Below are 102,590 nucleotides of genomic sequence, written 5' to 3' on the forward strand. Positions count from 1 at the left end.
CACCAAACTTTCCACACCTATTGGCCTTATAGCAAAGTACGTTGCTTGTGCTTTAGTAAGCGATCCCACCCACTGCGCCCGTGCGGCGGACCACCGAAGACGCCTTTTTTCGTATTGACTTTGACCCAAAACTTGGCACCATGGGTCACTGGGGTTAAAATTTTGAAAAGTGGGCGGAGTCTACCACAACCAATCAAATATTAGCCTTTTGTTTAAATGGGAAAAGTTAAAACTGTCGCCGCTCTTAGATTGTTCATGGGAGGGTCCTCAAACTTGCCACAGTTGGTCCCTGGAGGACCGGGATCAAAATCTGGAAAAGTGGGTGGAGCCAAAAACAACCAATCAGATTTCTTTGATGATTTCAATGGGAAAAATTAAAATTGCTTCCATTTGCACGTTATTGATGTCATGGACCTCGAATATCACAAATGTGGTCACTGGGTGTTTGCACTTCAAAGTTAGGAAAAGTGGGTGGAGCCACCAACAACCAATCAAATGTCATTCATTGATTTTCAATAGAAAAACATAAAATTGCTGCCATTTTTACATGTTAAATGTCATGATTCCGAAACCTTAAAGTGTTAGTCACTTGGTGACTCTGGTTTAGAATTAGGAAAAAAAGGGGACGGGGCAACAACAGCCAATCAGATTTCAGCCATTGACCTTAATGAAAAACGCCAAATTGCTGATATTATTACGGCGTAAATGCCAAGTGTCCCAAACTCAGCACAATTACTCACTGGGTGACTGTGGTCATAATTTAGGAAAAGTGGGCGGAGCCAATAACAGCCAATCAGATTTTACCTATTGACTTCAATGTAACAGTTTCAAATGCTGCCATTCTCACAGTTTTAAAGCCAGAGGCCCCAAACTTGGTACAGACCATGACTGGGTGACTGGGGTGAAAATTCGGAAAACTGGGTGGAGCTTAAAACAGCCAATCAAATTTTATTTATTGCTAATCAATGTCAATATATAAGTTGCTGCCATTCTTTCACAGTTAATGGCAGGGACATCAAACTTGGCACAGTCGGTCACAGGGGGACTGGTATTCAAATTTTAAAAGTGGGTGGAGCCAAAAACTGCCAATCAGGTTTTTTGATTGATTTTAATGGTACACTTTGATCTGCTTCAATTTTCACCGTTTTAAACCAGATTCTACCAACTTTGTGTACTCTCTATGCACCAGGGGCGACTGGCCCCAACACTTCTTGCGTTTCAAAGCCAACATCTTGTGGTTTCTTCAGAAACGACACCATCTAGTTCTTCTTAATATTATTATTATTAGCGCCCCCCCATTTTCTAAACGCTACTCCTCCTACAGTTTTAGGGGTACAAGCGCCAAACTTTCCACACCTATTCGCTTTATAGCAAAGTACGTTGCTTGTGCTTTAGTAAGCGATCCCACCCACTGCGCCCGTGCGGCGGACCACCGAAGACGCCGTTTTTCGTATTGACTTTGACAGGGAAAATTTTCAAATCGCTGCCGCTCGTACAGTTTTGAAGCTACACTCCCCAAACTCGGACCGCATATTGTTGGTGCCACCCCGAATAAAAATATGTATTTTGGGGGGGGCACCCCAAAGTGGGCGGAGCTACCAACAGCCAATGAAATTTTAGCAATTTTCTAAACGCTACTCCTCCCAGAGTTTTAGGAGTACAATTATGAAACTTTGCACACTTGTTCGGCTTATACCCAACTAGGTTGCTTGTGCTCTGTTAAGCAATCCCACCCTCCGTGGCCCTGTGGCGGCCCCCCAAAGACCCCATTTTTCCCATAGACTTTCATTGGAAAATTCGAAACTTTTGCCACTAGTACAGCATTAAAGTTACACTCACCAAACTTGGGTCACTTAGTCATGGGGTCAACCTGAAAAGTTCTGTCACATTTTGGGGACTCCAAAAAGTGGGCGGAGCAACAAACAGCCAATCAGATTTTCCCTATTGACTTCAATGAGAAAATGTCAAACACTGTCATTCCCACAGTGTTAAAGCCAGAGACCCAAAACTTGGCACCATGGGTCACTGGGGTTAAAATTTTGAAAAGTGGGCGGAGTCTACCACAACCAATCAAATATTAGCCTTTTGTTTAAATGGGAAAAGTTAAAACTGTCGCCGCTCTTAGATTGTTCATGGGAGGGTCCTCAAACTTGGCACAGTTGGTCACTGGAGGACCGGGATCAAAATCTGGAAAAGTGGGTGGAGCCAAAAACAACCAATCAGATTTCTTTGATGATTTCAATGGGAAAAATTAAAATTGCTTCCATTTGCACGTTATTGATGTCATGGACCTCGAATATCACAAATGTGGTCACTGGGTGTTTGCACTTCAAAGTTAGGAAAAGTGGGTGGAGCCACCAACAACCAATCAAATATCATTCATTGATTTTCAATAGAAAAACATAAAATTGCTGCCATTTTTACATGTTAAATGTCATGATTCCGAAACCTTAAAGTGTTAGTCACTTGGTGACTCTGGTTTAGAATTAGGAAAAAAAGGGGGCAGGGCAACAACAGCCAATCGGATTTCAGCCATTGACCTTAATGAAAAATGCCAAATTGCTGCTATTATTACGGCGTAAATGCCAAGTGTCCCAAACTCAGCACAATTACTCACTGGGTGACTGTGGTCAAAATTTAGGAAAAGTGGGCCGAGCCAATAACAGCCAATCAGATTTTACCTATTGACTTCAATGTAAAAGTTTCAAATACTGCCATTCTCACAGTTTTAAAGCCAGAGGCCCCAAACTTGGTACAGACCATGACTGGGTGACTGGGGTTAAAATTCAGAAAACTGGGTGGAGCTTAAAACAGCCAATCAAATGTTACCTATTGCTAATCAATGTCAATATATAAGTTGCTGCCATTCTTTCACAGTTAATGGCAGGGACATCAAACTTGGCACAGTCGGTCACAGGGGGACTTGGATTCAAATTTTAAAAGTGGGTGGAGCCAAAAACAGCCAATCAGGTTTTTTGATTGATTTTAATGGTACAATTTGATCTGCTTCAATTTTCACAGTTTTAAACCAGATTCTACCAACTTTGTGTACTCTCTATGCACCAGGGGCGACTGGCCCCAACACCTCTTGCATTTCAAAGCCAACATCTTGTGAAAATGTTTGGGTATTTATTAAGATGATAAAGATTATGGGGCAGATTTATTAAGGTTCGAGTTGTATTTTCCATGAAAATTTTAGTTTTTTGGTCAATACTCATATTTTTGGGTTAAAAACCCAAATATTTCAAGATTTAGTATACCCTGACCCTGGAAATAGCTTGAATCTGAAATTACACCATCTAAAACCTGTCAAGGTCATGTAGAAGTCAATGACAGATGTCACTTGAACCATTTCAAGATGTTAATATCGTTCATGACTTGTTTTTTTTTTTAGAGTTTTGCCCGAAAAGTAATCAATTCGAGCGATTCAAGGTTTTATTTAAGAGAACTCAATCAATTCGAGTTTTTCAATCGTTAACCCCGAACACCATATACCTTAATATGATATTTTATCTTACATTTAACAAGTGCTTTTGCAATTTATATTACTTTTTGTTGTCTTTTCATGATACTAGCAGTTGTATAATGCTATTATTAGTGACGTAACTATAGAGGAAGACCCCGCAGTCGCAGGAGGTCCAGACTGTGGGGTCTGCTTCCTCTATAGTTAATAAAAAAACGTCCTTCCCAGCCACTCTCTTACCTGTGGCAAGGAAGGGGAATGCAAGTTGGCCGTGAGTGGATGGGAAGTGGGCGGAAGGATTGGGATCGTAGTGCGCCGGGTCCCTCTGAAGACTTTTTTGCAGGGGGCCCGGTGCACTCGAGTTACGCCACTGGCTATTATTGTGCTTTTTTGACATGACATGACTGATACACATTTCTCTCTCCATTTGTCAGTTGCTTGTTTTAAAATCTAAATGAGCAGATGAGAAGGGAGAGAACTATGCAGTATCTAGAGATGTGCCCAAATTTAGCCCTCTTGTGGCCAACCACCCTGTACAAAAACTCAGAGCTGCTTTTCAAAACACATTATAATAAGATTGTTTTTCTTCATGTCATAGAAACAAATTCTGTTGATGATAGCAATACAGAAAATGTCAACAATTATGATAAATTTAATGTCTATGAAGACAGAGACTATTACCCAGATACTGATGAAGAAGTCGAAAAGAAGTCTCAAACTAATTCTGAAATTCAGCAAGCATCAAGAAGTAAGGTTTCATTCATATATATTCATAGTTTTAGCTAATGCTTTAATTATATTCTTAGGATACATATAAAGCGCATACTGGAATATATATTATTTAGATGACTGCACTGACAATTAAAGGAACTGGGAATAGTTGCCCAAAAAGCTTGGCAATTTAAATGGAAAATATGGCTGATGTTTTGATATAAGCTTGATAGATACCATATCATTATTATTAAGAAGAAGGCTGAATAGTTTAATTATTAACCATGTTAGAGACCCATTACTATTATCTGTATGAGATTGAATAGAATAGCTATGTGATTGTATCATCGGGACACGTCTGCCGTTAATAATGCTTCCAAGTCTACTTTTCAATTTTGTTTTGGTTATGTAATTCTAAGCAACTTTCTAATATACAGCCATTAAATATGTTTAGAAGTGTTATAATGATTACTTAATGTAATTGGTATTAAAGGTGCCATTTTTGAAACCAGATATAATGTAGCAGAAGATTGCTGATTAAAAAACGAAAACAGAAAGGGATAAACAAATACTACACTTAATTGGAATTATATTTTCTATTAACTCTAAATAAACTGAAATATTTTTTTATTTTATGAATATTGCAAAATTACTTACAATTACTGTTTTTGGGTGAAAGACTACTTTACATTGCAGTGGAAATCACATATTTACACCTAGGGGGTTATTTACTAAATCTCAGATTTTTATGATCAAGCTTTTGTTGCTAGAAAAGCAAAATTTTCTTGTAAAAAAAACTAGATTTCTTTGAGATTTATTATATCCTGATGCTGCAAAAAGCCAGAATCTGAAAATCTGCCATCTCAGACCTGTCGAATTCCTTTGTAAGTCAACGAGAGAGGCACCTATCCCAATTTGAAGTTTTCGTGGTCTACTCTGGGTTTAGCTTGACAATCCAACTTTTTTCAGGGTTTTCAGACAAAAACTGCAAAAAACTGAAAAGCATACGATTTAAGTTCACTCTATTTTATTGAGTTTTTTTCACGAACCAATCAATTTGAGTTATTTTATTAATAAATTAGCTAAAACTGGTTTGGTCAAGTTATTAATATTATGAGATACATTTTGAATACATAACCCCCCTAGATTGGTTTCTGTTTGTGCTGCCTTTTCCACAAGTATTTAGTAGTTGGTTGCAAATTCTAATAATAAATATTTTGCTTTCTTCCTTCCTACAGGTTTATCTGAGAAGCCCATAAGGACTGCAGCACCTGAAATTACAGTTTCAAAACAAAGTAAATCCATTTCTTTTTATTGCTATTTTTTTATGCCTAATGATGATAACAACTCTGTTGCTCCTCGTAGTCGTGAGGAAGCGCTTAATATATTTTTATTGTAATCCAAATAAAGCAATGGATATTTGTGTGAACAAAAGATTTATCAGTGAAATTTAATAAAGCTCATACTCTGTAATGTTTGATGTATACAATGGTCTATGTTTGTACAGTACCAACTGATAGGGATGGGCGAATTTGACCCGTTTCGTTTTGCCAAAAAATTTGCCGCCAGCAAAATGTCGCCGACGCCGATTAAAGTCTATGGGCGTCAAAAAAAATTTGTCATTCAACGGGCGTCTTTTTTTTTGTCACACAACGCCATACAAGTCTATGGGCATCAAATCCACGGCGAAACAAAAATTCGCCTATCCCTACTAACTAAGAAAATATAAGCAGGGCATAATTTTGCTGATACAGATAAACTCCAGAAATTTTTAGTCATCAACAGCCCTAAGAATTTGTAGACTGTATTCTTCTTTATAATCTAGTGAGGATTGGTTTAACAATCTTATTTCTTTTCAGAGCTAATAATGGAGATGAAGAAGGATCTGCTTGAGTCCAACAGACTCTATTTAATTATGCTTTGCTCCATCATCGCTGCTGGTTGTTTGTTTATTTCCTTTTCCATATTTTACTTGGCGCGGAAGATCATCAAGTTCAGCAGGTATTTTAGTTTTAATTCTGCTTTTTTTCTATTACCATTTCGATCTATTTCCATTTGAAGATCTCATTTGTAATTATTATCTATTGCCTTTCAGAGAAAAGAGTGACATAGTCTCAGCTGAAGAAGGTAAACAATTGAGTAAAAGATGATTCTAAATATATGGGGTTATTATGTGGGAATAATTACTAATTACGCCTGCTGTTATAGGACTTGCTCAATAGAATTATCAGAACATTTAGACGACTGTAACTTAAAAGCTGAGCAAAAGGATGCGAATCATAAAAATATAATGAAAGGAAAGTACCATGCCCAAACATGGCTGACATGGAGAAGAAGAAGTAAGGAAGAAAAAGGAGACGAAAAAGGAGACGGCAGAAATAGAGAAGCATACTTGGACTACTGTGTATACTGTTGACTGTGTAGAAACAGTAATGCTCCTATTATGATAAACTTTAAAAACTTGCTACTTTAGACCCAGGACTTCCCACAACTTTTTGTTGAAAAAAATCTGAAAATACATTTTTTCCTTAATAAAGAGTACTAAAATAAATGTTGTTTTTGATTCTTTTAATTATAAGAAAACTTTCAGGGGACATTTAGGGAACAAAATTGGATAAAGATTCTCAACAATCATGACTTTCTTGATATTTGTTTTTCTAACCCTCTCCTCTAGTTAACAGATTCCCAATGTTAGTCTTCTACTAATATTTAGGCTGTGTAGCTCAGGATACACAGTGTATATATATATATATATATATATATATATATATATATATATATATATATACACGTTCTGAAGAATCCCATTGTATACTACAGAGCTTATCTTTTATCTGCTGTGTATCCTGTACCTTTTCTCCTTTTTCATCTCTGAATGGCTGCCCCCATGGTTACACAGCAGCTAAACTATAGTAGAGTTTCTGAAGTATACACACCAGTTGTACCAGTCCAGCCAAACGTACATTATATTTTCATTACTTTAAAACACTTTAATTTTCTGGTGTTATTAAACACAAACAAGATGTGGGCCAAAGAGCATTAGGACAGCAGGAAAGGTATAGTTAAATCATGGATCTCCAATCTGCAGTCATTCAACAGGGGGGACGCCAAGGTCCTGGAGCTGACAGACAGGCACGGGATGGGGTCGGGGATGAAGGCAAGGTGTCAGGTGACAGTGAGGGGGCGACAAGGAGAAAGTGACAGATGGGAGGGTGATATATGAAGGGAGGGAAAGTTCTGCTGGAGATGCACCCAAGTATCTGGCTAATCCATGCTCTGTGGGAATGTCCCCCAATTTTCCTGCCCCATCACTTGCCCCACTCCCTGCTCATGCACTGGAGAAGCTGGGCGGAAACGAGTGCAAGCAGCCCTGAGAAGGACCCCGACGCGATTACATCGATAACCAGCCCAGTCCTTCTTAGTGGCTGCTGCTAGCAGAAAAAAAGACAGCAGCAGAAAAAAGAGACGGCAGCGGCCGCCCTTGCCAGCTGTACAGATACTAGCACAGAAAAGCAAGAGAAAGGGAGGAGAGATATAAGAAATACAAACATAACAAAGACCGAGACGGTATATCAAACAAAACGTTTTATTAAATTTTTACTACAAAAGGAATTGATTATGCCTAAATTCAAAAGTAAGGTATATGCCCCCTTTAAAAATATAATTCCCACCATACAAGGCCTTTTTCATGGTCTTAAAAAATATTACTCCTAAAATGGCTGCCATGGTAGCAGTGGGCAACGTTTATAATTATATAGCAAAATTATGAATTAGTAAAATAGAATTTGTTTACGCTACTAAGCAACATCCTGGTTATGACTAGATATATTGACTCCATCAAGCTCCGGTTACATTTTGCGAAATGTCTTTGACAGATGTTCTCACTAAGGTCCTTTTGGCTATGTGCCAAAATTATCTTTTGTATGACCATAGGGCCAATTTAATAACATACAGGTGTCTATTTTTTTCACAAATCAATTTTTTTCTCTAAATTAGTTTTTTTATTTCTCTAAATCTATAAAAATTTGAGATTAATAAAGTGTAAAAACCACACAAAAAACTCAAATTGAAAACTTCTGCAAGTAAAACCAGTCGAGTTCCCATAGGAGTCAATGAGAGCTGCGCTGATCCTATGAGATTTTTTTTAGTCATTTAGAGTTTTTGAGGTTCTTGGATTTTATTTTCTGAGGTTTTAGTATTTCTTATTGCATCATTCATTGTTTTATTTGTTCATATTTTTTATATTCAGATCTTTTTATAAATTACAAGGTATTTGTGATTTTAATGAAAGAATCTAATTGTTTAAAAAAAAACATCTAAAACACTAAAAGTCAATGTTGATAAATGGGCCTCTGTGTGTACAGAAAATAATAAAATTTGTTGTGTGCTCTGGCCTTCAGATCTGTGCACATGTGCATAGGGTTTAGGAGAACCTTGCCCATGACCACCTCCCGTGGCTCCTATTGGAAAATGTGCTAGCTAAAAGTGCTAGTGTAAAAGATTTTCTGCTCAGAATTTTTTTCAAGTGACACAACATCCAACAGCAGAGAATCTGGTACACGTGACATCAGCTTAACAACTCTCTAAATCAGGTATGTCCAAAGTCAGGCCCGGGGGCCAATTGTGGCCCGTTTCCAAATTTACACCGGCCCTCAGCCTTCATAATGAAATTAATAATAATGTGGCCACCAGCACAGTGCAATCAGGCGTAGCCATAGCAGTAATATTTGGACACATTAGATCTGCCACTTGGTCTATACTGCTGCCTGTGTGCTGAAGGTGTGATAGACATGTACTGGCACGTAGTGACACGCCGCTCTCGCATACTTCTTAAGGGCTGAAGGTGTCAATAGACATACTGATGTGCCTGTACAGTAAACTAAAGAAGTATGTGAGAGTGGCGCATCACTACATGCCAGTACGTGTCTATTGCTAACACCTTCAGCACACAGGCAGCAGTATAGACTAAGTGGCAGATCATTTCACTAATGTGCCTGGTTATGCCAGGGCCAGAACTAGGGGTAGGCAGAAAAGGCACCTGTCTAGGGTGCAATGAAAGGGGTGCGATGGGCAGGTACCTGTCCTCTGCATACCCCTAGTCCATGTTCACTGCTATCCCACCCTGCCGGCTCTTTCTCCTCCCCTTCGGCGATTTCCCCTCCCTCTCCATTCCCCTCTTGCACTCCCTCTCTGCTGCATTCCCCTCCATCTCACCTCTGGCGCTTTCCCATGCCTTCCCCTCTGGTGTTTTGCGCATGTATGTGCGCACTGCGTTCTGGTGCGCACACAAAGGGAGCGGGCGCGCGAGCATGGAGGGGAGCCTAGGGCGCCCGGTCGGATTGGCCTGGCACTGGGCTACGCGATTCCTTGTTTAAATTAATTAAATAATGTTAATGGGTCAAAGAATGTCGGGCTGAATGGTCGGCCCCCACACATTTTCACCTCAGCAAATCTGGCCCTCGTTGTAAAAAGTTTGGACACCCCTGCTCTAAGTCTTAGGCCTGATCTACTGTACATGACAGACTTTGGTTTGATTGATTTAGGTCAGGGGTGTCCAAACTTTTGGCTCACCGGGCCACATTGGAAAAAGAAAAATTGTCTGGGGCCACACATGAAATACACAAACACGTTTGATTTGTAAAAGTAAAGAAAATACACAGAAAAGAACAACAATGCCAGTTGGATAACCAGATGGAGCTATACACTGGAATATGGGACACCTGGATAATAAATAGACGTATTATTATATTATTATAACTAACTGGGCAATGGGCAGGGTCCTCCTATTTCCTCGGGAACCAAGCGTTTCAAGCTGGGCCGCATTCATATGCATCCTGGGCAGTTTGGACACCCCTGATTTAGGTATTCCACAGAATAGGCAATAAAGATTTTGTGGCATGATACAAAATCTCATCCTACATGCTGTAGTGAGCTTTTCAAATTGCTTGTATAGTTCAGTCCCCTTGTGTGCATGGGAATTGGGGTTTATGGATGGATAAACTGGGGTTTAATTAACCTAACCATTAAAAGCACAAAAAAAAGAGAAAAGCCGATGATTCTTACAGTAAAAGTTTTATTAATACTGGATCGTCACAGTGCGGAGTTACCAAACAGCGCTATAATGCGCAAGAAAGGAAAGATGAATATCAAAAGAAGGACTTAAAAAAAACGAGTGAGTGAGTGAGGAGATTTAAGAGGGGTGCAACTCAAATAATTTAAAAATAAAATAGAAAAACAGTTAACAGCAAGAGCAGAATAATTAAGCACAGCTGAAAGACACATTAAGACAATTTTCCATTTATGGTACTCGATGTTTATTATTTATTTTATTTTTTTTATAACATCTGTACAAAATGAAGTTAAGACATGTGGAAAAGAGCAGATGACTTGTTCTGCCCAGTGTGAAATAGGTTAAAGTAACAGGGGTGTGACTGACACGCTTACATATGTAAACACACATATCCAGTGTAAGAGGTCTTCTCTGTACAATGACAACAGTGCCTTGTGTTATAGATACATTTAATTTGACACAAACACACCCTCTCAACATCAGGGCTGTTGGAAAAGGAGACACATGGAGATGAGCAGTGGGAGATAGAAAGGAAATGTGCCGAGAGGATACAGTAAGAGGGTGAAGGCGGAAAGCATATTGTGCTTGAGTTTTCTGTTTCTTGGTATCCTACTACTTTGGGTTATCAAAGAAGAGGATCTAGAACACCCAGTCAACCAAGTCCATAGCAATAGGCACCAAAAATGCATGTTACGCTCATTCTGCAGAGATCAACACACCTGGCACATCACACAGAACTACGCCTACAATAGGTATAATAAAAGATAACGGTCTCCATGATTTCAAGGCAGCAACCTTGGCTTGAGATAGTTTGTCCTGCAAACCAGCGTACAACTTCTAAAGCACCAACCAAACTCTCTCTAAAACCTATGTGAAACCTTAATCGAAAGCATGCAGTATAGGCCAACCCCCACAAGCCTGCACTTTTAGCAATGAATGTAATACTCATTTTTTAATAGCAGTTTTACTACAGAATTTCTTAGTGTTTGTGCTTCACAACCTTCCCAACATTCTCTGGTTTAACTTTTCCCTTTTTCCAATTCTATAAAGTATAGAAGGTGGTCGGGTGACACAGACGGTGCTTTGTTATACACATTTATTTAACCAGTATTTTTATCACACAAGCTGGGCCTAATAAGCAAGTGTCCAGGTTTTAATATAGATTCTCCACTTACAATATGGCAATTATCATATCTAAATGCAGTTGGAAAACTTAGATTTACACTTTTGACACATTTTGGAAAGCCCTAAGCTAAGACCATTATATAACTACTCTTTACCTAAATGAAGCTGATGGGTTCTAATAATTGCTCCCTCTAGGCCTCTTTTGCCCACCATTTCCAAGGCTATTTACAACTAGGTGCATAACGTACAAACGTACAGGTTTACTCACCCATGCAGGGCATCAGTTCACATGTTCTCTGTTGGTTTTATTTCCCGCCTTTGCATATATATGTTCAGTGGGTAAAACTATCGGGATAAGATCTCTGCAATGATAATAAGGTGCCCTGATAGGTACAAAACACAGGTAAAATAACACCTGGTAGGGATGTGAGTTACCAGATTTAGAACAAAAAAATAACTAGTAGGGAGAAATGTAGCATGAGCTAAAAATACACAATGCATTCCTATGTATGCTATTGGCTGGCACATATTATATTTAAAAATGAGCTGCTAAGGTCTTGCTTGTCAGGTAATCTCCTGTCTAACTCTGCTACTGCAGTTATTTTGACAATAAACATCCATTAAATATAAAAATATTGTCCCAAATTCACTCACAGATTCCAGGTAAATATCTTCTACCAAAGGCCTTTCCAAAAACCTACAGAAGATCACTCTTTTCTTTCAAAGGGTTTGTCAGACCCATTTCTACAAAAGTCTTACTATGTAACCTTTACTTAGTCCTTTAAACATACTGAAGTCAGTTCCACAAAACAAACTTGAATAGCGTCAACTTCAAAGAAGTATCAGAACCATTCCCTGTGTCCCTTAACTTATCTGTAAAACTCCAACTAACGTAATTCTAGCCTCACCGCATAAATCTTTTCAGCACGTAACTCATTCTCTCTCGACTTTAAACAGTTACATACATGCACACAACTGAAAATGTACCTTAAACACATTTGGGGGGGGGGGCAAGCTTCTCAATATTATGTTAAAAAATAAACATTTAATATATTTAGAATTGTTAACTAAGTGCTATGCAATGTGTTGCTGGACAAAATACCTTCTGAAACGATGGTGTTACCGTGTTACAACCTGTGCAAAGATTCTTACAGAGGGCCTTATTACTATCAGTCTTTCTGGCAGGAGGATCTGCATTAGCTTTGTGCACAATAAGAGGCCAGGTGAGGAATGATAATGCTAATTATTCTTTATGATAATGATCATCATTCCTTGTATGATTGTTGCAACATACTCCATTGTTGTGAATGAGCATATCATCATCATCACAGGTTGACATTAATTCCAAACAAACATAGGTAGCAATAATTTTACACACTTTATATTATTTTTGACATACTATGTTAAAATACATCTAGAAGCCATTTGAAGTGATTACAAGTGTATCCCACAATGATAAACAAGTGTGATGTGAGAGAAATGCTCATGTTGTTCAGTTTCATGTCCAATCACACTGCGCCTTCCCAACCCAAGTTCAAAAAACTCTAGAGTTAATTATATAGCATAATACATAACTGTTGTTATTTAATAAAGGATTACATGTAACTTTCCCAAGCAAAGTATATCTGCCTGCATTTTTGGGGAGTTACAACTGTAACCTACTCTGCCAGAAATTCTATTTTTCACAGCTGGAATTACACAGGTTGCCCGCTCTTATTCTTATCTATTGGTATCTTAATGTTAGCTTCCTTACATTAGAACTCTATGCACATTCAGATAAGGAAATGTGCCCATCTTCATATAAACTACAATTAGGGGTCAAAAAACCAACTCAGTATAACATTATAACCTCTGTATCTCAGGTGAATAATCACAACAAATATATTTTTGCGTAGGACTATAAAAAGTTATTCACTACACAGTCACAATTTTCATGGTGCCCCCTTTATACACAGCCCAACGAGAACATTTACAGTAGAAGAATCCTTTGCTCACAATTATGAGGCAAAAAGGAACTCTGATCTAGTAACCTTTACCAACCAATCAGATATTTGCTTTCATCATTCCTACAGCAGTTCATTCAAAAGGTAATTGCTCATTGGTTGCTTTGGTTTACGGGACTGGGATATGGTTTCCCGTGCAACTAAGTAACATGTTATATTATGATGTTCACACTAATGTAATGTGAACTTGTGCTAATGCCTGCGTTAACTAATTACTCTTCCGTCTCTCTACACAGTTGAACCACTTCATTCCCCCTGCTATTGCTGAACTACAACTTCTAAGATATAAAAATAGTTCAGCAACTGCTGCAGGGCTGAGATGGGGCATCCATGTGTTTTTAAAGAATCCAAAAACATACCTTGGCAAGAATAGCCCAAAAAATGCATCACATGCTGATATGGAGTATTGAAAGCCATACTGCAAGTATCAGCATCTAGTGATTTCTTTACTGTATCACCAATTAATAAACCAGTTAATATCTGGAAATATTTGCCATTGCTGTAAAACAGCTTCATTTTCTAAAATAAAAGCTCAGTTTTCAGCATACCCTCCCAGCACATTGCATAAGACATCATTTATTTTGTTGTAACAGAAGTATTTGTTATAACTATCTAGCTCTGCTACTGCTGGAATAGCAAAATACAATGCAATTATCCACCTGGCCAGCAGGTGATGCTTTAAGAACATAGCTACACAGCTCTGCGCAGTTTTCTGTGACCAATAACATCTGCATGCCACTGCCTTTGGCTCAGCCAGCAGTAAAGCAAACATATTCTCCTTGCGTAGAACTCCCCAATTCACAGGTATAAATTTTGGGGAGGTGAAAATTCATCTAATAGTTCCTGTACTTAATAATATTACCAACCAGTCAATAAATGTCTCTGCCAGACTGATTACTCATCCTTTTTTTATAGGGTGAACATCTCAGTATTAATAAAGATAAAGACAGCAGAGTTGTGTTAGTACTTTTTTTTTTTTTTTTTTTTAAACAAGCTTCTTCCTATATATCATGTAATACTCTTTTTTATTTTGTTACGTCTATTCTCTGAATGATATCAATTTGATATCTGACTAAACATTTAGCTGATGGAATTCCTAACAATACTTCTTTACATGTGATGTAGAGTAGAGTCCATAAATGAATAGATCAGAAATTTGTGAGTAGAACACTTTGGAATATCCAAGTGAATACACATTTGTCCCTAAATTTATACTATATGAGAAATCAACCAAAATATACTGGGTGGGTTGATAATGTGTTAGACACCCCCAGTAAATATAATCACTTACCTTAGACTCTGGGCCAGCAATCCTGTTTGCCATAAAGTGCACCAGCCCTAGCCCTGGGTACTATGCTTGTGAACCGTGTTGCCGTCTCTTCCAATGTCCCAGGGATCATTTGCACGTTCCTGAACAGAGTGAAGTTCAGATTTCTACACTACTGTGCATGCCGAGTGTCCTACACAACAAAGTGAATTGCAATGAGATTGGAAGAGATGATGGCACAGTTCTCAAAGACTAGCAACCCAAGTCGACACACAGCAAGGAGCACCGGCCGGGGTCTAAAATAAGTGATTATATTTACTAGGGGGAGCCTAACACATTGGCACCCCTAGTTAATTTCAGTTGATTTGTCCTTTAAAGTATAGCACTCCAGCAGAGAGACTGCACTGAGCATACTGACTCCACATCATGAAGGGGAGATATTGGAGGATCAGATATGTTGGAGTAGCAATGCAAGGATCAAATCATGGATTTTTAAAAAGGTCTTACTGTTTAAATGCAAAAAAACAGATAAAGTTTTAAAAAAAATTACTGGCACACAAGACATGCCAGTTTTTTTTGATTTGTTCTTTAGGAAACATGTAGCCTTATTAGTGCATCAAGCCTCAGAACCTAGACAAGGACAGGGTGTCTAAACGGTCAATAGTTCTATATGTGTATGTGTGTAAAGGTGAATCATGAGATAAGGCAAGACGCATTAATACACTATTCTGATACATATATAAATATACAGGTTAAGGCTTGCTCACTCTTAAAATCAGAAACCTGATTTTAGGGACCTTGCTAAAAAGTATAAAAACAGGTTTCTAAACTTCATATAAGTAAACCGAATGTTCTGAGCAGCTGGGGGAAACACTTTAGCTATGCACATCTCACTTCCTGATCACGAGCCATGCACAAGAAAATTATTTCTACCAGTTGCTGTAGAAAAGCAAAATATGAGCCTTCCTATATCTTTTTTCTCTAGTAATAAGGTTGGCATAAATTTTTACTGGTTGTAAGATTTTCGATACAGCCCCTTATTGCATTAGTACTGTGTAGGATTTCCACCCATCATGTGCAAATGAGGTGACCTATGATGGGATCACCAGTGGGTTTAGTAGACTTTGTTGCATTCTGCCAACAGTGGTAAAAGCACAGGTGAGGCATCAGTGTGGCACAGAGTGAAGGGGAGTAGGAAGGGAGGAAAAATATTCTAGTAGTAGAAAATATATAGGAATAATTAGGGCTTGCTTTCAAGAAGTCACAATAATGAGGAGGGGGCCTCTCATGATTAAATGCAGGATTTAACTAGTTATTATTACTCTTTTTTCTCCTCCATTTATTGGAGGCATTTATTAAACTGTAATACACCCACTGCCTAAAAATTATGCACAAGTTGCAGCTAAAAATTTTATTTAACCCATCAGCAATATAAGGAATCGTCAATAACTTCTATTTGGCAACTACAGCCATTGGTTGTCTCACCTCACACTTCCCAGTAGGAGGCAACGTATAGCGATAGAGCTTCATGGCACCATTCCTTTACACTACAACTCTATAATTGACATCTTGCAAGCCACACACTTTGGGGTATTTTCAAAAAAAGATTTTCACAGAACCATGTGATGAAAATATCTGAGAAACTACAGAATCTGTACTGTACTACAGTATTATATTCCTAGGGGCATTTAATAAATCACAGTTTGGTGATGTTACAAGTGTCAATGTTAACTATATTGGTTGTTGATACACAAAAGTCATGAATAACCTGAGATCTTCACAAAAGGTGCTTAGTGGTGTCATCGGTTATAACGGCTACTTGGTCTCCTGACTCAATGGAACATGTGTATTATAAGAAATACTGTTCCTCCTCCAGTAAAATATTGGAGAGAACCTTGGCATTCTATGATTTAGCCTGTGGCATTGTGCCTGTATATGGACCTGGAACTCCACAGTGAATGGTGAAAATCCTTCTGTTTTACAGTAGCCAGTACTTATTCCCCATATACAACATAAGTCTAGGTACAAAGAAGATTTCTGATTGATATACCATATTCAAGTATTTCATTTCCATATGGTATCAATCAGATTTTGTTAAACATTCTGATTCTTCATAAATCAGACATGAGAAGCTGAAGGCCACATGACCATCGCTGCTATATTTTTAAATAGGCAGCTTGCACTTATATTAGGGGATGAATATCTAACTGGAATTTAACAGTATAGTTCCCAGTAACATCCACAACCTGGCAGGTACACAAGTTCTATACAAACAGGGGCAGAGTTTGCCATAGCCCATTGCAAACATATCAAATCTAGCTGAATGATAACGGTAAAAAAATATCAGGACATTTGAAATCATGTATTCCACATGGAAATAACTGGGTGCTTTCTTATATTCTACCACTATCCTTTGTATAGAAGTATCATTCACATCTATTCTTTTTTCTACTTTAATATAATTGGTTGGTTGCTGGACCTGCGGAAACCTTGGCTCTTTTACTATGAAACCCTTAGCTTCCTGGAATAACTGCTAACTGGAATAACTGCTTTTGAATCCCTGCATTAAGGCTTTACCATTTTAAGAAGAACATTAAGCAGTATTAATTTTCCAAAACATCCTTATAAAGGGAATATTGAGTAACCAATATTAACCATTATGAAAGACATACACAATTTGCATGTCAGTGTTAAAAAGAAGATGCTCCACTCAATTCTAATGGAATAAACAGTATATGAATAGTGTCTCTTCCTGCTTTCCTGGCTTTTCCTCCACAATGTTAGTGTGTAGGAAAAGAGCTCTGTAAAAGCAAGTCAGGATTAAAAAGCAAGTGCTGCTCATTTTAGCTACTCTGTTTGAATAATGTATACTGTCCTAAATAAATAGCCAAAAGATATTCCATAATTTATAACTATTCTGATGTGATTAGAGGAGGGTAGAGGTATTTAAAAACGTTCCTTATATAGAATAACTTTGCCATTCAAATGTGTTATATTCAGCCGACTGTAGCTTTTCTTCACATTTCGAGGGTCAATTTTTTTTCAAAATTTAAACAGAATAATATTTGTACTGGGTTACCGGTATGCTTCTCTTGTTCTATCTCTCTTTTCAGATGTGCCTGCTTCATGCCTTTCCTGTGGCTTCCCTGTACCCTACTGGACATGTGATCACCAGGACACCCATGATGCACTTCCTCACTTCCTTTTCCTGATTCACATTCTTGCCCAAACTGGTGTCCGTGATTTATAGCTCCTGCAAGACTCTTAGATTTGTTGACTGACTCTGCTCCTTTGCTGCCTTCTCTGACCTTTGGATTGTGCACAGACTCTGCTCCTTTGCTGCCTGTCCTGACTATTGGTCTAGGCCTGTTCTCTGCCACATAAATCTTGGGCCCCTAACAGCAGTGACAATCAGTGCCCATGGGCCCTCCTATTTCAGGCTGGATGGCAGACAAACATTAAGTAGCTTCATTCTTGAGTTCTGGTATATTACAATGGGCATTTTACTACCTCTAACCTTTTGGAAAACACCACGTTCAGTTTTTAAATCTTATGTTCAATCAAATTTTATGTGCACTTAAAATGGCAAAGGCCAGCAGATCGAAAACACTTCAGCCTAGGTAGATGGTAGAGAATATAAATTAAAAAGGCTATTATTGGATAAAACAATATTTATATGCTTAGGCTTAAAGGGGTTTATTGAAGTTGTACCTGTTCATACCTATTAATATATGTGTTATACCTATGAAAACAGGCAACAAAAGGAAAATTATCTTGCTTTCCTCTAACAAAACTAGCCAATGTCCAGTGCAGCCAAATAATGGAGATCTCAGGAAAAACATGTCCTAGAGTCCTGCTGTACTTAAGTGCAGCAATTATGTAGTGTGGGAATTTGCAGACAGTAACATATCCCTTACAGTCTATTTACTTTAAAATGCCATAGCCTCCCATTTACTACAGTAAGTAGAACACTGGAAAACACCACCTTATCGAAGCCAATAGACTATAAGGTAAATATGGCAAACTAGGAATGGATTAAATGCTCGCCGGTTAGTTACCAATCAAAAGACTTCTACTGCTGGTCTAAGCAACACTTGGTTTATAGGTGTGCAGACCCCTTCATCACAGTATTTGTCATTATGATCGTTCCTTCCCCCCTCAGAGCACCAATCCTAATAACTACCCCACCAAACCAAATCACAAAATGCGGGGAGCTGAACGGTCATTGGTGAGGGTCCGGCGTAACCGTACCCCTCTACGAATGGATGCCAGCATGTCACCTGCTGGAGGTTCTGATGCAGCCCCCCCACTTGCTGGAGCAGGGCTCTGACTCTTATCTTGTGCTGATGGGAATGGAAACTGACCATCACCAAGAGCATGTGCCCCAGCTACTAGCTCACCAATTTTTTCTACCAGGCTGTGTCGATTGGCAGCCAAGAGCCCACCTCCCATTTCTTCCTCCTCTCCGCCCCCTCCTCCATAAACAGACATTTCCCCTGTGCCACCCCAGGCTGCATTGGGGAGACTGAGCCTTTTTGGCGATGATTTGGCATAGTCAAGGGGATTACCATCATCCCCACCCAAGTAAAAGACACACTCTTCACTTCCCACACGTGAACGTCCTCCAAGCCCCCCTCCAGGAGAGTCTGGCACTGTGGGGGTTCTCACTGGCACAATTGGAGGGCGGCATGGAATAGGTCCAGCATTAGACAAGGTGCGTCTGACAGTGGGCTTTGTCGAAGGAGTACGTCTAATGGTTGCCACTCCGGGAGTAGAAGCTGCTTGTGGTGGTGGTGGTGCAGACCCAGAAGGAGGGGTGGCACTGGGCAGACCTGCTGTAGAGGCTGGGCGCTTGGTCTGAAGCATACGTCGGTAGTTCTGAGCCAGGCTGCTACTCCGCGGGACAGTGGATGATCTGTCAAAGTCACCAGATCCGTCTGCATCAGCATCCCCATTTACTGAGTAACAGTCATAGTCAGAACCTATATCAGAAGAAATCAGAAGTACAATAATTATATAAGTATTTTGATATTCAATAACTATAAACCAGGGATCTTAAAAATTCCCTGTATTGTCAGAGGTTCTGGGAATTGTTTAACAGCAGACAGAGAACCAGATACTGGACATTAATTTCTCCAGGATTGGTAAGTCAAATGCCAAAGGATTTACAGATCAAGGATCTATAATTTCAGATAACCTGACAGTAAAAAGCTATGTAGTAGGGACAGCAAATCAAACATTAGGTTGCAGGGGAAGATATAATGGTTAAATTTAGATATAGCAAATGAATTAACAGATTTCAGGAAGAATTTTCTGGAAGTAGAAGATGGCTGGAAACAGAGGATACAACGCTGGAAGGAAAAACACTGAATTGTATCCAAAGGAAACATTTCTGTCTAAAAAATCAATGAAATTGCCTTCTGGTAGACATTATGGTAAATAATTTAATTAAATGAATTCAAATATTTATAGTATAAAGCAATTTTAAGGGATTAAACCCAGATTTAAGAATTTAAGCAGCAAAATAGAATAGGTCTTTGATCAAAATGTGTTTTTATATCAATACAGGAGGATATAATTTTTCATTTTTTATTATATCTTACTGAATTAAAAAAATGAATTAACAGATTCAGTATATTTTTTCTGTAGCTTTTTAACCTTATCTGGCCTGGTACAGAACAATGGTACCTTGTGATGGGATAGTGTCCTCTGAGCAGGAAGGGGTGGTGGTTTGGGTGCTGTAGCCACTAGAGTATTGTAAGGAATCGCGACTACTCTTCTGATGCTCTAGGCTCAAACCACGAGTCAAAACCATTGCTAGGTCACTGGCTGCTGGGGACACTTCTTCTCCATGCTGTTAAAACAAAACCTTGCATTAAAACAAGAGGCAAAATCAAAGTTTAACCTTGCTCCCTGCTGTGTTAATTTATTGCGTGACTGCATAATATATATTATTGCAAGAGGCTGTCTGTCTGCATGTATAACTGTAGACAGAACTAATTTTTCAACTAATAATAAAGGGAAACTCAGTGAGAATGGGAAAATAAGAGTAGCATTTCATGCATTTCTATACTATTCAGTGCTATATTCAGTGCTATATTTAGTTTTGTTGCTGCCCCAGGACCCAGACCTTTGTAAAGCCCTTCATGGAAGAGAGGGAAACCCACACCTTCTCTCTTAGCTCTGTTACTGGACTTAGATGCAAATGACCAGCATATATTTCTTTACATATAGGCACCTGAGGGCTGCCTCCCTAACCCTTCTGAGCTAGGAACAGGCCCTTGTGTGCCTGTATACAAATAAAGCCTCGTAGCTACTGTGGCCAGATTCCCTACTGAACAAGCACCCCATAAGCTATTGCTCTGAAAGGCTACAATTTGTTTGTCATTTATGACTTATATTAACGATCCGAGAGTCGGTGTATGGTGGCTTCTTAAAGTAAAATACAAGCATGTGATACAGGCTAACTGGCCCCTTGGCACTATTTTGTACAAACAATACAATAAACTGATGTGAAAAGACATCAAGGCAAATTCTTATGTTTCCAAAAGTACACTGTATGCAATGTCACCACAAAATCTACTCGGTGTGCACAGTAACACACGGACTGCAGTCACACAAAGGCCAATAGGGGGTTGAATGAAAGGAATAATGCAGGTGAAGAAACCACTTTGCGTGACATCAGCCTTGGTGAACTTGGGAATGGGGTGTAATAAATATAGAAATAGGAGGTCAATTTTTAAAATAGGGCAAGGTAAAGAAGGCATATCAGAAGCAGAAAAATGAAAAATGCTTCAGGTCTGACTTTTTTGCAGCTTGAAAATATAGAGTAGGCAATGCCATTTATACTTACTTTTTTTCAACTTGACACTTGACTGGGTGAACTTGTTGGCCTCAAGACTCTGACTTGTCTTGGCTGTCTCTTAATAGGGCTATCCTTATCTAGGTCTGGCTAATTCTGTTTGCCCAAGCCCTGCCTTGCTTAGCTTATGTACTGTGTTTATGCCCTCTGTTTGCCAGCACCATCACATTTCTTACAATAGCAGTTTTCACCGAGTGGTAATTTTCTCTCTGACACATTATCAGTAATATTTACATCTGCAAACAGCTCATGTGCACTGTAAAGTTCTTGCAATCAAGAATTCAGGCATATACAACCAAACCATACTATGATAAAAAAAAAGTCTTGCTTGGACTGAGCAGCAAGTGTATTTTTTTTATATTTATATTTTTAATATTGGTGTGTAGGTGCTATCTCCCGTCATTTTGAACTGCTTTCTGGCAGGCTGTTGTTTCTTCTACTCAATGTAACTGAATGTGTCACAGTGGGACCTAGATGTTACTATTGAGTGCTGTTCTTAGATCTACCAGGCAGCTGTTATCTTGTGTTAGGGAGCCGCTATTTGGTTACCTTCCCATTGCTCTACTGATGGGCTGCTGGGTGGACTGGATAATATCACTCCAACTTGCAGTACAGCAGTAAGGAGTGAATGAAGTTTATCACAGCACAAGTCACATGACTGGGGGGCAGCTGGGAAACTGACATAATGTCCAGCTATTATGTCAGATTTCAAAATTAAATATAAAAAAAATCTGTTTGCTCTTTTGAGAAATGGATTTCAGTGCAGCATTCTACTGGAGCAGCACTATTAACTGATTCATTTTGGGAAAAAAACATTTTTTCCCATGACAGCATCCCTTTAAGCTGAGCACAGGTGAGGAGGTTAAGTTTAAAATTGGAGCAGACAGCTAGATCAGAGCTGGGACGCAGCAATAATATCTCTTCATTGGTGGTTAGACTGGAGGGTGTGTTTAGTAATCTGAGCTAAGAAGAACTGAGTATGCCCAGTAGCCATCAACCGAGTAAAATTCAAAGAGGAAGGGCTGAGTTGGTTAAAGGAAGAGAAGGAATCTTAGGCTAAGGCCACACTAGGCGATAGCGCCGCGATTTGACTCGCGGCGACTTTTCGCCGCGACTTTTAAGCCGCAATCGCTGGGGAAACTTTTGCGCTGGCGTCTATGGGGAATCGCGTAAAATCGCCAGCGTAAAAACACACGCGGCGATCTTTTCTCTACTGTCGCTCGAAATTGCCTCGCTAGGCGATTTCGAGCGACAATAGAAAAAAGATCGCAGCGTGTGTTTTTACGCTGGCGATTTTACGCGATTCCCCATAAACGCCAGCGCAAAAGTTTCCCCAGCGATTGCGGCTTAAAAGTCGCGGCGAAAAGTCGCCGCGAGTCAAATCGCGGCGCTATCGCCTAGTGTGGCCTTAGCCTTAAGTGATTACGTGGAAGCTACAGTCTAACTATTAACCTTTTAACAACCAGAGTGGCAGGTATTTAAAGATTTCAAATGAGCTGTTCACTGGTTAAATTATTTTGTGGGGGGTTTACATGTCCTTTATCTGCAGACCAAAATATTACTACAAAGCAACAACCATTAGCAACATTTTAGCATGAGTGTATATTAACATGCAAAGCAATTCCTGCAGGCAACTCTAATCAGTAGACTGCAAACTTCAATCCCTGCAGTGAGATGACAGTAAGTCCACTAATAATATGACAAATAGGGATGCAGATGGGCCCCAGTGTGGTATGTTGATAATTCAAGGGAAACAAAGCTTGACAGTCGCAAGATGAATATCCATGATCTGTATACCGAACATATCTACCGACTGTCAGTCAATATTATATGTCCTTTATAATCTGTTTTTCACTTTTTCACTCCAAAGGTTCCATCTCATTTTGAGGGTCAAGAGAAAATGCCTCTCTGCTGTATCCTAAAAAGAGCTGTGTCTAGGTTAGGCTAAACAGAACTAGAATGAGGAAACTGTAAACAATTTGACCAGGGCAATAGCCCCACATCTACAAGGTCCTTTATTTGGAACTTTCCCAACTATCCAGGCTTTCCAGTGAGCATAATTACATTTAGAGCTTCCCATTTAGCCTTCTCAGATATAAGCACTAAACACTTTCCTGGGACTTGCACAAAACCTTTCCCTAAACCTAATAAAAAGCTGCGTGATTTGCAACTGTTTTACACAAAGAAGGCAATTCCCTTTAATTGGAGATCAATAACCCCTCCAGCAAGCAATTAGTAGAAGAAAGCTACAAATGATTTGCTTACAGACTCTGCCCTAATAAATAATATATAGTAATTGCCCGTTATCCCTTGTTATCCTCTCTCCACATAATCCCAGCAAGTGAAAGACAATCATAGGGCCAATTTTTAAAGCAGTGTATTCTACTCCAAGAAATGGTGTAAAATAGTAAACTATTTTGCTATATATATATCACTTATTTACTCTGTGGCTATTGCCCTTACCCTTGTTAAAGGAATTGTTCAGTGTAAAACTAAAAACTGGGTAAATAGATAGGCTGTGCAAAAAGAAAAAAATGTTTCTAATGTAGTTGTAGTAGGCAAAAATGTAATGTATAAAGGCTGAGCTGAATGCTGAGGATCAATTACAAACTCACTGAACAGAAATGTCCCATGTGGCCCTCCTTCAAGTCGCTGACTATCTCAGAGTTAGAGAGCTGCAAAGCAGGAAGTAGTGTTCTGACTATTATGTTAGACATCCAGTCACTCCAGCCTTTATACATTACATTTTTGGATAACTATATTAGAAACATTTTTTATTTTGCACAGCCTATTTACACAGTTTTTATTTTCACACTGAGCTGTTCCTTTAAAACGTTGTGCTGCCTGATCACAAAAACTCATGCAAAGATCTAACTGACACTTTTATTCAGATACAGATGGCAAATCATTTTTGGAATGAAAAGAGATGTTAAAATGTGTTGCAGCACAGATCTTTGGTTTTCACATATATTTTTACATATCGGTATATTTTTACATAAAATAGCCGGTTCCTGAAAAAACAACTGACCATAGTGTGTGTAAATGTGATAACGACTTTAGATTGTAATGTAGTGTTTTATGCCCACCTTAGCAGCAATGACTGCAGGAGACATGCGGGGTCGATAAGGATCCTCCATGATCTGGTAGCCTGGGCCAAGTTCTGCCTCCCGCAGGTGTTCAACTCTATCCTTCCTGCGCTGAAGGGAAGTAGCAGGTGGCATTTCATAAGGACCAGAGCGCGACCAATCCTGGGACATACAAAGCTTAATCATAAAAAATGGCATATATGCATATGGGCAACAATGCTCGTTCTGTACTACTAAAGTAATTTAGATGTATGACAAATTAATTTCTGTTACAGAAACAAACCTCCTACTGAAAATGTCATACATCTTTAAAGTTCAAGCAAAATAGAAGCAGTAGCACACCTGGTCTCTCAGTATCCTCACCGGTGCTTGGGGTTTAAAGGAGGACGGCACCTCCAACAAATGCTCAATAAGACGAAACTCCAGCACACGAATGCTTAAGGGTTCATAACCCGTGTTTATTGTCAATGCCAAACAGGAAACAACGTTTCAGGGGCGTACCCCTTCTCACCTGACGAAGGGGTACGCCCCCGAAACGTTGTTTCCTGTTTGGCATTGACAATAAACACGGGTTATGAACCCTTAAGCATTCGTGTGCTGGAGTTTCGTCTTATTGATACATCTTTAAAGCACATTTTTGCCCCATACTTTTCTCATGAAGTCTTGGTGAAAGTGTTCTGAAAACTGCCGCAGTTTGGACTGGATGCTTCCCATAATTAATTCATTTCCTTGTTGTCACAGAGGCTTAAAAAAACAGTGGCCGATAAGGGGCAGAAAGGTCAATACATTTTTGTCCACAAGAAGTCAAGTTAACTAAATGGTATTATACCCCCACATCCTACTTAAAAAGATACTGACACCAAAAAAAGAACCTTTTTTATATCTATCATAACATTGTCTTTGAATGCTATTTATAATTTGGCCATAAAAATATTTGCCTGATGCTTTTACATTACCTTTTTACCTCCATGTTCATCTGTGAGGGAGCTGCCATATTTGTGCAACAGTAGTCTGTAAGCATTAGAAACTCTAACTGACACTCAGGTTTAGGAACTTCAAGTAACAATTACATTTATGTAACTTTTAATGTAGATTAGTATTTTGAAAAGAACATTTTTAGTGTCAGTATCACTTTAAGAATTGGATTTATAATGAAAATGCATTTTTTTCATTTAAGGGTTTCTTCCATCATGTCTTCTGTGCTGATATGTTGGATACCATAATAATTTATGGCCTAATTGTAGCAAGTTTTCTGGTAGTCTGTCAAAATCTTAATTCAAAAATTCCCCACACTTATTTTCAACACAAGATAATTTTTCTTACAATGACCATCTATTGGAAAGTATCACCCAAGACAAAAATGTTTTCCCACAAGAAAAAATGTGTCACGCATAATAGTAAATCTTAAATTCAGGGATGATGACAATCCTGCAGCCTATCAGAGTTATTTCTTAAAACATTCTTGCGGTTTATTGTTACATATAACATTAGATATAAAATTAGATATAATGTATAATTGATACAAGCAGATAAATACTTACAGAGGTGGGTGAGCTACACTCACTAACTGACTGGCAAGTCTCTGACGCTTCTGAAGATGCAGAACTAGAAGACTTCTGTTTTAAGGAAGAGAACACAAAAAGAAAAGTTTTCTTTATAACTAAATTGGACCTGGCCACTATAGTAACACCTTATATAACATTTTGAAACAAAATAAGTGTTTAAAGAACTAAATTCTCCATAATGTTCTGTACATCTCACATGTTAACTTCCCTTCAATATGCTGGGTTTACAAGCATTATAATATTGAGTCAAAATATTTGCAGTACTATAACTGGCTCTTCCGTGGAATTCACCATCCCACCCACCAATCCATAGGGGCAAATTCACTAACAGGCGAATTCGCCAATTTACTAAAAGAGTCCCTGGCGAAAATTTGCTAGCGAAGTAGATAGACTAGCGCAACTTCGCAGCCTAACGCCAGGTGAAGTTGCACTCTGGTGAAGGGGCGAAACTACGCAAATTTATTAAGTTGTTTTTTTTTCTCAACATTACCTCTTTCGCCACAGTTTATTTCACCAGGTCAGACCAGGCAAAGTGCAATAGAGTAAATAGGAGTTTGTAAAAAAAAAAAAGTTGAAAATTCTTCTAAGTCCCAAAAAACGCTGACGTTTTTTACTTTTTATAGGTTGATAGGCTGAAAAAGTTTGAAATTATTTTTTAGGGTACCCTCCTTCCCCCCTACTGTTGTTAACATATGGCACCTACTCTATACTGTGGGCACATGTGTAGGACATTAGAACACCTCTATATAATTTTATTAAGTTTCCCTGGGCTTGTGTAGTGTTATTTATTTGCTGCAGCATACAAGTCCATTCAAACTTCTATTTCGCGCTGTATGCAAATTTCCGACTGCTATCGTAACTTCGACCGCTGATCGTAAGTAGTGATGCGTATACACCTCTCGTCAAACCGCCCCCTTCTGGCAAAGTGACAGGTGCCCCACCCCCTTATGTTGATGAGTGAAGTCCAGTAACCCTCCCCTTCAGAGTGTGTTTTCCACCCCCTCCCTTTGTATTATTGCAGGACTGTTGACTTGTATGATAACAGTAAAGCAATGAGGCGTAAAATTTGCATTGACCATATATTACAAAATCAATATTTTTCTGCTAAAAAACCGGGATCATTTGGTGGAACTGAAAAATTTTACAAAGAAGTAAAGAAACTTTATATAAAAAGACTATATGCAACAGCATGGTTAAACAATCAAGATACATACATTCTGCATAAACCAGTACGGAAGAATTTTAAAAAAAACCATGGTGGTTGTTTCCGACATAGATGCGCAATGGCAAGCTGATCTTGTATCTATCATAGATTTTCAGAAATATAATGATGGTATCAAGTATATTTTGACGATTATAGATGTCTTGTCGAAGTACGCCTGGAGTGTGTGTCTCCGTAACAAATCGGCACAATCTGTGAGAAAAGCATTTGAACTGATATTCAAAGAAGATGGTTGAATACGACAAAAAATACAAACAGACCACGGTAAAGAGTTTCTAAATAAACCATTAAAACAACTTTTTGAAAAATACAAAATAAATAATTTTGTAACTAACAACAATGTTAAGGGATCAATTGTGGAACGTTTCAACTAGGGATGCAACAAATCCACTATTTTGGATTCGGCAGTTCCCCCGAATCCTTTGCGAAAGATTCGCCCGAATACAGAGCCGAGCTGGGAAGGGGATTTTTTTCTACTTCCATGTTTTCTGACAAAAAGTCACGCGATTTCACTCCCCACCATAATTTGCATATGCAAATTAGGATTCGGTTCGGCTGGGCTGAAAAAGGCTGAATCCTGGCTGAATCCCGAACCGAATCCTAGATTCGGTGCATCCCTAGTTTCAACAGAACATTTTCAAGTTGAAAATGTGGCGTTATTTTACATACTAAAATACATACCGCTATATTGAAATTTTACCAGATCTACTTTATAGTTACAATCATACTTATCATAACACAGTTTTCCTAAGCAGAAGAACATCAGAGCAGCCTCTATAAAAAGTTACCTTATAGCTGACCAGGGCTGCTTCAGACTCTGTATATCTGTGTGTGTGTATACAATAAAGTGTCCCACTGGCCCAATCTAATGCTGGGTAAGTGACTAACAGTAATGTGTAGTATTTAATCAATGCTACTCAAAAGCACAAATGAAAATCTCTCATGTGCCAAGGCTCTTCCACTACCTTATTAATTATTCTGTGAATCAACACCCAATTTAAAGTAGCCATATGCAATGGCAGATATTCAGATCAATTCTACAGATTGTCTAACCTAGTATTAATAAATCCATATTGATACTCAAATGTTGTTGGCTTTGGCAATAGGCTGTACAATAGTAATCATCTACAGAAAACTTTAGCATTTAGCATTGGCATAACATTGCAAGATAGATAGTTTGGCATGACCATAACAAATGGGCAGCAGATATAGAAAGTCATTCATTCATTATTTACATTTTAAGAGTGAAATATGCCCAAGGGATTGTGCTTTGGAGATCACTACCCAAGAGCAATATTTGTTGTCATATTGGATTTGAGAGAAACTGGTTCAATTCCCATTCCAGGCACAGATCAGCCTGAATACAAAATCTAACAATCAAACTCAGTGGATTTTTTTATAAATGTTATTTTTATTTCATGTTGTCCACATTATTACAAACTTGGAAATATATAAGGAATACAAATTGCCATGTGCCGTATCATTTAGACCTCTAACTTTTCTGTTTCATTTTCTTTGTTTGCTTTCTTGTTTAAAAAAGCAAAAAATCGCCATCTTTTCTTCTTCTTCTTTTCTTCAACCTCTTCTACTTTTCCTTTCTCTATATCTATTTCAACATCATTGTCTTTTATATCAGGACTGGGATTTTTTTCTTTCTCTGCATTCTTTTGCTTTTCATTGGCTTATTTAACTTTTTTCTTTGAAAAAGAGAAAAGTCGACGTTTCTTTTTCTTTTCTTTTCTGGTGTCAACCGCATCTTTTTCTTGAAGCCCCTCCTTTGGCTCAGTGACCTGCTTCTCAGTAATCTGCTCATGTGACTCTTCAATATTCACAGGACTGGGATTATTTTCTTTTTTGAGGTATATTTTTCCCAGCCTTAACCGCTTCTGCTATTATTTTAGTATTTGCGGTTGTAGGTAAATCAACCAGTCCTAAAATATAAAATATTACAGGGTCAATAAACTGTTCCTGATAATAATCAGCAATTTTGTACCATCTGGTATACGCATGGCTACTTTGTGGATAGTACTCTATGCAGACATATATATTCTTATGAATATGTTACCCTTTAGTGCCCACTTACATATATTTCATATACTTGCAGCTGATATCGCCCTCACCCCCTTTTGAAGTATTAATACCGGAGAACATAACAAAAATCATTCCCCAATTACATTAAAATATGGTATGAGCTCATGCACAGTATTATGGATAATCAGGAGAAAATATTTACCAGGCACATAGATGACGGTATGTTTCTCATCAGGAAATTCCACTGCAATTAAAAAAGAAAAAGTTTAAGTTTTTTCCTATATTGAGACTCATACATAGTAATACAGTATATTTAAGTATTTACAGGGAACATTATGTCCTTATGGGCATTAAGTTGAAGCACTACTTGTTTTTCAAACTAGAATAAATCATTTTTGCAAATGTTTTTTTATTCTCATGGAACTTTCTATATTAAGATAAATATTGTAACCAGAAAAATCAGTGTTTAGACTTTTTTACCGACATTAAACCTGCCTCTGCGTTTCATGTGGGGTCATGTGAATGTAAATGGCCCATTATAATTACACGGCTTGAGTTGATTGGATATTAAAGGAACTGTTACTTCCAGCAGCACCTGTGTATTCACTCTAAGCATAGGGGCCGGCCTGGAGTGTCGAGGCCATAAAGGCCCGGCCTAGGGCAACAAGATTTTAGTGAGCGCCAGTCGAATTCTAAAGAAAACTGGGAACTCATAGTGCTGTACATGTAATCCCCAGTGCTCTAACTACTATATATTCATTATATTATTTATGTAAATAAACATAAAGAATATATATATATATATATATATATTATTTATATTTATTACTTGTTTTTGGACTTTATTTATTTAAAATGAGAATGTTCTTTGCAGAATTCCCTCATTGCATAAATACTGTCCGTTCTCACCTCCTGTTGTTAAACCCTGTAGTTTCCTTGCCCCACAGAGAGTTCTATACAAGTGTCATTTCTCATAGGGGTTTGAGAGACTGGATGATCAAGTGGGGCATTTAGCATCAGAAGAGGGTTATTTCTCTAGGGTTTTCACATGGGTTCAAATATAGTGACTGGAGTTCTACTGACTAATGCATTCTCTCTTTCTACAGATGAATGGCCTCTCATTGGGAAAATAGTCCTTGCAGTAATTCTACTCTTGGGTGTAGCAGCCTTCATACTCCTCCTCCATGGTGTTTGGTGAGTATGTCATTAACTAAATTGCACGTTGTAATACAATGGAATCTCAGGGAACATAGGGTTTGATTGGTCTCACCATTTCTATCATCTGTTTAACAGGCAAGAGATAAAAAGCCAGAAAGAAGAGGAAGAGTGGCAGGAGGAGCTAAAGAGCACAACAATTAGCTGTAAGTTAAAACACAAGGGGTTTTATATATATATATATATATATATATATATATATATATATATATATATATATATATATATATATATATATATATATAGAAAAGTCTCCCTTTAAGCGGAAGGTGTTCATATATTGTACATGATGGGAATAACAGAGAAAATACAGGAAAGACAGCCCTATTGTAGCTCATAGCCTTTTTATATATATATATATATATACAAAACGATGAAGGATCTTCATCCTTCATCATTTTGTATATAATACATTGATCTTGCACCTCTGCCTCGTACATAATCGAGTGCAGACACCAACAGCATTTATATATATATACAAACAAATTATCTTTATATATATACAAACAAATTATCTTTAAGTTTATTTACATAAATATTCCCTATTTATTTTAAATATTTTGAAATAATATAATGAATATATAGTTGTTGTTATCTAGTACTTATCCTTTTTTTCATTATATAGATATATATATATATATATATCATATTATTGCTGAACATGAACAAATGCCTCAAAAAACCTGTTATGCAGGACCGGATTTCTGCCTTGGGCTAGAGCACTGGGGATTACATGTATAGCACTACGAGTTCCCAGTTTTCTTTAGAATACAACTGGCGCTCACTAAAATCTTGTTGCCCTAGGCCAGGCCTTTATGGCCTCAACATTCTAGGCCAGCCCTTATGCTTAGAGTGAATACACAGGTGCTGCTGGAAGTAACAGTTCCTTTAATATCCAATCAACTCAGGCCTTACCATAAGCCGTGTAATTATAATGGGCCATTTACATTCACATGACCCCCCATGAAAGGCAGAGGCAGGTTTAATGTCGGTAAAAAAGTGGGTCTAAACACTGATTTTTCTGGTTACAATATTTATCTTGATATAGAAAGTTCCACGAGAATAAAAAAACATTTGCAAAAATTATTTCTTCTAGTTTGAAAAACAAGTAGCGCTTCAACTTAATGCTCATAAGGACATAATGTTCCCTGTAAATACTTAAATATACTGTATTACTATGTATGAGTCTCAATATAGGAAAAACTTAAACTATTTATTTTTTAATTGCAGTGGAATCTCCTGATGAGAAACATACCGTCATCTATGTGCCTGGTAAATATTTTCTCCTGATTATCCATAATACTGTGCATGAGCTCATACCATATTTTAATGTAATTGGGGAATGATTTTTATTATGTTCTCCGGTATTAATACTTCAAAAGTGGGTGAGGGCAATATCAGCTGCAAGTATATGAAATATATATGAGTGGGCACTAAGGGGTAACATATTCATAAGAATATATATGTCTGCATAGAGTACTATCCACAAAGTAGCCATGCGTATACCAGATGGTACAATATTGCTGATTATTATCAGGAACAGTTTATTGACCCAGAGATATTTTATATTTTAGGACTGGTTGATTTACCTACAACCGCAAATACTGAAATAATAGCAGAAGCGGTTAAGGCTGGGGAAAATATACCTCAAACTGATGAAAAAGAAAATAATCCCAGTCCTGTGAATATTGAAGAGTCACATGAGCAGATTACTGAGCCGCAGGTCACTGAGCCAAAGGAGGGGCTACAAGAAAAAGATGCGGTTGACACCAAAAAAGTAAAGAAAAAGAAACGTAGACTTTTCTCTTTTTCAAAGAAAAAAGTTAAAGAAGCCAATGGAAAGCAAAAGAATGCAGAGAAAGAAAAAAATCCCAGTCCTGATATAAAAGACAATGATGTTGAAATAGATATAAAAAAAGGAAAAGTTGAAGAAGTTGAAAAAAAGAAGAAGAAGAAAAGATGGCGATTTTTTGCTTTTTTAAACAAGAAAGCAAACAAAGAAAATGGAACAGAAAAGTTAGAGGTCTAAATGATAGGGCACATGGCAATTTGTATTCCTTATATCTTTCCAAGTTTGTAATAATGTGGACAACATGAAATAAAAAATAACATTTATAAAAAAATTTGATTTTGTATTTAGGCTGATCTGTGTCTGGAATGGGAATTGAATCAGTTTCTCTCAAATCCAATATGACAACAAACATTGCTCTTGGGTAGTGATCTCTAAAGCACAATCCCTTGGGCATATTTCCCTCTTAAAATGTAAATAATGAATGACTTAATTTACATATCTGCTCCCCATTTGTTATGGTAATGCCAAACTATCTATCTTGGAATGTTATGCCAATGCTAGATGCTAAAGTTTTCTGTAAATTACTACTATTGTACAGCCTATGGGCAAAACCAGCAACATTTGAGTATCAATATCGATTTATTAATACTAGGTTAGACAATCTGTAGAACTGATCTGAATATCTGCCATTGCGTATGACAACTTTAAATTGGGTGTTGATTCACAGAATAATTAACAAGGTAGTAGAAGAGCCTTGGCACATGAGAGATTTTCATTTGTGCTTTTGAGTAGCAATGATTAAATACTACACATTACTGTTAGTCACTTACCCAGCATCAGACTGGGCCAGTGGGACACCAGGAGAAAACCCAGACCTACTACCTACCCTGCGGGAATATTAGAGGGGTGTGGTGTCAAGGTTAGCATTTTTAGCTGTTAGCTTTTTTAATAATAAATAAGGTCAAATCGTGGATTCTAGTTTAGTCAGACTTTTTCATTTTGAAAAAATCCGAAAAATTTGGGTTTTGATAACTAACCCCCTATGAGTTGACTCATAGTTTTATGGTCATTTTATGGTTAATGTATTGGTTATACTATTAAAAATTGGTCATCAGTTCAAATGCTTTTCTCACAGATTGTGCCGATTTGTTACAAAGACACACACTCCAGGCGTACTTCGACAAGACATCTATAATCGTCAAAATATACTTGATACCATTATTATATTTCTGAAAATCTATCATAGATACAATATCAGCTTGCCATTGCGCATCTATGTCTGAAACAACCACCGTGTTTTTTTTTTTTAATTCTTCCGTACCGGTTTATGCAGAATGTATGTATCTTGATTGTTTAACCACGCTGTTTCATAGTCTTTTTATATCACATTTCTTTACTTCTTTGTGAAATTTTTCAGTTCCACCAAATGATCCCGGTTCTTTAGCAGAAAAATATTGATTTTGTATATATGGTCAATGCCAGTCTTACTCCACATTGCTTTACTGTTATCATACACATCAAATCTACGCCTGGCGAAGTGCAGCGAAGTCAACGCTGGCGCAACTAAATTTGAAGTAAATTTGAAGTAAATTTGCCCCATGATCTTTAGTGTCTATACTGATTTGGTCTGGCAGAGATTAATATTAACAACTATATATGATGAAGAATTGATGGTGACCCTCATATGTATACACAACGATAATGCATTGTACATTTTGGCTAATCCATGCTAATTTTAGAAATCTCTGAAACATATTTACTACATAAATGTAATTCTAGCTAGGTTTAAATGTACTGAGGTATGATAAATAATCTCCTGGCAGCATATTAAAATATTCTATGAGAACTTCCAGTATATTACCTGACTAGTGATGTCGGACGGCATCGGCGATGGTGGCTTTGAATAATTGGCTTCATGAGAACTGCATCCAGAATCATGTGAGGAAACACTGACCAATCGCTGAGGGCCCCCAGTGGGCTGCGGGAGGCTGCGATAGCGACACGCGGAACCTGGTGAGTGTGGGTGCACAGCAGCAGGCCATGAAGGGGTAGTCTTTGAACTGTGATGATTGGATGGGCAAAACAAGGGAGGGACAGATTATTTATAAGGTAAGAGTGTAAGGGATTGCAGATGGATGGAGTGAGGCAGTGAAGTGGGCACAATTTAACGAAATGTTAAATGCTTCAAATTTTGATTAGCCTGAGGTAGCAATAACACTGGATTAGTGTATCAGAAACACTTTTGAGATCAGAAAGGAAAGTTAATGTCAGGATGTTATTATCTACAATGCATATATATATATTTAAAGCCTAGTAATAAGATAAGGGATTTGATGTTCCTCAAAATAAAATTTAATAAGGTGTTATATGATTTGCTCGGGCATTCCTTAGACCAGGGATCCCCAACCTTTTGAACCCATGAGCAACATTCAGAAGTAAAAGGAGTTGGGGAGCAACACTACCATGAAAAATGTTCTTGGGGTGCCAAATAAGTGCTGTGATTGTCCATTTAGTAGCCCCTATGTGGATTGTCAACAGACATTGAGACTCTGTATGGCAGTGAACCTAGTTCTTATGCAACCAAAAGTTTCCTCCAAGCCTGGAATTCAAAAATAAGCACCTTCTTTGAGGCCACTGGGAGCAACATCCAAGGGGTTGGAGAGCAACATGTTGCTCACGAGCTACTGGTTGGGGACCACTGCCTTAGACTCAAAAATGTCATTCTTCGCAAAAAACGAAGAACCTCACACTGTGACCCTCTTCCATGAGCCGAAGTAGCAGACATACCTGCACATGCTGGATTTGCGAGACCCAGAGCTGCTTGGTGATGAGGGAGGTGTCTGGTAGGACCATGTATAGTCTGAACCTTTTAGGTCTGTAATAACCTGTTAAGATCAATAGCAAGGTTATGTTTATGTGTCTGGCATACCGCCTTAATCAATAAAATATTACTATAATCAAACACACACACACACAGAGAGTACAAATAAGCTGCACACAAATGACTTGCTAAATAATATTGTTGTGGTTTATCGTTCAACATTTAAGCCCCTGTTTGGAAGTTGCTAACAATGTAGACAACCAAAATATCTGAAGAATAAAACTATAAGTACCGTATATACTCGAGTATAAGCCGACCCGAGTATAAGCCGAGGTACCTAATTTTACCAAAAAAACCTGGGAAAACTTATTGACTCGAGTATAAGCCTAATCACACACACACACACACACACACACATACCGTACTATACACAAAAACTCCCCACACATATACTATATACACACACACACTCCCCACACAATAATGACAAGGCACAGAGGAGGCAGAAAGCAGTGGATGTAGTACCTTTGCCCTGAGCTTGCCATCAATTAATCCAAAATAAACAAATCAAGGTTTTTATGAAACACTGCTAATATACACCATGCAAATTATTGTAGCTGCAACACAAATATATTGGATCCAGAAGGGCCAAGCAATATTTTTGTACATAAATGGATTTCTTTTAACACTAGCCTCTGAATCTCATTTCTTTTATTTATTCTATTTTCACAGAACTGGCCCCAGGGAGCATGAAGTGGCTTTGTATTAACTGCGCCTATAAAAAAAAACACATCCTTATTTGTCATGGCTATGTGCACAGGCAGCACAAATGGGAAGGGAAGAAGAGCTTATTATTTCCGCAAGTGAGGGAGTGCTACCGCCGCACTCCTTTAAGCCGCTCCCTGTCCCCAGTCGCAGGACTTTGCTGCGCGCCCGCTCTTACCTGGGTTTGATCCGGGCGGCACTCTGTTCGTAGGCCCAGGCAGTGGGTCAGTAAAGGTGGGGGTCGGGTATATTCCTCCCGGATACTGGGACCCTGCAATTTCTTGCCTCCTGCCAGCCCCTCACATCGCCTCAGGGAGGCGGCAGCAGTGCTGGTGGTGATGCACGCGGAGGGACGGTTACCGGAGCTGCTCCCAGCATGCATCATGGCGGCGCCTCCTCCTCTCTCAACGTTCCTAATACCGGTAGTTCTGCAAATTTACCGGTAAGGCAGCGGTCTTCAAAATACCGGTATATCATCGACCAGAGGGTTTTTTTTCTTATACTGGCTCGAGTATAAGCCGAGGTAGATTTTTTCAGCACATTTTGGGTGCTGAAAAACTCGGCTTATACTCGAGTATATACGGTAAGCAAGTTCTGTGTGCAGCTTATTTGTGTTCTACATACTACTTTGTTTAGCATGTGCCTGGTCAATAACTGAGGAAACTTGTGTGCAGTGACTATATATATATATATACATACATCATTATTTGTACGCAAAGCAGACGGAATCCTGGGTTGCCCAGTTAATTTACATTTTCATGGCATAACATATAGGTTGTAAAGCACAGCCAGGACAGCAGTCTGTAGCTGGGATTTTATCAGCAACCCCATGCCCTGGTTTTTAACTGATAGCACCCCCTTAAGCAAAGGCTACCTTGCCCTCACCATGAATTGGTGCCCACTTGGCCACGGCTGGGGGGGGGCATCAGTTACAACCAGGAGGTTTGGACTAAAATAAATAAAGGTGTATATAAAAGGCGATATGATCAATAGTTCAATCTAGTCCTTTGCATCTAGATTTTATTTTGACCCATGCATTTTTCAAGGCTTTGGTTGCCACTACCAATATACAGTTTGTGAAACCCTGAGCCACCCCACCCTTTGCACCTCTGACCTGTTCACTGGCTGCAGGCAGTTTGTGCGGTTCATCTGTCAGCACCACTAGGTCATCAATGATCGCTTGGAGGTGAGTGACCTCTGCCAGCATGTGAATCTCTCCATTCTGCAGTAAAGGAGATGCAAAAACTGTAGGGTTAACAAAAATCTTTTGCATTCTTAAAGCAAGTGATGTATTTAAATTAGTTAATTCCCACAAAAGCACACGTTATAAAAAATATATATATTTTTCCTATTCTGTTCTTTTTTAGTTACTACTACTACCCTTATTTTTTGTGAGGACAGCATATCAATTAGGGATGCACCGAATCTTTCTGCCAGGCCGAACCGAGTCCTAATCCTAATTTGCATATGCAAATTAGGGGCTGGGAGGGAAATCACGTGACTTTTTGTCACAAAACGAGGAAGTAAAAATATTTTCCCCTTCCCACCTCTAATTTGCATATGCAAATTAGGATTCAGTTCGGTATTCCGCTGAATCTTTCACGAAGGATTGGGGGGTTCGGCCGAATCCAAAATTGTGGATTCGGTGCATCCCTAATATCAATGCAGTAACAGGTTGAACAATCAATACAAATACTTCTTGTTTGAAATGTACAGATTGTTTTCTTAAATAAAGTAAAACTGAAAACATGAAAAGACTGGAATTTGAATTCGAATAGAAACATTTAGAAATGTCATTTATATTTTCAAATGAAATAAAATAGTGCGAACAGGGTACACCAGTCTAGCGAAAAAATTATATTTTATAATACAAAAAGAAACCAACATGTTTCAACCCCAAAAGTGGGGTCTTCATCAGGTGCACATGCAAAATTAGAAAATGCAGGTGCCCCTGACGAAGACCCCACTTATAAAGCTATGTAATAAAAGATAATTTTTTGCTAGACTGGTGTGCCCTGTTCACTCTATTTTATTTAATTAGTATTTATGTGGGCTGTCAGGCAGCCATCAGACAGTGAGAATTCATATTTTCGATTAAGACCATTCAGCAACCACATTAGTCTTAGTAACAAGAAACATGAAGGGAGGGTGGTTCATGAATGCTGCTAAAAAGAATGATTTGGCAATAGAAAATATGGTGATAAGTAGAAAATATTTCTAAATTTGGAGGCCGATAGAATGCCTACCCCTGATTTAACCTAGAATAGTAAAATTCTAATTTATATAATTAGGAAACCCACACATGTAAAACACACATGCAAAGAACTGCTGCATTACACAGAGCAGGATAATTCAAACTGTGCTTCTTCTTTGGTATAGTTCCCATCTGCAGATGTGCAGGGGATGCAGGGAAATAATCAGCAACTAAAATCAATAACAAATGTGGTATTGGGTGGCAGCACAGATGAAGCAGACTTATATAATAACTGGCCCATAAAGGCAAAGCAGTGTGTCATATGGGTTAGTCTGATGCATGAGTACAAATCTTCTCAATTCGAACTGAAGAAACCTTAGTTAGGTACCTTTAAAGTACATCATAAAGAATAGGGGCTTCAATCATAGGGAATGAGCTTTGTATTAAAGCAGAGCAAAGGAACATATTTTAATAAAATACATCATATTGTGAAACCCAATATACTTGGTAATATGTGTGTCACCCTCAATATGTCACTGCAGCAATATGAATGTTCTTTGCTCTGTAAATATCAATGCCCAAAGAATGCCTAATAATTTAACAATGCATTATTGTGCTGTTATATATCTAAAAGGGGACATTTGGTGTAAATATACATCTGCCAGGGCTGAGACAGACCTAACAGATCATAAGAGATGTAAATATGATGTCTCTTTACATTAGGGATTTTGGATTCGGCCGAATCCTCGAATCCTTTGCGAAAGATTTGGATGAATACCAAACCGAATCCTAATTTGCATATGCAAATTAGGTGTTGGAAGGGGAAAACATTTTTTACTTCCTTGTTTTGTGACAAAAAGTCACGCGATTTCACTCCCCATCCCTATTTTGCATATGCAAATTAGAATTCAGATTCGGTTCTCCGGGCAGAAGGATTCGGTCGAATCCGAATCCTGCTGAAAAAGGCCGATTCCTGAACTGAATCCTGGATTCGGTGCATCCCTACTTTACATAGGGTCATTGCAACAGAAAAAAATAGCTACAATTTATTATTTCATATGTGTGCTGTACATTATAATAACAAGCAATTGTATCCTTTATAGAACCCCATACCATAAAAAGTAAAAGAAATCGTAAATATGCCAAGTAAAGTACAAAGAGAAAAGTGACCGGTTTTCCTGCTATACAGAGATATGTGATTGGATCTCCTTACTACATCTCAAACAACTTTTGTACTTGGTTCCCTATCTTTTTTTGTAATTTTCTTGAATGAACAGGTTTCGTTTGTAGAAAGATAATACAGTGGAGGCACAAAGCCCCACTGCTAAACGGAACCCACTTGGATCAGAATGAATTTGTCAGTTTCTACTTGTCTCATTTTTGAGAAGTGGCTTCTAGGTGATCTTCAAATATTTAAGGTATATAATGTAGTAGCAACTCATTTTGGCTTTCAAAAATATGGTTTAATCTATATTTTAAAGCAGTAAACAGCATGCATGAGTATGGGCAAAATGATTTTGTCTGTCCAGAAAGCCATCTTATCCAGATAGGAAATCAGTAGAAATCAAAAGGGAATGAAACACAATAAACAAGCAGTTTATTCCAATACAAATACAATCTAAGTGAGATACATCATAGCTGCATTATGTACTGGAGCTCATGGTGGCACTGTTGCCTCAACTTGAATTCTGATTCGCCTGACTGCCTGCATAAATCTTACCACCAATGATTTAAAAGCAAGTGGCATCTCCTATATCGCTGCTATAGCTGAAATCTGGGACCTTAAAGTATTAGGAGCTGGATGCATGATTACACCAAGTTGCACTAACTCAATCGCTTGCTCCACACATTTTCTTTTTAAAGTCGCTGCTATTTTCTTGCCACCACATATGACATATGCCTCAGATTCCATAACACAATGTTAATGTAGATTTTTGTTATTGTGAAAGAGTGTTAATTGTTGCATCTGATAATTCCATTTAAGTTACTGAAGGGTGAGGATCGGGGGTCTTCTGAAATAAGATTTGGAATCATAAATAATCTCCAAGGGTGGTAGACTGTGTATTTCATTGAAAAATCCACAGCCTGTAAGTTCATCAAGATCAGTAGCAAGAGATGTATCCAGTATTATTTTCTGCAGGATCTGAAAGTCTTGCCCAAACTCTGTGACTGAAGACACTAACGTGAATCCTGTTTTAGTCTCCACTGAAAATCAAATCAATTAATATAAAGTTGTCTAAAAATAGCCATTCCACTGTTCTAAGAATCTGCATCCTTATACCATGCAGAGACAAGTAACTGGATCCCCTAACTACACAAAAGTGTTTGGTTCTTCTTAATAAACCCAGGAAACATGGCTGTACAGGTCATAAATGAAAACAACTTTTAGATTTGGTTGCCTATTTTCTCTATCTTTTGTACTTTTTTTTTTACTTCTTTTGTAGAAACAGTGGTGGCACCAAGCCACACTGCCAAGGGGTGTGCCCCCTCCCCCCCAGTTACTGAAGTCACCAATATAAATCCGACTGACTGGCAAACAATTTAATTGAGATTTATCACCATTCAACTGTACTAAGAATTCTATCTGTATCCTTCTTGGGCAAAGCTGACAGCACAGACACAGACACTGTTTCACAAAATTTATGTCTCTTAGTTTGAATGCTTTTTATTGATTTTTTCAAATCCATAATTCTCTTCTGTGTTAGAAAAACCTTCATCTGTCATTACCCTTAAATACTGCAAGTCTGGGCCAGGGTTAAGTCAGATTTCTATATATTTACCAGCTTTTCATAAAGGCAACATCTCTTGAACATATAGCTGTAGCAAAATAGGTTTGAAGACTTGAGTAAAATGTAGAGGTATTCCTAGATCTGAATGCCTCATTTGGATACTATTACTGTCAGCATGATCATTATTTTCTAAAAGGTCCTTTGGGAAGTGGCCATATTGAAAGGCCATGCATATTTTCTTTATCAGGGGCAAGGTGAAGAGCAAAGAAAGAATTACTGCCTGAATGAGCACCAAAGGGGAGTTCTCTTCTGCTGTGCTTGCGTCCCTTAGTACTCTTGCACTTCCCTGGGTCTTGGTAAATGACCCACTTTTTCTTTCCCCATTACATCCATTCTGCAACATGGATAGAAAAAGTATGGCCAACATGGAAAAGTACTTGCAACACATCTGGTGAGTTGTATAAACCCTATCATAGGCTGGAAACAGAACTGGCCAGGTTCGGATGTATGACATTGGTCTCCTAGGCCAAATGGTCCTACAACAGTGGCCCCCACCTCATTTGCACGTGTGTGTATGCACAGGTTTATGGCGGAGCACTGGGGATTTGGTGCACAGCAGATTTAAAGAGCTGTCAAATCTCTGCCTGTCCCCATTGCTTCACAAAAAATTAGAATGTGGTTGGGTAGCATGCTGCTCCTAAAATCTTGCCAGCCTAGGCCTCATTAATTTCATTAGGATTATTAAATTCATGCCCTTACCTCAAGGTAAGCAGGGTTACATACTGTTACCCATGAGTTCAGTGGTGAGGAATGATTTGCCAAAGTGTCACCATTGTGAAATTGTCTTCATTCCTGATTTGTGTTTTTAATGGATCTGTTTTGTGTTACAGGCTTTTTGACCTTACATTGCAATGTAAGAACAGAAAGAAAGTAGCAGGCTAATTGTTACTAGACTATAACTCCCATAATGCTTAGCCATCAACAGAAGTTGGATACCTATATAATTTCCATCCCCTTCACAGTACCTCCTGCATTAAAAAACACTATCAGTGCAAATCCCATTTATCTGATAAACAAGCTTTAATGCCTCCTAGGCTCATTAATATCCTAAAAAGTAGGCATTAGTGCTATGTGGAACTGAGACTGTTAGCTGAGTTAATGTAATGACTATACAGTATATGCAAGATTCCCATAGTGAGGAAGCACACCAGACATTTGGCTTTGCCTTTTAGAACATTTATTCAGCAGAGTTGGCACAAGCTTTCGGGGTCAACCCCTTCCTCAGGTGGGGTTGACCCCGAAAGCTTGTGCCAACTCTGCTGAATAAATGTTCTAAAAGGCAAAGCCAAATGTCTGGTGTGCTTCCTCACTATGGGAATCTTGTATGAAATTTGGCTTGGAAGTAGCTGGAGGAGTTGAATGCACCCTAAGGAGAGACAGTAAGAGAAAGTAAGTGGTGTGCCGAAGAAAATGTATGCTGGTATATGTTATACAGTATATGCATACATAGTTAGCTGTTGTTAAATAATGTTTAATATCTAGAGGTGTTTGCTCTTACCACCACAGGTTGAAGCAGTGCAATGAAAGAACAGAAGCGCCCGCGCTCCTCAATTAGCGCTCTGCGCACTGCCTGCTTTTCTGTCTCTTCCAGCAGCAAGTACATGTCATTGACGTCCTGCAGCGCATGGTCTAACTGGGGCTGCAGATCCCCCTTTCCTAAAGGCAGAAAAAAAAAAGTAAATATTTCATAGACCTACAGGATTACACATGACAGAGATGGCTGTGAATATAATATGTATAATTACATATTTCTGCTCTAGGCATGCTCAATGCGCTGCTCTCTAGGTTTATTGAACTAGAAATCCCTGCATACTGTTTCAGGGAATGCTGGAATTTATAGTTCAACAACATGTGATTAGCCAAAGGTAAGTCATCCCGTTTCTGGATATCAGCTAAAACAAATACCTCCCTCTGCTTTTTTAGGCTGATGCTGTTGCCTTGTTTGCTTGTGGTACAGTGCTGTAGTAATATATGATATTTTTCTGTTTCAGCTGCATTGAGCAAATTCAAACCCTAATATAAAAAAATTTAATATTCAGCATGGCAGCAAGCCCCATTCACCCTGTCAGTGGTACATATTGTACCACTATGTACGCACAAATAAAGCCGACATTTAGATGAAACAGTTCGTGTCTCTTATGAATGTCCAGTACAGCGCCTTTGTAAGCGGGATCTACAGTTGCTGAGCAGTGAAAATAGTAACTGTGCCAACAATCTAATCAGTGGCTATTTACCATTTGTGAAATTAGTGACAGTTGAAAAGTGTTTTGTCAATTGTAAATTGTAACATTGCACCATGATTTTTCTTTATTTTAAGTTTATAAAAAAAAAAGGAGTAGGATATTCAATATTTTTTCCCAATGTGGGAATAATAAATTAATCTTTTATTAATCGAGGACATTCCTATTGCCACAGATCTCCAATTGTAAAAGCCAGGGTTTCTAATAACTGTTACAGCCATATCTGTACATTGTATTAAGGTATAAGTTTTATGGGAAATGGTTATGCATGAAGATGCTTAGGAGAAAGCACAAACAAGAGCACTCAGAAATATTTGCCTCCAGTCACTGCAGTTCAATAGGGCACTCACTGCAGGTTATAAATCTCACTAAGTAGATAACCTCTCTCTCTCTCACTAAGTGAATAGAAGAAAATCTATGTTTCTGGCCATATGTAGTAAATTTGTTACTGTAAATATGCTTCTGGCAATATGTAGCAAATTGGTCAGAGTTTGCATGAGTTTGTGGGTAAACTGCAGCAACAAACAAGATTTTTTTTTTTTCAGTAGTTAAATTTTACTAGCCATAGGGCTAGTAATCGTATAGACCAAAGGGCAAGTTCACTAAAATTCAACAAAAACTGCTTGCCATCACTGCCCATGGGAAATATGCAAATGGTAGCAAAGGCAATTTTACAATAACTATCTCCCATAATTTGTGCTTTTAGGAAAGAATTGTGTTATATGCTATATCTTTATGTGACTCCTATGTGTTTATGGGGGGGGATTGATGATTTTGAGCAATGTGTAAAATGTGTCCAGTATGTGCCATTGCCATAAATGCTAATTAGTCTCTAAGGGTTTCAGGATGGGACAAATAATTCCCCCAAATTCCTGCAATATTGAATCACAATTTTGGTGACATTTTTTGTGATAAATTAAGATATTTTCGATGTATTCCTTTTTGATGCACTTTCCTATGAAAGTGGCGTAATCTAGTTATTGATTGGATATGAGGAGTGAAGGACAGGGCAGGATCATGGCACCGGGCATGGAGTAACAGTGGAGTCATCAACAATAATAGACATGTTTAGGATATTTTCAGATTAGGATGGGGAAAGGGAACCACCTCTTATCTTTGAAAAGGTTGGAGTTAAAGTAGAGTTGGGCAACCCAGTAGAAATAGCCAATACATGAAAAGAGACCCTGTGTTGAAATTAGTAGAGGAAATCTGAATGTCAGAAACTGTCTGAAAGCTTCAATTTCAAATGACAGCATTGTGGTTTTGGAAACCATATGAACTGATTAGTTTGCCAAGGGAGAAAGTATACAGAGAAACTAATAAGGCTAGGGCCAATGGGGCTGAAATCAGCTAGCTGAAATCCGCTGGCTGATTTCGGCCCTACAGCGGACAGTAGCCTCTTCTCTCTTCCACATTGTTGTGAGCAATTTGAGTGTTTTAGATGAGGCAATTCCCAGTATTGTCCATGGCAAGGTATTTTCTGGTGTTTTGTTGCTGCAATAAGTGGGCAACAAATAACACCATGTGTCATTGCCCTAAAAAGTGTTACTATCACCCCATTACACTAACGATTTTGCTCTCCTGTGAATTTTATTCCCTGTACTTCCTAATTGTTGCTTTGTGTGATTAGAGGATCTTTTTGGTCTTAATTTTGCTTCCTTGAACATTTGAGATAATAAGTGGCCACTTCAAGTATTTGCACCAACATCTCTAATAAAGATATATATGTACCTGCCATATTCAAATTGACCTAAGCATAAATGTACTAAGTTTTGCTAGGCAGAAAAAAACGTTAGCAATAGCTCACTATGAAATGCTTGCGCTGACGAATTTACGCTAGCGAAACTTCGACAGCATTCAGCTGCCGTGACGCAACTTTTAGTGAATTAGCATAGTGGTAAAGCCTAACAAAGTGGGCAGAAAGTGTGGAGAAGCCTTTGCAGGGGAAAATTCGCTCTTTAGTGAATTTGTCCCAAAGTGAGAAGTAGAATTTATAGCACAGATGATGTCATACAAAGAAGTCTATGACGCCCTTAGACAGTTTGAGGATCATGAAAATCCCCTGGAGGGCAATTTCCGGTCTACGGGTCTCCAGCTGGACAGCTCTGATATCTAGGATAGTTTGTATGTCTTCTCTATGTCCAGCAAAAGCAAAAATACCCAATGTATAATTTGGGGATGTGCTCCTAAGACAAGTACCAAAGGCAACCTTGGAATTGAACTATCAAGACTGCTACTAATTCTGTATGTATCACATTGGAGATTTTGTTAAAATACGATTTAGTAATTCTGGTAATAAAATTAGCAAATTATTTGATACTTTTTACTGTTTTTGGAATTAGGTGGTTTTACATAAATAAGAGTTTACAAATACTACCCATTTAAGCTATGTGTACACTCTTTTTTGGAAATATATATTTGTTTCCAAAACCAGTGAAGAGCTCCTTTTGCAGACTAAGACAATTGTTCATTTGTACCAAAACAACTTTTGTCCTCAACTATGGGGCTCTCTGATGAGTTGTAATGTTATCTGTTATGTGAATAAATGCATTTAACATGCATGTCTGTCTCATTGTCTCCCTCAACTGCTTTTGCTTGATACAGCACAATATTTTAAATTACATATTTATCCTTTATCAAGTTGACATTGGCTGAGTAAACTCATATTCTTTAAAGGTCTCAGCACCTTTGGCCCTTATATTTAGTTTACATACATGTGCTGAGACAATGTGAATTTTGGATGTGATATATACCATAAAGGTAAAATCTTACATGCCAACCTGCACACGTATCCCACTAATATATACATACTTTTATTGTAAATGCCACACCCTTTTTGTACTCTAAAACATAATTAAACAGCAAAAGGCACGTGGTTAATGAGAACTCTCTCTGTGCTGACAGATATATCCAGATGCAGTCTAAATCTGCTGAGCATGGATTTCCTGAGGAGTTATTAAAAGAAGAAACGAAGTGCAGAACCGGATACAGTGCAGATGTAAAGGCTGAATCAACATGGACAAAATCAAGTATTGTGTTCACATTTGGTTTAATGATTTGAGTGCATAACAAAGTATGCATAAACAGGTAATTCCCATACTGTGCACCAGAGATTCCCTATTGGGTTGGTAAACCATAAACTATTAATTTGGAATATTTTGCAAGTCTACTAATTTCCCATTCTCGAGCACACCCTCAAATAATTAATGGGTGTACGTCTATTCTTATATGACAGGTACTGAACTTGATTAAAAAAAACCTGATAGTTTACATTCTAAACTATGGTCCTTACACATTATCATTGGAAGGAAGGAACTGCATTCTGTGATTCTGTGATTAGGACATTGCCTTACAGTATGCTGTGCCTTTCTTTGGTCATCACAGTTTCTTATTTTACTGTAAGATGGGAAATGAAAACTACTGCATTATCATGTGCTGATAGAAACTGTATATTTTCTGCATGTTTATTATATATGGGTGTCTCCATGACATATGGAAGCAACGCCACAGTTCAGAAGCTAGGCATATAAGTCAACCTTTTTACTAGCAGGAGCCTTTAATAGAACTACTGATGGATTAATTGCTGAGGGATGTCAGTAATGCACTTTTCTATCTACTCTGTACTATCTACTTTTTCAACATTGGGACAAGGCGTGTCTTAGTATTTTGCTGGTTGTTTTGACTTTGCTCTATGGGAGCAGGCAGGAATAATGTGGCTTTAGTTTCATTTTCAAATTCTGTTTAGAGCAAAAAATTACCGGATATTGGGGCTCATTAATAAACACTGAGCAATTTTGTACCTGGGCAGTAACCAAGAGAAACCAATCAGTGATTAGATTTTGTTTCTGCCAGCTGCAGGCAGAACAATGGAAGCAAACATCTGGTCTGGTTGGTTGCCATGTGTAACTGCCCAGGTGCAAATTTGCCCAGTGTTTATAAATGACCCCAATGTCTACTTAAAGGGGAAGGAAACCTCCCGTGTATTGCCCCCCCTCCCTCCTCCCCCCTGGCCTACCCCCTCCCGCTGGGCAAATGCCCCTAACTTGTTACTTACCCTTCTGCGCAGGTCCAGTCCAGGGAGTTCACAGCCGACATCTTCTTCCACGAGATCTTCTTCCTCCTTTGACCGGCGCATGCGCAGTAGGATCATTTCGCCGGTACGATCTACTGCGCATGTGCGTGACTTTTGGCGCATGCGCAGTAGATCCGTACCGGCGAGATGCTCCTACTGCGCATGCGCCAAAACGCAGGTCAAAGGAGGAAGAAGATCGCGTGGAAGAAGATGTCGGCTGTGAACTCCCTGGACTGGACCTGCGCAGAAGGGTAAGTAACAAGTTAGGGGCATTTGCCCAGCGGGAGGGGTAGGCCAGGGGGAGGAGGGAGGGGGGGCAATACACGGGAGGGGGGAGGGGGGTTAGCGCCGATGAGGTTTCCTTCCCCTTTAAAGGAGAAGGAAAGGTTAAAACTAAGTAAGCCTTATCAGAAAGGTCCATCTAAATATACCAGTAAACCCCCAAAGTAATGTTGCTCTGAGTCCCCTGTCAAAAGAAACACAGCATTTCTTTCCTTCTATTGTGTACTCATGGGCTTCTGTATCAGACTTCCTGCCTTCAGCTTAAACCTCATTGCCCTGGGCAAGAGCATGCTCAGTTTGCTCCTCTCCCCCCACCCCTCCCTTCTCTACTGTAATCTGAGCCAAGAGCAGGGAGAGACTCATGCAGGAAGTGATGTCACACCACATTAATACTGCAGCTCCTATTCTAAACAAATAAAATGCCTCCGTAGCTTTCCTTCTCCTTTAAGTGAATATGTAAAAATCCCTATTCATGTTGGAAAAGATTTATACTGTCCCTTTAATGTAGACTACAATGAATCTTATCTGACTTATATAGCCTTCTTAGAGCAGTAGAATGGTTTAAGCGCATCTAGGCACGTACATAACATAGTAGTAAGAAAAAACAGAGGCGCCAAAAGGATAAAAATAGCTAAAAGCACTTAAAAACCCAATGGGTAATTCAGAGGAGGTAGTAATGAACTTAACTCCTCCAAGCAGACACCAACGAAAGTGGTAATTTTCAATAATAGTTTATTCACAAAACAGTGCAATACTGTTTTGTGAATAAACTATTATTGAAAATTACCACTTTCGTTGGTGTCTGCTTGGAGGAGGTAAGTTCATTACAAATTATATTTTTATCCTTTTGGCGCCTCTATTTTGTCTTACTACTATATCGAGTCCACCCCGAGTGGAGGGGTATCATCCCCTTTTTCTTTTTTCTACAGAGAGCGACGTTTTATTCCTGAGTGGGGTCAGGATAATCTCCCCACCTGCCTATACAGTGGTTGCCTATCGGTAACCCTGGTTTGTGAGTATTAACTTGTTTACTCTACCATTACTCCCTGTAAAAACATATTACACTATTGGGGCTCTTGGTGTTCCTTTTTGTCTCCATTACGTACATAACATGATCATGGAGGCACCCACATGTAATAAACATGCATATTTGTAATAAAATATATACAAAAAAATCAATACTATTTTTTATTATAATATATCAAGACATAAACACTGATCGGTTATTACATGAAACAGATACCCTTTACATACATTCCATTGGCGTATTTGCTTTCATGCTTGATAAAGAACAGGGGTCATTATGAATTTTGGTCCCCTCAGTTCTTGTCACTGCGCCAATGTGGCAATAAAAGGCTGTACTGTGACAAGTTATGTCAAGTCCAGTCTTTTTCCCATAACAGAGATTATAGTGATATGGGGAAATAAATCACAATCACATTTCTCAATAACTCTCAGTTAAGTCTGTGAAAAGACATCACAAAGCTCAATCTAGTGCTTGTGTCAAATGGCAGAAGGGTTGATATACTTTAATGCTTGTTTGTCTTTCCTCATAATAATGTGCAGCTTGAACTTGGGCCACGTGTTTATTTCTTAGAGAAAAGGTTAGTGTCGGTCCACTACTGCGCAATGGTATCTAAGCAGTTTCAAAAATGTTCTACAGAATTCATAGTAAATCATTTACTTACCAAGAACTTCTACAGGAAAAAGATGAGGGAAAACAGAAGAAAAAAGGAGAGATACATATGAGAGAAGGCACAAGCAAGAAGAAAAAAAATAAATTCCTTCCCATCACACATTGTCAACTTTGACCCCCACCCATATCCAGTGCTTAGCTATATATAGGGATACACAACACGTCTCAATGTAAAGGTTTCCATGAACTGTACAGCTGTGTGTGGCAGAGGTGTGGTTAATTTAAAAAAAAGCGGCATGCGGCAAGCAGAAAAGGGTTAAAACATTTTGAATCTAAAGGAAAAAGTTAAGGATAGGCTGAATCATTTCCTCTTATCCTTATGTAATAAAATGGTCCTGTGTGCTTGGTGTATCAACAGAGCAGTAAATAATGTATCAATAACAGTAACCAGGTTATGTCATGTGCTGTAGGTAATATACTGCCTTCATGGGCTGCTCTGTGTTATGCTCTGTGTCTCAGGCTATATGTCACCTCCTCGCAAGTGATTTATTGCTTGGCCTATCAGAATGACTAAATGTTGACAACAGGGAGATGCAAGTACCTTATATCTGAAATATTCACAGGGCAAGGTTTTATCTAGCTGTAATACAATGTCACTTTTATAAAAGCTGCTTGGGCTAGCCATTCAATAATTTATAGGCATTCACGTTTTAGTAATGAACAGCAAACAATTGTGACAGAGTGGGGATTGTTTATATACAGACCGCAAAGGCTGTTCCCCATGAAACTGCAGCACCATGTACACATTTCATATTTAATTAACGTATCGACAAATGAGCTATGGTCGTCAATCAGACTCTAGAAAGTTCACTGCCTTTGCAGCCAGTAAGGCTTATGTACCAACATGGGGCAAAGCTTCCCCGGTCAGTAACCCATAGCAGCCATTCAGTCAATAATAGGAAAATAAGAGCAAAAATTTGATTGGTTGCCAGGGGTTACTGCCCATGTGCCCATCTATCTAGTTTTTGACAAATGAGTCAGTTCTAAATTGTCTCAGACAAAAAAATTGATTTTTATTATCTACAAATATTCATAATTTGGCTGTTGGTTAAGAGATGCAATCACCCCTATTCTTTAACTGCAAAACTGCACCACCAAATGCTCCCTATAATACATAAGTATAGAAAGTATCGTTGGAAGCACTGATGTTTCAAAGATGATGAAGCAGGCACTTAAGTTGTATTCCAAGTGTAGAAATGGTTTGTGGAACAACCGGTGGCAGAGATAGACTCCAACATTAACGGACCGGTAACATCAAGAATGTATATTTTTTTAATATATTTAAAGTTGATTGAGCACCTAAAAATAAACTATTCACTGGCAACATTTTATACGTGAGAAGTTTTCCTACTCTAGGCCTATACACAGCCATGAACAATGTTTATTCCGTGTTATTCTTCCTGTGTAAGAACTAAAACCACTGTATTCTATGCAGATTATATGCAGTGTAAATGTGCCTTTTTGCCCTAATGGATTTAAATGGCTACCGTCATTGTGTTTTTTTAAGCAAACACACGGTTGTTACCAGTTCAGGCTAGCAGTAATTTATAATTAAATGCATATAAAACACAATCATGTTTTGGGGTTACTGTTCTTTAGCTGAGAGATGCAATTTAACTTTGAAGCAGCACTGCATAGCTCTCTGGCATTAGCATTTTCACCAAACACAATTTCGAAAAGTAGTGCCAGTTGTCTACATGCCAACCTTTAGCCTTTGAACAGAACTGATTAGAGAGGAGATCGAACAGGGATAACCTAAACCTTTTTCAGATGATAAAGAGAAACTATGAAAGCTATTTTACTCTGGACAGGTGCTCTGCCTGTGACATTGCACCCCTCTATTGTGATTGGGGATAACAAGCCTGAAGTTGTATGTCCCTGATTTGTGGGGTAGAATCATATATTTGTGAATTCTCCACATCAGCACTTTGTCGAAGGTAAATGGCTGTAAGAACTGTCTACAGCAGTTTATTTATTTAGGCATCTTCGTGTGGTGAATTGGTAAATCCCTAAAACAATGAGGACTTCATTAGGGATACGCTGAATTCACTATTTTAGGATTCAACTGAATCCACTGTTTTAGGATTCGACTGAATCTCAAATCTTTTGTGAATGATTCCAAATCAAATCTGAACCCAAATTTGCAAATGTAAATTAGGGAGAAAGGAAGACATTTTTGAATTCCTTATTTGTGTGAAGAAAAGTCATGTAAATTTTTGGATATGGTTCAGCCAGATTTGAATCCTGCTGAAAAATGCAGAATAGGAAGATATAGGCTTCTACAGCTTTATGTAGTATGTTTCAGTGCAGTACAGCCCGTTCCCCTTTAGCAGGTTTAGGATTAAATCAGTTCTGTTTCTGGGTAAATAATTCTGATTACAATATTGTGAGAAGCATCAGTCCAGTACCGTAATACACAGAGGTGGATCCCTTTTCTGCCATGCCTTTTATATCATAGTGGTGTGTATCAAGTAAATCTAAAGATTTGGCATAGTGGCCATTATTACTAACATACAATATATACAGTAGAATATAGATTTCTAAAATAATCATTTCATTCATAAACACCAATGTTCTCCACAATTACATAATTACATATTGGAATCTAAAATGCTCTTGGAAGAGAAGGCTGGCAAACCAGGTGGGTGATCATGGGCTGTAAAATGGAAGGTCTGCCATTATTCTGGTATTGTGATTGATCCCCTTAGAACTAGAGAATGTTCAAAGGAATCAGATGGGGGTTTAGGGAGTTTTCTGCCCCGGGAAGCTCTAACATTTTAATTGGGGTTCTAAGGCAAATTGATGAACAAATTCATATTTTAGGCAATCGCTTTTCATAAAACCCCATTTTATTAAATGCATTTATAGATACAGATGGATGTCCTGCATGTATAAAGGGGAGTGACAGAAGAGGAAGTTATTATTTGATCAATAGACAGAACTAGGGTGCAAGGCAAGTGCAGTTCAATTATGTGCCATTTGTGGGCTGGTCAGTATGTGGGGAGAGTGAGAAAATAGAGGACACACCTTTGCGCGCTTTCTTCTGTAGCTTCAGAGTGTCAGAAGATTTCTTCTTGATTTCATGACGTGCCCGTTTGTATTCTGAAAGAGACACATTTTTTTGAAGAACAGAAGGATCAGAAATATTATATAAGGCATACTTAACAATTCCAAGGACATTTCGTAGCTGGATTTAGGCTAAATGGAATATAATATAATGGAATATAATATGACTCTTACTTGCAATGTGTAATGGTTTGGTATCATGGGTACTGGTTAGAGGAAAACCACTGTCTCAGTCCTAAAGGTCTAAAGTGAGCTAATAGTTACTGAAAATATGGATACTTGCATGCTATCGGCATTACACTGCGAGTACCTGTTTCTACATTTTCAATAACTATAGCAATTTCTATAACTACTCATTTCTGTTGTATTCTTTTGTACATTGGACACAGAAGCACTGAAATACATTTTACCAGGTTTTGAAAACCAGGGTCTCTCTCAGGAAAATATGGACACTTTGCAACTGATTGAGAGAATATAATTTGCACCAAAAATGTAAGTAATACTGTGCAAGCAGCTTACTACATGAGGGCAGACAGGAAAGGGGACAACACTGTCCTTCGGTGTTTACTTTTGTTACCTCGGGCATGCTCTTTATCCAGTGTATTAGCTGTCTTTTTCCAATCTTCTATTCTTTCTTGAAGTGGATTTATTAAACTCTCCATGAGAGCACTGCAGAAGAGAAAAAACATTATCAGCATTTTTTTCAAAATTGTTTTTATTGAAGTTTCACATTTACCCCCAACTGATAACAAATGTTAAATAAAAGAAAGCATAAGTTGTCATTTTCCAGCAGAGCTGGGGAAAGAAGCAATGCAGGGTAAAATAATGAGGTTACACCAAATATATATACCTTCAAATATATATTTACATATATGATCAACTGTTTTATTTAAGATAATAAACCAACCTTCCCATATTAGCATGCATAGTGTTGTTTCTGAGGAGGGGGGAGGAGGGTTTAAGGGGAAGGTGGGGGTGTTTGCTGTATTCAGCACGTTTGGGATGATAAGAAGGGGAAATGTTCATCTATTCAAGATGACCTGGACAGTCATTATATTCAGTGGGGGTGAAATGAAAAGTCAAGTTGCTGCAGAGATTCTGCTGTCAGTCTCTTACTTTGTGAAATGCCTTAGCTTGCTCTCTATGCTTCGATGTCTCATACACATCCGGGTCAGTGCTGATCCAATATCACGAGTGGCTCCTGCAAAGCAACATGGGTGTTTACTGCCAAGCAGCATTTCAGAGACTATTACAGTTGTATTTACTATATTTAATATTTCTTAGCTTTTACTATCTATCTATCTATCTATCTATCTATCTATCTGATATTTATTGTTTGTCTAATATTATTTGAGCCCAGAGATTTTTTTACAATAGAAGTTAAAGAGAATATACCTAAATGCATCTCTAGGCTCCTTATTAAACAGAAGCATACAGGATTTTGTGGCATTAATCTCACCTCGAGTATTGGTCGCCATGTCAGCCACTTTCTGGAAGGCATCAAGAAAGGCAACAGCAGCCAGCACTGTGGTCCTGAGAAAGGAGAAGGCAATGTAAAGAACACAGAGCAGGAAGAAAGGAAGACGGCAAATGGAAAAATTAATAAAGTAAAGTTTTGTGGTGAGAAGAGTGAGAACCTTCCTTAATGGTAGACTGTGGAAACTCTAAGGGCAATATTTAGCCAGGTTTAACAGTGATCAGGGTTTGCTGATTTGGCTTCCCCAGTTGGCTGAGCTTATCCCATTGGCTTAAAGTTTAGCCCATGGAAAAATCATCCAAAAGTCACTAGATGTCACTGGCCACACATTGCATACCAATGTGGTTCAGTAACTACACTGGTCACTGATTGATATCTGCACAAGTTGTAATCAGATATCAATCTGGAAATTCATTGTTTTGGTTCCATAAACATCAACATCGTCTTTACGTGAGACTATAACTGCCCATTGCTGTTGGATGGAAAACAGGTCCTTTGGTTGAACAAGGAGTAAATTTAGTATGCAAGCATTTATATTCACTACAATGTAACATCCAATACTGAAAAGAAGACATGTGTAAATCAGATTCAACATGAAATACTTCCCATATAAAGAAAGGGAGCCACAGAAAAAAACACCAAAGCAAAGGCAGAGATTCAAAGGTAAGAATAAAGAGTTCCCTTGAGAATTGCTGCTGATGGTTAGTGCTTCAGTTATCAGCTTGTGAACATGGAGAAGGTAAGGTGGGAACTGGAAATCAATGAGAAACTTAGCACTAGATTTTGACATCAAGCAAAAAATTGCTTCTGTAAAACCCTGTGATTGCTATGCATTATTCTACCAAAAAATTCGGGTACAGCTATCCTAAAAACACAATGTAACAATGTTGATTATATAATCTAAAAGAGGAAGCATTCATAGGTGTAAATTTTAGTATGTTATAGAACGTCCAATTCTTAGCAATTTTGCAATTGGTGTTTTAGTTTTTTAGTTTGCCCTTTTCTTTTGACTCTTTCCAGCTTTCAAATGACTGACCTCATCTAAAAACAAATGCTCAGGAAGGCTACACATTTATTGTTATTGCTACTTTTTGTTATTTATCTTTCTATTCAGGCCTCTCCTATTCATATTCCAATCTCTCATTTAATTCAGTGCATGATTACTAGGGTAATTTGGACCCTAGCATCCAGATTGCTGAAATTGCAAACTGGAGAGCACCTAAATAAAGAGCTAAAAAACCACAAATAATAAAAAAAAGAAAACCAATTGCTAATTGTTTCCGAATATCACTCTCTACATCATACGAAAAGTTAATTTAAAGGTGAACAACCCCTTTAAAATGCAATGAAAAGCCCTACGTATGCCTTGGAGAAAAGATGTCCAACTAGTAGCCCGTGGGCCGACCTCCCCCCCCTTGTTTCCCTCCACATGAAAGTCTGCCTGCTGTAACTGCTTACCTTGTGTAAACTTTAAAAGGAATCAGTGCTGAGATTAATTGGCCCCTACATTGTTTACACCTCAGATTCAGACTATAATCCCCTGTATTGTTCACACCTGTAATATCCCTGGATTGTAACATCTCTATTGTTCCCATCTCAGACCCAGATTTAAAGGAAAACTATACCCCTGTAGGTCTCTATGAAAATATATTGCATAAAACAGCTCATATGTATAACCCTGCTTCATGTAAATAAACCATTTTCATAATAATATACTTTTTTAGTAGTATGTGCCATTGGGTAATCATAAATAGATAACTGCCATTTGCATCTGTTGCTTAAGAATTCATTGTGAGGCTATAATTTTCCTTTAAAGTGCCCAAATTGTTCACCTGTTCACACCCCATACAAATTGCTGGAGTGGTCCTGACAGGTTTCCCTGTCTCCCGCTGTATTCTGCCTTCCCTGTGCTCCCTGTGTGTGCCATACTCTGCCTTCCCTATGCCCTCTGTGTGTGCCATACTCTGCCTTCCCTATGCCCTCTGTGTGTGCCATACTCTGCCTTCCCTATGCCCTCTGTGTGTGCCATACTCTGCCTTCCCTATGCCCTCTGTGTGTGCCATACTCTGCCTTCCCTATGCCCTCTGTGTGTGCCATACTCTGCCTTCCCTATGCCCTCTGTGTGTGCCATACTCTGCCTTCCCTATGCCCTCTGTGTGTGCCATACTCTGCCTGCCCTATGCACCTTGTGTGCCCTATTCTGCCTTCCCTATGCTCCTTGTGTGTGCCCTACTCTGCCTGCCCTATGCTCCCTGTGTGTGCCCTACTCTGCCTGCCCTATGCTCCCTGTGTGTGCCAAACTCTATCCGTCCTATGCTCCTATGTGTACATAGGCTTAAAATAGTTATTGTAGGCTGAAGTGTACTACAAACATGCCCACCCAAGTCTGAGACAAGAATCATTTGGTAGCAGAAACAACTTTCACCAGTTGGCTGGAACATGTATCAGATGAAGCAATTTTATTTTTCTCAAATCTGAATATGCAAGTTAGCATTCATATTTGGTTTGCAATTTGGCTAAATGTTTTGGAGGATTTGGATTTGCCAGAAATTACGTGCATCCTTAAAACATATAAATGACAATATATGAGAGATCTGCAAATGGGTCTGTAGAATTAGCGTAGAAAAAATGAAAACCAAACTCACCTGAGCTGGGAGTGTAGTTTTGTGGCTTTTGAACTAAAATCCTCCCAGATGGGATAGGAATTCTGCAAGAGATAGAAATAATGGTTATCAGATTTATTTTTATGGTATAAATTGAATCTACTTATATAAAATCATTTCACAGTGTTTATAAAAAATTAAAAAATTATCAGCCCAAATTAGAATTACACTGGGCAGGAAGCTCCCTGTACTTTCCTAACTCTTGCTGTTTATTATGTATTTATTTTTATTTGGCATATATCTTTCCATATGTATTACAGGGGAATGACTACTTTGACGTCCTGCACGTTAGGCAGCTGTATGCAGATGTTTAACGTACAACTCAAAATAACACTTTTCTCACTTTGCATGTGAAGAATCTCCATTGCACATAGCAATTATAAAAAGTATTGAACTTGAACCATTTTACGCCAAGTTTGCTATAGTAGAGGATCAAAGGCTGCTAAATTCTCACAATGCAGCACATTCCATTCAAATTTAAAAAACTCGATTCAAGTTTTTTCTCTGAAAAAAACTTGAATGTCAGGAAGATTGCAAATAGCTCCAAATTGATCCCTGTACCTCTCCCATTGACTCAAACAGCAATTTGGCAGATTTTAGGTGGGGAATAGTCAAATTCTAATTCTTAAAGGGCCAGAGTATGATAAATCTTAAAAATCGAATTAGAATTTTTAAAAAAACTCAAATCGATATTGAATAACTCCCAAGTCGAATTTGACAGTTTTGATCATAAAAAATTTAGAAAATTCGAATTTTACATTTTCAATTTGACCCTTGATAAATTTGCCCCGTAGATGTATATGATGCTGGAAAGTTCTTCCTAGCAACCAGCTAAGGGCTTTTTGTAGCACAAATAAATCTTACTTAATATTTGTTTTTAGAAGAATTTGTGATGGTGAAACATAATGCCAGGGGACATTACCAGTGGCATTAAAGGAAGCTCAATTGCACATGTAAATCTCAGCAAGCTTTTATTCATAACAGCACACAAAGAAAATGGTAATCTTAGAATGGCGTTCAACACCCCTCTTGCAACAAGTCTTGATGAACTGTTCAGTATGTCAAACAGTAATATACTATCTCTTTTGTAAACCATTTTAGTCAACTAACAATTCACACCATTTTCAAGCCATCCACTGGGAAATGTAAAATGTATGTTTTAGCATAATTAATATTTTTGCCGCTAATCCATATTGTGCAGCTTGAAACTGAACGGTTAAAGTACAGATTAATAAAGCCTTTAAAATGTATTAATCGAGCAAAGAGAATTATAAAGATTAAAAGAAACAGAATAACATAGGAATCTGGAGAATTTTCGTAGCAGCTTAGAGTAAGCAAATAATCTGGCTGAGTTACCGACACCACGCTATGGTTCAGATACACGGCAAATATTAAAATAAGAAAGACTTCCAAGAATAAGATGTGTGTGTGTTTAGATAAATACAAGGGGCAGACTTAACACAGTTATAGTAGCAAGTTCAATTCATTTAGCCTATCATTTCTAATATAAACAACAGTGGGCGACTCATTTATTTTTTCCTTTACAGTTATGTCTACAGATTATCAGTATCAGGAGGTTTTGTCTACAATTTTTCTTTAAAGAATTAATAATTGCCACACAGCAGAATGCTTAACTAGATATAACAGAACTGAAACTATCTCCAACCTAATGAGATCTTGAACCAGGGCTGATGACACATGAGTTGCTTTTTAGATGACCAGCCAAAATCGCACCAGCCATTGATTTGACTGTAAAATGCCTGAAAGCATCAGTACTGGAACAAGTACTTTCTTATTCAAGTCAACTGGAAATAGCGGGGGCAGTTTCGGGCACTTTTTTAGTCCAATCTAGTTTTTTAGCCAGTTCAAATAAATTTGAGGTGAAAATAAGTACAGGTATAGGACATGTTATCCAGAATGCTCGGGGCCTGGTGTATTCTGGATATATGCTGCTGTACACACAGTAAAGGCCATCCCTTTAATTTTGATAATGCTGGCATGATTATAAATAAATCAAAGGCGCTCTTTGGCCACAACAAACTGTAACAGATTTGTGTTTGTGCCACTAGTGATGCACAAAGTCAGCAAATCTTTGACACGCAACTTCTCTTAACCTGCTCCCAGCCCAGCCTAGTACACTGGGCCATCATATTGTTGGTGATGTCAAGACATTGGCAGAGAATTAGGCCCTGCCGTCCACCACAGGAGTCATGTGTTACTGTTTACTCATTAGCCTGTAAACCTTTGTACAGTGATGGTAAAGGGTGCTACCAACACATTTTACAGCATAGTATTTAGGGCAGCGTTTTTAATCCTTTTTAGTGCTCATTTATTGCTGGCCAATTTTGAACAACACTGAAGCATTTACAACCACCTTAATTCACAATAGAAGAGAAATCACAGTGGTGTGCACAGCAACGTTTTAAGCATCTTCTGGCCCTTACCTGAGAAATGACAACACTGTACAATTATTGGCCACTACACGCTCAGTTTGTTTTCCTAGGATACATGAATGCTGGGTTTTCATTTGGAGGGGTTGAACTTGATGGACTTTGTCTTTTTTCAACCCGATTTAACTATGTAACTATGTAACGTAACATAAAATGGGGCATGAAATGAAACATGCTTGACATGAAATTAACGCTTCAATAATCCCTTCTCACTCAAGGAGATAGATCTTGGCAAACGAATGTAGAAAAGTGGTGGTTTCATATCTTGCGATGCCGAATGTTATACACGCAAGCAATGTCAACATGAATCAAACTCCTAAATTCACTCAACCTTGCCTAAAGCACAACTCTCTTAATAAAGCACAAATGCCCAGGTTCTTCAATACACACACATAAGTCTCACTCTCATTGGCTTTCATTTTGTTACAGCCTCAACCACCAGACATGATGTACCCTTATTTTAATTAAATTGCTTAATTATTACATTCCAGTATTCATATAAAATTGTTCAACTGGTAAACCACCAAACATCCCAAAATCAAATGCTCGTCAGCAATGACTATTAGATGATGAAGTAGTTCAAATCTGCTGTATATTCTCCCAACTAGAGGAATCTACTTGATTTATCAGTCACATTAATGTACATGTAAGGGATCCCTTATTCAGAAACCCTGTGTTCAGAAAGTTACAAATTACAGGAAGGTCATCTCCCATAAGCAAATATTTCTATTTTTTTAAGAAATATTTTCTCTAATAACAGGTATCGGTTATCTGGAAACCCGTTGTCCAGAAAGCTCCAAATTACGGAAAGGCCATCTACCATAGACTCTATTTTATCCAAATTTTAATAAAACAGTATCTTGATCCAAACTAAAATATAATGAATCTGTATTGGAAACAAAACCAGCCTATTGGGTTTATTTAATGTTTACATGATTTTCTAGTACACTTAAGGTATGCAGATCCAAATTACAGAAAGATCCCTTATCTGGAAAAACCCCGGCCCCAAGCATTCTGGATAACAGATCCCATACCTGTAACTTCCACTTGATGGTAATTTAGCTAAATGAATCTATATTGGTGGCAAGACAATCCTATTGTGTTGATTTAATGTTTAATCCATTTCAAGAAACAATCCAGAAACCCCCAACAAGAATTCTGGATTATAAATCCTATACATGTTCTGCATAATAATGTACACATCCAGTAGTTTTTTTTATTCATATACATATGGCTTGGTGGACTAAAAAATATCCAGTCTCTTACAAGTGAATACAGGCCTGGCATTTCTAATGGATAATTCACCTCTGGCAAGTGTCATTAGACATTAGCATTAAATGCATGCAGTCATCTGTGGTCTACATAACCTCTACAGTCATACAGTTATACTTTTCCCAATAAAATTAAAACAGACAATTAAATAAGTGAATGAAGGTGTGGTTCACACATTTAATGAGGCAGCACTTCCTGCTGTGTCTCTAGCCAAGTGAGCAAATATGCCATAGATAATTGAAATTACTTCTTTACCATATTGTGAAGCAAAACAATTTCATTTAGATGTCAGCTGGTTTAGAAAATAAATTATGGTTATTTGCATCTTCCATAATGTATCACAGTCATAGAATTGCTTCTAAAGTATATATAATTTCTTAGGGAAATGGAACACATTTGACACCCATATGAAAAACACTTGAAATCAGCCCTCAAGTTCTTTTGAGTGGGAATAGCCTGTAAAAATGCATTTTTATAACATCCAGTTATCACTAGAAACTGATCATGGTATTTTTGATCGATAATCATCTGTGCAAAGGGCACATTGAGGCACTGCCCTAAGCTACAAAACATTGTGGCATTTTTTTTCTTGTTGATAACCAATGCAGCCAAAATCAACACTTCTGCAGGCAATTAGGGGTGGTTTGCCCAACACAGTACTGCAGTAGCATTCTGAAGAGGGTCCTATGTGCCACATGACAGCCTGGGTCAGGTCCCAAATGCATCTAGGAATAATGCAATCAATTTAATTACAATTGTAGTAGAAAAAATTACTCTATTAAATGAGATTATTATGAACCACCCTAAACTGCACAGCAACGCATTTTCGAGTAATAACCCATAGTTAAGAACCTCTGTATCAGTGGCGTAACTAGATATTACTGGGCCCCACAGCAAATTATTTTTCAGGCCCCCAAAATGTATAGAGGTTGACTTGTTTCTCCAATATTTATTGAAATTGCATATGAATTAGGGCCTCGTGGGGCCCCTATACCTCCTGGGCCCCCCTGCAGCCGCAGGGTCTGCTTCCTCTATAGTTACGCCCCTGCCCTGTATTAAGGTATTAAGGTGAATCTAACCGCCTTTTTTTGTGAAACCTAAAGAAGTGTGTGTGTGTGTGTGTGTGTGTGTGTGTGTGTGTGTGTGTGTGTGTGTGTGTGTGTGTGTGTGTGTGTGTGTGTGTGTGTGTGTGTGTGTGTGTGTGTGTGTGTGTGTGTGTGTGTGTGTGTGTGTGTGTGTGTGTGTGTGTGTGTGTGTGTGTGTGTGTGTGTGTGTGTGTGTGTGTGTGTGTGTGTGTGTGTGTGTGTGTGTGTGTATACACAGATATGGGACCTTTTATTCAGAATGCTCGGGACTTGGGGTTTTCCGGATAACGGATCTTTCCGTAATTTGGGTCTTCATGCCTTATGTCTACTAGAAATTCATTTAAGCATTAAATAATCCCAATAGGCTGGTTTTGCTTCCAATAAGGATTAATTATATCTTAGTTGGGATCAAGTACAAGCTACTGTTTTATTATTAAAGAGAAAAAGGAAATCATTTTTAAGAATTTGGATTATTTGGATAAATATATGGGGACAGCCATTCCGTAATTCAGAGCTTTCTGGATATCGGGTTTCCGGATAAGGGATCCTATAACTGTATATTCAATGCCTAGCCAGAGAAATGCAGCATTTCCCATTATTTCTGAGAATGTGGGAGAATGAAAGGAAGAGGCTCCTGACAGGCAAGTGATTCTCTGCAGTGAGCAGTTGTTACGAGGTGGCTTATGGCTTTATCAGAGAGATCATATTGATAAAGGACTGGAACTATGAAGGTACCGTAATATATGAGCAAAATCAAATGAAATACTTTCTGGGGAGCACAATGCCTACACTGTAATAGGAGCAACCTTATATACAACACTTCTTCAAATGTCAGTATATTTGTGTGCGTTACACATAAAAGCGCATACCTCACACCCAGATCGATATTTCATTTATACCAAGCATTTATAAGGTGCATTAATTTCAAATCTAACCGCAGTAGTGCACAGGAATGTAGTGCAACATTGTGCATAACAGATCTCCCTGGTTTACGCTGCTTGGTTGCATTGTTCGCTCAGCCTCAGTACATGACTTGCATTCAAAGCCAATCTCCCATCTGACAGGCGAGTAACCCATTTAATCATTCTGACTCATAAGGTGCAGCCTTGCTATTTCTGACTCCGAGCATTTGATTAATTGACTGAACATCTACTGGAACAATATAATCCTGCCACTAGCCTTTAACATATTACTCTCCGTTATATATTTTTCTCCTTCATTGACAGTTTTCGACTTTACATTGAAGATGCCCCTTCTGACCTTCAAGGGATCACAAGAGGACAGCTGCACAAAAACTAGGTCACTGGGAGAGGAAGCATTTTATTATTCCATTTGTGCAAGAGAACTGGCCATTCATGGGTTGCTGGCACTGGAGGCATTTGCAGATGAATGGCTCCAGGGATCCTGTACAGAGGAAATTCCTGTGCATCTTGCATGTGATGGGTTAAATCCCTAACTCCCTGTGCAGATCGCAGGGGAAGGGGAGAGCTGAGAAGATATTTCATGCAAATAACTAATTAGATACAAACGCAGCTGGAGTGAGAAATCAGTTTTACAGAAGCGTAGAAACTGTTTATACATATACTTACAGAGGAAATAATTCAAAGCATTTTTTGTAGGAAAAGCCAGCGGGGAAGCCAACAATCCACTCACTATAGAACTGCTTAATACATATGAGCTGAATACATAAAACGGTACAGTGCTGAGCCTTTTTCTGCCAAAACCTTTTCCTGGCTTAAGGTCACTTAGGTCCTAAAGCATAACCTTAACCTTCCTTTCCAACAACGCAGAACCTGCGTCATTGGCAGGAAAGGGTAAATAATGCATTTTCTTGGTATGTCCATAAACTCTTATATTTTTACAATGTCTTGTACTGTTTCCCTGGCAAAACTGATCTGTTTGCTTCAAAAACACTACTTTAGTTTATATAAACTAGCTGCTGGTGTAGCAATGGTGGAAATTGAAAAAAGGCTATATGGCACAGGTTAAATAGTGGATAACAGATAACACCATTATGTTCTACACAGCTATCTGCCTTTTCTCCTTTGAATGTCTGCCCCCATTGCTACACAGCACCTTATTTATATAAACAATAGTAGTTTTATTACCTTAAAACGCTTTCATGATGTTACTGTTCCTTTAAACAACAGCACCAACAAATTATTATTACAAGTATACGATCTGTTATCCGGAAACCCGTTATCCAGAAAGCTCCAAATTACAGGAAGGCCATCTCCAATTGTCATACAATACAAATACATGAAATCTCATCAGTCCCATTTTATACTGAAATAGTATTCAGTCTATAGTTCTGTAAAGAACCATTAGAGCCATTTGACCCCTGTTTATCTCCCTGGTTAAGTACTACCGTAATAACAACAAACAGTATGGGCCAGTAAAGGGTAATAGCACATTGCATTTTAATACATATAAAACATTAGCTTTAGGAGTTGACCCTTTAATTATAGTTTCAATACTAGCCTCTATTTCATAATCTCTCTACAATAAATCAATTTCCTCCCTACCGACAACTGTTCTCTTGAGATAAAAAAGAAGGCCCATTTTGCTGAAAGTCTAATCCAATGATTATTTGATAACAGAAACATTGACTGCAATGTCCACTCCATGTGAATTCCCCGGAGACATCAGCAGGGGTGAATCAGTAGCTTCCTACTGAAGTTCTAAATCTGCAGATGGCAAATCATAATCCAGGGTTTAAATGCAGGGTTTGTATCTATACCTTTATTGATAAAGAGTTACATGGTCAAGCAGACTCATATTTTAGGCCTTCTCCCAAGATTTAAAATTGCTTGTTTACCCAAAAAGGCAAATATTAATAAATGGTTAACCTATTATATGTCAGAGAACATTGCGGATAGTTGCTGACATTTTGTAATATAGACTGATATATAACCCTGGTATAACAAAATAAACTTAAATTTAAAAAAAAAAATCTTCATTTTATAAAACTATATTACCGATCATGTATATCAATTATGAACCAAAGTAATTAGGGATATGGGATCTTCTTGGAGCCTGGGGGTTTTCTGAATAAGAGATCTTTGTGTAATTTGGATCTCCATTTTAAATGGTTGTTCACTTTTGAGTAAATTTTTAGTATAATGTAGAGTGAGACGATTTGCAATTGGTTGTCATTTTTTATTATGTAAGGTTTTTTAAGGTGTATGAGTTATTTGGCTTTTTATTCAGCAGCTCTGCAATTGGCATTTTAAGCAATCTGGTAGCTAGGGTCCAAATTACCGTAGCAACCATTCATTGATTTGAATAAAAGACTGGAATATGAATAGAAGAAGACCTTACTAGAAAAATGAGAAATAAAAAGTAGCAATACCAATACATTTGTAGCCTTACAGAGCATTTTTTTAGATGGGGTCAGCGACTACCTTTTGAAAGTTGGGAAGAGTCAGAAGAAAAAGGTAACTAATTATAAAACTATAAAAAATAAATAATTAAAACCAAGAGAAAATTTTACTTAGAACTGGCCATTCTATAACATACTAAAAGTTAAATTAAAGGTGAGCCACCCCTGCTGAAAATCAATTAAACCCAATAGGATTGTTTTGCCTCAATAAGGATTAATAATATTTTAGTTGGGATCAAATACATGGTACTATTTTATAATTACAGAGAAAAGGGAAATCATGGTTAAAAATTAGAAATATTTGAAACACAGATAGATGCTGTTATGGGAACAGACCTTGGGAGAAGAGCTCTCCTTACACGATTGGACTACAATATGGGAAAATCTCAGGAAGACTTCGGCATGTGTAACACATAAAGAGGTCAACTATAAAATCCTCACACATTGGTATATGACACCGCCAAACTACACTCTATATATATCCAACTACCTCAACATCATGTTGGAGACAATGTGGTGCAGAAGGAACATTATAAAACATATTCTGGACTTGTCCCATATTGGTAGATTATTGGAAGGGAGTACTGGCATTGCTAGAACCTCTCCTGGGACAACCCCTGCATTTAGACCCGCAAACGTTCCTCTTAGGGAAACCATTTCCCAGATTAAATAAACATGTACAGAAACTGGGCAACCTTATACTAACAGCAGCTAAACATCTTTTAGCTCGAAACTGGAAGACTCCGAGAGCTCCTTCAGATAACGAGCTTAATACAGCTATCCAGGATGTGAGACAGATGGAGTATTTGGCAGCACTTCATCGATCCCAATTGATGATCTTTGATAAAGTATGGTCACAATGGGACTTGATACACCCTACCTCTAAATAACTCCCTTCCCACCCACGGATGTCCACTCTCTCAGAAACAATGTGACAATTGAGGGGATACACCCCCTCTTCCCTTTAAGTATACATAAGGTCCTCTCGTCTTACTCCGTCGGGCTCAAATGGTTTATAGTTTAATTTTTTATTTTTTATTTTTCTTGTTCTCTATTATTTTTGCATAATGCACTAGTCTACGGTGCACGACTCATATCCATCCCTATTTCCTATGTTTACATGCTAAAGGGTATTCACCCATGGGCGTTACTTACTTATATGATTGTGAATGCCTTACCGTTGGATCACCTACTCTGATATGAAATGATGAGTCTGTAATGTGAAAATATGCACTGACTTGTTAAAACTTCAAATAAATAAAGAGTTAAAAAAAAATTTGAAATATTTGTTTAAAATGGAGCCTATGGGAGATGATCATCTCGTAATTCTGAGGTTTCTGAGTAATGGGTTTCTGGATAGTGGATCCCATACCTGTACCTAATAATGGTAATAGCAAGCGAGGCCCCTACAAATACCAATAGGCTAGAATATACTGTAAGTCTATGTGTACATCAGATTCGTCATATGACATTATCAGTGGTTACTTTCTAAATTAAATGACCAAGAAAAGGTACCAGCAGCATGCAAGGTTGACAGATATGAATTTAATAATCATTTTGATGGACATATTCTGTTACTTTGCTAAAGCAGCCATTGACATTTGAATTCAATAAAGGAAATGTTAAGGTGTGTGGACACCAGACTTATCTGTGATATGACAATTCAGCAATACCCTGCATCACAGCATGACACATTCTCACTTCTTTCAACATAGTGGCCAATAAAGCAGCCCTCAAGTAACACTTCAGATGCAATCTTTTCTCTCAGAGAAGTCCTGAAGCACCTAGCATCTGTCAGCAAGCGTACAGAATAAAGGAGGTGCCTGCCATGGCCTGATAATCTTGTCTGCATGTCTCAGCCCTGAGATTTGATGGAAAGATCACAGGACATTCTCATACTTTCTAGGTAAAACTGGACATAGAAGGACAGAATGAACCACTATACATAGCACATAGGCAACATTTTGTTCACATTCACTATTATTAAGCCACACCGAAAAAGCCTCACCTATTTTACAAAAAAAGAGAACCTTTATAAATGGTTGGAATGGCATCATCTTGAGAAGTAAGCACTAGGTGTACCAGTATTAATGACATACACACTGTGGCCCCCAGCATTTCATGACATTTTGAGCCCCTCTGCACAGGCACAGTTTGTGGCCCCAAGCATTTCATGACAGGCACAGATTGTGGCCCCTGAATTTCATGACAGGTACTGTCTGTTGAAGCCAGCTGTCTGCCTGCTCACCAAGCCATTAGTAGAGCTTAGCAACCAATTCCCGCAACAAATGCAGCTCATCATCCGGTGGCCGTAGCTTGTCAGAAATTTAAATAAGAGATGAACCATTCTTAGGCTTTTTATATTAGAGAACATGTTAACTGGACTTTCATTGTCTTTTAAATAGGGATGCACCGAATCCAGGATTCGGTTCGGGATTCAGCCTTTTTCAGCAGGATTCGGAAACCTTGTGCCTGGCCGAACCGAATTCGAATCCTAATTTGTATATGTAAATTAGGGGCGGTAGGAAAATCACGTGATTTTTCATCACAAAAGAAGATTTTTTTTCCCACTTTTTCCTTTCCTGCGCCTAGGATTCGGATTCGGTTCGGTATTCGGCCAAATCTTTCACCAAGGATTCGGGGATTCTGCCGAATCCCAAATAGTGAATTCGGTGCATCCCTACTTTTAAATATATCTCTAAAATTTGTGTAACCATTTCGGCAAAGTACCCATTGTCCCCTTGATAGCCTAAGGTATCTTTATTGTGTGGAATGAAAAGAGACAACTGCAACTGAGCCATATAGCAGGCATAAAATGACTAGTGCAGAGCATAGCTAGACCATAGATTTAAGTGCTATTTGAATGAGCACTAAGGGGAACCCCCTTTTGCGAACCTAAGTAATCTTGAACTTGTGTCCTGGGTCTTTGTAAATGACCCTATTGTCTTGAAAAAATATTTCAAGACATTTAGACATTTAACTAATTGTCTCATTTTACTGAATAAAGCATAAACGTTAAGATTTTTCTCTCCCGAAAGACCAATTCTTGTGTGAACTGACAGATCCGTCAAAATTATCGTGAGGTTAGTGGGAATCAACGATTGTGCATCTAATGATTTTTTGTTCGACATCGTCAGATAATTGATTGGCCATGTTAGAAAATTTTCATCGGTCACAGTGAAATCTATCTATTGTCCAATTGTTTGCAGGGCTTAGCAGACAGCTACCCTCCATTTTCTAGCTGCAACTAGACAACATCGCTTGAAATAGTCTTTTTAGTTGATGGACAAATTGTACATTTAAACGATAGTATCAAGAAAAGCTTGGTGTTACAATTACGAAAAGATATTTTAAAAATCCTAATGTCTATGGCCAGCTTTAGTCCTGCACTGGAAACACTGTGATATTTTTACTCTTAAAATGCAAAATGTTTTTAACTTGACAAAAACTCAAATGCAATTACCCAAAAAGAACCATAAGAAAAGTCCATCTGGCCTGCAACTGACACAGTTGCAATGTGATCAAGTGAGGCCAAGATAGAGCTCTTCTGCCACAGTGCAAAGCAATATGTGGGCCCACCACCGGCACAGTCCGGCCCTGTATGTAGGGATGAAAATCTTCCACTGTCCACACGCAAAAACACTATACCTGTAGTTATCATCATGCAGTTGGGTTGCATTTAATTAGCTGGGAACTGGCCAAAATGCAGACTGGATGGTAAAAATATAGTAAAATACTGCAAGAAAACTTATTTCAGTCTGCTAAAAAATAAGCTTGGGCAAAAGCTCATATTACATCTTAACAATGATCCAAAATACAGGACTATTTAAAAATCGAATGTCATCTGTCATATAACCGAAGCAAAATATGGAGAAAAGCTTCTTGTAAGAATAGGCCAAATTTTCTCCTGAATAATGTGCAAATCTGCCGGCACAATTACCTATGACAACATTTTACAGCTATAATTGCTGCAAAAAGGGTAAAACCATAGACTGAATCCTAATGAGAACATCATATTTTATAAAACAGTGACACACTGAAATAAAACATAATTGAACTTATTTGACCCATTTTTATTTCTTGAATCTAGTCTCTCAGTGACTCCCTCAGAGGCTGCCTGCCAGATCAGGTTTCTTTAGCAACCACTCATTTGTATTATTATGCAAATGAAAAGCATTTACAGATTGTTTATTCCTAAAACCAGATTGGCACCTAATAAATGGATCCGATCATGACCACTTTCATGTAACTGCAGAACTTTCTTTAGCAAGCATTCCATATTGTGTATTTAATCAATTTAATTTCACTCTAAGCCTTTTATTTCTCAGAGAAACAAGCTCAGCTCAGTAGCTCAGACAAATATTGGCACAGTGAAATGTCAGCATCAATATTTCAGAAACCTGAAAGTATACAACTGTTAAAATACAATTTGCCCAACAAAAAGGCTTATTGTGACCACTGCTGACATTTGTAAAGGTTCCAAAAGCTCTTATAAAAAAAACAATGGGTGATTGACCAACATTGACCAACTTGTCCTATACCTTCTGCATTATCCATTGAAGGCCATAGTCTAGGGACTCTAGGACAATTTGCCAACTCTTAATAAAAAATATTCTCACATCATGATCTTTTGTTAACTAAGGTATAGGGCTATGAATACCCACAAATATAAACAAGCAGAATTGAACTGCTGATTTGGCCTTTCAGACCATGGTTTTAAAATCCCATAGGGGTGAGGATGGTATAGGCTAATCTATCAGACCTGTATCAATGGCCTGCACAGCTTATTATAAGGGTCAAAAGATAACAAGATGACCATATCAGATAATTATGCTTGCCAAACGCACAGACAAGAAGGTGTATGGCCACCTTAACTTTTGAAACATAACGAAGACTGAGGCACAGGATAAAAAACAAGTCGTTTTGGTTTGCAATGCATCCTTTGAGCAACAAATTCAATGTCAAAAAGGAGTTGATTTATTGGTGCTCCATCCTACAGCAGGTTTTTAGGAAAGGGGAATAGGGACTCCCTTTTCCCACCCCCCTCTCCAACACATGGGGTGACAATGAAATTAAATGGCATTTGTCATCATTCATATTGTAAAACTGTTTATGTTTGCTGGTACACAAGCTTTCACTAAGTCATAGCTATGTCAAGTATATAACAGGATAATCTTCTCAACTGGCAAACATGATATTCACAGCCTGCATCTCATATGATGTTTGTGTGGCTATTGTTCTTGACGCTGCACTAGAAAGACCCCATTCAATAAATCCTGAACTAAAAGGAATTCTTCCATTCAGTAGTTTCTACTGCTCCACAACCTGAAATGGCCACAAACACAAATGTATCCCTTGTTTACAACTTTCAGTCAGAAAAAGGTATTCCTCATTCTATTAAGCTTGATAAGTGTGTTTGATTGGCTGCTGATTTTCGCTGCAGTTGTTGACTGGTTCACATACTTCTAGCTTGATCTCTTGGGTACTACACTATTTTTATGTAGGCTCCGTTATACAGTCTAAGGGCTTGTTCACACAGATGATCGTCATCTGTTTTTGATGGGGTTTTTTACACATTAAAAGCAGATTAATAATATAAAGAATCATATCCTGTGGGGAAATGCATACAGGGCATGTTTTAGCCTTGAGAATTGTTCTATTCTGTACCAAAGAACTTGCCTGAAGGATCTTTGTTGCATTAATTCCATATTCCAAAAAGGAAAACAAGCATAACAAATAAAAGCATAGCAGAATAAAATATTACTATATCGGTCATTTTCAACACAGCCTTGTATTGAAGCAAGTAAAATATTGTACAATTATTATTCAAGGGCCTTGATAACCTAGTGTATTTGTATGAATATTCCTGGTATTTGTTACTTATTATAGACTAGTATTTGGTTTAAATAGTTTTACCAGTCAATAATTGTTAAGGAGAGCCCTAATTATTTTTCCTATTTCCTTGTCAATGGGGCAATCCAGATTATTTACCTTCCAATAGCATTTTGTAAAGGACCGATATATTATTTGTTCAGTCAGTCCTTGACTTTCCTAGTAAGAATTTTAATAGAATGTATCCCTGTTGATATCTCAGTTATCTCACTCTCTGACTATCACTCTTTATTTTAGGCACAGTAACCTCATTTGTAGTGAAAGCACACACAGTATATTTCGGCAAAGAAAAGTGAGAGTTTGCATTCTCCTGCCGAAATCCGTTATGTGTGCCTGCACCCGGGCTGACACAATTGTTCCAGGTGCAGTAAAGATAGGAGGCTAATGCCAGCACAGGGGCTTATTCTAGTCCTGCATATTTCAGCCTCATATGCATTAGCCTTACAGTTTCAGACTGGGTCTGTCCTAGTACACTCCAAAGAACCTCACAACCCCAGGGCAATTATATAAATATGTGCCAAATGATATTTGTTTTTATATAGGCCCATGCTGGAAATAAGTATGGGCTGATGGGAATTCCTTTAGGCAGGGATATACAGGAGATCATTTGCTATTCTGGAAGTTCAGTTTAATACTGCATCCTGAGGAAGTGCTTTTCATCAGAGTCTGTCACTGCTATGTGAGCTCATACTTAGCATTTCCCATAAATAACTATGGGAAGCAGTTTTAGGTAGACAAAAGCATAACAACATTTCTAGTGGTCAACAAAATTTTTAACTTGTCCAATATATATCTGGCAATATATATCTGGCAGAATTTTAGCCAAATAGCAGGACAAGCCATCAGTTTCTCCTCATACATACGCCAATAAGCTACTGGCTCAGACGGGTGTGGCAGTGTCTTCATCTATTATTGGCATGTGTATGGGAAGTTTTAGAGAAGGTACGGTAAATAGTGTAGCCAGTGCTAACTTTGTAATATGTAGTGTGAAACTGTAATTTATTATGGGACAGCACATTATTTAATATACTTATATGATGATAACATTCGGATGCTTGCACTAAGCTATAGAAATAATCGCATAATATGAAGCAGAAGCAGCCAGAGTTCTGCTTGATAAATCTACCCTTCATCTGCAATGTGTCGAAATCATGTTGCATTGTGCCTCAAAATACTGACAGAATTGTATTCTTGCTTTGATAGTACCAGAAGATTCCTGAAAAAAAGTAGCTCACATAAACGTGGATTTATTGAACGGAGCCTGTCTTTCTGAAGGTCTATGTTGTTCATCACAATCTTGCACTGGTACATGGGCAGGTTATCTTCTTCTAACTAGTATGTTCTTTTCTTTTTTATTGGGCTGGGGAGGGTATAGAGTATTTCATTAGGCATAGATAGTAGTAGAGCTGGAGTCAGGCAAAAACGGCTAGCAATCATCACTGTCTGTTGTTGAAAATGAGGCATAAGTATAGAGCTGTACCCTTCATTAGATCAATAACCTGTTAAAATTATCACCTTTCTAATCTTGTAAATTGTTTTCATTTCAGCAGTATGGTCAATGTGCTACAGCAGGGATCCCAAACCTTTGAACCCATGAGCAACGTTCAGACGTAAAAGGAGATGGGGAGCAACACTAGCATGAAAATTGTTCTTGGGGTGCCAAATTAGTGCTGTGATTGGCCATTTGGTCTACATTGGGGCTCTGTTTGGCAGTACATCTGGTTTTTATACAACCAAAACTTGCCTCCAAGCCTGGAATTCAAAAATAAGCACCTGCTTTGAGGCCACTGGGAGCAACATCCAAGGGGCTGGAGAGCAACATGATGCTCATGAGCTACTGGTTGGGGATCACTGTGCTACAGTAACCTTCATCATTCCTTCTCTCCAACAACAGAAAAAAAGAGATATCTTATTCCCCACAGTATAATTAAGGGACATGTTAAATCCTGATAATATCAAGACTACAAATGACAGAAATGAACCTGCAAGGACTCTCAACATTTGTCACACAAATTGAATTTGTTAAAGGACCTGTGGGGAAAAATCCCCCTACCCCCCACCCCAGGAATCCCTCCCTCCTCCTCCCAGGCTAACTACCCCCCGGGGAGATGCCCCATACTCCATACTTTCTTCCTCTGTAAGCTGACTGAGAGATCGGTATTTCTGCGCATGCGCAGTTGGAGCAGTTTGCCGGTTTGAGACAACTGCGCATGCGTGGAATTACATGGAAATTGGCAATCTCTCAGTCAGCTTACCGAGGAGCCGGAAGATGGAAGCGTGGAATCTGCGCCGAGGGGTAAGTATGGAGTATGGGGCATCTCCGGGGGGGGGGGTAGTTAGCCTGGGGGGAGGACTACAGGTTGATTTCTCCTTTAAGGCCGCAGTTCTTTCAAAGTGTGAGGAGGCTAGCCAAACAGTTGGAAAAATCAATTTTAGAGGGATTTTAGAGGTGATTTAGATATATCTGGTTCAGTAGCATGCCTGATTTGAACTATCTAGCCTGCTAGTAGGGCTATTGATGGACTATCAACATAGTCTGAATTATAAGCTACTGAACTGGAGCTTTAGTGAGTTTTATAACTCGCTAAAGCTTCAGTTCAGTAGCTTATAAGGCTGCTGACTTGCTAGTTCATGAAATATTCTATATAACATTGTTAATCATCAGGCAGCGTAAGGAATACAGTACTTTATGCTCTCTTTTTTTGTAGACTGTACAGATGAATATATACTCATGAACTGTTTCAGTTCAGTGATTAATTAGACATTTTTAGGGGGGTAACATAACATTATAATGAAAATATTTATTATTTATGACTTGTCTCTTAAATATATTATCTTGTCAGGTAGAGGATACCAACAGGGAATCGGTGCTTATTTATGTTTATTGGTAGGCTGAGACACACAAAGGGGCACATTATAAATATCATTTGGGAGACAAGTGGTAATTGCCCATGCAAATTATTTTGATTTGTGGGCTTTCTACCTAGAAATCCCACATGATGAAAGTTTGATTGTAATTTTGTTCTTTATGCACAGTGTTGGACTGGGATGCCAGAGGCCAGCCAGAAAACCCTAGATCAAAAGCCCACTTTATTTCACTTTATTTGTCCTTTTCCCCTTACTCTTTCATTATTCTCACAGTCTCCGCTTTTTATCATACTTCTCTGTACTATCACCTAGCCTTTTCTCCATTACTTCCTGTTCTGATACAGAAATGAGTAATGCCCAAAGACTGACAGTAATTGTGGATTCTGGAGTAGCGCTGCTTAGGTAACATAGGATGCAAAAAAGATAATGGCACACTGGGCATACTCAGCATTTTGTCTAAATGGCTTTCCCCAAGGAAAAGTTGCTGAGACAGAACTGCAAGAATTGTGTCTGAGAGCTGCCATGGCTGTAGCACATGCAGCCGATTATCACCTCAAGAGGTTGATGTCTGCATTTTGAGGCAATAATCATCTGTATGTGCCAAAACCATGGCAACTGTTAATCTTTTTCTATGAAAAGTCTGAAACAAAAATACCATGCACCATTGGTCTAATAGTCATGCTCTATAAAGTGGCATTCTTTTTTTAGTAAACACTATAAATAAATCTTTCTCACTAAAGTTTCTCACTGATGTGCTTTCAACTAATACTGGCCTCAATCAGTTTGTCAGTCAGAAAATGGTCCAAATTGATTGATCTTGATATCAGTATATACTGTATGCATTAAGTACTGATGTACAATTTTTCATTAGGCAAACATCTATTTTGGGGTTTCCATCCACTTACAAAGCAGAGGGCATCATGTAACTTTGGTATATAACTAAAAAAAAATTGCAGCCAAGTGGAATAACCTTGTAAACAAGGTAACGTACTGACCATTTTTCAATTCAACAATACCGGTTGTACCACCGAATCAATGTTGTGCTTTGTCAAATTGTAAGCAAGATCAGGGAAGAAAGGAGCTAATCCCACACCTAACCACAAATCCATACGTGGCTTGTGTAATAAAAACATATTATCCTACACAGGGAAGAGTCTTCAGTATTCTAAGAACATGCTCGGAATCACTCCTTATGTGCCTTTGTAGTAAACATGCCAATAAAAGTAGCACGTGATCTGTCTGAACATATGCAGCACAATCAAGGATCCCCGCTGCCAAATCTGCTAGACATATATTCTCAAATGCTTCCAGAAGCCTTCAGCCAACAAGCAGGTGCTGAATTTGTCAAAACAGTGTACTGCAGACTGATCTCTCAGCAATTACTGCATGTATGTTGTTCAGATTTTCTGTTGTACATCCATTGTCGGAATTCCACTGTATTTGACATGCAGTGATTTTTATTAACCCTTTGTTGGCACATCAGTGTTCCAAAAAGGTACCCTGTCTGTTCTTTTATCATGTTGGTGTTGTTAGTAAATATATATATATGTATATTTTCATATATTTAGAGCAGTACCCAGCATATGTGCATTCTGGGAAGACGCATTAACAAGTTATAAGCATGTTGAAACATTAAAGGCAAACTACATTAAATCCTAAATTAATCTACATAAATGGTTCTCGAACCCTTAGTGCCAGGTGACCTTAAAACCTTGGACTGTAAAAGAGACAAGTGATTTAGACTGCACCTATGTTTGGATTTTGCTCAAAATTTAACAATGCTTTTTTGGTATTCAGCTAAATGGTTTGTGGAGAATTTGGATGCTGCCACACGATGCTATAAAATGGCTCACTATGAGCAACTTTTCAACTGGTCTTCATTTTCTCTTATTTATAGTTTTTGAAATGTTTGCCACCTTCTTCTGATTCTTTCCAGCTTGTAAATGGTGGTCACTGACCCTAGTAGCCAAAAACGAATGCACTGTGAGGTTACGATTTTATTGTCACTGTTACTTTTTATTACTTATCTTCCTGTTCAAGCCCTCTCCTGTTCATATTCCAAACATTCATTTAAATGGTATGTTAAAAGCTAAATATTTAAGAAAAAACTCAAATAACAATTAAGACCAATTGCAAATTGTCTTAGAATATACCTGTCTATATCATACTAAAAGTTAATGTAAAGGTGAACAACCTCTTTAAGGTATGACCATTAAATCTAACCCCCAAGCCGAACTACACCTCACAGCAGCAGTAACAAATGAATAAGTATTTGCATTATACTGTAAAGTTCTACTTCAAATAGGGATGCACTAAATCTAGGATTCTGTTCATGATTCAGCGAAGATTCTACCTTTTTCAGCAGTATTCCGAAATCCAAGTGCCTAACTGAACTGAATCTGAATCTTTTCATCACACAAAGAAGGAAGTCAAACAACATTTAAAAGCAAACTGCACACGTGGTTTTCTTCCCCCCTCACATCCCTAATTTACATATGCAACTAAAATAGTGAGTTTGGTGCAAAATAATCAATAACTTTCATCACATGTGTATATGACTGATCCCTATACAATGCTGTCCACTAATTCTTGATCATATATTTTTGTGTTGACACGTAACTCAAGACTATGCAGTTTTCCGTACAACCCTACATACTGCATTTCTTTATTGGCAGTAAAAACGTAAGATGGCTTTACACAGGTTACTGTACTTGACCCCAGAATTACCTCAATTTGGAGGAATCCATTCTGGCTGTCAACAGTCTGCACTATTTTATTAAAATGCATAAAATATAAAGTTTCACAAATTTATTTTGGAATCTAATATTTGTAGCTTTTATTATATAATAAATCAGTGTTTCTTATCCTTTTTCTCGGGGGGGGGGCCTCAAATTATGTCAGGAAATCAACTCTGTGAGCCAAGTATTGGTTTAGAATTCTTCTCTAGTAAGAAATTGAAGTTTAGAGAAGGGATCATGGAGACGCACCATAATCACACTGAGACATGGTATGAATCCTGACCCATAGGTTAAGAATCCCTCTAATAAATCCACAAAGTGAACAACCCTCTTTTCCACTTTTGGCATTTCAAATAACAGTCTAACTAATGGCAGAATAATGAAAAGCTTTCCAAAAGAAATCTGACTTCTGGTAAGCAGTGATTTCCTTGCAATAGTCTACGACACATTCACACACATCTTCCACATGGGTGACCAAACCTGGTCAGGTTTCTCTTATGTATGCTTTTATGAATGATTAAATTTACAGTTTGTTCTTGGAAGTGTGTTTGTAGATACAAACATCTTGTTTATCCAGCAAATAGGGATGCACCGAATCCACTATTTTGGATTCGGCCGAACCCCCGAATCCTTCGTGAAAGATTCGGCCGAATACCGAACCGAATCTGAATCCTAATTTGCATATGCAAATTAAGGATGGGAAGGGGAAAACATGTTTTACTTCCTTGTTTTGTGACAAAAAGTCATGCAATTTCCCTCCCCATCCCTAATTTGTATTTGGATTCGGATTTGGTTTGACCGGGCAGAAGGATTCGGCCGAATCCTGCTTAAAAATGCAGAATCCCGAATCGAATCCTGGATTCAGTGCATCCCTATTTATAACCATAATTTTTACAGAAAATGGAGGGATCTTACCAATGAGATAAGCTCAGTTTCCTAAAGGGCAACGCATTTAATAAAGATGCCAATTTTTTTTAAATAGCTGATTGACCCAAAATGCTTTAAATTTCCCATTCTACAATAAAACATTAAATGGCCAATCCAAATATACAGTAATTCAAATAGTAAGTCAGTTTAAAGCCATAGTTTTCTTCCACTGTTTCTTTTTTCTTTATACCAGTTAGTTATTGCTCACACTCTACGTGGTAGTGAAAGAGTTGAAAGTGGATAATACACTAGCTGCTGTTACTATAGGAACTGATGTTATTCCCCTACAGGGATTTCCCATAGTAACACAAATCACAAGTGAACTGTTCGAACCAGAGTCTAGTTACTTTAAGCCAGTGTTGGAAGCAAATCCATTTTTCTGAACATCCAAGCTGCCACCCTCCAAGTGTTAGTGATCAGCCTATAACTATCAGTGGGATGCTGTCATGTCAGCAATTGGAGAGAGACGCCCTGGAAGTACACTCTAAAATTATCTATGGTCACACAGCATGTACAGCTAAGCATCCCATACCAGCATATACCGTAATACAGCACACTGACTGCAGCATAAAAAATTACATTATAACTACTACCTACTACCTCTTTTTCAATTTACTACTAGTGGTATGCTTATTTATGCTTTTAGTTCAGCATTGTATGCTCTGGCATATCTACCATACAGCAAACCCCTTGGTTGCCAGGAGATCCAGACCGTGGGGGTCTCTTATATAGTAATCCCCCTTCCCAGCATTCCCTACCTCTTCAAATTTGCTGATGCTGCCACAAACTAGTGATCTGTCACTTTTTCCTTGACAATATTAACAAGTTCTGTAACAAACTGGCCTCCCAAATTCCCAAATCTCCCTCACTCAGTCTACATTAAACACTGCTGCTAACATTCTCCTTCTCTTACCTAAGATAGAATGAACTCCTGTCTGTATAATGACTACCCATTAAATAGCTCAATGTATTAAACACTCTGTGTGAAGATCTGAGAAGCCCTGTATAGGGCATAGCAGGCCTGGACCGAGAATCAAAATAGGCCCTGGCATTTCAGGTACATGGAGGCCCAAACAGCCCCCACCAGCCCAATAAAAAGTAACTGTGAATGGCATCTTACAGCAGCCCCTATGGCATTTTTCGGAACCCACAGATTGCCAGTCCAGATCTGGGGCATAGGGATTTTGGTCACTAAAAATGCAATGCTCTGCTTGGCAGTGTAAGAACAGCATAATGGCTAATATACAAGGGCAGAAGCTGATATTCCTGAAGATTGGTCACTTTTTCCCATTTAATGGTAGCTAGCAGATGTAGTGCTGCTGAGTCTGCCTTTCCTCCCTAAAGGAAATTACATTGTTACAGTAGAGCACATTTTGAGACAGATTTATTTTCATTTCTTGACAGTATATATGATATTTGAGACTGCAAACTGTTTTATAAACACTAAGATGAGCAGTTGTTTTCCTGCTGTTTTCTGAGTAAAATGAAATGCTGTCTGTGCTGTTTCAGGTACTGTATGTGCTATTTGATTATGAACCCATCTACATACATTTTTCTTGAAGGTAGAATCTTTTTTCTTATTATTTATAAACTGTAACTGACCTCATCATTAATACTACAGAATAATACCTATTTTGGCAACATACTGCTCTAGAGTGGATTTGAGTGATTTGGGTTAATGACATGTTCTGGACCCGTTGATCACGAATATTTGGTACAGGTATAGGATCCCTTATCCGGAAACCCGATATCCAGAAATCTCCGAATTACGGAATGGCTTCTCTAAAATGGCTCCGAATTACTCCCATAGACTCCATTTTCTCCAAATAATCCAAATTTTTAAAAATGATTTCCTTTTTCTCTGTAATAATAAAACAGTAACTTGTACTTGATCCCTACTAAGATATAATTAATCCTTATTGGAAACAAAACCAGCCTATTGGGTTTATTTAATGTTTAAATTAATTTCTAGTAGACTTAAGGCATGAAGACCCAAATTACGGAAAGATCCGTTATCCGGAAAACACCAGGTCCCTGTACTGTTAAAAAACCTCAGGCTCCAAACATCCAACTTGTCCTGCACCCCAAATAACCACAGACAGATTTTGATAGTCCCTCTGTTTCACATCAAATGTTTCTCTTTTGTCTCCAGGGACTAGTACACTGTCTGCCACTGTACACAGCAAGGCATAAACAAATCCTGTTGTTTAAGTTATGATTTACTATAATGGCAACTGCAATCAGTACTTCTTTATCCCTTTATGTTCTCTTGTTCTGGCTCTTGAAACAATGTAGCTAAAGACTCCTAAAGATCGCCTTCTGCAAAATTGCTTGAAGAGTCAGAATAAGCAGCACAATGAAAAAAGGGCAAGGTAAATACTGCTTTCAATAACAGAAACATTTAAAAATAAAAATTTTTTGTTACAAAACAAGGAAGTAAACCATATTTTTTCCACTTTTTCCTTTGCCACCCCTAATTTGCATATGCAAATTAGGATTCGGTTCGGTATTCGGCAGAATCTTCCAAGAAGGATTCAGGGATTCGGCCTAATCCAAAATAGTGGATTCGGTGCATCCCTACTTGTAAATACCTATAAGAGGGATGGCTAGTTTTGGACTGAGATTCAAAATAGGCCCTTCCATTTCAGGTACATAGAAGCCCAAACAGCCCCCACCAGCCTAGTAAATAGGACAGTCATAATGCTTGGACTGAAGTCAAAGAATTGCCCTCTGTTTGTGACCCCAACAGGGTCCTGCTCTAAAAAGGTCAACAAAAAAATGGTTCATATTAGGCAATAAGAGAATAATTACCATATCAAGAAATGACAATGAATGTAATTCTAACCATCCGTAGACATTTACAAACAGTACTGAACCCATAAACATATGAATATAAATAATACCTGGCTTAATGCATCAGAGTGCATGGGACTATACTGATGGCTTACCAAACAAAGAAAGTGTATCTTTTACTTCAAACTGCAGGGATAGAGATCATAGGGATATTCAAACTAAAGTTTGGATTATTCAAATTCTAGGCACTCGGATTCTTTGAGTTGCTGGGAGTCACTTACAGAAATGTACTCTGTTGATACCTGGCATGTTAAAGGGTGACAGAGAATTGGGATGGTGCCCTTGCATGCTTATAATTGATATTTTGGCAATGTTAAAATATTCCTAATAAATCCTTATTTATAAAAAGGCTTGTTGGAGTTTCTTCACTAACACTGGGTGAATGTTATAACTATATTACTAGTAATAGTAATTATAATTTTATAGTATAGTAATGGGATCTGTTATCGAGAATGCTTGGGGCCTGAGGTTTGCCAGATAAAGGGGGGTTTCTGACATTTGGATCTCCATATCTTAATTCTACCAAAATGCAGTTAAACATTAAATAAACCCAATAGGATGATTTGCCACCAATTTGGATTTTTTTGGATTATTATCTGCAAGGTACTGCTTTATTATTACAGTGAAAAGAGGAAAAATCTAAATACATTAGAATTATGAACTTTTGAAATTTTTTACTTAGAAATTGACTCTATTGATTATGGCGTTTCCGTATTTCTGATCTTTTTGGATATGGGGTTCCATATTTGTAATTACAATTAATTAATTAGCAGAAGACTAATTGCTGTTTGATTGATATGAACTACTTCTCAGGGCAAATTCCTGTTTTAATGTACAGTAGTGATGTGCAGGCCAGCCCCATTACCCGCGGGTCGGGCGGGTTCGGGCCGACCTCAGCACACTCTTTGCAGGTCGGATTAGGTTTGAGCTCTTTTTCATGCTCTCCCTTACACTGTTGGCTTCCTGCTTTCTTTTTTTGGGGCAGGGCAGGTCTATATATAGAGGTGAGGAGGTGGTTGCGGGCGGGTTTGGGTTGGGTGCATGTCGTGTGCGAGTTTTTCTCTACCTGCTCATCACTAGTGTACAGGTCTCAGTTTAAGTCTAAGCATTTTACCTGCCTCATACAGCCTGTTTGTACCAAGTGAATGAAACAGCAATGTGCAGTGGCCACAGTCTCAGGTGTTCAGAATGTTCAGAGATGCTCTGGCAGGGTATTTTAATAGTGGAATTTTAAACAGAACTAGTGGAACCTGAATTAAAATGTATATGTTTTAAAATGTCATACCACATGGCTGTAAAGGCACTTGTAAAAAAATATTATCCCCAACCAAAGGTGCTGGCTAATAGAGCCAGCACTCTGGTTGGAGTAACAGTAGCTTTTTTTTAATAAAAATTGCTCCCCCGCCAGCGCTAGGACACCCATAACAGGTGCCCTTTAAGATGGTCTTCTATAATATGTTTCAATATATGCATCTTCAACCTTGTCACCCGTTAAAAAAATGCTATGGCTCTTTATGATTCAGCAGCTGCCCTGATACTCAAAACACACTGTGTGACACAGCTTCCCACAGATCCTACCAAGAGTTAACATATTATTAGAGCCTTTACTCTCTGACTCAGCACAATGCTTTGTCACCATCTTCCCAAAATTCCCAAAACGTATAAGCCATGGGCAGCAAAGCAAGGTGTCATAGTCGTTAGCATTTCTGCGTATCTTGACAGCGCTATATAAATAAAAGATGATGATTTATGCAGAGCTGGGGGTCTTCCTGAGTTTAATTCCAGCCAAGGCACTATTTTCAATGAGTTTGAATATTCACCCTGTGTCTGCATAGCCTTCCTCCAAAAACATACAGGCAGGTTAATTGGCTCATGATAAATGTGACTCTACCTGTGATTTTAAAGGGATACTGTCATGGGAAAAAAAAATTTTTCAAAATGAATCCGTTAATAGTGCTGCTCCAGCAGAATTCTGCACTGAAATCCATTTCTCAAAAGAACAAACAGATTTTTTTATATTCAATTTTGAAATCTGACATGGGGCTAGACATTTTGTCAATTTCCCAGCTGCCCCTGGTCATGTGACTTGTGCCTGCACTTTAGGAGAGAAATGCTTTTTGGCAGGCTGCTGTTTTTCTTTTTCAATGTAACTGAATGTGTCTCAGTGGGACATGGGTTTTTACTATTGAGTGTTGTTCTTAGATCTACCAGGCAGCTGTTATCTTGTGTTAGGGAGCTGCTATCTGGTTACCTTCCCATTGTTCTTTTGTTTGGCTGCTGGGGGGAAAAAGGGAGGGGGTGATATCACTCCAACTTGCAGTACAGCAGTAAAGAGTGATTGAAGTTTATCAGAGCACAAGTCACATGACTTGGGACAGCTGGGAAATTGACAATATGTCTAGCCCCATGTCAGATTTCAAAATTGAATATAAAAAAATCTGTTTGCTCTTTTGAGAAATGGATTTCAGCTCAGAATTCTGCTGGAGCAGCACTATTAACCGATTCATTTTGAAAAAAAATTTTTTTCCCATGACAGAATCCCTTTAAGCTCCCCTTGGGAGAGAGACTGATGTGAATGATGTATAATCTCTGTAAATCTTTGTCTAAATGTGTCGGCTCTAAATAAAAACATATAATAATAAGCCAACAGTTGTGTTTTAGCCACAAGAACACAAGCCAAAAACTAATATTCTCTAAAAACAAAGCACGAAAGAATGATGTGACCCTTATAAAATGTATGAACTTGGGCTCTCAAGAGAGTTAAAAGTCTTGGGAAAGTTCCTCTGAGTGTTAAAGAGAGTAAATTTAAGTTAAAGCAACAGCTGAGTGACACAGCAATGTATAATGGCTAACACTGTATATAAAATTTCTGTGCAACCTGCTGCTCTCCAGCTGCTGCTAAATAGCAATTATTGCCAATATAGAAATAATAGGTTCAGAGACGCATGCTAATGGAACTAGAAGTACAGCCATCTAGTATTTGAATCTACAGTGTTTACTACTATATACGTATTGAGGACCGAAACGCCGATCTAATAAATACGTTTTTATTTGATTGAGAAATCCTGGTGTGCTTCAGCCTATTTCTATAAGTGTGTGCCTAAGCGCGCGCGCGCGTGCGTATATATACATGGGATCTGTTATCCGGAAACCCGTTATCCAGATAGCTCAGAATTACAGAAAGGTCACCCAGTAGCGTAACTAGAGGGGGGCGGGCCCTGGTGCGTGATGCACAGCCGGGCCCCGCCCCCCTCCGTACGGCCGCATTTTCAGTGGTGCACGGGCTGCCGGGGGCCCTGAGGGGGTGCGGGCCCTGGCCTGCTCGCACCCCCTGCTCCCCTGGTAGTTCTGCCACTGATTTTCTCCAAATAATCCCATTTTTTAAAAACAAGGGATATTAGTCGCCCGAAGAAGAGGCGATTTGTCGCCAGGCGACTAAATCTCCCGAATCTCCATGTGTGTCTGTGCACTTAAGGTATGAAGAACCAAATTACAGAAAGAGCATTCTGAATAACAGGTCCCATACCTGTACTGTATAAAGAAAATAAGGGTGAGAGTTGCAACTGAACACTGCTGTATAAATACAAGGATGATGATAACAAAAAGTTTTTCCTATAGCCCTAACCTTTAGATAAACATATGGGACACCTTACCAAATGTTTAACCGCAAAGGTTAAAAAAGTAGCAATAACAATACATTTGTAGCCTTACAGAGCATTTGTTTTTAGATGCTGAAAGCTGGAAAGAGCCAGAAGGCAAACAATTCAAAAATTATAAAAATGAAAAAATGAAGGGCAATTGAAAAGTTGCTTACAATGAGCCATTCGATAACATACTAAAAGTTAACTTAAAGGTGAATGACCCCTTCAACGGTCACTGTGCAAAACGCTGCCCTCCAAATGTTGCTACACTATAATTCCCAGCATGCCCCTGCATCTTTTGCCTATTTGCAGGATGCCGGGAGTTGCAATGAACATCTGGCATGTTATGTGTTTTCCATCACTGCTATAGATCAATTTATTTATCTACCTCCCTGGCTATAATCCTGCAATCAGTAACATGATCTAGAGCACTCTACTTTTTTTTTTGTTCACGGACAGTTATCTTATCTGTGGTGTTACACAGCAATAAGAACCTTATCTTTATTTGTGACACCTACTGCAGGCTTGCCCATACAGTGCTCAAACTGGCTACTTACCAACGGATAGGTTGACATTTACCAGGTTTGTTAGATTACTGTTCGAAATTAACATTATCATTGGATTCCATTATCATTATTTCATTCTAATTATCCATTATCTTTCCAGTATCTGGAACTGAAGCAGTGATAGTAGCCATATTTATCAAGCGAAACTTCCCCACCTGCACCCTTGGGTACCAGTTACGCTTTATTTGCATCATCCTATTAGTAACAAGCAAGGTTTAGCTGATCCCTGTCTCAAACATACACAGCTGTATATGTGATTTGTAGCTCTGAAAGTGGCGTGTACTGTGCAGTGGGTATGAAATTTACAATACCAAAACAGCATATGAATTCATTATTAACCTGTACCCTGAATAACACAGCTATTACTGAGATAAGGAATTCTCCAACACAAATCAAACCATTAACCGTCATAAATTAGAGAAATGGATTATGAAAAGATTTTGGATCACCTCCATATTATGAACAAATATAATTTACGAATTGTTGCTGTATTATTAAAGATGTGCTCCAACAAAAATATTATTTCATTAAGTAAGAGGCAGGTGCCCAATGCAGGGGTAAGGGTGTGCCAGAACAGGTACATATAGTATACGTAAGCTAAAACCTCCTGAAACTGTATCAAGCACTTGACACTTTATTTTATGGATATATACATTTACACTGTACTCTGCATTTTTATTCCTATAGCAGCATTCTGAATCCCTGCAGGGTTGTCATCCCCCAGTCTGTACTTGCAACTCCCAAAGGAAAGTGGTCTGTGGCAATGCAGGAAATTTTAGGTCCCTATATAATGGGGCAAATATATAAATGAAGAATATCCTTGATTTATACTGTATGTATATTATGTGACCCTCCAGCTACAATGCTAACGCTGAGAGCTGCAGCACAAAACCAGCTGGAGGACTGCCCTGCGATCCCTAATTTAGCTACTCTTACTCAGGGCATATGCCTTTTCTGCCCTATCTTAAGGCACGTTATTCAGAATGCGTTTATCATTAAATTCTCCAATATGTGAGCCAGAATCAGTTCGCACCAATTAAGTACTGAGTTTTGTCACAGGTAATATATTACAGGTATGGGATCCGTTATCCGGAAACCCGTTATCCAAAAGCTCTGGATTAGTCTCCCATAGACTCCATTTTATCCAAATTTTAAAAAAAGATTTCCCTTTTCTCTGTAATAATAAAACACTAACTTGTACTTGATCCCAACTAAGATATAATTAATCCTTATTGGAAGCAAAATCAGCTTTGTGCGTTTATTTAATGTTTACATGAATTTCTAGTAGATTTAAGGTATGAAGATCTATTATCTGGAAGACCCCAGGTCCCGAGCATTCTGGATAACAGGTTCCATACCTGTATAATAAAGCAAAGCACAAGTATCCATCAGATTGCTGCATGTCTGGGGCACAGGGAATCTAGGCAGTGCCCATGTGCAAGTGACTGGTTCCTTATAGCAGTAGGAGCCCTTTCTAGTCAATGACCTTAGGAGACTGTACATACGAGAGGCATCAGGTCTCCATAGGAGAATATGAACTGCCTGAGTTGCCTTAGTATCTGTGAAAAGACTGATTGATGCTCTCTGGGGAATAGGCACATCACAATATTTCCATGCAGCTTATTTAGAGAATTGATTGCTGGGGGGGGGGGTTGAGTTGGGTAGTGGACTTGTGCAGAGGGTTGTCTAGGTTTCCTCATTAATAAGCTGACCCATTTAAATTATCATTAGCAGTAAGGAAACTGGAGTGTATCTGAACATTGATGCAGTGGCTATACAGCTGTTGCTAAACTGCAACTGAAGAGCCACAGGCTTCAGATCTTCTTTTCCCGAGCCCCGTCTCTTGTAACTGCAGGCTTCTATCCCCAACTTACACAAAGATGTGAAATACCAAGCAGCCCCATGCCCTGGCAGACCCCCTCCCCCACCCCATTCTGCTAGGGCTTTAAATCACAAGCAGTGACACATCCCCAGCCACAGGGTGACAAAGCCATCCCGGGGATACGGCATGAGAGCCGATCAAACACCAGTCTGCAAAAGAAAAACTGCACTGGGCACTGCCCACAGAGGGGGCACCAGCAGCAGGATGAGAGACAGCCTGTGAATGGCTGCTCCTGCAAGGTGACAATGGTACAGCACAATCCCTGCAATACAGGCAATTCACAGCAGAGAAAACTGCACATTATTGTGTTCTCCATCAGCAAAACGGCCGATCCTCATGCCACCATCCATCCCCTATATAGGGTTTCCACCGGCCTTCCTATATATTTATCTTTTTATTTCCCTAGTAATAACATTTTAACTGGCTAGGTCGGTAAAATACCTGCCAGGTGGCAGCCCTACCCCTATTACATGATCCAAATATCATATATGGAACCCATGATCATAAGAGACCCTCCAGCTTCCCATGATGGGTTGATTTGGAGGCGGTGTCACCCAAAGGCCCAGCCCCTCCCCCCTGATCAATGGGATATTAAGAGAAAAGCTAATGAGTAATTTACCTTCATATCATTGATGATGGCCTGGAAGAGACCTCCCAGTGCCCCACACTCCTTATCCACTGACTCCATGGTGAGTGCAAAGCTGGAGGGTAGCACAATCCACAGAACTCACAGGAACCCCCCTAAGAGAAGGGGTCACACTCCAGCTTCCACCCCACTCTGGTTCGAATCCAGATGGGAAATCGTGAGCGTGAAAAAAAGACAGTGAATTCCAGAGAATCCAGAACTGTTGGGACCTCCTCCCCTGTGAATCAATGTCACCCACCTCCCCCCACCCCTTCTCCCTCCACTTGTTATTTCCCCCTGTTGAGTCTTTTCTAGTTGATGTCAATTTCAGCATTCAGATGCCCCACGTCCAGGGGGGAAACGAGGCAGACACAGCCTCTCACAATCATCCCTGCACGGGGGAGGGGGGCGAGCTCTGAGCTGGGCTCCTGGGAAAGTCATTGACCAATGCAGTGAAAATGGGGGGAACAAGACAAGGCACCAAGACAGCGGCGCTAATCCAGGGGAGAAGCAGGCGAAGTGCAGGAGCCCTTTGGTGCTGGCTAAGAGGCTGCAGTGCAGCAGAGAGGCAGCAGACTGGGGAGAGGGAGGCGAGAAGGGGAGGAACACAGATCTGTCACATGGAGGGAACGAGGGAGGGTCTGTGTGAGGATGACTGTGGGAAATCAAAGCCGATGGCAGAAACGCTTTTCTTTTATCACTAGTCAAAATGGGCAAGCGATTTTAAATACATATCACAAAAACTTCTTTCGAGTGATAGATCGTGTGTCTGCCAACACCCCCCCCCCTGCAGCAGCAGGTTAGTGGATAGCTCCGCAGTGGCACCACTCACCCTTATCTTTAATTGGGGACGTGTGAGGCGCAACTCAGCGACACGGAGCAGGTACCGACTAACTCTCGGGGCGCCAACTGCGTTACACGTACGGTTTATAGTCCCGCACTGAGTATAATATACACTGCTGCCCAGCCACACCGCAACTTGTCTCACTTTCCTCCTGTAAGTGTAGCAAATGGAATAGCTCTACTGCAAGCTTGTCAGGTGTAACTTTCAAAAACATCCAAAGTCTATTACAAAATAAGCCCAAAACTAGCCAAGAGGCACGGCAAAAGTAGCCCACAAATAGCACAATAGGCTAGTGAAAAAAATTCTAAGACATACTGTTTTTAACTGTTTATCATTTTTTTCTATGATGCAAAATGGGACAGATTCGCCCATCACAAGGGGCATCCATAACTACAGGGGGAGCAGGAGGTATAGGGCCCTTCTAATACAGATACAGTTTCAAAAAAAATATTGGTAAAATACGTCGACCTCAAGATATTTTGGTGGCCTGAAAAATGATTTGCTGTGGGGACCATTAATATCTTGTTATGCCACTACCCATCACTAATCAGGGTGACAAAAGTCAGGGCTGTCCCACATAATAAGGGTAAGGCCACACTGGGCGTTTAGTGGAGATTTGGACGCCCAGTGTGGCCTTACCCTAAAGCAGAACAGTTGGGAGGTATGTCACTGCAGAAATGGCAGAGCTGTCAATCCTGAAGCTACAGATTTCACGCTGCACATGTGCTGATGTCACTGAAGTGTTCTGCACATTGGATTTTTGCCCCAAAATTGTCTGAAATCAGGGAAAGTCACAAGAAATTGGGAGAATGTTTAGGAGTGATGGGAGACCAGGGGGCCAGAGCCCAAAATCTGGTAACAAAAAAAAAAAAGTGGGGATTGACAGCTCTGAAATGGATTCAGATTATTTATTTGATTTATTTAATTAACCCTAGACAAGATATACACATCGGACTGATGAACTACAACTTTCAGCAGCCCCAAGATATCCTCAGAGTTCTAGTCTAAGGATCAATTGCAAAAACAAATAGCAGCAACCACATCACAAAGTAATAGTACAGTCACATACTGGTATGGGACCTGTTATCCAGAATGCTGGGGACCTGGAGTTTTCCAGATAACGTATCTTTCTGTAATTTGGATCAATAATTTAAACATTTAATAAACCCAACAGGCTGGTTTTGCTTCCAATGATGATTAATTATATCTTAGTTTGGAACAAGTACAAGGTACTATTTTATTATTATAGAGAGAAAGGAAATATTTTTTTTAAAAAATTGGATTATTTGAATAAAATGGAGACTATGGGAGACAGCCATCCCTTAATTTGGAGCTTTCTGGATAAAGGATTTCTGGATAACAGATTCTATACCTGTACCAGTTACAGAAGAAATCAGGCTGCAGAACAGACAGACTGGGACTGAGAGACCTGCAGCAAAGAGGAGTAAAAAAAAAGCGTCTTTCTAAATAATTGCATGTTGGGTATTGTAGTCTTACATTAAACTTGGCAGTTGGCAAATTGTTAAACAAAAACTACATTACCCAACACGCATTGGGGAGGCAGGCTCAGCACATTACGCTACAAAAAACTTTGTACAAACCAGCCAAAGCCCCAAAAAGTAGCCCAAACCTATACCTTGGCTAATTTGTACTTTCAAAACCTGCCTGGCAGAATTTGGCTGGAAAACTGTAAACCTGGCAACTCTGCTCTACTGACTGCTTTCAACTTAATATGCTGTTACTGTATAACTTTACTGAACAGAAATAAGGTGACTTATTTATCCAAAGAACTTCTAAAATAGTGTATTTAAATAAACATATTTTTACAATAAAATTAATTTCATGGAATATGATATACTATTATTATCCTGTATTTATATAGCCCTGGTATATACCACAGTGCATTCAGAGGATATATATATCAGGAGCCAAATAACCTGCCTGCATGGAAAACATATATTCTTTAGATCCATAAAAGCAAATACAAGTGCTTATGGTTCTGCAAGCTATTATGCACAGATCCCGTTTCCATTAATTTATTTGAAATTGGAGTTTCATGAGCATGGTTAAATACATAATTCCCATTAGGGCAGCAAGTTCACTGCCTGACTGTTATCCAGTGTTGGGCCTAAGGATGTTGGAGCACAAGGCAAGTCCCCACACTGATTAACCCACCCACCCCACTTGGCTCCTCAACACACTTACATAATCCCCTGGATTTTCAGACATGCATAAACTAGAAGTGGAATTGCAGAATGAGGTGCCCCCCACCATTGCGCCCTAGGCACATGCCTCTATTGCCTGTATTAAAACCAGAAAAACACAATAGGGCCCAAGTCAGCTTGTGTATCTCTAGTGGCAGAATTATTAGTTATCAAATGGGGGAAAAATTTAACTTGGGGTGCAAATAACATAAAGGGAGATAGGGTTTGGAATTTTCTCCATTCTGAAACACAATATATTGAAAGCACAAAAAATGAATAGTTAAACATGAGATTTAGCTGTAATGGTGAGAACAATGCTAAATTCACTACATTATGTTGTTTGGAAAAATGTATGTGACACCAGAGAGTGGTCATTATAACATTTCATTTTTATCAGAACAAAAGGAAATTACATTTACTGGTTATGCTATTAGGTCATTAGACTCTGTCACTGCCTGGGATACATTTATTTCTATATTCTGTGCATTAGTGTATTGGAACCTGCAGTCCCAGTGAGTCCCAGGTGTCGTGCACCATTTTACAAATACCTGCATAAAGTGTGTCTCTTCATACTTAATCTTGTATTGCCTGGTGAGTGCCGGCTGTTAAAGCCCTCATATTAGTTTATATTGGAATGGTCAGTTTAAAAACAGAGCCTGGCAATGACAGAGTAGCTCATTTATTAGCATGTTGCAATCACCCCGGACTGATCTCTGATCTCAGACAGAAGTTAAATAGAAAAATGGCCTCTGCAGCTTTTTGCACCTAATCCACCTACTTCAGCAGGTGCTTATATGGTGGGCACCTTGATTTGTTTTTTACCGTTATTTATTTGTACAAACAATACGCTCATGTTGTGAGTCCCCAACAGATAACATCTTGCTATGCACAACAAGTTTAAGATGCTTGCAATATGGAAAAAAAAAGCAATGCTAGATTGAAGAAGCGCACCATTTATATCTCCAAAACTATATAATTAAATAATCAAATCTGTTTATAGTTCATAGTTCCCCAATGGCCATCACCGTAGCAAACAGTAGTTAAAAAATATATGCTACAGTGATGGCCTTGCTGGCCAATGTAGTTGAAACATTTTTAAACTTCTGACTGACCACAAGCTCCTGACTTCAATCGGCGGGATCCAATGCGTTGCGACAAAACGCCAGAAATAAGGTAAGTGAATATATTGTCGGATGAAGTCCCAGCGCTGATCCGCAAGGCATGACTGTTGGATGCAGACGCTGCATGCTGCTTACCTTATTTCCGTTGCATGCGATTCGACACCGGCATTTTGTCACAGCGCATAGACCTACCCTTAGTAGGGGGACTGGATTGCTAGAGTGGGAGGAGCCAATCACTGCTTTGTGTTCTGAGCTGTCCTACTTTATAGGAGACCAAGGGGCTTTTCTTAAAATACACCTTTGAAGACTAAGGTATGGTTTTAATTTGTGCCTTATGTGGTGAAGATCTTATTTATATCTTAATGCCCCATACAATGCCCACCAAGAATGCATTACTGCCTGATATACTCGCTAAAAAGACTTTCCATCTTTTGTTAAAAAGCAAATGTGGCCACCTGAGCATTTTTAAATATATGTGATTAAAGAACACTTTTCCTTGTACAATCCTCACCCACACTAATAACTGTAATTCCCTGGATGGGGGTAGGTCATAGTAGGTCAGGGCTCACTCACATATGCTGCCTGGGGGCCAGAATATCTTGTTACACCCCTGCAAATGACATTTTTGCGTTTTATTGTAGAACCGGGACAGTAACATTCCTATAAACTGGAATTTGATAGCCCCTGGCTAGGACAGTGGTCTAGTGAGATCCTATTTACTTGTCCAGATGAAGATCTGCCGTGTTTGTAAACTAAAACATGCAACTAATCTCTGTCCCGGAGCAGCTGGCTAGCGAGGGATCTGTATTTCATAATTCCATGTAATCTAATTTGACTTTATTATCCCATTATTAATTCCTCCCTTGAGATAATGAACGTGAATATAATAAAATTGAGCTTACAAATTGTATTTGCAGTGTCATCAGCAAGAAAGGGGTTAACATGGCATTTGTTGGAACTACTTCATGGCCCTGATTAGCTGCAGAATAAATCTTATCAGCCTTTGCTTCTTCTCAGATCCAGAGGTACACTGACCAGATATCTCATTGGTTTACAGAGGGGTGTTTTTGTTAAGTTTGGTAGGATTGTATTGATGCGCTTCAAGATTTTATGTATAGACAACAGAATATTTTTTTTTTTTTTTTATTTCTCCCTTCCCACAAGAGGCCACTGCTTGGAGCATCATGGCTGTACCAACTCATTAATAAACACAAATTTAGAGAAACACACAGTATAACGCTTACTAAAACTGTTTTTAAAAATATTTATAGGCATGTAGAATATAGGTTATAGTACAAAATTGCACTAAATTAAAACTGTCAAGGTGAATGTTTAGTTAACTATTTTCCTACCACATCTAATATTTACGTGTCCCATATAGTAGGCTTTATTGCAGTGGGTCAAGTAACTAGATCAGTGATCCCCAACCAGTAGCTCGTGAGCAACATGTTGCTCTCCAACCCCTTGGATGTTGCTCTCCAATCCCTTGGATGTTGCTCCCAGTGGCTTCAAATTCCTGTCTTGGAGGCAAGTTTTGGTTGTATAAAAACCAGGTGTACTGTCAAACAGAACCTCAATGTAGGTTGACAATCCACATAGGGCCTACCAAACGGCCAATCACAGCACTTATTTGGCACCCCAAGAACATTTTTCATGCATGTGTTGCTCCCCAACTCCTTTTACGTCTGAATGTTGCTCACGGGTTAAAAAGGTTGGGGATCCCTGAACTAGATAAACAATTTTCTCTATAGAAATCTGGAGTACAGTTTATACCAATCTGGAGGCTTTTTCTGAAGATAATGTCAGATATTCAGAATATAGCTTATTACACACAGGCTTTTTTAAAGTGGACCTGTCACCCAGACACAAAAAGCTGTATAATAAAATTAAACATGAAATCCAATTTCTCTTTTTTATTAAAGCATTCATAGCTGTTGTAAGCTCATTTAAATATCTCAGCTGTCAATCAAATATTGTCTGCCCCTCCTCTATGCCTTAGGCATAGAGGCATGGCAGACAATTACTTTCACTTTCTATTCAGAACTTCCTAGATGTAAATGCACTCCCCACATTGCCCTATTCTCTTCACCGTTTAATTTTGCAACCAGGGCATGGGGATGGACATCGGGTCCCCCACTTTGGTGCACCGACAAGATTCATAGATGATGCAAGGATTGCCTTAAAGGAGAATTCAACCCATTTGTAAAAAAACTAGTAAATCCCACCCCAGGTAGACCTTCCTCCCTCCTCGCCCCAGGCTAACTCCCCCCCGGGGAAATGCCCCATACTTTATACTTACCCCTTGGCACAGATTCTGCCAGCGGAGTTCCATGCATCCATCTTCCGGGTCCTTGGTAAGCGGACCCGGAAGATGGATGCGTGGAGCTGCGCTGGCAGAATCTGTGCAGAGGGGTAAATATAAAGTATGGAGCATTCCCCCGGGGGGAGGCAGTTAGCCTGGGGGGGGGAGGGAGGGAGGTCACCTGGGGTGAGGGGTACTTGGTTTTTTACAAATGGGTTGAATTCTCCTTTAATAACAGTGCTCACAAAATGGCTCCTGCTTGCTATAATTATTAATACCCAGACTGAAGTAAACAAGATTCAAATAATTTATATAGTGTAATTAAAGTTTATTTTGCTTGACTAATGTGATAAAATCGGATTTTGAATAATTTTCTGGGGTGATGGGTCCCCTTTAATAAACACATAATGCAATATATGCATTTTAGTCGCTTAACATGTGCTTGTAAAAGCACTTTAAAAGTGTGTTCTTAGCTATGTGTTAAACTTTATTTAACTTAACTTTAATTACTCTTTAATTACTCCACATTAAAGTTATCTTTCTTGAATATGACATTAAAGGGCAAGTCAACCCCCCCAAAAAAACGTGTATTACAAATATTTCAGTGCTTTTAAAGTTATTTGTCAAAACAATTGCTATTAAAAGCCACATTTGCCTAAATCCTGGTTGTTACTTTATAAACTTAGTTCCCTACAGGTCTGTTAATTAGCTGGCTTGTCTTACATTCTATCAACCGTCTCCAGTCACCAGTGCAGAGTATTATGGATGCACCAAATCCACTATTTTGGTATTCAGCTGAATCCCAAATCCTTTGTGAATGATTTGATTTTAAGGATTCTCTTTTTAAGGCATGAGGATTGCCCAAATCCTGCTGAAAAAAAGTTGAATCCTGGCCAAATACCAAAACAGATCCTTGATTCGGTAGACAGGGACAGACAAGCTCTGCTTTCAATAGCAATACATATACAAAAAACTAAAAAAATCATAGACCATTTGTAATTAATGTATATTGCAAAGTTGCATGTTTACTTTTATTAGGCAAAAACATATTTTGGGGTTGGCATTCCCTTAACTTCAGCAATATGTCATTAACACAAAGAACACTTACACTAACTTTAACTTACTGTTAAGTTAACTCCAGAATTGTATGAAGAAATGTGGTACTTCAAATTCACTAAAGTGGCAATTTGGTAGGTAATTATTATTCCAAAGTGTACAAAACCGCTGTATTCAGGAAATTGAGTCAGCCTTTTGTGAATCTGACTGCAATTTCAGTTTACTCTGTGATTCCCCCCACCCCGACTTTCATAAATGAAAGGATTTATAAATAGCAATGAAGTGGACATGGGATTGTCAGAGAAGCAAGGAAACAATGTCTGAAATACCCACAATCCCGGGCAATGTTGGGGGATTTCTAATGAAAAAAAAAAACGTGAGATCTGTTCATGAAGGAGACAGACGTGACTGGCTTTGGACAACGGGATATGTTGCAGACAGAGTAGAAGCAGAGTTGGAAACAGAGGGACTACAGGTCCCATAATACACTATCAGGGAAGCAAAGAACAGGAAGGAAGGGAGTAGCAGGAACCACTTTCATTATTCATGCTGAGCAGGGATAAACTCCTAGAGTTGCTTAACCCTCTCACTGCCAAACCCAATCTTTCTGCCACAGCATAATCATTAAGAATTCCAATTAGATTGCATTAGGCAAGTTCACCAGTTGATTATCACTGGAAACTCCCAGAATACCAGCAAATGTGCCAATGACATATGATTTGCTCTGATTAAAATAAATATGCACACAAACTTGTTAGCCAAGAGGCTGAAATCCTGTGCATTCTTGTAGAGCAAAATGTAGCCACTTTTAAATATAATATACATTCATATCTATTTTTTAATGTATTACTTAGCAACTCTAATACTACTCCTTATATATTCTGTGTTATCTCTCACCACTGCAGTGGCCTTGTGTTCATTTAATATACTGCTGTGCAGACTCTTCCCCCTTTCTGTTTTTGCTCAGAGGTTATTTACAGCTCTGAGATTTCCATACATCATTTTAGTTGGCACTTGTGCAGTGGGGAAGATTCATATTACTGGAAGTAACCACTTATCTGTACAGATGCCTACATGTACTAAGGTTGCTACATTCACAGTTTTCTGTTTAAATAAACAGTATGGCATCAAGGCTGTTTTTAGTAGCAAAAGGGGTCTTATTAAAGAACTTATAACGCTGAAATATGTGACCTTTGCCTTGCAGAAGAAGCAAAACATTCTGTCCACTAAGTGATGTGTGTAAGGAAACTGCCTCCATAATACTGCAGGGGATAACAGAATGCATTCTACATTTGTGGCAGAATATTTCATCATTCTCTTGTGTCAGTATTTAACTCAACTTTATTTTCATTTGGTAAATATTTTGGAGGCCAAGGAAATCTAAAACCAGTTACTGTAGAATTTATAAAATATAACTATATAAAATAACACACAACAAGGGTGGTTTGTGATTTTTTTTTTCTCACACCGCCATCTTTCTTCCAGCAATGTCACTCTAAGATAATGGCAGGAGTGGTTCATTAATTGAGGGGCAATGCACTATTATGTGTCTACTGGATAGACAAGGCTTTTGTTGTACTGGAAAACCAGAAGGGGAATATGGGAAAATTCAGTTTTTGTTGAATGGCAAACACATAGCTCCTTAGATACACACATTGTGAGCCATATTACTCAGCAGTTTGGTAGTGTTTAGTTAAATAAACACATTTACTTTACAGCGATGCGCAACATGTTGGCGCTCTATAAATACATGTTAATAATAATAGTGTAGTACTAAAGCTGCATGACTTGGTGGGAACAGATCAAGCAGGAACTGAGTTACCTTTTATTTCACCCTAGCCACTTTTGTTGGTGTGTAGTGACCTCTGACCCCAAACCCCACCTCTTTCTGTCTGTGTAAAATACTTTCTCCCCCCATGACCTTCTGAGCATTTTGTGAAGGGGGTTACCCTTAGCCTACCACACAGCCTCATGAAAACCACAAAGAGACATAACAATGGAAGTTCTTTAGATGGTTTATTTTGTTACAATAGCAAAGGCAGTTGCCTTAGGCCCCCAAATCAATCAGGGCCCCAAAGTTGACATGCAGAACACAGCATGTCCCAGGTGTTCTCAGGTACGTTTCACTGAGTCAGCTTTTCAGTATCATTCAGTATTAAAAAACATATTCCAACAGCCAATCAGGATTCAAGTTCCTGTTGCTGGCAGGCAGCCCTTGGAAAGTTAAACAGTACCGAGGAGGTTCACAAAAATAGAAAAGTAAGTATTCGGAAACATGCTGTGGAAAAACAAGAATATTTCCTCCCCCGTCACCTTTTTCCTTAACTGCATTCTAAAATGTGCCCTTGTCAGCACCAGCACACTTAAAGGAAAAATGGAAAGGTAATGTAGCAGATTTACTGTTAGCACCCTATTAAGTAATCCAGATACTGACTGTAATCTGCCTCTGTGCCCAGGTCTGTTTGGATGTTATGTATCAGAAGCTATTTATGCATGGATAGAGATTACTGCTAACATTTTAAAGGCAAATTTTTGTTTTGGTCCAACATTCGTTGGAGGCCCTCTTTGCTCATAACAGTCATGGATATAAAAAAATATGATTGTAATAGTCACTATCAGAGCTCCATGTATACCCATCCAGATAACAACCCAAATGGCCTTCAAGTTGTCTCACCTTTCCACTGCATTGAGCTTTACTAGGGGTGCCAGACTCTGGTTTAGAATTCACTGATCTAGAGCAGGGGTGTTAGATCTTCAGAAGTCTTCTTGAATGTAGTTCATCAACAGCAACAATGCTTCAGGCTGGTCATCCCTACTCTAAAAACATTACATTAAAGGGATACTGTCATGGGAAAAAAATTTTTTTTCAAAATGAATCAGTTAATAGTGCTGCTCCAGCAGAATTCTGTACTGAAATCCATTTCTCAAAAGAGCAAACAGATTTTTTTATATTCAATTTTGAAATCTGACATGGGGCTAGACATTTTGTCAATTTCCCAGCTGCCCCATGTCATGTGACTTGTGCTCTGATAAACTTCAATCACTCTTTACTGCTGTACTGCAAGTTGGAGTGATTATCACCCCCTCCCTTTTCCCCCCCAGCAGCCAAACAAAAGAACAATGGGAAGGTAACCAGATAACAGGTCCCTAAAACAAGATAACAGCTGCCTGGTAGATCTAAGAACAACACTCAATAGTAAAAACCCATGTCCCACTGAGACTCCTTCAGTTACATTGAGAAGGAGAAACAGCAGCCTGCCAAAAAGCATTACTCTCCTGAAGTGCAGGCACAAGTCACATGACATGGGGCAGCTGGGAAATTGACAAAATGTCTAGCCCCATGTCAGATTTCAAAATTGAATATAAAAAAATCTGTTTGCTCTTTTGAGTAAAGGATTTCAGTGCAGAATTCTGCTGGAGCAGCACTATTAACTGATTCATTTTGAAAAAATTTTTTTTTCCCATGACAGTATCCCTTTAAGGAAGTTGTACAGTCATTTCACTTATATTATTACATCAAAGGCAAATAACAACCTTTTCATTCAAAATAATTAGGGATGCACGAATCCACTATTTGGGATTCGACCGAATCCTTGGTAAAAGATTTGGCCACATTCCGAACTGAATCCAAATCCTAATTTGCATATGCAAATTAGGGACAGGAAAGGAAAAAGTGGACAAAAATTCTTCTTTTGTGATGAAAAGTCACGTGATTTTCCTACCGCCCCTAATTTTCATATGTCAATTCAGATTCGATTCGGCCAAGCACAAGGATTCAGCCAAATCCGAATCCTGGCCTAATCCCGAACCGAATCCTGGACTCAGTGCATCTCTAAAAATAATGCATTGGGTGGGATGTTATCTGATCTTGCCATCCAACACTACGCAGCACATGATGTGTAGGATACCACGGAATCTGATCCCTCTATGGCTAGAATGTAAAGTCAGATCAGATAAAGTCAGATGATGTAGTTTGTTCATACATCTACATCCAACATTCAATGTAAAAAAAAAGTTCATCAGGCACCATCAGATTTTATCTTGTCAGATGAAGATGCTGAAAAACCTTAAAGGGGTTGTTCACCTTCCAAACACTTTTTCCAATTCAGTTGTTTTTAGATTGTTCCCCAGAAAATAAGACTTTTTTCAAATACTTTCCATTATTTATTGTTTACGTTTTTTCCAAAATCTAAGTTTAAAGTTGAATGTTCGTGTCTCTGGTGTTTGAGTCTGGCAGCTCAGTAATTCAGGTGCAGACTCTAAACTGTTATTATTTTGCAACATTGGGTTGATACATTTCTCAGCAGCATCTCTGGAGTATTACCAACAATTGTATCAATTGTAACAGCTGCCTGTAATGAAACCCAGAGATTCTGCTCAGCAGGGACAAAGATAAGAAATGTATCAACTAAATGTATCCATTTAGAACAGTTTACAGGATCGGCGACCCCCCCTCCCAGAGCTGCTTCAGAAGGAGAGAATTGACACTTTACCCTTCAATATTAGAAAAACCGTCACATATAGAAAATAGAAAGTCATTGGAAAAAGTTGTTATTTCTGGTGATCTATCTGAAACCAACTAGTTGTTTCAAGGTGGACAACCCCTTTAAACCAGTGGTTACCTAACTATGCTAACTAACATCTGGCATAAGCCTAAAGGCTAATTTGGGTGAGAGTTGGGGAGAAAGCCTATTTGCTCTTCTAGATACACATGAAAGCCTAGCTTAAAGGAACAGTAACATCAAAAAATTAAAGTGTCCTAAAGTAATGAAAATATAATGTATTATTGTACTGCACTGGTAAAAGCAGTGTTTTCGCTTCAGAAAGACTACTATAGTTTTTATAAACAAGCTGCTGTGTAGACATGGGGGCAGCCATTCAAACACAGGATACACAGTAGATAACCGATAAGTTCTGAAAAATCCCATCGTATACTACGGATCTTATCTGTTATCTGCTGTGTATCCTGTGCCTTTTTTCCTTTTTCAGCTTTGAATAGCTGCCCCCATGGCTACACAGCAGCTTATTTATATGAAATAGTTGTGTTTCTGAAGCAAACACACCAGTTTTACCAGTGCAGCACAACAGTACATTATATTTTCATTTCTTTTTATTTTTTGGTGTTACTGTTCCTTTAATGGTCTAAGTGACATTTGGAATAGATATTGTTTTTGCTCTCCTGCATATTGACTGATACATTAAGCTTTTCATTAAGCGTGTACCGAATCCAGGATTTGGTTTGGGATTCGGCCAATATTCTGCCTTTTTCAGAAGGTTTCGGATTCGGCCGAATCCAAGTGCCTGGCCAAACCGAATTCAAATCCAAAAAATCTTGTGACTTTTTGTCATACAAACAAGGAAGTTAAATATTTTTTACATATGTAAATTAGTGTTCGGATTTGGTTCAGTATTTGGCCGAATCTTTCACAAAGGATTCTGGATTTGGCCGAACCCTAAAATAGTGGATTCGATGCATCCATGCTTTTCATATACAGGTATGGGTTCTATTATTCAGAATACTTGGGACCTGATGTTTTCCAGATAAGGCATCTTTCTCTAATTTGGATCACCAGACCAGATTCATGCTGCTTAAAGCAATACCGACACGTTCCTATAAAAATCATAGGAATGTGTCAGTATTAAGTATGTGCTACACCCACAAAAGCCACCACTGACACCACTAACAGGTCTTCTGTGCTGCTTCAGTGACGCTGGGCTGGGGAGGAGTGATCCTTCCATAAGCTGAAGTCGTGTTTTCATTCGTAATTAGCCTATGGAAGGATTGCGCTACCACCAGCCCAGAAAACAGCCCAGAAAACCTTTTAGCAGTGTCGGGTTCATGCAGGTTCCCGGGGTTGGGGGTGGCTTTGAGAGGAACTATTGTGGGTGCAGCACATACTTAATACTGACCCGTTCCTATGATTTTTATAGGAACGTGTCAGTATCGCTTTAAAGTAGAAGGTACTGTTTTATTATTACAGACAAAAATGAAATCGTTACAAAAAATAATATTAGTTGCTTAAAATGGACTGCATGGGAGATGAACTTCCTGTAATTTAAAGCTTTCTGGATAATGGATTTTCAGATAATGGATCCCATACCAGTATATCTAAACTTTTAATAAAGGTTTCACTGACTAAAGGTTTGATTTGACTTACAGGCAACCACTGCCCCAGACTGTGGAACATGTCAATGCTATGTAAACAAAACATAATAAATACATTTTTTTTTTCATTTTTCTATGTGCTTATGTTTAACTGACTTTGTCAAGAAGTATACTGCAACCTTTTTCTCTTTATGCTAAGTTCAGCAATGCAGATGCCATAGGGGCTCCATCTCCTGTCATTAGACTAATGTGCAAATAAGTGAAATGCACATACAAATTTGTTGTATTCACTACCTGGCTCAAAATATTTCACTTCCAGAACTGTATAGCAACAGTTGCAGTGATGTTGGAATCATCACAGGTGCATTATGTGCAGAATAATATGGTAATCTACAATGCTTTTAGCAAGTTGCCCATCATCATAAATGTTTTCTACTTCTACAAACTGATCGTTTGTTGCTTGTTTTCTGGAGTGTACCACCTTATAATCATGGAGAGCTTACGTCCACTCTAGTCTCTGCAGACATTTCTGTTATAGGGACAATATACATTTTTTGAGTCATTCTATTCTTTTGATTTTGACATTAAAAAACAGAAATTGGTACAAATTTCAATTTACACTTGATCCCACCTCCATGGTTCTTCAGGGCAATCGTGGTAGTAAAGTAATGCCATCAGATCTTCCTGTTTATTATTTTTGTTTGAAGGAACAAACCATAAAAAAGTGTTTCATGTGTATTTAAACATATTGTACTGTTACCCAGCTCTGGTAAAAAAAACTGAATTTGCTCCAGAAATTCTACTATAGTTGGGGGTTGAATAGCAGATAACAGATAAGTTGCGTACAGTTTTTTTCTGTAAAATACGAAAATGCAAAAGTATGCATTATGCATGCCAATATCCGCTCTATGTTTCTGCACACAGGAGTGGGAGATGGAGAAAAGTGGATCATTATCCCTGTGTGCCCATAGGCTGATGCCGAAGATAGGAAACAAGAAGATAGGACCTATGACTAAGGGATTAATTCCCGAAACGCGTCAGGACATACAGCAGTAATAAATCTTTTCGAGAAGTGCCGTCTATTTGTTCCTCAACTTATCATAGGCTGATGCCACACAGGGCTGAATCTGGGCCAACAGAAAAATGCAGGCCAAGAATGATCCTCTTTGCTGGCATCAGCCTTTTTCCTTGCCTGCACCTGGAACCACTGCATTTGCATGGATGCAAGCACATGTGGTGGATTTCAAAGCCAAAATACATACTCACACATTTTTACTAAATCCACTGTATGTGTCTGTACCCAGTTTGACATAGTGGGTCTGCTTGCAGGTAAGGAAGAAGACTTATGCTGGCGTATGGACTGAATCCCAGGTTGTGGCATTAGCTTTAGCTCTTACACAGGAAGATAAACAGGAGTCAAATGTCATTCATGGCTCGCTACATGACTTCAGAGTAAAAACCTTTCCCATATAAAACAAGATATTTGTTGCCAATAAATAGTTTATTTGTAGATACTGAATAATCAGATACCACTTTATAATGTCATTGGTCCTAACGAAAACGGAATTTTGTTTATTAAAATTGATTATTTTTCCCTTACTACCATTCCCACTCTTCCCCTGGAGTGAAGAGATAGTGAGGTCTGAGCAAAGGAGCCCTTCATTTTCCCTATTTATTACCTATCCCTCAGGTTTATACAGTATGTAAGGAGTAATAAATTATACATGTATTTAACACATTTTCAATACAAGTCCCGTTTATTTGACTTTGGGTGGACTCAAGGGTAAATTACTCCATTAGATTCAGCTAAAGCAGACACTGTGTGTGGTTTATATTGTTGAAAGCCAGAAGGCCAAGCATTAGGCAGTCAAATCCAGAAGTCCAGTCTAAGACTAGGAGCCAGTGCTGCCCCCCCTAAGAAGCTTTGTCCATGTGGTGCTTATCCACCCAGGGGCCTCCCTGTGATGGGTTTAATAGTAGTGGCTACATAAATACTAATCCTAATCCAGGACTGCAGCCTTCTGGCACATCTGCTTTGTTCTGGGGAGATGCTGCCCAAAACAGATTGCACCAAAAATAACCTTTTATACAATGATTCATTTTCCACTTTCTTTCCCCTGCATATGAACAAATCATTTAAATTAGAGGCAGAACATTTCCAATTTGTTTATTTATACATGAGTGTGAGCAGCCATTTTGCTTTCCTTTATTTGAGTGCAGAATGTTGTAGAACAGCATCATATATGTTTTAACTGTAATGATGCTGCTTTATGGCTCTTAGTTATGGAAGGTGCCAGTC

At 38.6% G+C, this 102,590-nt stretch overlaps 1 protein-coding gene across 3 annotated transcripts; it reads right to left on the reverse strand.

The window, feature by feature from the left end:
* Positions 1–10,230: 10,230 nt before the first annotated feature.
* Positions 10,231–87,282, reverse strand: mtss2.L (MTSS I-BAR domain containing 2 L homeolog). Of its 3 annotated transcripts, none has more exons than XM_041590254.1 (15): positions 86,653–87,282; positions 56,460–56,521; positions 53,797–53,870; positions 53,454–53,538; positions 52,915–53,006; positions 52,299–52,373; positions 49,264–49,269; positions 42,480–42,637; positions 37,113–37,220; positions 35,200–35,297; positions 34,274–34,472; positions 26,129–26,203; positions 24,588–24,749; positions 20,328–20,493; positions 10,231–19,621 (listed from the first exon to the last, which is right to left on the reverse strand). In XM_041590254.1, exons 1-15 carry the CDS (start codon positions 86,719–86,721, stop codon positions 18,837–18,839), a joined length of 2,214 nt encoding a protein of 737 aa, XP_041446188.1. In that variant the 5' UTR covers positions 86,722–87,282; the 3' UTR covers positions 10,231–18,836. The 3 variants fall into 3 exon arrangements, with proteins under 3 accessions (XP_041446188.1, XP_018113572.1, XP_018113573.1); XM_018258083.2 differs by having other exon boundaries at positions 49,264–49,272; positions 86,653–87,281; XM_018258084.2 differs by lacking the exon at positions 49,264–49,269.
* Between the last annotated feature and the right edge of the window lie 15,308 nt (positions 87,283–102,590).

The sequence above is a fragment of the Xenopus laevis genome, chromosome 4L (assembly GCF_017654675.1).
Source record: "Xenopus laevis strain J_2021 chromosome 4L, Xenopus_laevis_v10.1, whole genome shotgun sequence".
Taxonomy (NCBI): domain Eukaryota; kingdom Metazoa; phylum Chordata; class Amphibia; order Anura; family Pipidae; genus Xenopus; species Xenopus laevis.

What these genes read in the sequence shown, in the direction of transcription:
- mtss2.L (XM_018258083.2), bottom strand. Translation starts at nt 86,721, where the DNA reads ATGGAGTCAGTGGATAAGGAGTGTGGGGCACTGGGAGGTCTCTTCCAG. An exon ending in AAACTACACTCCCAGCTCAG is followed by an intron (nt 53,871 to 56,459) that starts GTGAGTTTGGTT and finishes CTCCTTTCTCAG; the next exon opens with GACCACAGTGCTGGCTGCTG. An exon ending in CGCAAATCCAGCATGTGCAG is followed by an intron (nt 34,473 to 35,199) that starts GTATGTCTGCTA and finishes CAATCATCACAG; the next exon opens with TTCAAAGACTACCCCTTCAT.